This window comes from Podarcis bocagei (assembly GCF_964188305.1).
Source record: "Podarcis bocagei genome assembly, chromosome: 10".
NCBI classification, from domain to species: Eukaryota; Metazoa; Chordata; class Lepidosauria; order Squamata; family Lacertidae; genus Podarcis; species Podarcis bocagei.
Genome location: NC_138135.1, coordinates 11,700,795 through 11,819,959, shown reverse-complemented (window position 1 = coordinate 11,819,959; position 119,165 = coordinate 11,700,795). Strand labels below are relative to the sequence as shown.

General features: G+C 47.1%; 2 protein-coding genes across 2 annotated transcripts; one reads left to right on the top strand and one right to left on the bottom strand.

Annotated features, from left to right (window-relative positions):
• Window positions 1-6,541: 6,541 nt before the first annotated feature.
• On the top strand, window positions 6,542-61,367 carry ITIH5 (inter-alpha-trypsin inhibitor heavy chain 5). Its single transcript, XM_081209902.1, has 14 exons — window positions 6,542-6,801; window positions 24,775-24,819; window positions 26,377-26,540; window positions 29,315-29,416; window positions 31,407-31,657; window positions 35,364-35,533; window positions 37,381-37,497; window positions 44,842-45,013; window positions 46,861-47,170; window positions 49,417-49,973; window positions 51,672-51,725; window positions 53,953-54,069; window positions 56,321-56,698; window positions 59,196-61,367. The coding sequence occupies exons 1-14, from the start codon at window positions 6,682-6,684 to the stop codon at window positions 59,495-59,497; spliced, it is 2,859 nt and encodes a 952-aa protein (XP_081066028.1). The 5' UTR covers window positions 6,542-6,681; the 3' UTR covers window positions 59,498-61,367.
• Window positions 61,368-70,978: 9,611 nt separating this feature from the next.
• On the bottom strand, window positions 70,979-114,572 carry LOC308596892 (store-operated calcium entry regulator STIMATE-like; the record flags this gene model as incomplete). Its single annotated transcript, XM_081212196.1, has 8 exons — window positions 70,979-71,533; window positions 77,529-77,645; window positions 82,228-82,311; window positions 84,913-85,025; window positions 103,259-103,380; window positions 107,500-107,595; window positions 107,744-107,792; window positions 114,374-114,572. 8 exons carry the CDS (start codon window positions 114,570-114,572, stop codon window positions 71,417-71,419), a joined length of 897 nt encoding a protein of 298 aa, XP_081068322.1. The 3' UTR covers window positions 70,979-71,416.
• Window positions 114,573-119,165: the final 4,593 nt, after the last annotated feature.

Below are 119,165 nucleotides of genomic sequence, written 5' to 3'. Positions count from 1 at the left end.
ACGTGTGTTATTGGTGTTTAGTCATTTAGTCATGTCCGACTCTTCGTGACCGCATGGACCAGAGCACTCCAGGCACCCCTGTCTCCCACTGCCTCCCGCAGTTTGGTCAAACTCATGCTGGTAGCTTCGAGAACACTGTCCAACCATCTCGTCCTCCGTCATCCCCTTCTCCCTGTGCCCTCCATCTTTCCCAACATCAGGGTCTTTTCCAGGGAGTCTTCTCTTCTCATGAGGTGGCCAAAGTACTGGAGCCTCAGCTTCAGGATCTGTCCTTCCAGTGAGCACTCAGGGCTGATTTCCTTCAGAATGGATAGGTTTGATCATGGGACTCTCAAGAGTCTCCTCCAGCACCAGAATTCAAAAGCATCCATTCTTTGGCGATCAACCTTCTTTATGGTCCAGCTCTCACTTCCATGCATCACTACTGGGAAAACCATAGCTTTTAATATACGGACCTTTGTCGGCAAGGTGATGTCTCTGCTTTTTAAGATGCTGTCTAGGTTTGTCATTGCTTTTCTCCCAAGAATCTTCCATGTGAAGGCCCTTCAAATATTTGACGATGGCATTCATATCACCTCTTAGTCTTCTCTTCTCCAGGCTAAACATACCCAACTTCATCAGCTGTTCTCTCACAAGGCTTGGTTTCCAGAACTTTCATCATGGTGATTTTTTTTTTTTAATCACCTAAAAAGTGGAAGAAAACTGGATTATCAAAGGCAAATCCCTGTGAGCCCATATACCAGGGATGGGGGAATCCTGTGGTTCACCAGAGATTAGTGGACTCCAACTCCCATCAACTGCTGCCAGCATCAACAATAGCCAGGCATGGTGGGAGTTGTGGTTTCTGGAGGGCCACAGGGTCCCTATCCTCTACCTTACAGGGCAGAAAAGTCCCATGGGAAACTTAGCAAAACAAATGCTGTCAGACCAACTTATTTGCGTGTGATGGCAGTACTTACCCAGGGCACCACTAGGTGGCGGGATGTGCTCAGTTATAGTTCAAAGGCGGGGAAAATAATTTAGCTACGGATTTCACATTATGCACAGTGGTACCTCGGGTTACAGACGCTTCAGATTACAGACGCTTCAGGTTACCAACTCCGCTAACCCAGAAATAGTACCTCGGGTTAAGAACTTTGCTTCAGGATGAGAACAAAAATCGTGCTCTGGCAGCGCGGCAGCAGCAGGAGGCCCCATTAGCTAAAGTGGTGCTTCAGGTTAAGAACAGTTTCAGGTTAAGAATGGACCTCTAGAATGAATTAAGTACTTAACCCGAGGTACCACTGTACTTGTGTTGTTTAGTTGTTTAGTCATTTAGTTGTGGCCGATTCTTCGTGACCCCATGGACCAGAGCATGCCAGGCACTCCTTCCACTGTCTCCCACAGTTTGGTCAAACTCATGCTGGTAGCTTCAAGAACACTGTCCAACCATCTCGTCCTCTGTCATCCCCTTCTCCTTGTGCCCTCAATCTTTCCCAGCATCGGGGTCTTTTCCAGGGAGTCTTCTCTTCTCATGAGGTGGCCAAAGTCTTGGAGCCTCAGCTTCAGGATCTGTCCTTCCAGGGAGCACTCAGGGCTGATTTCCTTCAGAATGGAGGTTTGATCTTCTTGCAGTCCACGGGACTCTCAAGAGTCTCCTCCAGCACCAGAATTCAAAAGCATCAATTCTTTGGCGATCAGCCTTCTTTATGGTCCAGCTCTCACTTCCATACATTACTACTGGGAAAACCATAGCTTTAACTATATGGACCTTTGTCGGCAAGGTGGTGTCTCTGCTTTTTTGTACTTGTATTTTCAAATAAAGCAATCTAGCTCCGGATTTTGTGCACTTTGATCCCAGTACACGGCATTCCCAGAACTTGCATAAACAAACAACACACTCCAACTCTAGAAGCCCCCACACATGTGAACCCAGAAACCTCCCCTCTATGATCTTGGCTCCAGATTCCTGAGTAAGAAATAAATAAATCTGTCAGTTTTAGTTTCTCTGCATTTGTTGTTTTTCTGATCGCAAGTCCGGTTCTTCACATTTCCACATCAGTCTGTGAGTTTGTTTAGGTTTTTTTAAATAATAAATGTTCTCATGGCAATGCACTGGCTTTTTAAAATTATTATTACTACCTGTCCTTCCCTGTAAGCTCCCAGGGCAGGTCGCACATTAAATAAAAACCACATTAAAAAGCATTTAAAACAACTTGTGACTTACAACCATAAAAGTAAGATGGGTCCTAAAAACACATTTGTGTATGTAATCTTGCCTTACAGAGATATTTTTGCGAAGCGATTTCACCTAATATAATGCATTCTTTCTGGTCTTGGCAGGGGGTTGGACTCGATGGCCCTTGTGGTCTCTTCCAACTCTATGATTCTATGATTCTATGTTCACTAATAGATGCATTTTATACATACTTATAGGGACGCGTGTGGTGCTGTGGGTTAAACCACAGAGCCTAGGGCTTGCCAATCAGAAGGTAGGCGGTTCGAATCCCCGCGACGGGGTGAGCTCCTGTTGCTCGGTCCCTCCTCCTGCCCACCTAGCAGTTCAAAAGCACGTCAAAGTGCAAGTAGATCAATAGGTACCGCTCCAGCGGGAAGGTAAACAACGTTTCCGTGCGCTGCTCTGGTTCGCCAGAAGCAGCTTAGTCATGCTGGCCACATGACCCGGAAGCTGTACGCCGGCTCCCTCGGCCAATAAAGCGAGATGAGCGCCGCAACCCCAGAGTCGGTCATGACTGGACCTAATGGTCAGGGCCCCTTTACCTTTACCTTATACATACTTATGCACATCCGAGGATATACTTTTTGTTTTGTTCTTTACATATTACTTGACTGGAGAAGTGCGTTGCAAAATCTGAAGATGTGTGGTATTCAAAGGATGGCTCAATTTCGATTTACATTCCTTGTTGGCATCCATCTGTCTTGGGAGACAATGGAGGAGTGTGCCGTTGTCAAACTTTTGGAAGGTTGCAGCACCTGCTGTGCCTGTAGAGACTGATATGGGAGAGACATGTTTTGTTGCAGCTGGGGCAGGCAAAGGCGTCCAGCTGTGCTGCTGCAGATGCACAATGGCGTTTCTTCCAGTGGTCTTTCCTCCTGTGGTCAGATAGTGTGAATTAGGTAGGTTCACCTTGAATGCAAATGGAATCAAATTCCTCCCTACTCCAGAAGAGACCTCCAGCTACTCTGCTCTCTCTGTGCTGTTGCAAACGTTGCGAGTACTTTCAAGCATAACTCATAGAACAGTTTTGTCTCCTGCACAAATTTGTTTTGAATTGGTAAATACTGCAGTCATTTTTTTTTAAAGTTATGGGGGGAAATGTCAGGTGTGCATGCAGGAGCCAGGCCCTGTGATGAATAGGACTTTGCAGGACTGAGGTCTTCCTAAGTTTGTTCTGAAGAGGGAAGGTGCAGCCTCACAGGTGAAGCATATTTGTAACTCACAGCACCTGGTGGCAAGAGCTGGGAAGGGATATAAGGTCAGCATTTCCCTTTGGCTCTTTGCCACAGCAACACTTTCCCTGCGTTGCTGCGTTTGACTCCCTGCTTCTTGATCCTCGGACCCCTGACTTCGTGACTCCTTGCTTCTTGATCCTCGGACCCCTGACTTCGTGACTCCCTGCTTCTTGATCCTCGGACCCCTGACTTCGTGACTCCTTGCTTCTTGATCCTCGGACCCTTGACTTCGTGACTCCCTGCTTCTTGATCCTCGGACCCTTGGCTTCCTGACTCCTTGCTTCTTGATCCTCGGACCCCTGACTTCGTGACTCCTTGCTTCCTGACCCTCGGACCCTTGGCTTCCTGACTCCTGGCTTCTGGACTCCCATTCCTGCTCCCACACCGCTATCTTGCCCTGGTCCCAACGTCCCCAGCCGGGACTTCGATCGCCCATGAACTGGACTGTGACAGGAAATTACACTACAAAACTAGCTATACAATAAACAATCAAACAGACCCCCCCCCCCAAAAAAAAACCAGGAGCAAGAAACATCAGCAGCAAAACATGCCACCAATTTCAAAATCATAAGCAATCGCATTTCATGCCCCTCATATTGATTTTTTGCCACCTCCGACCGCTGTTAAGGACACAAGAACACTCCAGGTTGGGGGTTATCTGGTCAGTTGGCAATGGTGCTGATAGCAAGCATCATTCAAGCCTGGGAATAAATTCACAAGAGGAATTCCTATTCAGTTTCCTGCAGTTGTTTCCCCTGCTGGTATGGAACTGGCTCCGAGGCAGAAATAACAGCTGGTTGTATGATTAGCTGGCAAGTCAGGACAGAGTGTGTGGGTGGGTGTTCTTATTTGACCTCCAAGAGAGCTGGCAACCTTTTTCGGGCTGGCCTTGGCCCAGGACTGACCAGTTGCCGACAACTAATGTGGAAAGGCAGGTGATGGCACAAGCAGCTCACTGTCACTTTGGAGTGGAAACGTGTTCAGATGTTTCATTCTGGAGCATGCAGGCCACTTTGCAGGGCGCAGCTCTTGCGCCGAGCCCTGCAGACACGCCACACGGCCGAGCATGTACTCATTCATGTAACACACCTGTTTGTTTGGGCACAGTTTTGTTCCTTGGGAGCAGCCAAAGAGCAGAAACAAGCTCGCATCCGCATGTTCTCGTTTGTGAAGCGTGCAGTGCCAAACAAAACAGACACTCAAAAGCTGTTCTTGACTATCAAAAGGAGAGAGGGAGATGAGAGAGAGAAGAGGAATGGCTCTCAGTGGCAGATCATCTGTTTTGCATGCAGAAGGTCCCGGGTTCAAATCCTGACAACTAAGCAGAACTAGGACAGACCCTGATCTAGAATCCTGGACAGCCTCTGCCAGTCAGTGAAGACGTTACTGAACTGGATGGACCAACTTGGTATACTTTATTAATTAATTAATTAATTAATTAAATTTATATGCCACCCTTTCGTCAAAAGATCTCAGGGCGGGTCCACAAGATAAAAACATGAGATAAAGCACAACTAAAACAGAAACAACAAAACAAGAACCGTCCTCCCACAAACACATTTAAAAGGCTGTAGGAATATTAATCAGCCAAAGGCTTGGTTGAAAAGGAAGAGCATTCTACAAACAGGGGGCCACTGCAGAAAAGGCCCTTTTTCATGTGGGTACCCTCCAGACCTCAGGTGAAGGAGGCACGTGAAGAAGGGCCTCAGATGATGAATGCAGAGTCCAGGTCAGTTTATAGGGTGGGGAGGAGGTTCTTGAGGGTCCTGAGTTATTTAAGCCAGCTTCCTATGTTTCTAGGGGAACGTGAGAATTGGTTGTTCTTAAGTTGTGGGTGAACACATCAGACGACACAGCGATTCTTCAAACAGCTCTTGTTTATTCACAGACCCAGAACAGAACTGAACTGAAGGGTTCCGCCAGCCTGCTTATATAGAGCTCCACTACAACGCAACAGTAACAACTTTCTGTAACTATCCAATCACTGAACATCACTTTCAATTCCTTATTTGCATATGTGGACCTGAGTGAAAACTATCTACAGTATCCCCCTGCTGGCCCAGGGTGAGAACTTCAGTACATAACAGTTGCCATGATACACCAGTCCTCCTCTTAGCCGACAATGCAGAAAGCTTCCTTTCCTTCAGCTACTTTTGGTGGCTGTGGAAGAAGAGAGAGGCTAGGACCTGCCGGGTTTCCCACAATTAATTCCTGCAGAAGGCTGCCTAGTTATTTCCATGAGGATAGGTGGTGGGGCTCGGTTCTGCTGGAAGCTGTGGCCTGTAATCCCAGGGCGAAGTAAGCAATAACAGCACTCTTCACATGCACCAAGGCACCACCTTAGCCTTACCTTACATCACCCAGAGCTTTCAGCCTGATGCTGGGAGAACGTAAGAAGAGCCTTGGTGGATCAGGCCAGCATCTCGGTCTTACAGGGCCCAACCAGATGTTTGAGGGAAACCCGAAAGCAGGACATGAGCACATCTGGGACCAGGGATGAGAAAATCTGTCAATACCAGTTTCTCATTTCCCCCCCCAAATACAGCTCTCCACACTTCCCCACCAGTTTTTAAAAAGCCACTATGAAAATTCACACAACGCTACACAAACATCTGTTTGAATTCCGCTTTGCACATCTTTGCAAGCCGTTCCCTGCAAGACAATGCACATTCGTGTGCCATTGTAAACAATATAGCCACTTGTGTGTAGGCACTGTATATGCATTCCTGCACACATTCCTTCGCATTGCAAAATTTGGAACAGCGTGGATTTTGGTGGGCAGCCTTGTTTTCGGCTCGTGCACCCTTTAGGAAAGTGCAGAACAGGTGGGCTCACCTTTAAATGCAAACTGAATCGAATCCCACCCCCTCCCTTCTCCCTAACTCAGCTGAATCTGGAAGAAATGAAACCCAGAATCTTGGCCGAAGCAAGCGCTGCTCCTGAGCAACTAGACTTTATCAGGAAATCCAGCAAGATCAGCTTGTGTTTCCCTTTCTGGTAAATTAAACTTGAGCGAGGAAACCCCGGGCTTGGCTATGAACTCTGGCAGAAGGGCTGGGTCCAGGGGAGGAGAGTAGGGCGAGGCGAGCAGCCAAGCAGACTGCTGTCAGATGCTTTCCCCATCTCAGTGAGCGGCAGGCTGAAGCCGCAGCAAATACCTCCCCCCCTTCCACAACTTCCCCATCTTTTCCCACCCAGTTTCTCTAATTTTGGCTTGTGTTTTCCACCATGATCTGGCTGGTATGGCTTTGCTGTCGTCTCTTGGCCGTTTCTGCACAGCAAGATCCTGAACTCCTAGCTAGGGACCTAGAAGAAGCTGAGATTTTGGATTACAACCTCATTGACAATGTAAGATCTTTTTTAATAATAATAATAATAATAATAATAATAATAATAATAATAATAATAATAATAATAATGGTTTTATTATTGCTGTGGGTTTGTGGCCAGATTATAGGAGACTGTTAACGGGCAGGGAGCAGAATAACTGAGAAAGGGTGTGTGGAGCTCAGCTCTTGTGACTTGAAGAGAAATCCGACATAATTTAGCAAGCAAAGCTTTTCTCCTAGCCCAGTGGGTAAAGGTTCGCTGGTTTTCTTCCTGCGTGTCCAGCTGCTGTTAAAATAAAAGGGTGGGGTAGCTGAAAAAAATTAAAAAGTGGCAAGCTTAATTAAAGAAAAGACCTTTGCAATTGTCCCTTATATGCAGAGTTGGCAAGTTTAGCCTCTGAAAGGGTTCCCTTATCATATAATAAGAGTTCTACGGGAAATGCAGCCAGCTGCTACCATTTCTTGCAGCGCTTTATAATAATAATACAATAATAATTTTTTATTTACGGTATACCTCGCCCATCTGGCTGGGTTTCCCCAGCCCTGCTGGGCGGCTTCCAACAAAATGTTAAAATACAATAGTCTATTAAACATTATAAGCTTCCCTAAACAGGGGTGCCTTCAGATGTCTTCTAAAAGTCTGGTGGTTGTTGTTCTCTTTAACATCTGGTGGGAGGGTGTTCCACAGGGCGGAGGCCACTACTGAGAAGGCCCTCTGCCTGGTTCCCTGTAACTTTGCTTCTCGCAGTGAGGGAACTGCCAGAAGGCCCTCACAGCTGGACCTTAGTGTCCGGGCTGAACGATGGGGGTGGAGACGCTCCTTCAGGTATACTGGACCGAGGCCGTTTAGGGCTTTAAGGTTCAACACCAACACATGGAATTGTGCTCGGAAACATACTGGGAGCCAATGTAGGTCTTTCACGACCGGTGTTATATGGTTTCAGCGGCCGCTCCCAGTCACCAGTCTAGCTGCTACATTCTGGATTAGTTGTAGTTTCCAGGTCACCTTCAAAGGTAGCCCCACGTAGAGCGCATTGCAGTAGTCCAAGCGGGAGATAACTAGAGCATGCACCACTCTGGTGAGACAGTCCATATGGTTCTTTCACAGAACCATAGAATTGTAGAGTTGGAAGGGACCTCTGAGGTTTTCATCAGCTAAAGAAAACCCTAACTTTGGAGGGGTGATAGTCACACCTGGCAAATAAATAAACCAATATGCACACTTAAGGTGCAGGAGGACCCTATTCTTGAAGGCTGGATTTGATAGCCCTGCTTAAACATGAATGATGCCACCACAAGTAGCTAAATAAAACCTCCCTTTTCAACTGCAGTATATCTTGGTACTGAGGACAAACAGCTGTGGACGTTCATCGCCCGGCTTGGATGCTTCCTGTAGCCCTCTCTGCTTGCTTAATATAGTTTCCTTGCCTCTCAGTTTTTTTCTGTGCTGAAGGATAACTGAGATATCTGAGCCAGTGTGGTGTAGTGGTTAAGAGCAGTAGACTCGTAATCTGGTGAACCAGGTTCGATTCCCCGCTCCTCCACATGCAGCTGCTGGGTGACCTTGGGCCAGTCACACTTCTTTGAAGTCTCTCAGCCCGACTCACCTCACAGAGTGTTTGTTGTGGGGGAGGAAGGGAAAGGAGAATGTTAGCTGCTTTGAGACTCCTTCGGGTAGTGATAAAGCGGGATATCAAATCCAAACTCATCTATTATACTGTGATTCTTTTTTGGGGAGGGGTTTGCTGTATATTGCCCTGCAACCCATCCTGATGATGGACATTTTGGAATGTCAATCAATCTGGCTCGTCAGAATACTAGGCTTCAGCTGTGATCCTATGCACACCTACTCGAGAGTAAGGCCCACTCATCCTGATGAGACTTTCTCCCAGGTAGACATAGGACTTTACTGTAAATAGACCTTTGGTCTGATCTAGGAAGACTGTCCTTCCATTCCCAACTCTCTCAGAAGCCAAGGTCAGAATGCTCAAATATCCCTTCATCTGTCTTGGGGTTGCACCTCGCCCCTTTGGACAATTTCGAGGTGCAATCTCTGGTATCCACGGGTTGTTTTCTCAGCTTCCATAGATTCTCTGTGTTTTGTTTGGGATCTCATGCAAAGCGAGGGGCGTGTTGTCCTTTACACCGCAGGAACACCTAACTAAACAAGCCTGAGGAATTCACTAGGAAATCTTGGGTTGAAAGGCAGGTGAGAGGCAAACACGCAGAACAAAAGGAAATAGCAACTTTTACCGTGGGGGGAAAAATAGGTGATCTGGAGGTGATCTGGAGGTTCACCGGAGGCTATTGGACGCCAAGCCCCATCAGCCCCAGCCATCAAGGGCAACAGGCAGGGGATGATGGGAGTTGGAGTCCAATAGCATCTGGAGGGCCCACCTGCAAGTTGCCCACCACAGGCTTAACCCTTTCCATGCCCACTGCTTTCCCTCTGCAATTCTGCCACTGGCCACAGGGGCAATTTTCAGTATGTTTTACCTATGCATCTTTCGTGAGAGGCGACTCCCTTTGGGAGAGCAGGCTGAAAGGAGGGCTTGAAGTAGAACAGCAGCAGGCTGGGCAAGGGTTAGGCAATCCTTATCCTCCCCCCTCCTGGCAGCTTAAGGCAGCCACTTAAAGGTAAAGGGACCCCTGACCATTAGGTCCATTCGCGGACGACTCTGGGGTTGCGGCGCTCATCTCGCTTTACTGGCCGAGGGAGCCAGCATACAGCTTGCGGGTCATGTGGCCAGCAGGACTAAGCTGCTTCCGGCGAACCAGAGCAGCGCACGGAAATGCCGTTTACCTTCCTGCTGGAAATGTACCTATTTATCTACTTGCACTTTTGATGTGCTTTCGAACTGCTAGGTGTTCTCCAGCATACAAGTACTCCCTGGTGTGTATGTGTGAGAGAGAACAGCAGTTTTGTTTACATGACCAACAGCACTCATGCTTGGACACTGGAAACAGAAGGAATAATGGTGGCAGTGAAGCACTCGTTGCATTTTGCAGGAAGAGCAAACATTACCTGAATGGTTTCATACCATTTGCTTGGCAAGTTCCACAAACCTCTTGCAGTCTTCAGCAGTCTTACACTCCTGTAAGAAGAAGAAGAAGAAGAAGAGTTTGGATTTGATATCCCGCCTTTCACTCCCCTTCAGGAGTCTCAAAGCGGCTAACATTCTCCTTTCCCTTCCTCCCCCACAACAGTCGTGAATCTGGGCCCATAACCTGTTGTTGGGATACTGCCAGGGAGATGGAGGCATCAGGCAGGCCCCCAAGTTGTCTCCGGACAATCACCGGTCTCCTGTGGAACAGCATCAGTCAATTAGCGACACGAGCCTCAGAGACTTTCCAAGACCCGTGAACACCCTTTCAGCAAAGTGTAAGTCTCCACAACGAAAGATGCAGACAAGAGAGCATATTTACAACTTTATTCAACATAGTTCAGAACAAAGGAAAAACATGACTGCTTGCCTCTGTGTCCAGGAAAACAGCCAGAATACAAAAGCTATATACAAACGGAAGTTCCCAGCAGACAGTGCTGGGAGTAAACAGGCATGTGATACACAACAATCATGCCTGACCCTTTTAAGGTGGAATGAAACTATATCCTAACACTGCCGCCCCACGTGGACACAATTATTAAGGTTAATGGGCTAAATAAGGCCACAACTTTATTGGTTACAGGTGATGAGCGGTATTGGCTTAGGCATTGGTCCTAACCAACTATATCCGGCTTCAGCCCGTCTGCTAGAAGTCCGGGAAGGGTTAACCATCAGTAGGGGGAGTCCTGCTGATGCACATCAACTAGGAACTACCCCGGGGTCACCGCTAGGGTGTGTGCCTTAGGCCCGCACCTCCATAGGCTTTGGGCAGGGCCACGCCCCCTGGAATCCTTTATCGGACTACCCTTCAATATGTGGGGCAGGTGATGGCGCTACCTCCCCTCTTCCATCTGCAGAACAATACCAATGCCTAACCACCAATACCAAGAAAGTTGTGACGATTTGCTACGAGGTAGGCGAAAACGAAGTGGCTGCTGCCAGTTTGCCAAGTGGAAAAATTCTTACCAGGCCCCTCAATGGTGACCAACCAAGGTCCATAGCAAGGTCAAGGAACAAAACCTTAAAGGGCGGGAGGGTGGGAAACAGGAACAGCTGATAGGCAGGAAAAGAGGGAGATCCCCAGCCATGCCTGCGTTAAATAGGGCAGGCCACGCCCCCAGAGCCAGCCGATTGGCTGGCCAGGGGGTGACGCGGCTGGGGAGTCCCCCAATCGTGCAGGGGCTGGGCTCCAGCCGCCGTGCGCGTGGTGGGGCCGTGACACCCGCAATCCCACCTCCTCTGCAGGGCGGAAGTGGCTTTGGGGTACAGTTAATGTAACTAAAGTTGTTTACAGTGTATTCATCAAAGGCGAGGAACTGAAACTATGGAACCCCCTTCCACAGGACCAACCTGGATGGCTTTAAAACAGGATTAGACAAAGTCATGGAGGAAAGAGCTACCAATGGTTATTTGCCACAATGGCTCTGCCCTGCCTCCACAGTAGTAGTAGTAGTAGTAATTTTATTTATACCTCACTCTCCCCGGCCAGAGCCAGGCTCAGGGCAGCTAACACCAGTAAAATTACAGTAAAAACACAACGGGTGGGGGGAGGACCAATTTAAGATACAGGTTAAAATGCAATTTTAAATGCAGCCTCATTTTTAAAGTAGCCCATAGATCAAAACCATAAGGGGAGGGAAACATAAGGGTCAGACTGAGTACCATACCAAAGGCCAGGTGGAATAGCTCTGTCTTGCAAGCCCTGCGGAAAGATGTCAAGTCCCGCAGGGCCCTGGTCTCTTGTGACAGAGCGTTTCACCAAGTTGGGGCCAGTACTGAAAAGGCCCTGGCCCTGGTTGAGACCAGTCTAACCACCTTGTGACTTGGGACCTCCAAAATGTTGTCATTTGTGGACCTTAAGGTCCTCCACGCGGCATAACAGGAGAGGCGGTCCCGTAGGTACGTGGGTCCTAGGCCGCATAGGGCTTCAAAGTAGTGCTTCTGAATACCAGTTGCTGGAAACCACAGGAGGTGAGAGGGGTCTTGTGTTCGAATCCTGCTTGTGGCTTCCCACAGACATCTGGCTGGCCGCTGTGAGGGAATGATGCTGGACTAGATGGGGCCATTGGCCTGATCCTGCAGACTCTCCTTACGTTCTTATATCCCCACGTCCAGATGTTGTTGGACTCCAACTCCCATCGTCTCCAGCCAGTCTGGTCAGTGGGGAGGGAGGATGAGAGTCGAATTCCAGCAACATCTGAAAGGCTACAGGTCCATGTGGATTGCTTGAAATAGTTTTACAGAACTCTGTTTCCTATTTGCAATATTTTGGAATCTGGGCCCAGGTTTCCCCAGCCTAGTCGAGGGGGCTTTACTCCTTCCGGTTCATTCTATATTTAAGTCAGAGAAGCCTTTCCAAAATCCAGGGGATTTCTCTGCAGTCAAAAAGGGGTTGCAGAACTACATTTGAGAGATCAGCTTAGTTGCTGGCTGGGCGGGAGACATTGCAAAGGAATGACTTGGCTGTAGGATATATTAACGTCATTCACTTTTCCGCCCCGGGGCAGAAATAAACAAATGCCCACACTTGTTGCCAGGGGTTGTTGTGGTAGCGCTGGTTAACATCATCTGTTCCAGCGAGAGGTTTATAAAGCTGTCAGCCCGGCCCGCTGCTTTGATCACGTGCCCCTCCTGTGGGTTATTGCTTTGCAAGGACAGAAATGCAATCTGCAAAACGGTCCGGCAATTGCATTTTCTACACATCTGCTCTGCAGGTCTTGTTTCTTAGCAGAAAGTTCTACAGAAAGGGCCACCGGGTCAGCCAGGCATAAGCCAAATTGCTGATAGGTCTGCCCTCTGGGGTTTTTCACTGGGGAATTATTTTTTATTTATTGTTGTTGTTTAGTTGTTTAGTCGTGTCCGACTCTTTGTGACCCCATGGACCAGAGCACGCCAGACACTCCTGTCTTCCACTGCCTCCCGCAGTTTGGTCAAACTCATGCCGGTAGCTTCGAGAACACTATCCAACCATCTCGTCCTCTGTTGTCACCTTCTCCTTGTGCCCTCCATCTTTCCCAACATCAGGGTCTTTTCCAGGGAGTCTTCTCTTCTCATGAGGTGGCCAAAGTACTGGAGCCTCAGCTTCAGGATCTGTCCTTCCCGTGAGCACTCAGGGCTGTTTTCCTTCAGAATGGAGAGGTTTGATCTTCTTGCAGTCCATGGGACTCTCAAGAGTCTCCTCCAGCACCATAATTCAAAAGCATCAATACTTCGGCGATCAGCCTTCTTTATGGTCCAGGTCTCACTTCCATACATCACTACTGGGAAAACCATAGCTTTCACTATACGGACCTTTGTCGGCAAGGTGATGTCTCTGCTTTTTAAGATGCTGTCTAGGTTTGTCATTGCTTTTCTCCCAAGAAGCAGGCGTCTTTTAATTTCGTGGCTGCTGTCACCATCTGCAGTGATCATGGAGCCCAAGAAAGTAAAATCTCTCCCTGCCTCCATTTCTTCCCCTTCTATCTGCCAGGAGGTGATGGGCCCAGTGGCCATGATCTTCGTTTTTTTGATGTTGAGCTTCAGACCATATTTTGTGCTCTCCTCTTTCACCCTGTCGTACTCCTTTCCCGATTTTGAACCAATCAGTTGTTTTATTTATTAATAACATTTTATTGCATGATGCATTTATTGTATTTAAAAACACAGCTTTTTCTTCAAGAAGCTCATAGTGGGGCACATGGTTCTCCCCGCTTATTAAATCTCCACAACAACCCTGTGAGGTAGGTGTAAAGGGAATTGGGGGTTGCTTGTGCGTAGAGGGTGCGGGTGCTCTAGGCAACGTTCCCTGGCTAAACCTTTCCCTGGCTGGACAGCCTTTATTCCGTGGCTGTCTCAGTCACTGGCAGAATCCGCCAGTGGGCGTTTCCTGAACTTCTTCCAACATAAAAACTCCTTGACACCAAGTCTCCGCCTAGACTCCCTGCGTGGAAGTCTTCTGCGCAGAGTGGGCGTGGCCAGCGGAGGTCCTGGACTCTCCCTGCTGGTCTCTGTGGAAGAGCCCTGGAGCTCTCTCTCCGAGGTCCTTCCCTGCTCCCCTTCCTCCCAGGTGTCACGCTGATTTCCTTCCCCAAAGGAAGTGTTTTCTCTCCCTCTGCTGGTCCCTTCTCCCGCATCGTCGGAGAGCCTTACCTCCACTCTTGGCTCCGATGGCAGTTCCCTGACAGTAGGTTAAGCTGAGAAACAGTGTCTGGCCCAAAGTCACCCAGCTGAGTTTCATTTCTGAGAAGGGATTTGAAGTCGTATCCCAACACTGTAACCACTACACAGCACTATCGCCCCATCATTTCCCCCCATCATTCCCCCGCAAAGATCTTTATTGAAACTTAACGTATATACACAATAACCAAAATTCCCAATGATTCCCACACATAAAATATAATATCTAAATTACAACAGCTGCATAATTATACACTTAATTATAAAACCCGCTACCCTCCACTTCCCTCCACAGCAATTTGACTTCTTTATATTTCTTTCTTCCTTTCCCCCCTTGCAATCTATAATAAATTATTTTTGTTAAATTCTGATTTGTCCTTCTTTCTTTATTGGTTTTGTTGTCATTTTTAGGATGATATTTTGACATATAATCTTCGAAATACTATCATGATAACTTGGCAAGTGTACATTTTTACATGCCCAATATCTGCTTCAAATTCTAGAAAACCTTTAGATCAAGGGTGTTGTGTTTCAGCCATGAGTGTGTATGTGTGAATGTGGCCCCCCAGGCCACACTATATGGCCCCCAGAATCTTCCCTAGGCAACACCCATCTCTCTGGGCTACAGCCCTAGTCAGCACTTCTTGGATCTCCTCTCCAGTGCATTGGTCTGGTTGCAATTATTATTATAATTATAAATATATTTAGATCCCACCTTTCTTCCAAGTTGGCAGTTTACAACATTTAAAAACATCATCACAGAACACAGGGCAATAAAAATAAACTAGCTAGAGACAGCAACGGCATGTGTTCCGGAGCTGAGAAAATATCTCTTGCTTGCCTAGACTGAGGATTGAGAGGTGAGTGTGACTTTTGCATGGTTGGGATGTAGCCTGCTGTACAAAAGCATCTTGTTTGTTCTGTTATGTACTGAAGTTCTCACCCTGGGCCAGCAGGGGGATACTGTAGATAGTTTTCACTCAGGTCCACACATGCAAATAAGAAATTGGAAGTGATGTTCAGTGATTGGATAGTTACAGAAAGTTGTTACTGTTGCTTTGTAGTTGAGCTGTATATAAGCAGGTTGGCTGAACCCTTCAGCCCAGTTCTGTTCTGGCCTGTGAATAAACAAGAGCTGTTTGAAGAATCGCTGTGTCGTCTGATATGTTCACCCACAATTTAACGTGTTCCTTCCACTTTTGGCTCTGGTCATGACCACCCTTGGCATGCAGTCCTGGGAGGGCTGGTGTCAGGAGCAGGGCAGCAATAACTCACATGGTGCTAGTGAAGTTCTCTCTCTTTATTCAAAGAAACAACTCAGGAGTCCAGGCCTAGTGAGCGCAGCAACTCTTCTCCGCAGGTTCCTTCCAATCTGAGGCTCCTTCGTCTTGCCTGTCTTTGCTACGCTCTCTTCATACCTCTTTGGGTTCTGGGAGACCCGGCGGAAGGGAGCTGGTTGCTTCAGGAAGGGGAGACAGCCTGGCTTCCTGACCAGCCTGACTCATTTCTGCTTCATGGCCTCCCTCCTCTCCAACCTCTGCTTCTGCCTCTGATTCTGGGCTGCTCTCTGCCACAGACTCTTCCTGCTCACTAAGCCCTGTTGCCTCTTCAGCTTCCTTCTCCTCCCAGTCTGCTTCCTCTTCTCCTTCTGACCACATTGTCGTCCCACCAGGCTCTGAGCTTTCTTCCCTTGGGGTTCTGCAGCTGGTGTCTCTCACCATTCCTATGCTTCCATCCAATCCATGACAGCTGACCATGAAGGAATGTGGTCAGTGGAGAGGAGTCCATTAGGGCAAATGGGTCAGTGCTCCAACAGCCTCAGGATGTCCTCACCTGCCAATCTTCTTTCTTACAACCAATTCAGAAGGTAGCCTTGGCTGTTGGATTCCTCCTTGGTTTTCAGTGTTGCACTAGAAGAACTCAGCAGGAATGTGGAGGAGGACAAAGCTAGATCTAGTCGGATCTGCCTGCCGTTTGCTCTGGCTCCCCCTACTGTTGAGCTCCCTTCCTTCTGCCCTACCAGTTCCAATAGGAACCAGCAGCGAATGGAGGTAGCCCTCCCCACACCCTCAATGAGTCAAATTGCTGGAAAGAAAATGAATGAAGGTGCCATGTTGTTGTTGTTGTTTAGTTGTTTAGTCGTGTCCAACTCTTCGTGACCCCATGGACCAGAGCACGCCAGGCACTCCTGTCTTCCACTGCCTCCTTCAGTTTGGTCAGACTCATGTTGGTAGCTTCTAGAACACTGTCCAACCATCTCGTCCTCTGTCGTCCCCTTCTCCTTGTGACCTCCATCTTTCCCAACATCAGGGTCTTTTCCAGGCAGTCTTCTGTTCTCATGAGGTGGCCAAAGTATTGGAGCCTCAGCTTCAGGATCTGTCCTTCCAGTGAGCACTCAGGGCTGATTTCCTTCAGAATGGATAGGTTTGATCTTCTTGCAGTCCATGGGACTCTCAAGAGTCTCCTCCAGCACCATAATTCAAAAGCATCAATTCCTCGGCGATCAGCCTTCTTTATGGTCCAGCTCTCACTTCCATACATCACTACTGGGAAAACCATAGCTTTAACTATACGGACCTTTGTTGGCAAGGTGATGGCTCTGCTTTTTAAGATGCTGTCTAGGTTTGTCATTGCATACTTTGCAACAAAATCACTTCCATTGTCTGCAAGAGAATGGTGGAAACAGATGCAGAGGAGGTATAATAATAATAATAATAATAATAATAATAATAATAATAATAATAATAATATATTCATACCCCGCCCATCTGACTGTGTTTCCCCACCCACTCTGGTCTGCTTTCAACAAAATATTAAAATACAGTAATGCATCAAACATTAAAAGCTTCCCTAAACAGGGCTGCCTTCAGATGTCTTCTAAAAGTCTGGTAGTTGTCATTCTCTTTGACGTCTGGTGGGAGGGTGTTCCACAGGGCGGGCGCCACTACCGAGAAGGCCCTCTGCCTAGTTCCCTGTAACTTGGCTTCTCACAGTGAGGGAACCGGCAGAAGACCCTCAGAGCTGGACCTCAGTGTCTGGGCTGAACGATGGGGGTGGAGAAGCTCCTTCAAATATACTGGACCGAGGCCGTCTATGTGTTTTGACACTGGGGAATGCGTGACTTAGCTCTAGCATCTTGGCATTCCAGCCTCCAATGTAAACAGTCATAAAAATCTCATTTCTGGGAGGCAAATCAGCAGATATAAATTGACAGCAAGGAAAATTGTAGGGTGGGTGGGAGGCAAAATATACCCTTACATTCCTGAAGTTCCTGTTCCTTTTCACCAGGGATAGGGGGAAAGGGCTTACTGTTCACTTTTAAGAGGGAGATTCTGTAGAAACACTTTCCCTGAACACAATCCTTTCTTCCTTGCCAGAACATTGCACATAATTTGCGAAATTCAGATTGCACCCTCATCAGGAAGAACTTTATAACAGTAAGAGCTGTTGGACAGGAGAATGGACTCCCTTGGGAGGTGGTGGGCTCTCCTTCCTTGGAGGTTTTTCAGCAAAGGGTGGGTGGCCATCTGTCATGGATGCTTTAGATGAGATTCTTACATTGCAGGGGGTTGGACTAGATGACCCTTGGTCCCTTCCAACTCCACAGTTCTATGATTCTATTATATATGTGAGTGTCTGGAGGCAGTTGGAGGATGGATGGCGGCTAACAGATTGAGGTTGAATCCTGAGAAGGCAGAAGTATTGTTTTGGGGGGACAGGAGGTGGGCAGGTGTGGAGGACTCCCTGGTCCTGAATTGGGTAACTGTGCCCCTGAAGGACCAGGTGCGCAGCCCGGGAGTCATTCTGGACTCACAGCTGTCCATGGAGGTGCAGGTCAATTCTGTGTCCAGGGCAGCTGTTTATCAGCTCCATCTGGTACGCAGGCTGAGACCCTACCTGCCCACAGACTGTCTCACCAGAGTGGTGCATGCTCTGGTTATCTCCCACTTGGACTACTGCAATGCGCTCTATGTGGGGCTACGTTTGAAGGTGACCCGGAAACTACAACTAATCCAGAATGCAGCAGCTAGACTGGGAGCTGCCGCTGAGACCACATAACACCGGTCTTGAAAGATCTACACCGGCTCCCAGTACGTTTCTGAGCACAATTCAAAGTGTTGGTGCTGACCTTGAAAGCCCTAAACAGCCTCGGCCTAGTATACTTAAAGGAGCGTCTCCACCCCCATCGTCCACTGAGGTTCAGCTCCGAGGGCCTTCTGGTGGTTCCCTCACTGCGTGAAGCCAAGTTACAGGGAACCAGGCAGAGGGCCTTCTCAGTAGTGGCACCCACCCTGTGGAACGCCCTCCCAACAGATGTCAAAGAGAAGAACAACTACCAGACTTTTAGAAGACATCTGAAGGCAGCCTTGTTTAGGGAAGCTTTTAATGTTTAATATACTATTGTATTTTAATATTTTGTCGGAAGCCGCCCAGTGTGGCTGGGGAAACCCAGCCAGATGGGCGGGGTATAAATAATAATTATATTATATTATATTATATTATATTATATTATTATTATATTATATTATTCTAACATCTGCTTAAAAACCTCTGAGGATGGAGGGTCCACCACGTCCCAAGGGCATCTGTTTCACAGTCCACTGGCTCTCACTGTCTAAATCCATATAATCCAATGTTCCTATATCAGTGCCTCTGTTTTGGGGCCTGCCATTAAGATCACCCAGCTAGTTACAACTGCTGAGACCAAGCAGGAGGGAGCTGACAGGCAGAATCGCCCTCTGGGCTGGCTGGTTGTAAGCAAGAAGGCAGGCAGGCAGCTGGGGGCTGGCTGAGAGCAGACTGAGGTGGTGGGGCAGTCCCCCCCCCCTAGGGTTGCCATGTGTTGAAGAGCAAAAAAAGAGGACACATTTGCAGACTTCTACTTTTAACTATGGATCTCTATATCAACTCTACCCATGGAAAAAAGAGGACGTGCCCTGGGAAAGTAGTAGATAGGTAGCCGTGTTGGTCTGCCATAGTCAAAATAAAAAAATTCCTTCCAGTAGCACCTTAAAGACCAACTAAGTTAGTTCTTGGTATGAGCTTTCGTGTGCATGCACACTTCTTCAGATACACTGAAACAGAAGTTGCCAGATCCTTCTATATAGTGAGAAGGTGGGGAGGGGTGTTACTCAGAAGGGTGGTGGGAATGGGAGATAGGCAGATAGCTGAGAGAGCCTCTTGACGACTCTTAACGACTGTAATAGGTCTTACAGGAAAAGGCAAGGGGTGGGAATGTATCTCACTATACATAACTAAACCATTTCTCACCTTCCCACCCCTTGCCTTTTCCTGTAAGACCTATTACAGTCGTTAAGAGTCGTCAAGAGGCTCTCTCAGCTATCTGCCTATCTCCCATTCCCACTACCCTTCTGAGTAACACCCCTCCCCACCTTCTCACTATATAGAAGGATCTGGCAACTTCTGTTTCAGTGTATCTGAAGAAGTGTGCATGCACACGAAAGCTCATACCAAGAACTAACTTAGTTGGTCTTTAAGGTGCTACTGGAAGGAATTTTTTTATTGTGCCCTGGGAAAAGAGGACATATGGCAACCATTCAATGAATGGACCAGCCTCCATTGCTACATGCGCCAGCTAAAAGCAACTGTTGAAGTGAGCTTCCTATGTAGGAGAAAGCCGTCCTTCAGATCCCATTCAGGACCTTAAAGACTAAGACCAGAAAGTTGAATTGTGCTTGGAAATGAGCTGGCAATCTGCCAACTGGTTTGAGAACTGGTGCCTTCTGTTCAGCTAGTTACAGTCAACGGTCTTGCTGCAGTTAAAGCCAATATGGTGTAGTCAGTGCTGGATTTACGTATAAGCTAAACAAGCTATAGCTTAGGGCCCCACTCTCTTGGGGACCCCCCCAAAAAAATTCAGTGTTAATATACTTCTTAATTGTACAGTGGTGCCTCGCAAGACGAAAAGAATCCATTCTGTGATTCTCTTCGTCTAGCGATTTTTTCGTCTTGTGAAGCAAGCCCATTGACGGATTAGCGGATTAGCGCTATTAGCAGCTTTTAGCGGCTTTTAGCGGCTTATCTGCTGATCGGATCAGCTGATAAGCGGCTTAGAGGCTTAGAAAAAGGTGGGGGGAGGAAAAAACCCCGCAGGAACTCGCAAGACATTGTCGTCTTGCGAAGCAAGCCCATAGGAAATTCGTTTTGCGAAGCACCTCCAAAACGGAAAACTCTTTCGTCTAGCGAGTTTTCTGTCTTGCGAGGCATTCGTCTTGCGGGGCACCACTGTATTTCAGTTCAACAATTACCTTGATAAAATACACATTTTGTTATGTGCAACTGGCTTCAGATACCTATTAGGTCCATAAATTACCATATAGCATATATTCAACACAAAAAAACAGCAATAATTTGTTGTTGACAGTTGCCCATATAAAGGGCCTCATTACCTTCAGTAGCTTAGGGCTGTGATAGGAATTTTGAAGTCTTAGATATATGTTAAATGTTCATAAGTGTACCAACTAAGCACATACATAGATCAGCACAGGAAGACCGACCCGAAACAATTTTTGAAAACCATTTTTGATTCCCAGACTGACCAAATGTTTTCCCTGCAAGGAGGGAGGGGGTCAGGGAGCCTCCCCATTGTCTCAGGAATTGAGTAATCAGCATTTTAATGGGTGACAGACTATCAGGAAAGACAATCAGGAAAGGCAATCAGATAACCTGGCAAACAGGAAAAACAACATTCAAATTTCTGTTTTAGACCACCTTTCTGTGATGTAGGCATGATGTATGGAGGGGTGGTCTTGAGCTCCAGGGCAGGGAATTTAAAATGTCTATATAAGGCCTTGTGCCCCATTGTTCTGGGTTCCTCCTCCCTCCTGCATGTGGTGAGTGAGGACCCCATTGCAACAGATCAATAAAGATCAGGCTTACTAGCTGCTTTGCTTCTCAATATTCTCTGGTTGGCCTCTGTTATTTTCTCCTACCAATAGGGAACCTACGTAAGGACTCTATATGGGCTCTTGGATACCCCATAAGGGGAAAAGGGCAGATTTTGTTTACAACAGGGCCTCATCAAACCTAAATCCAGCCCTGGGAGTAGTGGACAATTGTTATAACTATTATTATTTATTAAATTTGTACACTGCCCTTCAGCCATAGATCTTGTTACCGGAAAAATCCGAGGGCTCCCTTGGACAAAAACAAAGACACCAACCAGGATAACTTGGAGCAAAACAGCAGCCTGTAGGCTTGGCCTTTATTGAACTGTTGCAACAGGGTGTTCCCCTCACTCGCAGGAGAGAGGAAAGACCCAGAAAGATGGTCTGCAAGACCTTATAAAAACTTTTGAAATTCCCATCCTCCAGGTCCAGCCCACCCCCAGAAACATCATGCATACATTACAAAAAGGAGGGGTTGACATCATGCATACATTACAGAAGGGGTTGACATCATGCATACATTACAGAAGGGGTTGACATCATGCATACATTACAGAAAGGAGGGGTTGAGGGAGGAGTTGTGGTGGTAACCTGAGTGTCCTGTCACCTGGCTGGTTCCTTCTTTCCCCCTGCCCATGAGTCACTTCCAGGAGACAAAGGGGAGTTTGCAGTTTCCTGCCCCCAGAGGGAAGATCTGATCATTGTCCTTTGTTTCAGTCTGTGGTGAATCCACTGTTCTTTGTGATTTTGATTGTCTTCTGTCTGGGATTATCAGGGTTGGCATAGCAACTGGGCAGGGCTCCTGTGGATGTGCTGGGATGGTGAAGGGATTATGGCTGACCAGAACCAAGCTACCCCCCTTTGATAGTCCTTGTCACATGGAGTAAAATAAAATGGAACAGTGCAAATCCGATGTATGGTTGATTTTCTATGAATTTATAACAGAAATGTGGCGTATGTGGTGTGTGAGTGTGAGTGCGAGTGAAGTTTGTGCAAACAGAATGATTGGGGTGGGGGGTTCCTGCTACAATCTCCAGGACCTGGGAGACTAGACTTCAAATCCGCACCCAGCCATGAAGTTCTCTGGGTGTTCTTGGTCCAGTCACTCATTCTCTGCCACAACAGGGTTGTGGTGAGGGTAAAACAGGGAGAGCAATGTACCCCTTCCCCTTGAGCTCCTTCGAGAAAAAAGAGAGGGCTATAAGTGAAATAAATAAATAAATAAATAAATAAATAAATATGAAAACATCTCAGAAACAACAGCTGTTCCAAGGCAGTCCCATGTATAACAGATCAGTGGGGTCTTATCTGTATTTTACCAGAGCATGGATTGCAGTAGCACGGCTGCAACGTGACTTACAAAATTCTAAAAGGTTCCCTGCGTAGCTGGCTCTGTGTGTGTGTGTGTGTGTGTGTGTGTGTGTGTACACTTTATGGGGATAGCTTGGCTTTGCGCCAAGGACCATGCATTCCTTAGCTGGACTGCTGCACGTTCCAGCATTCAAACCAGGACACAACCCGGCGATAACTTGGCAATACAATCACAATTCCATTTTCGCAGCTTTGTCCTGTAAAGTTGTTTGCTTTCAAGCACACATGTGTGTGTATAAATATAAGGAGAACTTGACGGTTAAACAAGCAATCGCTCAGTACAAAACTGTCCATGACTGCAGCCGTTTATTTCTCAGTTAAAATGATTTCTTTCCTTCGCCAGGGATTGCCAGTGTGCTATCCATGACTCCTAGTGGTATAAGAAATGGAGAAAGACTTGCGCTATTATGCTTTCTCCATGCCACACATAATTTGTGCAAACTTCCATTATGTTTCTTCTTACTCACTTTTTCTCTAAACTAAAAATTCTGAAATAGGACAACCATCCCTTGCAGAGAAGTGCAAGAAATCTTCATTCCATAATAGTTCAGTTGGTAGAACATGAGACTCTTAATCTTGGGAGACTCAGCTTCATTAGAAATATATAAGAAAGGTCCAGTAGCACCTCAGAGACCAACTAAGTTTGTTCTTGGTATAAGCTTTCGTGTGCATGCACACTTCTTCAGATACACTGAAACAGAAGTCACCAGACCCTTATATATAGTGGGAGGGTGGGGTGGGGTTTTTTTCAGGAGGGTAGCTGGAGATGGGTGATTGACTCAATGGGTATGGAAAACCTGCTGACGACTGTTAACGACTGCAATTAGTCCTACAGCAAAAAGCAAGGGATAGTATGCAGATGACCAAAAATAGCTTTAGCATATGTAAAGGTAAAAGGACCCTTGACCATTAGGTCCAGTCGCGAATGACTCTGGGGTTGCAGCGCTCATCTCGCTTTACTGGCCGAGGGAGCTGGCATTTGTCCGCAGACAGCTTCCGGGTCATGTGGCCAGCATGACTAAGCCGCTTCTGGTGAACCAAAGCAGTGCACGGAATCACCATTTACCTTCCCACTGGAGCGGTACCTATTTATCTAATTGCACTTTGACATGCTTTCAAACTGCTAGGTTGGAAGGATTGGCATATGTAATGAGACAAAAATCCAATACAGTGGTACCTCGTTCCAGAGGTCCGTTCTTAACCTGAAACTGTTCTTAACCTGAAGCACCACTTTAGCTAATGGGGCCTCCTGCTGCTGCCGCGCCACCAGAACACGATTTCTGTTCTCATCCTGAAGCAAAGTTCTTAACCCGAGGTACTATTTCTGGGTTAGCGGAGTCTGTAACCTGAAGCGTATGTAACCCGAGGTACCACTGTATCTCTATTCAGACCAGGTCTCTCCATAGTTTTCAGCATAGTGATAAGTTGTAATTCAGCAACTTCTCTTTCAAGTCTGTTTCTGAAATTCTTTTTGAATTCTGAAATCAGCTTCGTTAGGTTTGTGTTTTTTAAAAATGTGTTATAACACTGTGACACCAGATGGTGCTGTGGAGTCCCGTCTTTTGGCAACGTGATTTCCCATTATGAGGTTTACAACATATTTTCCTGAAACCATTTTTTGTGTGTGTCTAGATCCAGCCAGGATTGTGGGTTCAAGTCCCACGTTGGCCAAAAATATTCCTGCATTGCAGATGGTTAGACTAGATGACTCTTGTGGCCCCTTTCCAACTCTGTGCTTCTCTCCATCTCAAATGGAGAGCTCTCTTTCTGCATGATACTTCGTTGACGTGATCTCTTTTTTGGCCTGCCTTTTGGCCACCTTGTTAACATTCTTGATTTCCTTGCAACAAATCTTTCTTCAGCACCTGCTACATTGTTTTTTCTGAAAAGGAAACCACGATTGTGGGGACCTTACGTTTCTGGAAGTCCCGGAGGGTAAATGGGGCCGGCCTGAGTTTGGGACCCCCAGTAGGACACAGTTTCCTTAAGGTCCTTGCCGAGATTATGGATAGAGTTGAACCCGTGTCAAGCTCCATGCGGCATGGGGCCCCCTCTATCTGTACCTCTACATAAATTTTCTCTATGTTGGGGTGGGGCAACTGGTATACCTGGCAGTCCATGAGCTCCGTCGAGTTGCCTTGGTGCGTTGGGCCCCGGGACCTGGGGCTCTTGGATCGGTCATCTGATGCCTGGAGTCGGGTGGGCCGAGCCCGACACACCCGGGCGATGTGTCCCGATTTTCTGCACTGCCTGCACTCTGCGTTGCGGAAACCTGCAGACCAATCATACTGCTACATTTTTCTAGGACCAATCAGACTGCTGCATTGTTCTAGGGCCAATCAGGCTGCTGCATTCTGAATCCTATTGTTCTAGGACCAATCAGACTGCTGCATTTTGGATCCTATTCAACTCAGTACATAACACCAATGAATAACAGTGTCCCTACCTTTACAGGTTGCTCGAAGAGTCCCAAGGCATAACCGGTTTCTGCAGAGATTGGTAGGTTCACAGTGCTTACTATTTCCCTACAAAAAGCTGTTGTCTTTGCAAGAAAAGAAAGGATGAGTTTGCAAGTTTGTTTGCTTGTTTTGTTCCCAATATTTCTAGACTTCTTTTCACCGTAGAGGGTCACAAAACAGTTCACACAGCAATCCATAGATCAACTCATCCACCAAAGTAATACGACGCTTAAAACAAACAAAAACTGCAGGTGGAAACATAAAGCGCAACTTACTTAAGTCTCCTGCTGAAATGGAAAGGTCCTCATCATCAAATATCTGAAGTTCAACAGGGGGGCTTGTCTGATCTTGGCTGGGAGAGACTTGCACAGAATTGGGGCCACAACAGCTCCTGGTAGAGATAAGCTGTACATCTAAACCATTGGTTGCAAGTAACAGAGACTCCCTCTGAGGATCTCAGTGATCGGGTAGGGAAATGAAGTCCTCAAGATGTCCTGGACTCATGTTGTTAACACTTGCAGATTAATACAAGAACCTTGAGCTTGGCAGGTAACTTATGTGCAAGCTCTTAAGCACCGGAGTTACGAGCCGGCAATATTCTGTGTTGCAACAGCAGAGATCATTCAGTCGGTAACTTAAGGGTTAATCCTGTTAGTGTTAAACTCAACTAGCCAAGGGGGAAGATGGGTGGAGGTGTTGCTTAGCAACCAGGCAGCATGACATGAGGCACTCTGATTGGCTTTGTAGTTCAGAAAGCGCTTCCTTCTCTATGCATCTACACTAGGAATCCCCAAACTTGGCCCGCAGATGTTTTGGGACTACAATTCCCATCATCTCTGACCACTGGTCCTGTTAGCTAGGGATGATGAGAGTTGTAGTCCCAAAACATCTGGAGGGCCGAGTTTGGGGATGCCTGATCTACACAATCATGTGGGGAGACACCTGTATTACACCTGAGGGTTTCAATATGTTTTTGGACTCCCACCAGCTCTTTTAGCATGGCCAGTGGAGCCAAGGGGGTTGTGCGATTTGTAGTCTGGCAAAACCTGGAGCATCGCAGGTTCCCCATCCCTGGCTTACTATTAAGAAAACCTCAAAGTAGTTTAAAAAAAACACAAAAAACTGGGGAGGGGAAGGAACACACATTACAGCCATTTGAAAAAGTGCAATTATCAGAAGATGCACATTTGGAAATAATTACGAGCGATTATGCCACACCCACCGGGGGTAGCAGAACGTAAGAGGAGAAAGTTGGCTATCCCCAGCAGTGTAGAAAACCAATTGCCCTTCTGCTCGTAGCGTTTTGAACCACCCATCCGGAATCAATGATCTTGAGGAACGTGCCACGTCCTGACTTCACCTTTCGTGAATGATTTGCAACTGCTAAGCTGAGTTCCCCGCCTTTCACAAACTTCCATTCACACCCAAGGAGACTCCAACACTCCTTTGCCTATGGGCCTTTCATGCAGGGATTTGCTTGGCAGTCTGTTATGAATGAAAGCCGTTTGTACTCAAAGCTCAGAGAGCTGTAATGGATTGCTGGAGGTGCATCGACACGTTGTGATGCCGCTAAGGAATGGCTGCTCTCTTCCAACAGGAGACCAGGCCCCGGATGTCTGAATTCTCGGTGAGATCCACAATCATTTCGCGCTATGCATTTACGACCGTCTCCTGCACTTTGGTGAACAGCGGATCGGAGCCCAGGGAAGGCCAGTTTGAGATGCAGATACCCATCACTGCCTTCATCTCCAATTTTACCATGTAGGTGAGAGGTTTTGCTAGCCTGTGGCTAGGAATGAAGGGATTCACATTGCATTTACAGACAAGACATATTTGCACTTTCTGAAATGATAACACCCCCCCCAAAAAAACCCCAGCACACCAAATTTCTGGAATTTGATCTCGCAATAGAATGTAGGGATACCTTTTCATATACAGTGGTACCTCTGTTTACGAACTTAATCCATTTCGGAAGTCCGTTCTTAAACCGAAACTGTTCTTAAACTAAGGCACGCGTTCCCTAATGAGGCCTCCTACCACAGGTGCCTTTCCACTGTTCGGATTCTGTTCTTAGACTGGGGTAAAGTTCGCAAACCAGGACACTATTTCCGGTTTTGCAGAGTTTATAAACTGAATCGTTCTTAAACAGGACTGTTCTGAAGCCAAGGCACCACTGTACATCGTGGTGAGATGTAGTGCATTCGGGTATTCCAGCATTTATATAAACCAGTTTTCCCCAAAGTTTTTTCTGGGCCACTGCCCTCTTGGTTCCATACACTCATCCCTAGTGCCCCCTGTTGTTTAGTTGTTTAGTCATGTCCGACTCTTTGTGACCCCAAGGACCAGAGCAAACCAGGCACTTCTGTCTTCCACTGCCTCCCCCAGTTTGGTCAAACTCATGTTGGTAGCTTTGAGAACACTGTCCAACCATCTCGTCCTCTGTCGTCCCCTTCTCCTTGTGCCCTCCATCTTTCCCAACATCAGGGTCTTTTCCAGGGAGTCTTCTCTTCTCATGAGGTGGCCAAAGTATTGGAGCCTTAGCTTCAGGATCTGTCCTTCCAGTGAGCACTCAGGGCTGCTTTCCTTCAGAATGGAGAGGTTTGATCTTCTTGCAGTCCATGGGACTCTCAAGAGTCTCCTCCAGCACCATAATTCAAAAGCATCAATTCTTCGGCGATCAGCCTTCTTTATGGTCCAGCTCTCACTTCCATACATCACTACTGGGAAAACCATAGCTTTAACTATACAGGCCTTTGTTGGCAAGGTGATGTCTCTACTTTTTAAGTGCCCCTACCCGATAAAAAAATGTTATTCCGAATAGCAGTTTGCATGATCCGCTAAGGACGATAACACAATAATATTCAAACCGGTAATAATTAATTGCACATCTTATTAAAAAAACCCCAACAGTTTGTCTTTACTCCCGATGGTGCAATCTTCTACTGCCTCTCGAGACACATGGATGACAGCAATATTCAGAATGCAATACAAATTATTTAGTGTACTTAATTCATCAAAACTGATGAACATGATGTATTGATACCTGCTTTTCAAAGCCTGATAGTCAAGCACACCTCCAACATCTGCCTGGTACCACATTACTTCTTTTGCACCCCTCCCAGGTTATCCCACGTCCTCCCCCCAGCCCAGTTTGGGAACTCCTGCCAGAAGTAGTCATATAACGTCATTCAAAAATACTCACCCTACTTAAATAACCAATTTTCACACTAGAAAGGAGATTTTGATGGCCGTTTTGTATGAAGGCTGGAATGCCCAGTTGTAAACTTGACCACTTAGCTACATGGCCGTGTGGCCTACTTTGCAGAAACAGTCCTTTATTTGACAGTGAAGAACCTTAAGTGGGGAAAAGCTGGGATGGGGAGAGTTTGAAATTGTCTATCAGCAGCCGGCGAAGAAGGCACACAGGCCAATGGGTCACAGCCAATCCTCACAATGGTGAGATGCGATGCATCTGGGAATTCCAGCCTTCCTATAAAAACAGTCATAAAAATCTCCTTTCTGGTGGAAAAAATATTTCAGATTTTTTAAAATGACAGTTTTATAAGAAGGCTGGAATGCCCACCCAGCTGCAGTGCTTCCTACCACCACAAGGAAAGCTGTGGCTGGCAGAATCCACTCGATCCTATGCTAATATTCTCTCTCTTTTTCCCCCCAAATTTTTTTATTGGTTTTCCAAATTTACAACAAACACACATTAAAAAAATTACAATATTAAAAGGAAAAAACAAACAGACATATAGACACCTATCTGTTGAGAGCTCAATTTAGTTTTCATTGTTAAATGACTTCCTCAAATCCCCCCTAACTGAGTTTCCATAGAAAGTTTTCCAATACAGTGGTACCTCGGGTTACATACGCTTCAGGTTACAGACTCCGCTAACCCAGAAATAGTGCTTCAGGTTAAGAACTTTGCTTCAGGATGAGAACAGAAATCATGCTCCGGCGGCGTGGCAGCAGGCCCCATTAGCTAAAGTGGTGCTTCAGGTTAAGAACGGTTTCAGGTTAAGTACAGACCTCCGGAATGAATTAAGTACTTAACCCGAGGTACCACTGTATCCACTTTCTAATAAAATTAACTTAATCAAGTTGCTATCTTTCTTTCTCCTCATAATATTTTCAGTCCATAATGTTATACAATTCAACATATTTTACTCCTAGGCCAATTTGGTACTTACAAATAGTTCTACTTATGTTATATTGGAATATCTAGCTAAATAGTCCTTAAATTTCTTCCAATCTTCTTGACGTATCTCCTCTTTCTAATTGCGGATTCTTCCAGTCAGGTCGGCCGGGTCCAGAAAGTCCATCATCTTCATCTGCCATTCCTCCACTGTTGGTATTTCTTGCAATTTCCAGTTTTTAGCTAACAAAATTCTTGCTGCAGTTGTGGCATACAAAAACAATCTAACATCTTTTCTGGGCAATTCCAATCCTATTATTCCAAGTAGAGAGGCTTCTGGTTTTTTAATAAATGTATATTTCAACAGCTAACATTCTCTCTTTCGTGGCTCCAGGGTCATCGGTGAGAGGGTTTACCACGGGGAAGTAATCGGGAAGGACCAGAAGTACGGGGGCACGGACAGAAAGAACAGATATTCGAGACCCACAGATAACGGGTAGGTATTGCAAAGAGAGGGGCAAACCTCCTGCCGTTTGATCTGTTCCAGGTCTTACTGGGGGACTCCACCCATCTTATCTGGTCTCTGGGCAGATTTCTAAGGGGAAATCCTGGCAAATTAATGTGGAAATGCAAAGGTGAAAAAGGGGGTGGATCATTACTTACAAGGCAATGCAAGGGTTTCACTCTTTCCATTTCTTTTTTTTTAAAAAAAAACTGTTTCAAAGCTTCAGAAACCACCCAGCTGTTTGCAGTTTGGAGTGGCTTGCATGTGAGACTTCTTGTCACCATGCCTCAATGAAAACTTTCAAGGCAGGATTCAGGCACATTCCAGCCTGTCAAAATCCTTATTAAATGGTGGTACCCAGAAGTGGACGCAGGACTCCAGGTGAGGTCTGACGAAAGCAGAATTGAGCGATACAATTACTTCCTTTGATCTGGGCACTATACTTGTGTTGACACAGCCCAGAATAGCATTAACGTTGGTCCATCTACTCAGCATTGTCGAAACTGACTGGTAGCAGCTCTCCGTGGATTTCAGATGGGAAATTCCCAGCCTGACCTGCAGATGTCAGGGATTAAACCAGAGACCTTCTGCATGTGAAATATGTAGGAATGGATTTAGGAGAGGACTTATTATTTAGTTATTATCCTTCCTTGCTCACATGAGTGAGATCAGCAGAGTACCATCCTTTGCAGCTTTAAACTTGGAAGCTAAAACAAGGCTAATAATAATAATAATAATAATAATAATAATAATAATAATAATAATAATAATTTATACCACGCCCATCTGGCTGGGTTTCCCCAGCTACTCTGGACAGCTCCCAATAGAATATTCACATGATAAAACGTCAAACATTAAAAACTTCCCTAAACAGGGCTGCCTTCAGATGCTTTCTAAAACTCAGGTAGTTGTTTATTTCCTTGACATCTGACGGGAGGGCGTTCCACAGGGCGGGCGCCACCACCGAGAAGGCCCTCTGCCTGATTTAACCTTCTAGAAACAATAATCCAGGTTACTTTATGGCAAACTGGATTTCCCCTGTTATTTTCCCTTTTCTCCCCCTTAAAAATAACAACCAAACAGAAAATGTTTTGTGAAGAAATAAAAGTAGTATTTACTTACATAAGCTAGGTCTTGAAGCAGCAGCAAAAGGAAGGCAGGTTTATGATTACCATCTAAGTTTTAAAAAAGTAAAGGTAAAGGGACCCCTGACAGTTAAGTCCAGTCGCAGACGACTCTGGGGTTGCGGCATTCGTCTCGCTTTACAGGCCGAGGGAGCCGGCGTTTGTCCGCAGTTTTTCTGGGTCATGTGGCCAGCATGACTAAGCCGCTTCTGGTGCAACAGAACACCGACACCAGAGCAGCGCATGGAAATGCCATTTACCTTCCGACCTATTTATCCACTTGCACTTTAATGTGCTTTCGAACTGCTAGGTTGGCAGGAGCCAGGACCGAGCAACGGGAGCTCACCCTGTCATGGGGATTCGAACTGCCGACCTTCTTATCAGCAAGCCTCAAAGGCTCAGTGGTTTAGACCACAGTGCCACCCGCATCCCCGCCGTCTAAGTTACAAAAGTACAAAATCTGTGTTGGAAATGGTGTCTGAGCTGCAGAGCTCAGGCATGCACATGTGGTCAGCTTGGAGGCATGAGGAAGAAGAAAAGAGATGCCTGGGCAGGAAGGAAGGATGTAGTGTTACAGCTTCCTCCCAAAGCAGACAAAGGAAGTGATCTCACAGAGCTCTCTCTAGCAAATTTTACAGGAAAGCTCTGTGAGCTTTAGCCCTTCATGTGCCTATCTGGCAAAATATGAATTGTTGGTTTGACTGCAACGAAGGCCCACAAAACAGATGCTGTACCATTGAACTGTGGCTGCTTTGATGGCTACCACCTCCTGCTGGCTTTTGAGTCCAAAGTAGTCTCCTTTCTGCCCTTTTGCCTCTGTGGGGGATGATAACTGCACCTTTGAATTCTCCTGGTAGGGAACACAGAGTTGAGACATTCAAAGCCTCCGGAACAATTCCCCGGAAAACAGAAGCCGTCTTCCTACTGCACTACGAGGAGCTTTTGCAGAGACGGTTGGGGAAGTATCAGTACACGGTCAGCATCCGGCCTCAGCAGCTGGTAGGGAAGCTACGGGTGGAGGTGAACATCCTTGAAAATTCGGGCATCGTCTCTCTGGAAGTCTTGCCTCTTCAAAACAGCAAGAGCAGGGGCAATGGGAGCAGCGAAGGTGAGTAGAACTTAACACGGGGGCAAGGAACGCTTTTCAGCCAAGTGTGCTGGGCATGGGGGGTAACCAGAGCAATGCGGTCCAGGTCCGGTCCGGAATCCAAGGGTTCCATGAGGAGTCAGTCCAACAGGGCCAAGGCAGGAAGTCAGGCACATGGTCTCAGGCAGGTTCTAGCAAACAGCAACGTTGCTCCCGCAACCTGGGGCGGGGTCCGGCAGCCTTTTATCTCTGACGGGGTAACGACTGGTCCTGATCCCCGGTGACTCACCTCCCTGTCTCGCCTGAAGGAGAGCACTCCTCCTGCGAGTACTCAGGTCTCTCCTTCTCTCAGACCTGAGTCTCTGCAGTTCAGGAGACGTCGGTGGGATACTAGACCCAGAGGCCACCTCCTGACCCAACTGGTAGTGGAGCAGCTCTAAGTGATTGCCCAGCTGAAGGCAACGAGGTAATCCCCACATCTGGAGCCAGGGCAAGCTCAGGCCCCTGACTCGGCCCAGCTGGTGTTTGTTGCAGGGGAACCTGTGCAGACTGGGACTCTTCAGGATCAAGTCCCAGACTTGGTTCAGATGATGCCTGAGGCAAAGGATCCGGTGCAGACTAAGACTCCTCTGGTTCCGAGCCCGAGTCCCAGGCCATCACACCAGGGGCCAAATTCTGTTCTAGGCAATCTCTGAGGGGCCAGCTGGGAGAGGAGGGCATGGCCAGAGGCAACCTTGACCTCTGTACAGTGGGCTAATTTCTTCATCTAGGCAAGCAAGAGGCACTATCAGAGTTCAAGGAAACCTCAAAAATATGTATACGCACAGATCCCTCTTACTGAACACAGTGCGTTCCCAGGAAACCGTTAATTCACTGAGGGTTTGCTTAGCGGGATGACGGCTTCCTCTATTTTCTATGGGAGAATTTCCAATCCATGGTTTCTCCCCCTCTGCCACCGCCATGGTTTCTTCCAAAAATGGCAACCAGCCAACCAGCAAAAGAGAGGCAAAAGACACACTGGTTTGTCCAATCTGTTCTGCTCCTGATTTGTCCATTCTCGCTTCCTGCTCCCTCTTTCCATGGCTCTTGCCCACAAGTGGCCACAGTTGACTAGCAGGGCACAAACCAGTAAGGAAGATGGCAAGCTCCATCTGTTCAGATATCTGAATCAGCTGTGCAGGTAGCAAGGTCTGGGTATAATTTTTTGTGTCTAGATAAGTGAATTTTTGCATAGACTTATAGCAGGGCGTGCGTGTGTTTTGCAAATTTGCAGACACAAAATTGTATATTAGGAGAAAGTGGCCCAGTACCCTTGCCATTAGAGATTCAGCGGATGCCTTCTGTGCCAGCTTTTAAATGCCCGCTGAGAACTTTTCTATTCCACCAGCCCTCTACAGGCAATTAAGAATACTTCCTTCCGCAGTGATTAAATGTCTGTTTTTTACTATTTTAATGATTTTTATTATATGGTTTTTATTGTTGCAAACCACTTCAATGAATGCTTTGTGACACAGTGGTATACAAATATTTTAGCAAATTAGTAGATGCGCACCCCACCTGGATTTTAAATAAATAAATCAGAAACGGGTGCAGAAATTTGTGGAACTGAATCTAAGTTTGAAAGAAGAAAACCCCCTGAGAGAAACCAAAATTGACCAATTAGAATTGGGAAGTTTTTAATGTTTGATATTTTACTATGTTTTATATATCCTGTAAGCTGCCAAGAGTGGCTGCGGAAACTCAGCCAGATGGGTGGGGTATAAATAATAAAATTATTATTATTATTATTATTATTATTATTATTATTATTATTATTATTATTATTATTATTATTATTACCTACTCTCCAGCACTGCCAACCTCACAGGGTTGTTGCGAGGTTTGAGTGCGGAGAGTGGGGAGATGTATGTCACCCTGTCATAGGATGGGATGGAAATGTAAACAGAGAAATAAAATACTTTTCGGCATCTGAGAACGATTCTCTCTGACTCCTGATCTCCTCCTGGGAACGTGCTTATTTTAAGCAAATTGTTTTTTCCATCTGGCTGTGCCAAATCGCATAGGAAGTCCAGCTGCTCTACAGTGATGGAAATCCCCCTGTTTGCCAAAAGCAGTAGCCAGCAGGCGACGCAGAGGCATTCTGCCACTCCTCTGTCTTTTTATTGTTCCTTTGTACACTGGCAGCTCTGTGGGAAAGGATGAGGACGCTGTCGCTTAGCCTAGCAAACACTGTGAATTTGCAAATGACCCAAGGTGGAAAACCGTTTTCTGAGCCAGGCAGGTGTTGGGCTATTAAAAATTAGTTATTATAATGATTTGGGCTGCCACCAACAAAATGATGGATAGGAAACTGAAGCCAATATGTTTTGCCCTTTTGGATGATCTCATGCCCAGGCTTTATTCCAGATGACATCAAAAGTCAAGAGTTCCTCTCTCCATCCCTGCTGAAATGTCATTTTATTCTCAGCTATAGATGGATGAAGAACTTTTTGATGGTGAGAACTCCTCAACAGCAGGGCTGGCTCTCTCAGAAGGTGGTGGACTCTCCTTCCTTGGAGGTTTTTAAGCAGAGGTTGGGTGGCCATCTGTCATGGATGCTTTAGCTGAGATTCCTGCATTGCCAAGGGGTTTGGACTAGATGACCCTCGGGAGTCCCTTGAAATTAGATTCAGTTCACATTTAAAGTTGAACTTACCCAATTTGCAATGAGCTACTTATCTGTAAGGACCTGGGTGGCGCTGTGGGTTAAACCACAGAGCCTACGGCTTGCCGTTCAGAAGGTCGGTGGTTCGAATCCCCGCGACAGGGTGAGCTCCTGTTGCTTGGTCCCAGCTCCTGCCAACCTAGCAGTTCGAAAGCATGTCAAAGTGCAAGTAGATAAATAGGTACTTCTCCGGCGGGAAGGTAAACGGCGTTTTCGTGCGCTGCTCTGGTTCTCCAGAAGAGGATTAGTCATGCTGGCCACATGACCCGGAAGCTGTATGCTGGCTCCCTCGGCCAGTAAAGCGAGATGAGCGCCGCAACCCCAGAGTCAGCCCCGACTGGACCTAATGGTCAGGGGTCCCTTTACCTTTACCTTTACTTATCTGACGCTTGCCTCGCAATTCTCCAGCTGGTTGCCATATGTCCTCTTTTTCCAGGACATGTCCTCTTTTTCCAGGTAGAGTTGTCGTAGCAATGAATAGTTAAAAGCAGAAGTAGGCAAATGTGTCCCATTTTTTGCTCTTCAAATTATGGCAACCCTAAAGGTGTACCAGAATGTATATACTACAGTAAGGTGTGCACAATATGCATATATCGCTGGAAATGTCATACAAAAATGCAATCAATTAGAGAAAATTGTCTTGTCAAAAATGTGTCTATTAGGAAAGGCAGCATACGGATATGTGTATATTAGGAGACTTTTGCACTAAACTGTTGCATTCAAATTTTCATTAAAAAAGATTAAAGACTTGTGCAGAACCAGTTTTAAGGTTGGAAAAAAACAACCAAGTGCTCTTTGAATTTTGCACCACCGTTTTTGACAGTAATCATCATAAAATTATAGAGTTGGAAGGATCCCAAAGCAATGCAGGTATCAATTAAGGGCCAGAGTTATAACGAACAAACTTGCTGCAGGGTTCCAGAGTCAGCAATACAAGTGGGTACTGCGACAAAATGTTACAGCATGCTGTGATCTTGTTTACGAAGCTTGTCATAGGTACTTAACGGTGTGTTTCCCCACCAGATGACATCTCCCCGCCACCCTCGACGGTGGTTGGCCAGACAAAAACTTTAGCCAAGGTGACCTTCAGTCCCAACGTTGTCCAGCAATCCAAAATCGCACGGAATGGCGTCCTGGGAGATTTTGTTGTCAGATACGACGTCAACAGGGAACTGAGTGTTGGAGATGTCCAGGTAGCATGGCCTGCCGTTCGTTTCATTATTTGCTGTGCAATTCGTGAAATCGATTTCTGAAGGGAAAAGGCTACCTGGCCAACACAGTGCAAATTGGCATGGGTGGGTTGGTAGATTTAAGCCTCCTGGGAAATTCCAGAAGCAATGCACAATTAAAACTATAAATTATGGAAGGCCTAGGAGGGGGCTGGCGGTGCTGGTGTCAACCTCTCTTAATGTATCAATTCAACAGTATCCATCGTTGACCACTCCTAATTTTTAAGCGTTGTCCCTTTCTGATAGTCTCCTGAGAAATACTTACTGTATCTGTGTGTACATACCTCCAGTAAAGTCTTGTGAGGAACTGAGAACATATTGGGGAAAACTTGACCACCTACTCGAAAGTATAGACTCTTTGTCACCCAACCCTCGGCTTGTCTTGGGAGGCGACTTCAATGCCCGGATCAGCCTTGTTTCCCCACAAAATACAATATTATCTGGACTAAACTTGGAGGACGAACCTGAAATCTGTCAGAGGGCAGCAATGGACACCACCTCTAACCACACTGGGAAATATCTTTGTGAACTTATAATTAAGCATAACCTTTTGTTATGCAATGGTCACGGTCAAGGGGATAGAGATAATCTCTTCCTTTCCCCAAAGTTTGATCTTGCCTGTAACAGCAACTAGTTCCTAGAAGCTGCTATTCAAACCTGGATCAGACCCCGCCAGTTACCTTGTAGTCATGGATCTGAAGGTACGGACAGTTTGCTGAGATCTAAGCAACGCCCAGCTCTTTGGCTGATAACTGGAGACTGAGGCTCATTGCGATTGGTAGGACAGGAAGGAGGGAGGTGAACAGTAGGTGGCGCCGGAGCCAGCAACAAACGGAGCCAACCAATTCTGATTTGCTCTATTCTTCCCATTCTGTTGGAAGATTCGGGAAAGATGAAAAAGCACATAGTTAAACTGATGAACCCGCTTTCACAGGAGGCAGTTTTGGGGCACCAACCTAGATGGCTTTTGACGAAGATTAGAGAAATTCAGTAGGCTCTTCCTATGCTCTTAATGGACCAGTTTTCACTGCCTTTCCCCAGAGTTTTGCAGTGACACCTGGGCTGCTAGCATGTGCTGGACCCGGGGGGGGGTTACCGAGAGGCGTGGTCAGAGTCCGGTCCTGGGTCGAGGGTCTGGAGACTGTCCACCAAGGGCGAAGCGGGGTCCAAAGCAAGAAGCCGGGCGTGGTCAGGAACTCCGAAAGAACAGGTCTGGGTGCTGGCAGAAACAGGTTTCCAACGTCGTTGCTCCCGCAACCTGGGACTGGGCTGACTGGCCTTTATCTCCTCTGGGGCCTAGGGCGGTCCCGGCCCACAGGTGACCCGCCTCTCCTGGCCTTAAGGTGAGCACTCCTCCTGAGAGAACCCAGTTCCCTCCGCCTCTCTGCCCTGAGCCTCTGCAGCTCAGGAGAGGCTGGAGGGTTACTGGACCCAGGGTCAGCTTCACCTTCCCCTGATAGGGCTGGGGGAGGCTCACCTGTAGGCACTGTGTCCTCAATCACCTCCGGAGCCAGAGTGGATACATCTGGTGTCTGCTCCTGAGGACCCGGCACAGGTGCAGGCCCTTCAGATTCAAGGCCCTGCCCCAGTTCAGCCGGCCCTGGAGGCGGGGACTCCTGTGCAGGCTGGGACTCCTCAGGTTCAGCCTCTGAATCAGATTCCCAGGCCATCACGTAGCATCTCTTAGGTGTTACACCTGGGCTGCTAGCATCTCTTAGGCTTGGCTGCCTGGGACTTCCTGGGTCTGAAGTTCTAACAAGGTGGTTGGCATAGCACTAAGCTCCTGATTTCTTTCTTTCTCATCCCACCAGGTTTTGAATGGATACTTTGTGCACTATTTTGCTCCCAAAGACCTCCCTCCATTGCCGAAGAACGTGGTGTTTGTGCTCGACAGCAGCGCCTCCATGGTGGGAACCAAGCTGAGGCAGGTGAGAGTCTGGGGTTCTGGCAATTCATTACCCTGACCCTCTGCCTGATGACATCACAGCTCCTGCTCTGGGGGAGAAAGTGTTGGACCTGCATTCCCACTGGGTTTGGTGAATGTTGTTGTTTAGTCATTTTGTTGTGTCCGACTCTTTGTGACCCCCTGGACCAGAGCACGCCAGGCACTCCTGTCTTCCACTGCCTCCCGCAGTTTGGTCAAACTCACGCTGGTACCTTCGAGAACACTGTCCAACCATCTCATCCTCTGTTGTCCCCTTCTCCCTGTGCCCTCCATCTTTCCCAACATCAGGGTCTTTTCCAGGGAGTCTTCTCTTCTCATGAGGTGGCCAAAGTATTGGAGCCTCAGCTTCACGATCTGTCCTTCCAGTGAGCACTCAGGGCTGATTTCCTTCAGAATGGAGAGGTTTGATCTTCTTGCAGTCCATGGGACTCTCTAGAGTCTCCTCCAGCACCAGAATTCAAAAGCATCCATTCTTCGGAGATCAGCCTTCTTTATGGTTTGGTGAAGAGATGGGAGTAAAGGAAATTCCTTTCTGATGATCTAGAGATGAAGGAAGTTCTGCTAGAAAGAAGGCAGTTGGTGTTGTGTCTTGCATCAGATTGTGTTGCTCAGGAGTTATTTGCATGGACCAAAGTTGGTGTTGTGTCTTGCATCAGATTGTGTTGCTCAGGAGTTATTTGCATGGACCAAAGGGGTCTTTCACCTCTCTGGGTCCTCTAAATTCACTCCCCAAAGTTAAGCCGAGGCCTCACCTCAATTAAGCCCAGTTTGCTGAACATGGCAGAAATGAACAACTAAAGGCTTAGTCACCTATGGCTGGGAACAATGGATTAAGTCTTTTTCCAGCCAGGAGTTGGTGTGAACAGGCCAGCTCTGTCTTAGGTCAGGGATTAACCTTTGCAAGCACTTTTACTTTCCTCCTGATGGGGCTCGGATTAGGAGGAGGGTTGGTTTGCATAGTACAGTCTCAGGTTAACCCTCAAAGAGCTGTGCTCAAACGCCGGCAGTGAGTTTTGAACTTGCTGCTTTTATTTTTTTTAGGTGTGTGTGTCCTTAAATGGTGTGCTGAGTCGTTGTCATAATCTTAAAGCATGAAGACAGCAAAACATATATGTATAATGTTTTCGGAAGGGAGGAACTTAAGGGGTTTGCCACCCCAGGAGCCGCCAGATAAGGAACATATTGCAAAGGCTGTTAAGTATACAACTTTTAGAAGACATCTGAAGGCAGCCCAGTATAGAGAAGTTGTTGATGTTTGATGTTTTATTGAGCTTTTATATTTTTTGGAAGCCACCCAGCGTGGCTGGGGCAACCCAGTCAGATAGGTGGAGTATAACAACAACAACAACAACAACAACAACAACAACAACAACAACAACAACAACAACAACGATAATAGACATGAACAGCGCTTATGCCACATTGGTATCATGTGTTTAAAGTGCTATGATACCACTGCTATGTCACTTTAACAGCCATGGCTTCCCCAAAAAAATTATGGGAGCTGTAGTTTAAGGGTGCTGAGAGTTGCTAGGAAACCCTGCTACCCTCAGGCTGCATAAGGGGGGGGGGGTGTTAACGTTAACCCCTTTTCCCATGCTGTAGTCCCAATGAAAATTGCAAACAACAACAATAACCCACACCTCATCCTATTAGTCCTTGGAGGAATTGTGATCCTCCTAGAATCATAAAATTGTAGTGTTGTAAGGGACCCTGAAGGTCAACTGATACAACCTCCTTTAATGAAGGAATCTTTTGCTCAATGTGGGACGAGGGGGATCTAACCCAGGCATAGGCAACCTTCGGCCCTCCAGATCTTTTGGCCTACAACTCCCATGATCCCTAGCTAACAGGACCAGTGGTCAGGGATGATGGGAATTATAGTCCAAAACATCTGGAGGGCCGAAGCTTGCCTATGCCTGATCTAACCCTTCTGCCCCTGATGAAAATTTCACACCCAAGGCAGCAACGAAACCTTCCTTCCAGCAGGGGGCAGTGCTCATTAGGACTGGTTGGGCAGAAGGCAGGGAGCACAACACTCGGTGGCACTAGAACACGCACTGACTGGTTGTTGGAATGACAGCAGGCTAGTTGTGGGTGTCTGGCTGAGGGCAGACTGCTGTTGGTAGGGCATGGCGCCACTCACTCTAAAAGACAAGCCTCCACCACTTCCCTCTCTGGGATGAACTACACTTTTGGGGGAAGGAGCCATTTTAATTGGAACTACAGCAGGGACGCGGGTGGCGCCTAGGACTTGCCGATCAGAAGGTCGGTGGTTCGAATCCTCATGACGGGGTGAGCTCCCGTTGCTCGGTCCCGGCTCCTGCCAACCTAGCAGTTCGAAAGCACGCCAGTGCAAGTAGATAAATAGGTAGCGCTCCAGCGGGAAGGTAAACGGTGTTTCCGTGTGCTGCTCTGGTTCGCCAGAAGCAGCTTAGTCATGCTGGCCACATGACCGGGAAGCTGAACGTTGGCTCCCTTGGCCAATAAAGCAAGATGAGCACCGCAACCCCAGAATCGGCCACTACTGGATCTAATGGTCAGGGGTCCCTTTACCTTTACCTTTACAGCAGGAATAAGGAATAAAACCCCGATTCCCCACCCCACTGTTATTTTCAAACTATATTTGATCATTGCAACCACACAATAAGCATCATGTCTAGGTGCCATGTTTGCTAGGAAGCGATTTTAAGGGCAGGAGGCAACAATACAGAAATGGGCTTATCTCTACCAGCTAGACGCAGGTCCTGTTTCTTTCCTGGGAGTGCAATCTAGGAAGTTGGAACAAAGCCCTTATTATCGGAGGCCGTGGGGAAGCTTTGCTCCCTTCAGTTCTGCACACTTTGCTGGAGGGGAAAGCGATAGCACGAACGAGGGAGTGTGAAGACGGGAAGAGGAATGTGAGATGTGCTGAGAAAGGCAGATTTCAAGTTTTGGAAATGGGCTGGAGGTTAAATTTAAATTACAGATAGCCTGCCTGGCGGGATGATTAGAAAACTGCCCGGACTGCGGAAGGTGTTTGGGGCAAAAGGTTATCCGCATGGCTTTTTGGCAGGATTTCTGCGCCTTCCAGGGATGGGTGCCAGGTAGACATTCAATCGGAGACGCTTCCTGCACATTTAAATCTTCCAGGAAATGAGGGAGAGCATTTGTTGATTTATTTTGCTGTTAAAGACACTGGAGATTTGGCTTTTAAAAAGGGTGACGGTTTTAGAATTTGAGGTCACCCCATGCAGTTGGTTTAGCAGGATAAAATGAAATGAACTTCTGTATGCCTCTTTTCCGAGGTGAAATAAATTTATGGGATACAAAATCTGCCCTTATTCCCTTATGGGGGACGCAAGAGCCCTTATAAAGTCCTTTGTAGGTTCTCCATTGGTAAGAGAAAAGAACAGAGGCCAACCAGAGAATATTGAGAAGCAAAGCAGCTAGTAAGCCTGATCTTTATTGATCTGTTGCAGCAAGGTGCTCCCCTCACACACAAGTGGAGGAGGAGGACCCAGAACCAAGGTGTGCCCGCCCTTATATAGACATTTTAAATTGCCCGCCTTGGAGTCCAAGACCACCCCCAGATACATCATACCTACATCACAGAAAGGGCAGTCTACAACAGAAATCTGAGTGTGTTGTTTACCTCCTGTCTGGCAGGTTACCTGTTAATGCTTACTTGATTGAATACCCTGGAGAGCCTGGCCAGTCTTTTGTAATGACAAATACTTAGTTCCTGAGCCAGGTCACAGGCTCACCCTATTCATACACAGACATACCCTTAAGACAGGATTTGTGAAGGAAAAGACAATGGGGAGGCTTTTCCATTTTCCTTTGACTTTGCAGAGGAAAACATTTGGTCAGTTTGGAAGTGAAAATGCTCCAGACATGTGGTCCACACATCTATGTATGCGCTTGGTTGGTACATTTATGAACATTTATTATATATATACCGGTATATATATTTCAAAACACAAGAACCTCAGCCAGCCAGTGTATACAGTGCTGAGTCAGTATATAAGGCAGCTTCCTGTGTTCCTAAGTTTCTTTGGCCCGGCTCTGCTTACAGAATGGCAAGATAATAGTCACCTAACATGCAAAGGAAAGTGGTCCTTAGCCTCCGAGTGGATGAAAGGAGATGGACGAGGCACCAGAATGGGGTTATTGTTGCCAGGCCATTACTTCATAGGAAGTTTGCTGTGTGAGGCAAAGCGAGTGCGTTCTGAACAGCTGAAGTCTTGTGTTCCTGTGAACTGACTTGACTTCCACTTCCCAGCCGGGGCCACCTCCCCGCCCCCAACCCCCGGCCCACGCTGCGTAACAACAGAGGGATTGTGTGAGACAAATATCACCAACAATGGCTCGCATTTCAGAAGGACCTCCGTCTGGCCTCATGCCGTCACCTCAGCTTCTGGGAATGAGCCTGTCACTAGTTTGGACAGGTGGAAAGCACCCAGTTAGCATTCTCCCAACTGCCTTTGGTCTCCACGACTTGGTCCAGAGATGGAGAACCTAGGGCACTCCAGTGGTTGTTGAACTCCAACTCCCATCAGCCCCAGAGAGCAAATGGTCAGAGGTAACAGGACCTGGAGTACAACGACGTCTGGAATACTACATGTGCTGAGGAATTTCAAGCAGGTTTAAAGGATGTATGATAAAATGATCATTGAACAGTTGCAACAGGGTGTTTCCCTCACAAACAGGAAAGGAGGAGGACCCAGAACCAAGGTGTGCCCACCCCTATATAGACATTTTAAATTGCCTTCCCTGGAGCTCAAGACCACCCCCAGAAACATCATACATACATCACAGAAGGGGTGTAGGTCAAGACCACCCCCACAAACATCATACCTACATCACAGAAAAGGTGGTCTACAACAGAAATTTGAATCTTGTTGTTTTTCCTGTCTGTCAGGTTATCTGATATCTTATCTGATTGCCTTTCCTGCCCATTGCTTTGAGATGTTGATTTCGCAATTCCTGAGACAATGGGAAGATTCCCTCACCCCCTCCCTCCTTGCAGAGAAAACATTTGGTCAGTTTGGGAGTCAAAATGGTTATATATATATATATGCTGTTTTTTAGTCGTTTAGTCGTGTCCGACTCTTTGTGACCCCATGGACCAGAGCACGCCAGACATTCCTGTCTTCCACTGCCTCCCGCAAACTCATGCAAACTCATGTTTGCAGCTTTGAGAACACTGTCTTGTCCTGTCGTCCCCTTCTCCTTGTACCCTCAATCTTTCCCAACATCAGGGTCTTTTCCAGGGAGTCTTCTCTTCTCATGAGTATCTCTTCTCAAAGTATTGGAACCTCAGCTTCAGAATCTGTCCTTCCAGTGAGCACTCAGGGCTGATTTCCTTCAGAATGGATAGGTTTGATCTTCTTGCAGTCCATGGGACTCTCAAGAGTCTCCTCCAGCACCATTATTCAAAAGCATCCATTCTTCGGCGATCAGCCTTCTTTGTGGTCCAGCTCTCACTTCGATACATCACTACTGGGGAAACCATAGCTTGAAGTATACGGACCTTTGTCAGCAAGGTGATGTCTCTGCTTTTTAAGATGCTGTCTAGGTTTGTCATTGCTTTTCTCCCAAGAAGCAGGCGTCTTTTTATTTCGTGACTGCTGTCACCATCTGCAGTGATACACATGACCTTAAATTTTTTATTTCAACAGAATGCTTGACTAGATGACTTTTTGACCACACCCTTTCTTATGGTCTTATGTCTCCATTTCTGAGATGGAGCACTGAGGCTGGAGATAGAATGGGTGCCTCAAAAAGCCACACGGCATGTACATGAGCAAGGATTTCAACCAAAACTAGTGTCTCGGGCCTGAGTCCAAAATGCTCCCCAGTGAATCACATCAGTGCTGGAAAAGTTTCTTTAAAAAAGCACAGACACAAAACCCCCCTCCATTGTCCTTGATAGCCCTTGGATCCGACCCCAAGGTCGCCAGCTGGAGAGATGACTCCAGATTCCGTTGCGGTGGGTAATGTGTTTTGCCATGACATCATCAGCTTCCATTCGAGATCACAAGGGAAGTTGAACAGAGACGACTAAGATGTTTCGGATGCTCTCCAAATTTATCCTTGCATCTGGGACCAAGAAGCCTTCAATATTTGAAGATGGAAAGGGAATGGACTTGGCACGGGGCTCTTCAGGGAAGCTGTTGTGTTAAATATCGGATTGCAGGCAGCAATCATTTAGCACTTGAATCTGTCAAATTATATAAGCCCAAATGTAGAAAACGTTCATCTGGGTGGATGTTTTTGACTTTGGGCTCTTTCATCGCAGGCGCCTTGAAAATATTATTATTATAATTCATTTTATTTCTATACTGCTTTATATTTTTAAGGGGGGGGGGAGAAAAATCTCAAAGCGGTTTACAACCTACATTAAAAGATCAAAACAAAGCATTACAGAAGAAAATCCAATATACATTCAAAGCAACATGATTAACAGGGAACTGAAAATATCACCTTAAACATTTCAAAACAAGGCATTGCTAAAGGAGGTCAAATATAAAATACATATATATTTATTTATTTTTTAAAAATGTATTTTTATTAAAGATTTTCTTGATTTACAAATGTATGTGCAATGTCTCTCTCTCTCTCTCATATTTTTTCCCCATGTAACTTTTTTTTTTACAAATCGATTTCATTTGTTGAGACATTAGGAAGAATAGGGGGAAAGATGAGTGGGGGTGGGGTGGGGTGGTGATGTTTCTGTTATACTTAATATATGTGGGGTTTTGTGTCAGCGTTGCTTGTGCAGGTTCTCTGCTGTTCACTTGTGTTCCTTTGGTGGTGGGAGAGGTTGGGGTTGGCCGAGGGTGTGGCTGTTCATTTCTTGTTGGCTGTGGTGGTCTTTGTTTTCATGTGTGAGTGGGGTGGGTGGGTGTTTTGGATCAGGTTAGCCGTATTGATTTGTATGCCGTTGGTGGATTTGTGTCATTGTCTTGTTGGGCTGTGTATGTGATAAAGGGAGCCATAACGGGATGAAGGTGCCTTCTTCTACAGTGGTACCTCGCAAGACGAATGCCTCGCAAGACGAAAAACTCACAAGACGAAAGAGTTTTTCGTTTTTTGAGTTGCTTCGCAAGATGAATTTCCCTATGGGCTTGCTTCGCAAGATGAAAACGTCTTGCAAGTTTGTTTCCTTTTTCTTAAAACCGTTAATACCCAGGGTGCATTGCTTGAAGAGGTGCTTCGCAAGACGAAAAATTCGCAAGGCGAAAAAACTCGCAGAACGAATTAATTTCGTCTTGCGAGGCACCACTGTATTTGTCCCTGTATCTAGTGTAAATATACATCCAGGTTGCGTCTCTCGTTTCAGACCAAAGATGCCCTCTTCACTATTCTCCAAGATTTAAGGCCTGAGGATCACTTCAATATTATTGGCTTCTCCAATCGAATCAAGGTTTGGCAACAAGACCAACTGGTGCCTGTGACTCTGAACAACATAAGAGATGCCAAGATCTACATCCATAACATGTCACCTACTGGAGGTACTCCTGTTGTCAAGGGGGCACTATTACTTTCCTTGATCTAGATGCTGTACTCCTGTTGATGCAGCCCAGAATTGCATTGGCTTTTTTAGGTTCTGTGAACATAAGGCCACCATGACTAGTGGCTATGGACAGTCCTCCATGAATTTGTCTTAATTCCCTTTTGTGAAAATCCACATGTCATACACAGACAAGTGAAAACGAATTTTGCCTTCTCCTGGAACGCTAGGAAAGACTCTCGGTCCTCCAAAAAAGAGACATTGTTACGAGCCTCTAGGTATTGGCTCATCACAGGAGGGAATAATTTTTGGCTTGTACCATGCAGAGCTGTGAAGCCAAGGGGTAGGGTGGAATCAACTTGGTTGTTGACACACGCATACTGAAAGAATTAGCTTTCTCACCCAGTGGGACATTTCCAAAGAATCTTAGGTAGCTTTAGTCCAACTATGGAACAGCAAACTCAGCACTGATGTACCTTATGTTAATATTTTGTTTAAAGGGGGGGGGGAGATAGATTGATAGAAGGAGATTTCACTGGAAGACTTATCCAGGTTTGGGGCAAGCACTCTTTGGTGAGAGAGCTCCAGCAGAGATTTTGAATCACAAAACGTGCAGCAAGGTAAAGCATGGAAATATAGGCTGTTAGACCAGAGCTTTCCAAACTTTTCATGTTGGTGACACATTTTTTAGACATGCGTCATTTTGCGACACAGTCAGTCGGCGGTTTGAATCCCCGCGACGGGGTGAGCTCCGGTTGCATGGTCCCTGCTCCTGCCCACGTAGCACTTCGAAAGTACGTCAAAGTGCAAGTAGATAAATAGGTACTGCTCCAGCGGGAAGGTAAATGGTGTTTCCTGTTACCATAAAGCACCAATGCTGCAGCAAGCAAAGGCTCCAGCAGCTCAGTCAGCTGCTTGTGGCTGGAAAGCCAGACAGGATGTTTGTGACTGTTGCCATGGAAACAAAGGGGCAGTCCATTCTGTACTGAGCACCGGATGTTAGCTCAGTGTGTGTGTCATATGACCCGTACTGGAAGTACATGGGTGGAGTTTCTTCTTGCTGTTGTCGAGTGCAGACGTGTTTCTCTGTACTGATATGAGAGACAGAAATAAAGGATGTAAATAGTTTTCTGTCTGCTTCTTTCCCCTCCCTGGGGGACACCAAAGGGGAGAGAGGATGAACGGTGTGTTCCTCTCACACATCTGAGATGAATCGCCGGGACCTCGCCTGCTTATCAGCAGAGTGGAGACGCGGGGAGGTCGACAGGAATATCTGCCGGTGCCTACGCTGTGGCACATTCCTCTGACCCAGGCGGAATTCCAACATTTCCGTGCACTGCTCTGGTTCACCAGAAGCAGCTTAGTCATGCTGGCCACATGACCCGGAAGCTGTACGCCGGCTCCCTCAGCCAGTAAAGCGAGATGAGCGCCGCAACCCCAGAGTCGGTCACGACTGGACCTAATGGTCAGGGGTCCCTTTACCTTTACCCTTTTAGTTCAGTTTTACTAGCGGACCAAAAGTTAAACTAATCTTTTTCCAGCCCTGGGAGGAGTGTGTGGAGCGTTCGCAAAACACACCTACACACTGCAGCCGACACACTGCAATTGTGACACATAGTTTGGAAAGCTCTGTGTTAGACTTTTTAAGTTGCTTTCAAAACTACCCACTTACCACATGCTGGGTAAGTTAAAAATGGTTTACTTACAAACTCTTCAAAGGTCAGATTCATGTGTTTTTCCATACAGCAGCAAGAAAACACAGGCAGTATCAGTGGCGGAGGAAGGGGCTGAGCAACTAAGTCCCTATTCCCCGTGCTCCAAAAGGTTAATTCTGCTGTGTCTTCCTAGGCACAAACATCAATGGAGCCCTGCAAATCAGCACACAGATCCTCAATGATTACATCACCCAGAACGATATTGAAGCTCGGAGTGTCTCCTTGATCATCTTCCTGACGGACGGGCGGCCGACAGTTGGAGAGACGAAGTCCGCCAAGATCGCCAGCAACACCAAAGAGGCCATCCGCAACAGGTTCTGCCTCTTCACCATCGGCATCGGCAACGACGTGGACTACCAACTATTGGAGAGGCTGGCGCTGGAGAATTGTGGGATGACGCGGCGGATACGGGAAGACGAGGATGCTGCCGCACAGCTGAAAGGGTAAGTGGAGAAAATGGAACTAGTTTTAGCCCTGGCTGTTTGGATGTTCTGCTTGCCGGGCGCAAATCCAGCTGTGGACTTTGGTGGGGCCGGGGCACTTTCACGAGGCAGTTTGTTGCGGACTCGTTGCTGCTTGTAGCGACGTAGGAAGTTGCAGAGTCGAACCGTTGGTCAGCCTATTTTTTATTTTTATTTAAATTAAGTACATATACATATCCATATTGGGACCTGGGTGGCGCTGTGGGTTAAACCACAGAGCCTAGGGCTTGCCGATCAGAAGGTCGGCGGTTCAAATCCCCACGACGGGGTGAGCTCCCGTTGCTCGGTCCCTGCTCCTGCCAACCTAGCAGTTCAAAAGCACGTCAAAGTTCAAGTAGATAAATAGGTACCGCTCCAGCGGGAAGGTAAATGGTGTTTCCGTGCGCTGCTCTGGTTTGCCAGAAGTGGCTTAGTCATGCTGGCCACATGACTCGGAAGCTGTACGCCGGCTCCCTCAGCCAGTAAAGCGAGATGAGTGCTGCAACTCCAGAGTCGGCCACGACTGGACCTAATGGTCAGGGGTTCCTTTACCTTTACATATCCATATTACATATACAAACAAAATAGAAGAAAGAAAGAAAGAAAGAAAGAGAGAGAGAGAGAGAGAGAGAGAGAGAGAGAGAGAGAAAGAAAGAAAGAAAGAAAGAAAGAAAGAAAGAAAGAAAGAAAGAAAGAAAGAAAGAAAATAAAAAGAAAAGAAATACTAAAAGAAAAATACTCTCAGATACACATCTTATATAAGGAATACAAGCCATCTTATGGTCCTCTTCTATTTTAGTAATATCTCCTTTTGCTACTTCTGACTCAACTCCCTGATTTATATACAGTATTGACTTCCCTCCACCCCTAAACGGTCCCCAATAATATATATTTCCAGTTCTCTGTTTTCAGTTAGTTAGTCTGTGGAGAAACAATCTGGTTTCCTGTGGGGATGATAATGATAATGATAATGATAATGATAATAATAATAATAATAATAATAATAATAATAATAATAATAATTTATTTCTACTCCGCCCATCTGGCTGGGTTTCCTCAGCCATTCTGGACGGCTTCCAACAGAAGGTCAAAAATACATTAATCTACACTATTTTTTATTTTATTTTTTAATAATAATTTTTTTATTAGTTTTCAGTTACAACAATCCAATAACAATGCCTCATTATAACAATGCCAAATTAATAATAGCAATCACTGAGATGCCAAATTATACAATCTAGGTCCCCCCCCCCCCGGTGCTAGAATTAATGGTTTGATGATTTACTTTATTTCTGCGTTCCAAACTCTTATAAATTTCAATTACACTCCAGTCAAGATACCAATCCCTTATATCGCAACTGCAGTTTAAATGACTTCCGTTCGTATCGACACATGTAATGATTTGTACACCTACAGAGGTGAAGCATTCAAACTCACTCCTTCCTGTGTGTGGCAATTATTCTGTCCATAATGTTTCTTCCCGTCCCCATAGAATATTATGTCTGTCTTTTGCCAGATCTTGCTGGGCTAGTGTCCCATTGTTGTTTCAGAAGTTCTCCATTCCTCCGTCCCTGCTTCATTGTTTTGCAACTTCAGCAGCAGCTGCAAAAGTCACACTGTCTCCATTAAAACCCTGTTTCTGCCATCTTTCTCTCTCAGCCTGGGAAAGGAGAGCAAGCTGTCAAACTTCAAAAAACTTCCGCAAGGCAGTTTGCTGTGGACTTTGTGCTGCTCGTAGGGACATAGGTAGTTGGCGAGTCAGACCACTGGTCTGTAATAAACTAAAATCTGCCCTGATTCCCTTCTGGGGGACACAAGAGCCCTTATAGAGTCCTTTGCAGATTCCCCATCGGTCGGAGAAAATAACAGAGGCCAACCAGAGAATATTGAGAAGCAAAGCAGCTAGTAAGCCTGATCTTTCTTGAACTGCTGCAACAGGGTGCTCCCCTCACTGGTGTGCTTTCAAACTGCTAGGTTGGCAGGAGCTGGGACAGAGCAATGGGAGCTCACCCCGTCACGGGGATTCGAACCGCCGACCTTCTGATCGGCAAGCCCAAGAGGCTCAATGGTTTAGACCACAGCGCTGCACAAGTTAGGAATCTGATGCAGGGCTATTATATTTGTTATCTGCTGTAAGGACGCCTGTCTGCTTCCGCTATGCTCTGCTTATATATCAGTAATGTCGCCCCTTGGAGCTTCTTAATAACAAACTGTACCTACCTGTGCAGATTCTATGATGAGATTGGGACGCCTCTTCTTTCCGACATCCGGATCGATTACCCTACGGACAGCGTGGAGCAAGTGACCCAGAACCTCTTCCCCAACTACTTCAATGGCTCTGAAATTGTCATTGCCGGGAAGCTCTTCAACAAGACAGCCGACCGCTTACATGTGGAGGTGACAGCCAGCAACAGCGACAAGTATGTCCTTCTGAAAACGGACGTGGCCGTAGACCTCTCTGGCAAAAACCACGTTGGACTGGCCTCCAGTGGTGCCGAAGACCCCACGGATGATCAGAACTACGTCGAACGGACTTGGAGCTACCTCACCATCAAGGAGCTGATGACCTCCTGGTTGAAGAGCGACGACAGTGAGGAGAAGGAGACGTTGAGGGAGAGAGCCGAGAAGCTGGCCCTCGCGTACAATTTCGTCACCCCCTTCACCACGCTGAAGATGAAGGAGCTTGCGAGCCAGGCGGACCTCCCAAAGGAGGTTTACACCGGCCCATCAACCGAAGGAGTTGGGGAGATCGTACAGGGACTTCAAGGTCACCGGGCACCATCAGGTAAGCATGATGCGTATTTTCTTATGTTCTGAATGGTTTGCAGGTATTATGTCAAACGATGTGGGAATGCAATGTGTCTGTCACCATGCAGTTTAGTTGTGGTCTTGGTTTGAAGAAGAAGAGGAGTTTGGATTTGATATCCCACTTTATCACTACCCAAAGGAGTCTCAAAGCAGCTCACAATCTCCTTTCCCTTCCTCCCCCACAACAAACACTCTGTGAGGTGAGTGGGGCTGAGAGACTTCAGAGAAGTGTGACTAGCCCAAGGTCACCCAGCAGCTGCATGTGGAGGAGCGGGGAAGCGAACCCGGTTCACCAGATTACGAGTCTACCGCTCTTAACCACTACACCACACTGGCTCTTCTCACACTGGTTCTTCAAGTTTTGGCCTTTATGTAGCCTATTCACATACAAGGAGAAGGTTTCAGCAGGCTGGGGGACACCAAGGCCTGCAGAAGTTAGGGAAATATATGGTGGGGGCAGAGGCCCCAAAACAGCCCCGGGAAGGCTGAGTGGCCATGGAAATCAGACCGATCATTGGGTGGGGAGAGTAGAAAACTCGATGGCAGGGGGAATTAAATGGAGAACTGTGGAGCAGGCAATGTCATTTAAGTCCCACATAAACGGATTCATTTAAATTGAGCCACAACTACCGTATTGGCCTGAATATAAGCCGCACCCAAATATAAGCCACACCTTTAAAATTCAAGGGGGGGGGAGAGAGAGAGAGAGAAAGACAATACAGTGGTACCTTGGGTTATGTTACCTTTGCGTAACATAATTTCGAGTTACAAATGCGTCAAACCCAGAAGTGTATACTTCCAGATTTTGCCGCACACACATGCGCAGAAGCACTCTGTGCGCTTCGTGCATGCGCAGAAGCGGCGCCTACGGATGCGGACTTTTCAGGGTAAGTACGGACCCCAGGGAAGAATTAAGTTCGTACAGTGGTGCCTCAGGTTAAGAACTTAATTCTTTCTTAACCTGAAGCCCCACTTTCCGTTCTTAACCTGAAACTGTTCTTAACCTGAAGCCCCACTTTAGCTAATGGGGCCTCCTGCTGCTGCTGCGCCGCCACTGCACAATTTCTGTTCTCATCCTGAAGCAAAGTTCTTAACCCAAGGTACTATTTCTGGGTTAGCGGAGTCTGTAACCTAAAGCGTCTGTAACCTGAAGTGTCTGTAACCCGAGGTACCACTGTATACCCAAATATAAGCCGCTCCCTTAATATTCTGCAGGCACGCACACCCGTTCTGTTTTACCGTATGTCTGTTTCAGCATCAATATTGTAAAAGCCAGTTTTTGTAAGGTTGCGAATTCAAGCCGCACTTTAACTTTTCACAGTCAGTATTTGGGGAAAAAATTGAGGCTTATATTCAGGCCAATACGGTATATTGTTGCAATTCCATTTTTGCTACCATTAAAGCTTGAAAGGACAAAGGAAAAATACAGTATACAGAAATAAGCACCGAATATTAATCATTTTTTTAAAACACAGAAATTAAAGAAGAGAAGGGAAAAGGAGGGAAACTTCAGATAGTTGTGATTCTTGCACTGCAGTAGGTTGGCTCTTTGAGTCAACTCTACAATTCTATGATATTCTTTGGACAAAAGGGAACCTTAAATTGCAGTATGAAATAGCCATGTTATTGCTTATCATGTTTGATTTCTCCTCCCTGTTTTTTCCTGGCTATCTAGGGCCTGTTGTTGCAAAGCCAGCGAAACAGAAAGTTGAAGTCACGAAAACATCAGGTAAGTCCCCTAGCAAGGCAGGTCGTTCCCGTTCAGCATATTCTCTTAACTTAGCACAAACTTTCTGGAAGTGTCTTATCAGTTTCCTCCAAAAGGCGTTGGTACACTGAGCAAGCAGGAATCTTTTGAGTGCAGGAGAATATTACCAAGAAGGCCTTCGATCTCGTCACCATTCATGAGACCTCAGACAAGTTGGGTTGTTGTTGTTTAGGCGTTTAGGCATTTCCGACTCTTCGTGACCCCATGGACGAGAGCACACTAGGCACTCCTGTCTTCCACTGCCTCCCACAGATTGGTCAAACTCATGCTGGTAGCTTCGAGAACACTGTCCAACCATCTCATCCTCTGTCGTCCCCTTCTCCTTGTGCCCTCCATCTTTCCCAACATCAGGGTCTTTTCCAGGGAGTCTTCTCTTCTCATGAGGTGGCCAAAGTCTTGGAGCCTCAGCTTCACAATCTGTCCTTCCAGTGAGCACTCAGGGGTGATTTCCTTCAGAATGGAGAGGTTTGATCTTCTTGCAGTCCATGGGACTCTCAAGAGTCTCCTCCAGCACCATAATTCAAAAGCATCCATTCTTCGGCGATCAGCCTTCTTTATGGTCCAGCTCTCACTTCCATACATCACTACTGGGAAAAACCATAGCTTTAAGTATACGGACTTTTGTCGGCAAGGTGATGTCTCTGCTTTTTAAGATGCTGTCTAGGTTTGTCATTGCTTTCCTCCCAAGAAGCAGGCGTCTTTTAATTTCGTGACTCCTGTCACCATCTGCAGTGATCATGGAGCCCAAGAAAGTAAAATCTCTCACTGCCTCCATTTCTTCCAAGTTGGGTTGGGAGCACCTTAAACCGTGACCCCTCATCTGCTGGTCTCAAGGAACAAAGTGTAACATGGAAGAGTCGTCCCCATATGTTGGTGGCGGATTGGGCCACCAGTTTTGAGCCAGAAGTGAACACAACTTGGATTTCACTTATATGGCAGCAAAACAATTCAATAACTGAAGTGCTTCCCTTTCGTTGGATGTTTTGAGCTTTGTGTAGAAATGTCACAATGGGGTTGTTCAACGTTACATGCGCAAGAGTAGCATGAGCCTCATGTGTATAAATCTAAATCAAATAAGTGTTGGAAATGGAAAGAAAGTGTTTTTTATCATATGTGGTGGTCTTGTAGTGATGTTTACTGGGAAATGATATATAATGTAATGAAAAGGATGTTTAAAATAACCTTTGTAGAAAACAAACACTAGAAGCTTTTCTTTTGGGAATTATAGGGACAGAACTACCTAAAATGTATAGAAATCTATTCATGTATGCTACTACAGTGTGAGAATGTTACTTGCCCATAAGTGGAAAGAAGCAGAAGGAAGAATGAATACAGAAGCTTATGGAATTTGCAGAAATGGCGAACCTTACCGGAAGAATAAGAAATCAAGACAACCAACTTTTTATGAAAGAATGGAAATAGTTTATTGAATATTTACAGATAAATTGTAAACAGATAAGGACATTGGCAAGATTATAAACCTGCAGTTTTATAGTGAGTTTATATTTAAAGTAGATGAATAAATGAGGAAATTAAGATAACTTGGATATGCAGATGGTATTAAAAATAAATTTAAGGAACTGCAGAAAAAGGGGGAAGGAAGTCAAGTTTTGAAATGTCAAAATGATTGTAAATTCAGTGAAATGTAGAAATCTGAAAAGCATAAATATTTTTTTAAGGGGTGTGGATTGAGCCTCAACTCTTCACCCCTTTTCTGCTAAATGCCCAATGACCTCCTCCTGCCTATCCTGCTTCAAGACAAACCATAGTTTGTTTCTTTGTTTCATCCAAAACATGGCAGACTATGGTTTGTGCACACAACCAAGATTGGAAGCTAGAGTGAGCTTGAGGCTCATTCCAAGCTGCATCAGATAAAACCCACAAAAACATCTGCCCCAATCGTAGTCTTGAAGGCATCTCAAATTCATCTCCCTACATTCAACAGTAGTCCATTGTGGATGGTCTTCTTTGGAGTCTTACCTATGGTCTAGTTTGTTTTTCCTTTTAGGAAAACCTTACCCCCAAAGCTACAAAATGTTCATGGTGATGCTGGTGATGGAGGGGAGAAGCAAGAGGTCTCTCCTCAAATGGGGTGGCATTTTTGTTTGCGGCTGTGTGTGCTGGTTTGGGTGGGAGCCTTGAAATCTGCGACTCCATAATCATTATTATTTAATTCTTGTCTTTCCAGCGGATGGGGACCCTCATTTTGTCGTCGATTTCCCCTTGAGCAAGCTAACGGTCTGCTTCAACATTGACGGGGAGCCAGGAGACATCCTCAGATTGGTTTCCGACCATAAGAACTCTGGTATGTTGGAAGAAGAAAGAAATGTTTAGTTTCTGTATCAGCAGAGCTAGATTGAACAGTTAAGTCCAGTCGTGGACGACTCTGGGGTTGCGGTGCTCATCTCGCTCTATAGGCCAAGGGAGCCAGCGTTTGTCCGCAGACAGCTTCCGGGTCATGTGGCCAGCATAACTGAGCCGCTTCTGGTGAACCAGAGCAGCACACGGAAATGCCTTTTAGCTTCCTGCTGGAGTGGTACCTATTTATCTATTTGTACTTTGACGTGCTTTCAAACTGCTAGGTTGGCAGGAGCAGGGACTGAGCAATGGGACCTTCTGATCGGCAAGCGCTAGGCTCTGTGGTTTAACCCACCCGCACTTCTTAAAGGGTGACTTAAGCAAGTTTGCCTTTAAACTGAGCCAGTCACAATCCCACTCCACAGAATGCATACTAACTGCACAGTACACAGAATCACTAGTACCGGGTCTCAGTTAGCATTATTTCAGAGCTAGAATTACAGAAATTCTTCCTCTTCCGGGAAGGCTCTAAGAAATCCACTGAGTGCTTTCCTTCTCACCTCTCAGCCAACAGTTGGTTGATGGTAATGTAGGTGTCAGGGAACTGTCATCGGAGCCAAGAGTGGAGGTAAGGCTCCCCAACGATGCGGGAGAAGGGACCAGCAGAGGGAGAGAGAACACTTCCTTTGGGGAAGGAAATCAGAGTGACACCTGGGAGAAAGGGGAGCAGGGAAGGACCTCAGAGAGAGAGCTCCAGGACTCTTCCACAGAGACCAGCGGGAGGGTCCAGGACCTCCGCTGGCCATGCCCACTCTGCGCAGAAGACTTCTGCGCAGGGAGTCTAGGCGGAGACTTGGTGTCAAGGAGTTTTTATGTTGGAAGAAGTTCAGGAAACGCCCACTGACGGATTCTGCCAGCGACTGACACAGCCACGGAGAAAGGGCTGTTCAGCCAAAGGTTTAGCCAGGGAACGTTGCCTAGAGCATCAGTACCCTCTACGCACAAGCAACCCCAATTCCCTTTACAGTAGCCAACAGCTTTTCAGTGAATTTTGGCTCTGCATGATTATCTTTGTCCTTCCAGTGAGCACTCAGGCTGATTTCCTTCAGAATGGAGAGGTTTGATCTTCTTGCAGTCCATGGGACTCTCAAGAGTCTCCTCCAGCACCATAATTCAAAGCATCCATTCTTTGGCGATCAGCCTTCTTTATGGTCCCGCTCTCACTTCCATACATCACTACCATACATCATTGAACATAGCTGTCAACGTTTCCCTTTTCTTGCGAGGAATCCTATTCAGAATAAGGGAATTTCCCTTAAAAAAGGGGAAACGTATGTCATTGAATGTCTGTGTGGATTTGGACCCTTGTGTTCACCCGTCCCCAATTCCTTTGGTACAGTTTGCCTCCAGAAGCAGATTAAATCAAGGCGATGGGAGCTCTTAAGTTAAAATGTTTCCGTCCTAATGGTTTTAGAGGTCTTGAGCTTCTGATCTGGCCTGGAATTCCTAAGCAGCTGTGATTTGTAAGAGGATTATATATGGCAGCAAAGTTCTTGACCAGCCAGGGCAGTGGGGGGGGGGTGTGACCACGAGAGTGAAGAAGACAAGGCAAACATAGATTTACAAAAGAGAAGGCAAACAAGACCTTTAAGAGGAATCTATCTAATGACCTCTCCCTTGTTCCACTCACTCCATAATTCAGTGTATTTCATTAGTTGGATAGTTAAATTAATTGTTGTTGTTGTTGTTGTTGTTGTTGTTGTTGTTGTTGTTGTTGTTGTTTATTTGTACCCTACCCATCTGGCTGGGTCTCCCCAGCCACTCTGGGCGGCTTCCAACAAAGATTAAAAATACATTAACATGTCACACATTAAAAACTTCCCTGAACAGGGAATTTGTATAGTTTTGTTCAACTGAATGTCTGGGAGGGAATATTCTGTGGCTTGGCAGCTTCTACAGCTTGGATCGAATTTTGTTTGTTACACTGATGCTGAAGCCACATTTTATTTTATTTTTCCCCTATAGTTTTTATTAAATTTTCTGTTTTACATTTTGGAATATTCATTTAAACAACCTTAAAATTCCAGCATTGCAAGGGGTTGGAAGAGACAATATTTGGGGTTTCTTCCAACTCTGCAATTTCGGTGTCTCAGAAATCCAATTCATGTTGCAGACTCTACAAAAGCTTGTCTTTCCCGAACGTTCCTCTTGGCTAAGCATCCAAACCATTTCCTTTTGATTCTTCCTTGCCCCTTAAGGTGTGACCGTGAATGGCCAGCTGGTGGGAGCCCCTGCCCCTCGTAGAGGCCATAAGAAGCAAAGAACCTACTTCAGAAGCATCACCATTCTCAGCAACAAACCAGAAAGGTCCTACCTGGAGGTCACTCCCACGAAGGTCATCATCGATGATGGGAAGAGGCTCATCCTGCCTTGCGACCGCAGCGCCACAGTAGCAAGCAGGAACCTCGAGGTGTCCATTGCGGCCCGTTCCAACGTCACCGTGGCCATAAGGGGCACCGTCGGTTTCGTCGTTCTGATCCACCACTACAAGAACCCCGCTCCCTACCAAAAGGATCATCTGGGCTTCTACATCTCCAACAGCCAAGGCCTTTCCCCAAGCTCCCATGGGCTGATCGGTAAGAGGGAAACACTCTGAGAACGTATGGTGCCAGGCCATGGAGCCTAAATTAGAGCGGATGTTCCAGCTTATCCCAGCACCGTCTCTAGGAATTAGGGACAGGGAACTTCAAAGTGGGAAGCAGAAGATCCCAATTGTACAAGAATGAATTGGTACATTGCCTATCATAGGACCTAGGACCCTCGTACCTCCGGGACCGCCTCTCCCGGTATGTCCCACAGAGGACCTTAAGGTCCATAAATAGCAACACCCTAGTGGTCCTGGGCCCTAAGGAAGTTAGATTAGCCTCAACCAGAGCACAGGGCCTTTTCAACACTGGCTCCAGCCTGGTGGAACGCTCTGTCTCATGAGACCAGGGCCCTGCAGGATCTGATTTCTTTCCACAGGGCCTGTAAGACAGAGTTGTCATACCTGATCTTTGGCTTAGAATCAGTTTGATTCCCTCCCCCTCTTTCTTTTTTCCTTTCTCCTCCTGTGATGAGGCTGCATTTTAATGTTTTAATGTTGTATTTTAATCTTGTTTTTAAGTTGTATTCAGTCAACTTGTTTTTATTATTGGTTGTTAGCCGCCCTGAGCCCGACCTTGGCAGGGGAGGGTGGGGTACAAATAAAATTTATTATTATTATTATTATTATTATTATTATTATTATTATTATTATTATCCTTTTAAGAATGAGGCAAATGGGGGACTTCCGGTTTGCTGCGGAGGCAATGGCAACGCGCTCCGTGTCGTCAGCTTAAAGGACTGCACGGTTCTGGCAGCTAGAGCTTTGGGCTAGGCACCCCCTCAAAAAAAACTCCCCACAGAGGAGTGGGGATCCTAGGGGTTCAGCAGTGCATGTGAACTTGCCCTCCTGTGCCCCCCCAGCTGCCGTTTTTGCGCTTTTAAGAATAAGGCAAATGGGGACCTGCAACAAAATGTTGCAACGTAGAATGCTTCTGTTCAGGGTTATTGCTCCTCCTTCAGTTCCCTCTCCTGTTCTCTCCCCGTTCCCCACCCCCCAAGTTAGCATTTAGTGGCCACTCAGCATGGGAGGTATACCTCTCTAGGATTCCCCCCGCCCCAAAGATCTTTGGAATTCTTGCAATCCTTGGGGTTCCACCAAGCCACACTTTTGCAGCAGAGGGCTAGTGTTTTGGCTACCTAAGGGGTGAGAGAGCATCCTTCTTTTATTTATTTATTACATTATCCTACCGCATTCATGTTTTCGGAATATATCCCAGCTATAAAGAATCCTGTGTCAGTGGTGGTTGGGTGATAGACCTTTGACTCTTTTTGCATCTAAAAACTAATCACTCTATAGTTTTAATAGAAGAGGTTACAGGACTTAGTGAGCAGGAAGAGGCTGTGGCAGAGAGCAGTCCAGAATCAGAGGCAGATGCAAAAGAGGAGGGGGACCAAGAGGCAGAGACGAGTCAAATTGTGCTGGTCCCGAGGGTTAACCATGCGGCGAGGTTCGAGTCCAGTCCAAGGTCGAGGGTGCGGTATGGAGGCTGTCCGTCAAAGCTGAAGTGGGATCCAAGTCAGGGAGTCAGGTGAGGTCAGGAACTCTGGCAGAAGAGCAGGACAGGGTGCAGGCAGGAACAGGCTAGCAACAACGTTGCTCCCGCAACCTGGGACTGGGGCTGACTGGCTTTTATCTGCTCCGAGGCACAGGGCGGCCCTGGTCCACAGGTGACTCGCCTCTCCTGGCCTGCAGGCGAGCACTCCTCCTGCAGGAACTTAGTTCCCTCCGCCTCTCTGCCCTGAGCCTCTGCAGCTCAGGAGAGGCTGGAGGGTTACCGGACCCAGAGGCAACCTCCTCTTCCCCTGACGGGGCTGAGAGTGGAGCACCTGCAGGCAATGGGTCCTCCATCACCTCCGGAGCCAGAGCAGACTCAGCTGGTGCCTGCACCCGAGGATCCAGCACAGGTGAGGACCCTTCAGGCTCAGGCCCCAGCCCCGGATCAGCTGGTTCTGGAGGCGGGGACTTCTGTGCAGGCTGGGATTCCTCAGGTTCAGCCTCCGAGTTCGAATCCCAGGCCATCACACAAATTTGCGAAGAAGCCGAGGTGTCTCCTCCTGCTGCTGTGACTAGCTCCTCCACCCCGGTCTCCCAGGACCAGAAGAGGTAGGAAGAGGTAGGAAGAGAGACAGGCATGCTGGGGGAGTCTCAGATTGCCTAGGAAGGACCCGGGGGAGGAGGACAACTGTGGGAAGGCAAGGACCTTCAGTCCCAGCTGTGTCATAGGTGCAAGATCCACTGGGACAAACTGCTGTGTTCAGTAGGACTGCCCCCCCCCCCGAGTCGACCTTGTTTCCTTGAATAAAGAGTTAACTTCACAGACGTGGTGTGATTTATTGCTGAAAAATCTCCCCCTCTGTTCTAAGGGGAGGATGTGTCACACGGCAGGAGCCACCACAGTGAAGGCCCTGCTATGAGTGGCTCCAAGATGACTGCAAGACTTATCTGTATTCATACCTCTGACAAGCTCTCCCTTTCCTCCTACACAGGCCAGTTCTTACACCAAGACGTTAAGCTCACTACCCCAGAGCCTCTTGGGGAGAGACACCAAATGTCCAGTGGGAACCTAACGAAAATCATGGACATAAATGCTGGGAACGCATTAGAGCTGAAAGGGCGCTTGATTCCTGTTGTATGGAAGCAGAGGAAGATCTACAATGGTGAACAGGAAGTGGACTGCTGGTTTGCCAAGAACAACGCAGAGAAACTGATCGACGGGGCCTATAAGGATTACTTGGCTTCTCACCCTTTTGACACAGGGACTAGCTCCTTGACGGAAAACCAACTCTGAGGAGAAAAAGAACCCCACTTGCTTTTTGACACATAGGAAGCCATCTGGTCCCGAGGCGATTCCTGCACTTTGACAGCGTTTTGTAAAGCCAAAGAAATCAAGATTTGTTTCAAAAGGAATTCCATTTATACAAGACAGCTGCCTGCTCTCTGGTTCACTGAAGGACATTTTCCCGAGTGACTATAATAAGGTCTAATGTGGACTTTTAAAAAAGAAAGGAACAATAAAAGATTGCGAATATTGTCCACGGTACCCGTAATACAGGAAATAGCTTACAGCATGTGGGCTATTTCATTCAAATGAACGATTTTTAAAAAGTGCCTATTTTTGACCTCCACAGTTCTGGTGCTATGCTTTCATTGAGTCTGAAAGGTCACAAACCAGCCCAAATGAAGCACTTTTAATAGATCCCGTTGATTTCATCAAGCAAGGTTAATTTCTCCCTTGAGATCAATGGGATTTAAATGCCCTTCGCTTCAATTGAATCATGCCTATCACATTCAAACCGGCGGAGAGAGTGTCTTCCTGTGTTTGCATGCAGAAGGTTCCCAGTCCAATCCCCGACCATGTCCAGATATGGCTGGGAATGTCTCCCTGTCTGAAACCCTAGAGGGTTGCTGCCAGTCCGTGTAAGCACTACTGAGCTAGATGGACCAATGGTCTGACTTACTATAAGGCAGTTTTCCATGTTGTAGTTAAGAATAAGAATGCAAGTCCATACACAGTTCAATTTACACCATCTTCTTCTTCTTCTTTGGCGATCACTCGTAGCCGAGTAAGATTGTCTTCCATAAACACGGTTTTAACAGTGAGTCCGTAAGCGACTGTGGAGGCCAATTCTGGATCCACACGTCCTTCCACAGTGGGGACATTCATATAGATGCAGGCAACAGAAAGCTCCTTTCAAGTGTCTCCTTTGTCTCAGAACAGAACAACATTTTTGGTAGCGTGGTTTCCAAATCTGTTGCCCTCCAGTTACTAACTTTCTTGTGAAAAGAGGCTTCTATTTCCCTGCCTCATTCCTCAGGGCACTTTAGAATTTCCCCCCCACATGGTGTTTTGAATTTATCTTATTATTTATCATATTATAAACTCCCTTCTCCAGTGCTGTGCAGCCTCCCTGGCTGCCTGAACTTGTTGATCTGTGAATGCTCCAGGGGAGGAGTTACCTCTTGCTGTGTTCCCCTAGGCCAGGCATCCCCAAACATGGCCCTCCAGATGTTTTGGGACTACAACTCCCATCATCCCTGGCTAACAGGACCATCATTCAGGGATGATGGGAATTGTAGTCCCAAAACATTTGGAGGGCTGAGTTTGGGGATGCCTGCCCTAGGCTTTCATTGAAAGGTGTGCAGCTGGGGAGGCTGATGAATGCAGACCACTGGTGGGATGATTTGCAGAACGAAACAATGGTACACTCACACAAAAAAATCACCCACCTGAAAATGATGGCAAGCTCAATACTACCCCTGCCCATGATAATCCCACTGGATTTTTCTCTCCTTTGATAATTCTGCAGTGCAATTTCTTTTATCATTCACTGAGGAAGATTTTTGTGGGAGACTAGATTTAGGAAAGTGTTTGTGTAATATCCTTACAAATCCCTTTGTGATGTCTGTCAATATATTAATTCAATTTTACTGAGGCTAAAACAGGAAATGCAGCCCCAGGCTACACATTGAGCTGACTGCATCCCGACATTCCAGCTTCCAATCTATTGTTTGATTGTGCAGTGTGCAGACCTCTGAAGATCTGACATGCTGTGTATCCACAGGTCCAGTGGAAACCAGCACTTAGCCTCCAGTCCTCCTTGGAAAACAGACTCACCCCGGTGACATGTGAATAATAAAGGAATGGGTGTCTCTGACAATGTGCAGAGTGTTTGTTTGTTTGTTTGTTTGTTTGTTTGTTTGTTTGTTTGTTTTGCTGCATTGGGTTATCACAGGTGCTCAGACTTGGGGCCAGAGTTTCCAGTTCATTTTCCAGATAAGCTTGAATGTAGGTAGCCCCTCTGCTGGAAAAATTAAAACTGGGTGGACCCTGAATCCAATCAGCGACAGACCAACAGAAGTATAGTGTCCCAATCAAGGTAATAGGTAAAGGGAAAAGGGACCCCTGACCATTAGGTCCAGTCGTGACCAACTCTGGGGTTGCGGCGCTCTTATCGCTTTATTGGCCAGGGGATCCAGCGGGTGGTGCTGTGGGTTAAACCACAGAGCCTAGGACTTGCCGATCAGAAGGTCGGCGGTTCGAATCCCTGCGACGGGGTGAGCTCCCGTTGCTTGGTCCCTGCTCCTGCCAACCTAGCAGTTCGAAAGCACGTCAAAGTGCAAGTAGATAAATAGGTACCGCTCTGGCAGGAAGGTAAACGGCGTTTCCGTGCGCTGCTCTGGTTCGCCAGAAGCGGCTTAGTCATGCTGGCCACATGACCCGGAAGCTGTATGCCGGCTCCCTCAGCCAATAAAGCGAGATGAGCGCCGCAACTCCAGAGTCAGCCACTACTGGACTTAATGGTCAGGGGTCCCTTTACCTTTTAATATTAACGTGCATTTACCAAATTCACAGCTTTTTGGGAACTGAACCCCAACTCTCCTCTGAAATTTGCAATTCCTCGGATTTTGTTGCACGCCTCTCCAAATGAAAGTTTCTACATGCATATGCTAGGTGATGTTTTGCGCACACAAAAAGGGTACCTTGGGATAAATGGGGATGCTTATATTTCCACCCAGCTCGGGGGTGAGTCTAGAGCACTCCGTTAGAGCATGTTAAAAAGCATCCAGTACAGTCACAGGTAACAGGGAGACCCTGAGGAGCTGCAGCCAATCAATGTTAGCAAAGCTCCACAAACCAATATATCAGTCTCCCACCACAGCCCCCTGGTATCCTCCAGAGGTTGTGGACTTCACCTCCCATCAGCCCTGGCCAACATGGCCCGTAGTCAAGGATGCTGGGAACTGTAGTCCAACCAGTGACCTAGTAGAAAGAAGCTTCCCTTGTTTAGGGTCTGTGGCTGTGTGGATATATGTTGGCCGAAATCCCATAGCAGTTACCAGTACAGTGGTACCTCTAGCTACGAACTTACCGTATTTTTTGCTCTATAAGACTCACTTTTTCCCTCCTAAAAAATAAAGGGAAATGTGTGTGCGTCTTATGGAACGAACGCAGGCTGCGCAGCTATCCCAGAAGCCAGAACAGCAAGAGAGATCACTGCTTTCACTGCGCAGCGATCCCTCTTGCTGTTCTGGCTTCTGAGATTCAGAATATATTTTTTCTTGTTTTCCTCCTTCAAAAACTAGGTGCGTCTTGTGGTATGGTGCGTCTTATAGAGCGAAAAATACGGTAATTCGTTCCGGAGGTCCGTCCTTAACCTGAAACTGTTCTTAACTAGAGGCGTGCTTTCACTAATGGGGCCTCTTGCTGCCGCTGCGCCGCTGGCACACAATTTCTGTTCACATCCTGGGGCAAATTTCTCAACTCGAGGTAACTCTTCCAGGTTAGCAGAGTTTGCAACCTGAAGCGTTTGTAACCTGAGGCATTTGTAACTCAAGGTACCACTGTATATCCTCTGCTGTCTTCAGAAATGACCAACCCTGCATGACCAGCTAGAAACCCCAAATTGGGGAAACTGTATTGCTCCGTAAGAGAGCATCCGATAGATTCTTAGGAACTCATTTAGTAGGGCAAAGGTATTAAGTGTCCCATTACAGTGATACCTTGGTTCTCAAACTTAATCCGTTCCGGAAGTCCATTCCAAAACCAAAGCGTTCCAAAACCAAGGTGCGCTTGCCCATAAAAGCAATGCAAAACGGATTAATCCATTCCAGACTTTTAAAAACAACCCCTAAAACAGCAATTTACTATCTAACGAGACCATTGATCCATAAAATGAAAGCAATAAACAATGTTCTGCAGTCACACAATCAATAAATCAGGAGCTGAATGGGGTTCCACAGAGTCACAAGAACAAAACAAAAGCTGCAAAAACAAAAATACAAAATAAATAGCAAAAACAGACAGACCTCAGCATAGCACTCAGAACAGAAGTGTGGCACTCATTTGGAAGTGTGGAGAATGTTCAGCTTCCGAAAAAGGTTCGCAAACCGGAACACTTACTTCTGGGTTTGCAGCATTCAGGTTCCAAGTTGTTTGACTACTAAGCCGTTCGAGAACCAAGGTACCACTGTACTGCAATGTGCTTCCTTCCACAGTGGTGCTGTAGCACCCTGCTTGTGGTTAACGCTTAGCTGGAATGAAATATTCAACGCAGCAATAGAGAAATTAAAATAATAATTTATTTGTCAGACAAATAAATGAGAGACACAGTGGTATATGGTTACCAATGCTCTGCCTGCCAGCCCTCATGGCCAGCACTTATATTCCCTCAGCCCAGTCCCCTTGCTCCTCCTTTGGCTGCCTCTGTCCAATCAGCCTGGTTGAATTTCCTATTGGCTGTTTGCTAGAACCAATCATAAAATATACACCCATTTCCTATTACCTTTTATGGGAGACAGAGAGCTATATTTTCTTCTATTTATAAATGGCAAACAAGTAGCCATTAACCTCTACAAGGCACCTTAATTACCAGATAAACTTTGGCCCCTTTTTCCCTATTCCCTGCAAACCAGATGGTTTTTAATTTCATTTTAAACAGAGGCCCGGCAACCATATGCCAGGAGTGCTCAATAGTGTCTCCTGCTTAGCAGGGGTCTGGATTCAATGGCCCTTGTGGTCTCTTCCAACTCTAGGACTCTGTCTCTATGAAATAAGAATCTAACATCTAAATTTCATGCTTTCTAAATCCTTTGCATAATTACATTTAAGCCTATATATTTAATACATTAATATATATATATTTAGAAGAAAGGGAACTTAGTAAAAAAACAGTTTCCAAAAGCAACTTCCGAGAGAAGCCTCTTAGTTTACAGCCCCGCTTTTGCTGCTAAAACAGCTGCTGTTCTAAAAGCAACTTCTTCAATTTACCCTTTGGGCTTAAGTCTAAAATGGGAGGCATAATAATTGTTTTTGCAACTTGATTATTCTGTAATTTGTAAGGTCAGTGACCTCGCTTCTCAGCCTTTTTATGACCGCAATAAACCAGGGGCCCTCTTTAAGATGAGCACATCTGCCGATACACTCAGCTGCCTGGCATGAGAGATGCTGCCTGGCATGAGAGATACAGATATTTTAAAATATATTTTAAGCTCATTTTAAGAATACAGGTGTCTGATCAAAATATAAGCCTTGATTAAAATGCAGACTATGAACAGATGCCTCAGTGCCTCAAATCCAAAGGCTCCCAGTGAAGGAAATCTAGGTCATAGAATCGTAGAGTCGGAAGGGACCACTAGGACCTTTTGCCTAACATGGGGCTCGAACCCCCAACCCTGAGATTAAGAGTCTCATGCTTTACCAACTGAGCTATCCCAGAGCTTCCAGGTCGCACCAACCTTCTTTGGCTCAAGGCGTTTCAGTGCCGTTGACCTTCCCTGGGGCTGTGAACATGTTTTTACAGATGCGAGGGCTTGTTTTCTTCCCTGTGCCAGGCCCCTGGGGAGAAAAAGCTGGAAACTGGGCCAAAATACGAAGGATGACAGCAGTAGGCTGGGGAAAGAATGTGTTTGTTCCTTCCTAGGAGTCAACAGAAGCAGCACAAAACTCGGATAAGCTGTGCTATTAAAGAAGTGGGGAGGAGGTTAGGAATGGGCCCACTCTGTTTGCAGGATGAATTCTTGTTCTGACTGCCTTCTCTTCAGTCTTGAGGGGCATATCACAAAATATACCATAAATGTGAAGCGCTGGCCGCTAACGTACCTGCTTGGTGTATGCTTCATTAGCACGGCAGGCATAATTTTTAATTTATTCAAAGCATGGAAGAAGATGAAGGTGGCTTGCTTTTTCCCATGACTTCTCCTATGCTGGTGCAGAAGTCATAGCTGTCAACATTTCCCTTTTTTAAAGGGAAATTCCCTTATTCCGAATAGGATTCCTCGCAAGAAAAGGGAAAAGTTGACAGCTATGGCAGAAGTCACAGAATGTGTACGACCTTCCTCGCCTTGCGACCCATCCAATTTTACCGCCCGCACCTGCTGTAAATAGTTTCCTCTTGCAAGTCCTAACTTTTGTTGTTGTTGTTTAGTCATTTAGTCATGTCCGATTCTTCGTGACCCCATGGACCAGAGCACGCCAGGCACTCCTGTCTTCCACTGCCTCCCACAGTTTGGTCAAACTCATGTTCGTAGCTTCAAGAACACTATACAACCATCTCGTCCTCTGTCGTCTCCTTCTCCTTGTGCCTTCCATCTTTCCCAACATCAGGGTCATTTCCAGGGAGTCTTCTCCTCTCATGAGGTGGCCAAAGTATTGGAGCCTCAGCTTCAGGATCTGTCCTTCCAGTGAGCACTCAGGGCTGATTTCCTTCAGAATGGATATGTTTGATCTTTTTGCAGTCCATGGGACTAGCACCATAATTCAAAAGCATCCATTCTTCGGCGATCAGCCTTCTTTGTGGTCCAGCTCTCACTTCCATACATCACTACTGGTAAAACCATGGCTTTAACTATACGGACCTTTGTCGGCAAGGTGATGTCTCTGCTTTTTAAAATGATGTCTAGTACAGGGTCTAAGTACAGCCCCCCAACTGGCCCTTGAAACCAGTAGTGTAGAGGCAAATGCAGATGTGCAAAGTTCCTTCATGATCATGCCCTTTCTGCTATATGCAATAATCTTAATAACTATGCAGTAATAACAATTAGGAATGACCAGTTCAGATCTCTATGTACTGCCTGTTAAACAGATCTACTATTTTCTGTGCAAGGATATGGGCAGAAGATATTGGACCGCTCCAATATCTTCCTGCAGAATGACTTACTGCTAAGTTGTGTTTTCCATGAAATTCCACGGAAGGTAACAGAACTTGCACCCCGTTCTCATTTAACTGAAGTACCTCGTCTTTTCAGCTTTCCTAAATGCTTAGCTTTGGTGCACACAGCGACTGAAAAGCTCCCCTTTCATGCTGGTTGTTTGGCTTCTAGGACACTGGAGATGGTATTTTTTTGTTTTAACTACACAAGGGTCCACACACCAAGGGTTGTATCCAAGGCTAGTTCTATTCAGAGTAAACCCCCTGAATAGTAACTTGGGTCCACTAATTTGAGTGGGTCTACTCTGCTGGATACAACCCAAAGAATATGGGATTCAGTTCTCCTTCCAGGCACTCATCTACCTCCCAAAGCCTCCTGCTCAAGAAACCTTCTTGCTGCAAAACAAACCAACATTCCAGCCCAACAACAGAATAATTAGAGAATGAGCAATGAGGTGCATTTCAGGAACTGGAATTAACTCTGCTGCCAGGCCAAAAATTGGCTCCTTGCCGCGAAAGGATGGAGGCACACCTAGATGATCCGCTAACGTTTTAATTGTACTCACTGGCCTGGATACAGCGAGCAAATTAAGACAGAATTATTTATCATTTAGGCGTCTTTCTGCCAGATGCCCAATGCTGAAATACTTCTCCCTTCCTTGAAGACATGATTTAGGCTTGCTAAAAGTCACACTAGCTTGCACAAGCACACATTTCTGCAAAGGGAAGCACAATTATAAATAGTAAGGGGTGTGGCGGTCAAGTGTTATTCCGTTGCAGATGCCTCCCTAGAATTCCTGGGGCCCAGGGCAGAAAACCTAAGTGATGCCTCTCCCATGCTCTGTCAAGCTGTAAAATAAAATAAAGTCAGGCACCCTAAATTCTGCCACCTGAGGCAAGCTGTCCAATCCCGCCTAGTGACAGGGCCCCTCCTTCCTCATCAGAATTGAGGAATCTGCCACCCTTCAATTGCTGCTGGGCTTCAACTCCCATCAGTGCCAACCAGCATGGCAAGCAGTCAGGGATGATGGGAGTTGTAGTCAGGGGAGCCCCAGGTTCCCTATCTCTGCCAGAAGGGAATCTGACATACCAGAGGCAGGGAACTGTAGCCCTCCGGATGTTGTTGGACTACAACTCCCATCATCCCTGACTACTGGCCATGGCAGCTGGGGCTGATGGGAGCTGGAATCCAACAACATCTGGAGGGCCATAAGGGAGCCAGCGTGGTGTAGTGGTTAAGAGCGGTGGACTCGTAATCTGGTGAACGGGGTTTGCGTCTCCGCTCCACCACATGCAGCTGCTGGGTGACCTTGAGCTAGTCACACTTCTTTGAAGTCTCTCAGCCCCACTCACCTCACAGAGTGTTTGTTGTGGAGGAGGAAGGGAAAGGAGATTGTTAGCTGCTTTGAGACTCGTTAAGGGGAGTGAAAGGCGGGATATCAAATCCAAACTCTTCTTCTTCCCCCATCCTGTACCAAGGCAGACCCCGCAACAGAACTCCTGCATGCACAAAAAGCATTGCACTAAGAACTTGAATTTTGCAAACAAAACTATAGGAGTGCATGCAGTTTTGTTTAGCATGTACCATTTTGTGACTGCAATGTTTTCTCCCTCCCTTAATTTAGGTTTTCCTTGGGTGCTGTCAAGGGTGCTCTGTAGCCAAAGGAATGCATGTCAAAGATAGCATAGAGACCTACGCACACCAATCTAGGGTCTAGGCAGCTATTCCAGGTCTGCAGTTGCAGCAACAGGGGGCCACTCCCCCTCCACGCGTTTATGTACCTTCCCTTGACGGGCTACACACATGTAACCAGAGACTATGCCTGCATGGAAACTTCCTCTGCTCCTCTCTTTTCAGTTCCCTCCTGGTTCTGGGAGACAGTGGTGCAGGAGAGGGCGGGGAAGTACCTGCTCCTTCACTTAGATAGATAATTTATTATGGTCGGAGACCAGCTTACAAAACACACTTGGGGGTACAATCCCAGAAGGAAAACAAACATTTAATAATAATAATAATAATAATAATTTTTTATTTATACCCCGCCCTCCCCAGCCAAGGCCGGGCTCAGAGCGGCTTACAAGCAATAATAAAAACAAGATGAGTGATTACAACTTAAAAACAAAAATAAAATACAACATTAAAATAATGGAACATTAAAATATTAAAATGGAGCCTCATTGCAGGAGAAGGAAAAGAAAAAAGAAAAAGGGGGCGGAGGGAATCAAATTGGCTCCAATCCAAAGGCCAGGCGGAACAACTCTGTCTTACAGGCCCTGCGGAAAGAGATCAGATCCTGCAGTGCCCTGGTCTCATGAGACAGAGCGTTCCACCAAGTTGGGGCCAGTGCTGAAAAGGCCCTGGCTCTGGTTGAAGCCAATCTAACTTCCTTAGGGCCTGGGACCACTAGGGTGTTGTTATTTATGGACATTGAGGCTCTCTGTGGGGCATACCAGGCGAGGCGGTCCCGTAGGTACGAGGGTCCTAGGCCGTGAAGGGCTTTAAAGGTCAAAAGCAGCACCTTAAATCTGACCCTGTACTCCACCGGGAGCCAGTGCAGCTTGAAAAGCACTGGATGAATATGCTCCCATGGCAGAGACCCTGTGAGGAGCCTCGCTGCAGCATTCTGTACCCGCTGGAGTTTCTGGGACAGCTTCAAGGGCAGCCCCGCGTAGAGCGAGTTACAGTAGTCAAGCCTGGAGATGACTGTCGCATGGATCACTGTGGCCAGGTCGGGGCGGGAAAGGTAAGGGACCAACTGCTTGATGCGGCAAAGGTGGAAAAATGTAAAAAAAATTTAAAAAAAATTTAAAAAAATTTAAAACAACGTACAACAATAAATTTAAAATTTATAAATGTGATAAGTGAATAGACACGTAAAACTTTAAGATAAGCAACCGCAGAGAGATGACCCAGAGTCACCCATGGAACTGAGTTTGGGGATTTTCTTAATGAACTAGTTTGGGTTGGGGGATGGTCTGCGCCTACAGATCTGTACACGGAATCTGGTGACCATCCGGGTTGTCTTATGATCTTTGCCTAACAGGAAAAGGTCGAATTTTTGCTTTTCCGGGAGGTCAGCGAGCCTCACCAGCAGGGGATCAATGGTCTCACTAGGTGCCTCTTCATAAAAAGGACATCTAAAGAACAAGTGCTCTGGGCTTCCTATGTCCCCCAATGAACAGGCACAAAGTCTCTGAGCATATGGGACTTTTTTAAAGGATCCTTCCAGGACCGGCGAGGGCAGAGCCGAGCTTCTGGCGAGTGTAAGAGCTCTTCTTGCATTTTTGGATACGAGAAAGAAGAGATCTGCTGCCAGTGCGGCTATATCTCTCTCGATTTCTCCAATTTTATTGCCGGGGCACCTTGAGCAGTCCTGTTGTCTCTCGGTTTCTGTGATTCTTTGCCTGACCATAGCTTTTGCCTGGCCCAACCCTCCACTGAGTATTTTAAAGGCCAGGGACCTCCACCCCTCTGCTCCACCCTCCAAACCATCCTGTCCTCCACCCTCCAGCTCTGAAGCTTCCCCTGCTTCCGACTCTTGCCTCCTGACCGGTACAGCTCCCCACAAATCACTGGCCCCCTCTCCCAAGTCAGACTCCATCCCTTCTTCCCCCAGGATCTACTGTATTTTTTGCTCCATAAGACGCACCTAGTTTTTAGAGGAGGAAAAGAAGAAAAAAAAATTCTGAACGAAACAGTGGATGTATGATTTTTGTGGTTCATGCTGTGGCCACAGCCATGATATGTGATTTGACGGTGAGTTTGGGGTAGCCCAATGCAAAAATCCTGAGAATCCATGTGGATCCGTGCCATTGCGGCCCCACGAAACAGTGGATGCGTGATTTTTTGATGCAGGCTATAGCCATGGACATGCTGTGTGGTCTGATGATGAATTTGGGGTGACCCAGTGCCAAAATCCTGAGGATCCATGGGCTTTTACCTCCCCCCTCCCAGGCAGCCTCCTTTATCTCTAGAGTCCCTTATCTCCCTCCAATCGCTTGCTGATCAGCTGATCAGCGGCTTCGTTTCAACACCCCCTTCCCTCTTTCTAAAAGAAAAAAGGCATGATCTGCTTTTCTCCCCTGGGCAATTCGGCTCCAGGGACCACGCATTCGCTCCATAAGACGCAAGACATTTGCCCTTACTTTTTAGGAGGAAAAAAGTGCATCTTATGGAGCGAAAAATACGGTACTTAGCAGCATCCAGCCAGCCCCTGACAGGTACCTGGCATGGAAAACTAGAAGATGTCGCCCTCTTATTACAGAGATTCTGAAACCATCCTGCCATTGGGAATGGGTGGATTTTGCGTACAGAACCCAACATGAAGAAAAAGCTTCTCCTGAGGTTTACTGGTTATGGAACAGTTTCCACTCAGGAACAATCCAGCTTGAATAACCAGCAACCAAACACTCAGAATAGACTCCCCTCAAGAGACGATTCAAAGGACAAGCATGGCTTCCAAATACGAGGAAAGTTTAAATATCAGATATTTATTACACTTCTTATAATAAAAGCGTAAAAAAGCAACAACAGTTGAGTCGAGATTAGTCCTCAGGCTTTGTGTTTTCAAAATAGAGTTTTGCAACCTGATTATTTTTTTTACGAGTGATCTGTGTGCAGATTTACGAGTGATCTGTACAGTTTGCGTGCCAGAAGAGTCTGCTCCAGAAATACAATCTTGATTCTTTCAAGGATGCCGTGTTACCATTCGGACCCAAACAAAATCTGCCACCAGCTGGCCAGCCAGAATCAAGTCAATCCACTTCGTCTCATTTGCATGAGCACAGCATGTAACCAACAATGTAATCTTCTGTCGATCAAACACCTGACACCATACTCCCGAGAAAAGGCCAGGAATGATGGAGAATCCCATGCGCATTATCACTTTTGGACGCAATGGGATGGCGCCACCTTGTGATCCTCATTTAAATGCATAATTGCCACAGACACTCCACTTCCCCGGAAAACCAAAGATGGGCGCATCATTTATGAAGCATCCTTATTGAAGGTCTCTCAGTTGCTACTGTCCTCTCCTTTCAGCTCAGCTCGTAATCCCCATTTAAACCGAAACCGGGTGGTCCAATGGTCTTGTCGTCAAATTCACTCGGAGGAGAGATCCTGACTGTTCCTGGTCACTTGCAGAATGGTCAAAATCCACAGCCGGACACAGCAGCACCTGCAAAACCAAGGCAGAAAACCAAGATGCCAACTTAATTCTTATTTCATTTATATAGTGCCTTTTTTAAATCGTAACGGGTCACAGTGTATTGCACATTTTAAATCAGGGAATGTTTCAATGGGGTTGTCTTATTGTGTATCTTAATTAATGCTTCATATTTTTAATGTTTGTATAACGTAGCCCATCTAGGAGAAGGAAGACCCTGATCCTAAACTGTTGCAGCCACACTCATTTGTGAGAAAGGCTTTGGGAGTAAAGCCTGAGGAACAATCTATACTCGCTGCCTTGTGGGACAATTTTGGGAGAAGAAAATCCTAAGGAGTAAACCCTACCTACACAGATCAGATTAAAAACTTTAAAATATTCAATTTAATTTTTTTTATTTACCTACCGTTTGTTATAATAAAACCTTTAAGCGACTAACAAAAAAACCACCATTAAAATAATCAATAAGAGACTGTTAAAAACAGGAATTTAAAATATAACAGTAAGCTTAGTAAAGGTAAAGGCAAAGGGACCTCTGACCATTAGGTCCAGTCGTGGCCGACTCTGGGGTTGTGACGCTCATCTCACTTTATTGGCTGAGGGAGCCGGCGTACAGGTTCCGGGTCATGTGCCCAGCATGACCAAGCCGCTTCTGGTGAACCAGAGCAGCGCACGGAAACACCGTTTACCTTCCCGCTGGAGCGATACCTATTTATCTACTTGCACTTTGACGTGCTTTCGAACTGCTAGGTTGGCAGGAGCAGGGACCGAGCAAGGGGAGCTCATCCCGTCGCAGGGATTCGAACCGCCAACCTTCTGATCAGCAAACCCTAGGCTTTGTGGTTTAACCCACAGCGCCACCCGCGTCCCTTAACAGTAAGCTTAAAACAAATTAAAACACATGCCGAACAAATTTGATCACCACACTGACCCACCCATGGCCATCAAAAACAGATGGATAGTTCTGTAATTCTGATGCTGTTGCAGAAAGATTCAGCTTAATGGCATTCCCTGCATTGCCCCAATTTATTTAACCATTGTACAATCCTATACACGTCTATTCAGAAGCAAGTCCCATTGAGTTCAACAGGGGTTTTACTTGCAAGGTGCACAGGACTGTTTAGAGAACGTAATGCAAACATTCAGCAGAGTGCCTTGAAAGCTCACCCCCGGAAAAACAGGGTAGTTAACAATGTACCAACAGCTCTTCTTGGCTCCAGCACAAATGACTGTTTGTTCCATTCTTGTCTACCTCCCAAAGTTGCACGTTCATTTGCAGAAAACGGAACAATAGGATCTGCCCGTGTTTTAGTTACTGTTAAGGCTGGAATCGGCAGGAAGGCCGAGGGTGGGGGTGGGGAGGAGGCAGCCCCTATGATGACCAGAAAGCTAAAGAGGAAATCCAAATACAGTGAACATCCTCCCATGAAGGAGGAAGTGGGAGAGGATGGCAAACACCACAGTATGTGATGCCTAAAGTCGTAAGGGGAAAAAAAGCCTTGCAGAATCAGGCCAGTGACCTACCCATTTCTCACAGTGGCCAAGCAGACACTCTAAGGCAGGGTTCAACAAACTTTTTTAGCAGGGGGCCGGTCCACTGTCCCTGTGGGGGGCTGGACTATATTTTGGAGGAGGGGGATGAACGAATTCCTATGCCCCACAAATAACCCATTTTAAATAAAAGGACACATTCTACTCATGTAAAAACACACAGATTCCCAGACCGTCCGCAGGCTGGATTGAGAAGGCGATTGGGCTGGATCCGGCCCCCGGGCCTTAGTTTGCCTACCCATGCTCTAAGGGGAAGAATGGAAGCAGGATCCGAGCTTAACAGTTCGCTCCTGGCTTGCAATTTCCAGCAATTGCCATTCAGAGGCGACAGTAAATACAAAATGTAGCCATGAATTTGCCAAAAGATAAAGGTAAAGGGACCCCTGACCATTAGGTCCAGTCGTGGCCAACTCTGGGGTTGCGGCGCTCATCTCGCTTTATTGGCCGAGGAAGCCGGCGTACAGCTTCCGGGTCATGTGGCCAGCATGACTAAGCCACTTCTGGCGAATCAGAGCAGTGCACAGAAATGCCGTTTACCTTCCCGCCGGAGCGGTACCTATTTATCTATTTGCGCTGGTGTGCTTTCGAACTGCTAGGTTGGCAGGAGCTGGGACAGAGCAACGTGAGCTTACCCCGTCGCGGGGATTCGAACTGCCGACCTTCTGATCAGGAAGTCCTAGGCTCTGTGGTTTAGACCACAGCACCACCCGCATCCCTTTGATGAATTTGCCTATTCCTCTTTAAAGCCGTCCAAGGTGGTGGGCATCCCTTGGGAGTGAGTTCCACTGTTTAACTATATGCTGTGTGAATAATTGTTTCCCCCTTCTGTCTGCCCTAAGTCTTGTCAAGCCAGTCTGTCAGTCCCCCTTTCCCAAGGAATTCTGGGAAATGGAGCACTGTGAGGGGAAACGGGGTCTCAGCACCCTTATCAAGCTACACCTCCCAGGATCCTCTGGGGGAAAGACGTGACGCAGAGGTTCTCAACCTGTGGGTCCTCAGATGTTGTTGGACTACAACTCCCATCATCCCTGAGCTCTGGCCTTGCTAGCTAGGGGTGATGGGAGTTGTACTCCAACAACATCTGGGGACCCACAGGTTGAGAAAGGCTGGTTTAAAGCAATATAATACTCCTGTCCTCCTAGTGGCACAGCAATAAAAGGGCTTGCACATTTACAAAGCTAAGCAGGGTCTAGGGTGGTTTCAAACTGGGTGGGGGACTGAGTGTTGAGATTCTGGCATTGCAGGGGGTAGGACTAGATGACCCTGAGGAAGGCCACCTCAGGGCTGCTAACACAGTGATTTGTTTTCACCTGTGGAGACATACTCCATTGTCTCTTGAGAAAGATGGGTGCAAAAAACCCACTCAATATTATTATTATTATTATTATTATTATTATTATTATTATTATTATTATTATTATTATACTCGAGTTTCTAAAGGTACGATTTCTAGGCAGGTTTTGCGCATTTCTCCTTCCAGAATGGGCAGCAAGCCTGACATTTATTTCCTTGCGAAGGAAAGCAAAGGAAATGCTTCTCTCGACTTCCTTTTTTAAAAGTAGCAATTATGGAGCTCAGGCAGGACTGCATGAATATTTGGTCTGCTTCTATTCAAGACTTGCAGGAACTGTATACTTGCCCCCTCTGCAGAACTCTGCACTGCGAAGAATGGAGAGCTTTATTTCAAAGATAGGACCTGAAATCTAAGTGGGGTGGATAGCAATTGGCGCCTGCTTGCAGCCAGACCTGATCAGTGCGGATAAAGCTCTTGAGGTACTTGACCAGAAGTGAAGCCAGGAATACAGGTAAAAAAATAAAAGTCTCTACTGTACATCTCTTTGAGGAGGAGAAACTGAAGGGAAATCTGTTCCAAGTATTTTCAGCTGAGTGAGCAAAGGAGAACTATGATTAAGATCGACCTCAACCAATCCTTCACGTTCCAGAGGGTCCACTTGCACCCTGCTATAACTAAAATTTTTGCGGCTGTTGTTTGTTTTAAACTGTTTTTAAGCAGCGGTTCTCAACCTGTGGGTCCCCAGATGTTGTTGGACTACAACTCCCATCATCCCTGATGTTATGTACTGAGTTGAATAGGATCCAAAAGGCAGCAGTCTGATTGGTCCTAGAACAATAGGATTCAGAATGCAGCAGTCTGATTGGTCCTAGAACAATAGGATTCAGAATGCAGCAGTCTGATTGGGCCACAGGAGCCACCCAATCCAGCTCCAGGTGGAAGTGAATCTGCAACCAGATTGGCCTACAGGTGAATCCCGGAATTAGCCAATCACGTGGGGCCCATTGTGTAAATAATGTATATAAAGCAGACATTCTGGGGGAACTTCCATTCCTCCTCACTACTTTGAGCTGAATAATGAGCATGAAATCCACTCTCGACTCCAAGTATATTTCACCTGAGCTCTGGCCTTGCTAGCTAAGGGTGATGGGAGTTGTAGTTCAACAACATCTGGGGAACCCCCAGGTTGAGAAAGGCTGGTTTTTAAGGCTCAATTTTTAATTGTTGCAAGCTGCCCTGGACAGAGTGAAGGTCTCTCTATACAGTAGACAGAGGCAGAGAGCCAACCACTGTCTACTGCAACTAGGAGGTCTCCTCCTCTTCCTTCCAGCTAGAATTTGTACATTGCCAAAGACCTGAATTTTCAATACAAAAACACGCAGTCCCTGGAAACCGACAGGAGTGAGGTTAAACGACACAGACAACGATCAACTACCCTCGTTATGCCCTTTGACCATAATGCATATGCAAACAGAGACATGGGATGCCACAAACACAACCTCCCCAGGGGGCCAAGTTGTGTTAGCAAAGGCCGAGAACAAAGACCTGCCGGGAAAATATTATGGATCTTTTCCTTTGAACTTGCAACGAAGGTCGTGGAGGACACTGAGCCGAGAGGAAGAGCTTCCTTGCCTGCTTTTGGGAACAACAGGAAGATTTCCAAAATGGTCAAAGGCCTGGAAACGATGCCTTATGAGGAACGGCTAAGGGAGCTGGGCATGTTTAGCCTGGAGAAGAGGAGGTTAAAGGGTGATATGATAGCCATGTTCAAACATATAAAAGGATGTCACATAGAGGAGGGAGAAAGGTTGTTTTCTGCTGCTCCAGAGAAGCGGACACGGAGCAATGGATCCAAACTACAAGAAAGAAGATTCCACCTAAACATTAGGAAGAACTTCCTGACAGTAAGAGCTGTTCGACAGTGGAATTTGCTGCCAAGGAGTGTGGTGGAGTCTCCTGCTTTGGAGGTCTTTAAGCAGAGGCTTGACAACCATATGTCAGGACTGCTCTGATGATGTTTCCTGCTTGGCAGGGGGTTGGACTCAATGGCCCTTGTGGTCTCTTCCAACTCTATGATTCTATGATTCTATTCTATGATTTCGACCCGCCTGGTTAGTGTCCATTGCCTGCATTGAGTGTTCCAATGTGGGGTGGGGATTTCCCCCCACTTTTCTTAAGATGGGTATTTCTTCTTTGCACCAACTCAGTGAGTCACCGCTGCTCATTTTGTGGCGGAAAATTGAGAACTACACAAGAACTTCTATTTCATCCTTTGCCAACCAGATGCCCTGCAGAAGTTCTGGAACAGGGGGGAGTACAGGGACCAGGAGTTGTACTTCAAAATATCTGGAGGTTTTACTAGGATTTTAAATGATGTTTGGCTTGTGCTGGATAGCGGAGCAATGCCCGTTTTTTGAACCTTGTGCTTGATGCACACAAAATCAGCTGGACTTTCTTTTCCTTTTAGAAAATCTTTTCCTTTTACAAAGGTAAAGGGACCCCTGACCATTAGGTCCAGTCGTGACCAACTCTGGGGTTGCAGCGCTCATCTCGCTTTATTGGCCGAGGGAGCCGGCATACAGCTTCCGGGTTATGTGGCCAGCATGACTAAGCCACTTCTGGCGAACCAGAGCAGCGCACGGAAACGCCGTTTACCGTCCCGCTGGAGTGGTACCTATTTATCTATTTGCACTTTGACCTGCTTTCGAACCGCTAGGTTGGCAGGAGCAGGGACCGAGCAACGGGAGCTCACCCCGTCGCGGGGATTCGAACCGCCGACCTTCTGATCGGCAAGTCCTAGGCTCTGTGGTTTAACCCACAGTGCCACCTGCGTCCCTCTTTTCCTTTTAGCTTCTTTTTAAAAGAAAAGAGAAAGGGCAAGAGGGAGCATTTAACGCTGTGAAAATGTTGGGGAAATCCTCAGAAGGACTTCGGCAAACAGGACGGCCACTATCCCAGAGGACAGAACCTCCGCACTGTGCACAACCAGTTATTCAAAAGACATCTCAGGCGACATTTGCATCACACATTTAAAGCAGTGTCATGCCAGTTTTTGTAAGACATCTTGACTCCCAGTTCTCTGGGGGAAAGGCGGAATAAAAATGATAATAAAAAGGTAACAGAATTAAGGGACGAACAATTTGATGGGTTTTCTGTTCTCACCTGGTATTCTTCATCCCGCAAAGCTCGTGAGATTTCCATCACTCCACTGATTTCAAAGCTTTCTTTCTGTTTGTGCTTCTTCATGATCAAGCTGTCCACTACCCAGAACATAACAGCCTTAAAAAGAGAGAAAAACAAAGGGGGGAACTATTAATACAGTCATACCTTGGTTTTCAAACAGCTTAGTTCGCGAACGTTTTGGCTCCTGAACACCTGAAATGAGTGTTCTGGTTTGCGAATGTTCTTTGGAACCTGAACCTTCTGCAGTTTCTGATTGGCAGCAGGAGCCTCCTGCAGCCAATCAGAAGCCACCCTTTGGTTTCCGAATGTTTTGGAAGTCGAACGGACTTCCGGAACAGATTCCGTTCAACTTCCGAGGTACAACTGTACTTGATGAACAGAGGGGCAGACATTAGGTTCTGTACTTCCAGGGCGGAAAACCTGAAATTCTTCGCAGGAGATAGGTATATTTTGTTGCTGCTGTTGTTCAGTTTTGGGTCCCCACTAAAATGTAAGGAAGATTCCATGTCAGTACAGTGGTACCTCAGGTTACAGATGCTTCAGGTTACAGACTCCACTAACCCAGAAATAGTACCTCGGGTTAGGAACTTTGCTTCAGGATGAGAACAGAAATCGTGCTCTGGCAGTGCAGCGGCAGCAGGAGGCCCCATTAGCTAAAGTGGTACCTCAGGTTAAGAACAGTTTCAGGATAAGAACGGACCTCCAGAATGAATTATCGTATTTTTCGCTCTATAAGATGCACCAGACCATAAGATGCACCTAGTTTTTGGAGGAGGAAAACAAGAAAAAAAATATTCTGAATCTCAGAAGCCAGAACAGCAAGAGGGATAGCTGTGCAGCCTGCATTCACTCCATAAGACGCACACACATTTCCCCTTACTTTTTAGGAGGGGAAAAGTGAGTCTTATAGAGCAAAAAATACGGTAAGTTCTTAACCCGAGATACCACTGTCCAAAAAAAAAAAAAAAAAACCGCAAGAAAAGAACAACCAGCACCCAGACACATAAAACAAAAGCCAGCGTTTTGGAGGGTGGAGCAAATCCATTCATGGTTCCCTGGCAGGACTTCAAGGAACTCCTTTACAAAAAACAAAAGTTAAGAGTGACTGATCAGAAACAAAGCCATCCAGTGTTTCTTCTAAGCATTTGAACCGAACGCTCTCCTGCCACAGGGCTCTGACATCAGAGACATACCGCTGTAACAGGGGCATAGGGTAGGGGGTGCCAGAGGGGCTGTGGCCCCGGGCACAGATTTTTTAGGTGGCGTGAAGCGGGCACCCTCATGCAGGCGCCCCCCAGCACTGCACAGCCTGGCGCTACTCTTCAGGCATTGGTGGAACCAACGCTCGCGGAAAGGAGCCCCAGGCCGTGCTGTGCTGGGGGCCTGGTGTGGGGGCACCTGCTTTGCGCCTGCCAAGTGCTGCATCGGCTGCCCAGCGGGCAGCAGGGGGCACAGCATGTGGTTGTCGCTGTCCCCAAGCGGAATTGCAAGGCTCAATTCTGGGGAAGCTGGCGCGAGAAGGGCGAGACAGCCGTGCCGATCGGGGCTGGTGTGGCCTTGATGGGGGCTGGGCAGGCAAGATGGGCTCTGTTTGTGCCCTACCCCTGGCATGGGATGCGCACACACACGCACACACAACCGCACACACAACCGCTCCACCGCTGCACTGTAAACTAAGAGACTATTATTTCTTGTGAACTGTAACGTCAGCACAAATACCGAGGGTAGAGGTAAAACCGAGTTTTGGTCAAGAAAACAGCTGCAACGCACTCAACTTATATGATCCCAAAACGCTTCGTTGCAAAATAATGACTGCCTCAGTGTGGAAAATGATAGCAAGAAATTAATTTATAATGAGCTCACATAGTAACACTACATGCCAAATCTTTATATGCCCCTCCCCGGCTGATGGCTTCCTACTGCTCTGCCAGTTTTAACAGCAGATGAAAAGATTTCCCATAAATGCTCTACGTTTTCTTCTTTTAAACAACAACCACCGTACGATTTGTCATTTGATAGAACAAGCTGGGGTGCAGATAGCAGCTTCCTGGTTTTTTTTACTAGCATGTTTTTATAGCTCCGGTCCAATCCCCATTAAAAATAATTCTGCTCTGTCAGATATGCAAAAAAGCCAGCACCCTTAAACCAGATACCGTGGTACCTCTGGTTACATACGCTTCAGGTTACATACGCTTCAGGTTACAGACTCCACTAACCCAGAAATAGTGCTTCAGGTTAAGAACTTTGCTTCAGGATGAGAGCAGAAATTGTGCTCCGGTGGTGCCAGGAGGCCCAATTAGCTAAAGTGGTGCTTCAGGTTAAGAACAGTTTCAGGTTAAGTACGGACCTCCGGAACGAATTAAGTACTTAACCCGAGGTACCACTGTACCGTCATCACTACTTGTGCTTGTATTATATATCCTTTAGATTTTTGCAGACATGCAAAATGCCTGTTATTTTCCAAACTCTTATTGAAGAGAATTTGAGAATGCAACTTTCTGGTTTTGTTGCCTTGCCAAGAGGTCTCCGGATTACGGAATCCGTGGGTTCTGGTCAGTCTCCTCCCACCTCTTTCCCCCAGGCCTCAGAGCAAAAAGAGAGGGGTATTTGTTCCTCTTCATCAGGGGCAGACAATTAAAGGGCAAATCTTTTTAATGCTGCATTGAGCTTCCAACCTCAGCGTCAGCTTCCCAGCTTCAGAAAGAGCCAATTGCCATTGCTCTGTAGCGGAGAGCCTGTTTTATATGCAGAAGATATTGATTGCTGGCACCTCCAGGTATGGCTGAGAGCCCTGTCCGAAATCCCGGACAGCTATTGCCAGTCAGCATAGCCAATACTGACCTAAATTGACCCACGGTCTCCACTCAGCATAAAGAGGGTTTCCTATGTCATCATGAACCAGTAGATCACCAGTGTTGAAGCAATGATTCTTCAACATCAGTTCTGTTGGACTGGTCATGTTGTGCGGATGCCTGATGATCGTCTCCCAAATCAACTACTCCATTCCAAACTTTAAAATGGAAAGTGTAATGCTGGTGGTCAACAAAAGAGGTTTAAAGACTATCTCAAGGCAAAGCTAAAAAAAATGTAGTATAAACACTGGCAACTGGGAAACACTGGCCTGCAAGCTCCAGTTGGAGAGCAGCCTTTGCCAAAGGTGTCATGGGCTTTGAAGACACTCAAACTCAGGACGCAAGGGAGAAACGTGCTAGGAGGAAGGCACGCTTGGTAAATCCACACTGTGATCAGCTCCCACCTGGAAACCAATGTCCCCACTGTGGAAGGACATGTGGATCCAGAATTGACCTCCACAGTCACTTACGGACTCATTGTTAAAACCGTGTTTATGGAAGACAATCTTACTCGGCTACGAAGGATTGCCGAAGAAGAAGAATCAATAATGGACAAATCTGTCAATTTCAGTCTCTCTCTGTTTCTCATGTTCGTCTTTAACGCTCAGTTCTCCATCTCAGTTTGTGGAAATTTTATTTTTTTAACGTCTGCACAAAAATGCACCAGCACTTTTATCTGTAAGCCCCTTTTGAGTCCTGCCAGGGAAAAAGGCAGGGTATAAATAAATATAGTTTACATTTATATTTATTTAGTGCTAATTTATCCCTCACATTTTTATAAACAGTTTGCCCTAGTAGACGCAGAGCTGTAGCTAGGTGATCTTGCGCCCCTGGCAGAAAACGTCCAGATTGCGCCCCCCAGCCAAGAAAAATAGGGGGAAATGCCCCCCCATGCATGTCATATAAAGACCCTCTATTAAAAACCTTTTCTTATGAGGCAATAATCAATATTTTTTATTTATAAACATACTTATGGGCATATTCTAGCCGATTTTGCACCCTGCCCTCACCTGCACCCATGGCAGGGGCCTTCCTCGCCACCCCTTAGCTATGGCCCTGAGTGGACGTATTTTTGCAAAGCAATTTCACCAACTATAATGCACTTCCATTACACTGTTTTGCACAGATCTATGGATTTCTAATGCACACTTTGACCCAGGGCATGTACTTAATCTAGAATCATAGAATCATAGAGTTGGAAGAGACCACAAGGGCCATCGAGTCCAACCCCCTGCCAAGCAGGAAACACCATAAGAGCACTCCTGACATATGGTTGTCAAGCCTCTGCTTAAAGACCTCCACAGAAGGAGACTCCACCATACTCCTTGGCAGCAAATTCCACTGTCAAACAGGTCTTACTGTCAGGAAGTTCTTCCTAATGTTTAGGTGGAATCTTCTTTCTTGTAGTTTGGATCCATTGCTCCGTGTCCGCTTCTCTGGAGCAGCAGAAAACAACCTTTCTCCCTCCTCTATGTGACATCCTTTTATATATTTGAACATGGCTATCATCATCTAGGCATTACGTGCTTGAAGAGAGCAAGTTCTGAAGGACGACTATGTCTCAGCACACTTCCCCACCCCCAGCAAGTTTGAATTAGGTATGTGTGCCTTTAAATATAACAGAATCAAATTTCTCCCCGATTCATGCCTCCAGTCCACCTGGCTTTCCTCAGAGCCTAGCCACCACCTCATATTTCCAAAGGCTGAGGTCTTCCTCCACATCAGTATTTTACAAGGTGAAAATCCACCCCCCTCCCCCAGCTGCTTCAAGATTGCAGCGTCAAAACAGACATAAAGCTCAAGATTTCCTCCCAGAAGTTACTCACGTTGACTATAAAAGGGACCACAAGCATCACCAACACCAGCTCCAGCTGTGGATCAGGAATGTAGTTCAGAAGAATCTCTTGAAGCTGGAGAAGGCATAAAATACCACACAACCTTCAAAGAGATTAAATGCATCTTGCATCCTTACTAAACAAGGTCTGGTCCATGTGATCCCCTTCAGATGTTAGGTAGGACTACAAATCCCGTCATCCCTGCCTACACTATCTAGAGAGGAAAGGATACTGTCAGAGCTGCTTCAAGATCCTAGCTCACAGAGGATCACGCTAGCCAGTGGTCATTAAGTAAAAGTCTTTATTGAATTACAGTTTCCATTCTCACGCTGCTGTCTGCAACTCTACGTCTACTAGCTAGATCGGCGAGGCTCCGTCTGAGTCTCCGCCCCGTGCGCACCAACTTAATATCCTAGCCTTGCTCCACCTTTTCCTCCTGACTGTCCTCCTCTGGGTCCCTCTACCCCCCGGGGCTTCTTCCTTCCGGGATTCTTCTGACGCTGACCCGGACCCTTCTGCCTCCTTGCGCCGGGCTTTAGGACCTGGTTCCCTTTCGGGGCTGCTCACTGCGCCGCCTTCCTCTGCATTTGAACTTGGCGCGCGCGCCCAACCTTCCACTTTCCTCTTAACCGTTTCTTCGCTCCCCGATGGAGGTGTGGCCACTCCTGACTCCTGCCCTCCCTCCTGTGGTGAGCTGCCAGCGCTTCCCCCCTGGCTCCTTTCCTCTTCCCTGCTTCCTGGCGGTGACGCTGGTCCCGATTTCCAGCTGCTCCCCCCTGAGTCTCCTCTGGCTCTATCTTCCTGGGGTGCCTCTCTAGATTCCCCCCTTGCCCTGGCCACTGGTGCTCCTTTCTGTGAATCCTCTGATTCACTGGAAAGACTGGGAGATCTCGGGTCGTCGTCATCACTCATCCTTTCCTCTGTCTCCTCCCCTTCGCTCTCTGTTTCCTCCCTTGCCCGTGCCTCTGCACCTAAACCCCTGACAGATACGTTTGCAGTTGAGGAAATTCGCAAATGTGCCCTTGCCAAGTCTGAAAACGTTACAACTGGCTTCGCGCAGAGTTGGCGAGTTTCAAGCCCAGCAGTTCAGGAAATCTAGAAACCCAAGTTGTTCGCGATTTTTCTTTCGTCTCACAATGATCTACAGATTTTTAAACTGCAGCCACGCATTACACTCAGCCGTCCCCAGCCCACTTGGGAATGCGTTTGCAACAATGTGCGAATCAGGGATGTGGTGTAGTGGTTAAGAGCGGTAGTCTCGTAATCTGGGGAACCGGGTTCGCGTCTCTGCTCCTCCACATGCAGCTGCTGGGTGACCTTGGGCCAGTCACACTTCTTTGAAGTCTCTCAGCCCCACTCACCTCACAGAGTGTTTGTTGTGGGGGAGGAAGGGAAAGGAGAATGTTAGCCGCTTTGAGACTCCTTAAAGGGAGTGAAAGGCGGGATATCAGATCCAAACTACTATTCTTCTTCTTCTTCTTCTTCTTCTTCTTCTTCTTCTTCTTCTTCATGGTGGTTAAAGGTAAAGGGACCCCTTGACCATTAGGTCCAGTCGCAGACGACTCTGGGGTTGCGGCGCTCATCTCGCTTTATTGGCCGAGGGAGCCGGCGTACAGCTTCCAGGTCATGTGGCCAGCATGACTATGCCGCTTCTGGCGAACCAGAGCAGCGCATGGAAACACCGTTTACCTTCCCGCCAGAGTGGTGCCTATTTATCTACTTGCACTTTGATGTGCTTTCTAACTACTAGGTTGGCAGGAGCAGGGACCGAGCAACAGGAGCTCACCCCATCGCGGGGATTCGAACCACCGACCTTCTGATCGGCAAGCCCTAGGCTCTGTGGTTTAACTCACAGCGCCACCCGCATTCCTATAGTTTTCCCTATTCCTTCCTTGCGAGCAGATCCACAGGTTGAAAACAAACCCAGGGCTTCAGGTGTCTCGTCTGTTGCTCAAAGGAAAGCATCACAAAGCTTATACCCAGAACAAACTTAGTTGGTCTCTAAGGTGCTACTGGACAGGTGGTTTTTTTTTGGTGTTTTTTTACAAAATCACCCATTAGCCATGCATAAAAATATGGGCGACTCCCAAGAAGTATCTCTAGAGCAGGGGTCAGCAAACTTTTTCAGCAGGGGCCGGTCCACTGTCCCTCAGTGGGGGGCCAGACTATATTTTGGGGGGGAAATGAACAAATTCCTGTGCCCCACAAATAACCCAGAGATGCATTTTAAATAAAAGCACACATTCTATTCATGTAAAAACACACTGATTCCCAGACTGCCCATGGGCCGGATTGAGAAGGCGATTGGGCCGGATCCAGCCCCCGGGCCTTAGTTTGCCTATCCATGCTCTAGACTAAGGCTACCCATGCTCTAGACTAACAGTATCATACCGCTTTAAGCAGTTAGGGCTGGGAATTCTGGGAACTGTAGTTTCAGAAGGCTGCTGAGAGTTGGTTTGGAGACCCCCTCTTCCCCTTACAGACCTACAATACCCAGAGTTCCCTAGAAAGAGGGATTGTTTGTTTTGCCACTCAGAACACTGCAGCTCCCTTATCCGATGATAGTTCCCAGGATTCTTTGGGGGAAAGCTTTGGGACGGCTTGTTCCCCTCCCTGTCCTCAGGCCAAGCCTTTTCTGCCTCCTCTTTTGGAATAGTTAACATACACCTTTCTTACCTTCGTCCAGCCAGGAATGAGCAAGACAAGGCCAACTGTCGTCTTCTCAAAGACCATAATCAACAGGTAGAGGATGCATTGTCCGATCCAAGCAGCTGCTTGTGGAGGATCACCTGGAAGAAAACAAAACGATGGAGGTGAACCCCAAGTCCGTGGGCCTATAAAAGAATAGGCAAAGCTGACAAGGAAGCCAATCACCCAACAGCACTCAACAACCACCAGCTGCTTTTTCTTTTACACTGATGCATATCTGCAAGACAACAGAGAGCCGTTGTAGTACAGTGGTTAGAGTGTTGGACTAGGACCTGGTAGATAAAGATAAAGGGACCCCTGACCATTAGGTCCAGTCGCGGACGACTCTGGGGTTGCGGCACTCATCTCGCTTTATTGGCCGAGGGAGCCGGCGTACAGCTTCCGGGTCATGTGGCCAGCATGACTAAGCCACTTCTGGCGAACCAGAGCAGTGCACGGAAACGCCGTTTACCTTCCCGCTGGAGCGGTACCTATTTATCTACTTGCACTTTGACGTGCTTTCGAACTGCTAGGTTGGCAGGAGCTGGGACAGAGCAACGGGAGGTCACCCCATCGCGGGGATTCGAACCACCAACCTTCTGATCGGCAAGCCCTAGGCTCTGTGGTTTAACCCACAGCGCCACCCGTGTCTCTTAGGACCTGGTAGACCAGGGTTCAAATCCCCACTCAGTTCACTGGGTACACTTGGGCCCAGACACTTACTCTCAGTCTAAACTGCCTCACAGGGCTGTTGTGAGAATAAAGTGGGGAGGAGGAGGACTATTAAGTGTCAGGGACAGGGCAGAGGAGGAATGGTGGAGACCGCTGCCCCCCAGCCTGAACCTTCCAGAGAAGAAGACAACAGTTCAGAATTATAACAGGGGTTTTTGAGGGAGGTCACAGTTCAGAGGCAGATGAGGGGGAAAGCTGGGAAATAATGGGAGGAGGAGGAGGAAGAGGAGAGAAGAAGAGTTTGGATTTTATATCCCGCTTTATCACTACCCGAAGGAGTCTCAAAGCGGCTCACATTCTCCTTTCCCTTCCTCCCCCATGACAAACACTCTGTGAGGTGAGTGAGGCTGAGAGACTTCAGAGAAGTGTGACTGGCCCAAGGTCACCCAGCAGCTGCATGTGGAGGAGCGGGGAATCGAACACGGTTCACCAGATTACGAGTCTACTGCTCTCAACCACTACCACCACACTGGTGGAGAAGGAGGAAGAGGAAGAGGAAGCACCAGTGGGGCGACAGCTGACGGACACAGTGTCTTTAGAAAGCATTCCAGACCAGCCCCCTCTCCCAGCACCCAGGAAGCCTTGAAAGCAGGAGAGCAAAAAGCTCAAAGGCAGAGGGCACTTTTCAGCACCCATAGAGATGGTGAATGAGGAAGTGCAAGAGACACCATCAAAATCTTAGAGAGATTCTGGGCCCTTGGAGAGCCTCCTGTCTTGAGGATCTGAAACACCAGAAGCTGTGAGGGTTTGCTGGCATGTAACCAGCCACCCTTAATTATGTAGGCAGGACGAGTGAGAAGAACATTGTAAGCAGCAAGAAATGAGAATTTATTCAGTCATTCTGAAATGACTGTGTTATGAAGAAAAGCATTCAACCTCGTTCAAAAGAAAATCCAGATGTTCTCTTGCGGGGATAAAAAGACGGTTGCTACATTTCCAAAAGTTACGTAAGATTTAGAAGCAACCCAGTGGCTCACTGACGTCAACTCTTTGCACAAAGAGCAGATTCTGGAGAGTCAGTGCACTGGTGTGGAGACTAGCGCTGCAGAGACTTGGGTCCAAGTGGGTGCCGAGTTTTGTGCGAGAAGCCGTGCGCCCTCCTTGCCCTATTTTGCTTTGTGAGAGAAAGAAGACAGTGCCCTTGTGTGCTTCAGAGCACAATTCAAAGTGTTGGTGCTGACCTTTAAAGCCCGTAATTGCTTCTGCCCTGTCTACCTGAAGGAGCGTCTCCACCTCCATCATCCAGCCTGGACACTGAGGCATAGCTGTCAACGTTTCCCTTTTTAAAGGGAAATTCCTTTATTCCGAATAGGATTCCGCACAAGAAAAGGGAAAAGTTGACAGCTATGAATTATACACCTTCCGGGCACAATTCAAAGTGTTGGTGCTGACCTTTAAAGCCCTAAATGGCCTCAGACCTGTATACCTGAAAGAGCATCTCCACCCCCATAATTCTGCCCGGACACTGAGGTCCAGCACCAAGGGCCTTCTGGCGGTTCCCTTGCTGCGAGAAGTGAAGCTACGGGGAACCAGGCCGAGGGCCTTCTCGGTAGCGGCACCCTCTCTATGGAACGCCCTCCCGTCAGATGCCATAACTATATAACCCTTAGAAGACATCTGGTACAGTGGTACCTCAGGTTACATACGCTTCAGGTTACAGACTCTGCTAACCCAGAGTTAAGAACTTTGCTTCAGGATGAGAACAGAAATTGTGCTCTGGCGGCACGGCAGCAGCGGGTGGCCCCATTAGCTAAAGTGGCGCTTCAGGTTAAGAACAGTTTCAGGTTAAGAACGGACCTCTGGAACGAATTAAGTACTTAACCCGTGGTACCACTGTATAGGGAAGTTCTTAATGTTTGAGGTTTTATTATGTTTTATGTGTGATGGAAGCTGCCCAGAGTGGTTGGGGCAACCCGGTCAGATGGATGCGGTTCAAATAATATTATTGTTATTGTATCTGGCCCCGCCCATTATCTCCCCCCCAATAAATTTTTATTGTTTTCTTTACATATTCTTTCTTTCCATACATTCATCAATATATCAACCTTTTCGCTCTGCCGAGCTGTGACCTCTCTCCCTCCCTCCCTCCAGTTGATATCCCTTATCACGTTCTTTTCACGTATTTTATCTTCACATCTTATCTGTTTTACATTGTAGGAGTTACTTCAATCCTGCTAGTGTTTTTAAGTTTTTGCAGCTGTCCTTTAAATACTCAATAAATTTACTCCAATTGTCCTGGAATCTCTGGTCATCCTGGTTCCAAATCCTTCCGGTCAGTTTGGCTAGTTCCGCATAGACTGTCATTTTCAACTCCGCAATGGTAGGAACTTCTTGTGATTTCCAGTTGGAAATTGGCCTCACCCATGATCAGCGAGTGGCCCTCAGAACATTGCCCAGAAGGTTAATGTGGCCCTCAGGCTGAAAAAAGGTTCCCTGCCGCTGAATGATGTAATGACATTAACATCATTCAGGCATTGCACAAAACATAGACAGAGGCTCAAATGGTCAGGGTCATGGGCAAAAAAACCCCCTTGTCTTCCATGGCCGTGAGAGAGAACAAATGGATTGTTTCCTTTCTGCACTTGAACTCTGCTTCTCTTGAGCTCGTAATCTACTCCCTGCGCAGTGACCCTTGAGGAAGAAAAGGTTAGCTAACAGGAAAAAAAGAAAGACAGACAAACCCACAACAAAACTACAGGGGCCTTTAAACATCTCGCAGCTGTTCCAACGCCACTAAACATTTCCAGATGCAATGTCAAGCTCGGGTGCAAATGATGTGCTGTGTAAATTAAAAAAACCAGCATAGCTGCCCACCTGCTACTGCCAACTGGGATGGGAAAAGCACCGCAGATACAACCAAGTTCTCTCTCTGCTTGCAACCACATAAAACAAGTTTTGCACCCCTCAAAACGGTCAGTTATTCACTGCGGCATCAGCGCAAAGAACAGATGTCCCCAAAGATCTGAACACTGGAAGAGAAGGGGGGTAATGAAGATTTAGAGGCACGAAGACATCTGCAAAATATTTTCTTGCGAAAAAGAAGAGGGTTGCAAATGAAGTGTTTATGGGAGAATTTATAGGCCAGGGTCCAGAAGAAATGGGGAGAATTAGTTTGCATGCCTGGGGGAGCTCTGGTTTTCTGTTTCTCCAATCCCAGTCCTGCTGTCCTCCCTTCCCAGTGCAGGGTATGGTGTTGGGGATCTAGGGCGGACCCCCAAACTGTTTGTGTGATGTGCCAGTGGGGGGGGGGGTGTTATTCCAGGGCAATTGAAAATCCCACAAGACTGGAGGCCTTTGTGTTTGGCTAGGGGTGGAGAATAATGTCTGGGCTGCCTTTTTAAGCACATTGACCTAATTACGACCTCCTGGACTAACGATACCTGGGCCGGAACAAATTACCCTTTGGATTCTGCACATTTTGCAAAATAGTTGTTTTTATTTATTTTTTAAAGGGCCAAAATACATTTTAAAAACCACTGCATTTTAGGATGAAATACGTCAAGACCATGGGTAGGCAAACTAAGGCCCAGGGACCAGATCCGGCCCAATCGCCTTCTCAATCCAGCCCACAGACGGTCCGGGAATCAGCATGAGTAGAATGTGTGCTTTTATTTAAAATGCACCTCTGGGTTATTTGCAGTGGCGTAGCGTGGGGGGTGCCAGGGGTGCCGGCCGCACCGGGCGCAACATCTGGGGGGGGCGCTCGCCGCCTCCGGAGTCGCCGAAGAGCCTCGGGCGCAGGCTATAGCAGAGCCCCATGTCTCGGGAAGGAGGAAGCCCCGGCCATAGGCGCTGCCCCCAGGTGGTGCAGCAGGAGCCAGGCGGCGAAGGGGAGCCAAGGGGAGCCCGGGGGAGCGGAGGCGCTGCGGGGACACGGCTCGGGAGCTGCCGCTGAGGAGCCAGAGCATCATCCCCGGGAGGAGAGGAGGAGCGGCGGCGGCGGCTGCTGCTGCTACTACTGCAAAGCAGGGAGAGAAGGAGGCGGCGGCGGCGGCAGGGAGCCGGGCAGGGAAGTTGCTGCTGGGGATGAAGAGGCGGCGGCGGCGGGAGGCGGACTTCTCTCCCTCTCTGGTGCTGCTGCTGTGAGGCGCTTGCCAGCCCACCGGCCCCTCCTGAGCGGGATATGGGTGGGCGGACGGGGTGGGTGGGGGAGAGGCGCCGGGCCAGCCTCGTGCCCTGACAGGAGCCGCCGCTGCGCCCGCGGGCGCCCTTGACGCGGCGCCCCTCATGCCGCCTCGAGAGGCGTTGGGGGGCAGCGAGACTCCGCCGGGCCCCGCCCCTCACTCCGCGCTCGGCTTCAGGGCTGTCTTGCGAGGGGGCGGCGGGAAAAGGCTCTGAGGAGAACCTCGCTGGCTGTCCCGCCGCGTCGCTTTTCCTCACGTCGTTTTTCCATTCCCTTGAGGGGATGGGGAGGTGAAGGGAGCCCGCACGTGGTGAGTCGTCGGTGGAGGTAGAGAAACCACGCACATTAGATATTCATAATAATAATAATAATAATGCTTTGAAATTTAAGACTCCCCCCCCCAAGGAAAAGGCACTTTCTTGCCCTGCCCGTGGACCAGGAGGTCGTGGCGGGCGAGGCCTTCAGCAGCGGGGCCCTTATTTGCGCTGCCAGCCTGACCTTCACCCTCTTACATATAGAGAGGAAAGGAGACGCGGAGGTGCAAAGGCTTACGGGGCAGAAGTAAGCCCCGCTGAGTTCATCAGGGGTGCCAACGTGAATACAGTATGATATTGGGGGGGGGAGGCAAGTAAACCCCGCCCTGCATAGTTGATCACATTGGCAATGCCCATCAACTGGGGGACTGGCCCCCTCAAATGTTTTATTGGGGGGCCTGAAGCAGTGGCATAGCATGGGGGTGCAGGGGGGGCCGGGCGCAACATCTTGGGGGGGGGGCGCTCGCACTCAAGTGCTAAAATCCACGGGTTAGGGGGCGCAAATTACTTGCCTTGCCCCGGGTGCTGACAACCCACGCTACGCCACTGGTTATTTGTGGGGCACAGGAATTTGTTCATTTTTTCCCCTTCAAAATATAGTCCGGCCCACCACAAGGTCTGAGGGACAGTGGACTGGCCCCCTGCTGAAAAAGTTTGCTGACCCCTGGTCAAGACAGACAGACAGAAAGAGCTTTTTACTACAGATATTTTGGAATAAATATACATTCCCTTGCCCCCCCATCTTTCTTTTAAATCTTAGGTGGGTTCTTTTTCTTTTTGAATTGTTTGGTTGCGTACTTTTCCGGTCTGTATTTCTGTTTTTTATTTGCATCTGGGTTTGTAGAGCCAATATTCTTTCATCCATCTCTTCATAAACATAAGGGCTAGAAACCTGTTTCCTGTATGTCTGTATTATATGTGGAAAGAATGAAAGCTGACATCCTCAGGAAGCTGAGTTACGTTCTGCGCTTATAAGTGCTTCTGACACTCCTAAGGAATTGTAGCACATTCTACAAAACATCCCTAGTCAGTGCCAATAGTCGAAGTGTCTATTTACAAAAATAGAAATATGTCACAGCGATGCACACTAAATAGGCAAAAACCGCCCACAAGTTATGATTCACTTGAACCTTTTCTTGGCTCCTCTTCCAAATGCAATGCCTAAAAAGGAACGTGCACAAAAGGCTCAAAAACCCAACAAACCCACGTACCTTAAAACACATACAACAACGATAGCAGAAAACGGTAAGACCTGCAAGAAAAATTGCTGTTGATAACTGTTTTGTTATCCAAGCTGATGGAGCAACTAAAATTCACCTTAAATGACCAACAAGTTTATTATGCCACAAGTGTAAGGAAACTACACTTTCTGAGTTCTTCAGAGCACATCCCCTAATACTATGGTTCCCCCATGGACCACATGAAAATTGCTGAGGGTCTTAGCGGACCACTTCATAATTCTTCCGTTCACTGTAGCACCTGTAATGTGCTGTGCTAGATGATGCATGATTTTTAATTACTGTATATTTTTCCAGACACACTGCAGGAAACCTGGATGATGCTCACAGGCCACAGTTTAGGAACTGCTGCCCCCAATGAACTTGCTGCCTTTTAAGGCACCACAAGGTTTTTGTTGTTGTTGTTTAGTTGTTTAGTCGTGTCCGACCCCATGGACCAGAGCACGCCAGGCACTTCTGTCTTCCACTGCCTCCCGCAGTTTGGTCAAACTCATGCTGGTAGCTTCGAGAACACTATCCAACCATCTCGTCCTCTGTCGTCCCCTTCTCCTTGTGCCCTCCATCTTTCTCAACATCAGGGTCTTTTCAAGGGAGTCTTCTCTTCTCATGAGGTGGCCAAAGTTTGTCCTTCCAGTGAGCACTCAGGGCTGATTTCCTTCAGAATGGAGAGGTTGGATCTTCTTGCAGTCCATGGGACTCTCAAGGGTCTCCTCCAGCACCATCATTCAAAAGCATCAATTCTTCGGCGATCGGCCTTCTTTATGGTCCAGCTTTCACTTCCATACATCACTACTGGGAAAACCATAGCTTTAACTATACAGACCTTTGTTGGCAAGGTGATGTCTCTGCTTTTTAAAATGCTGTCTAGGTTTGTCATTGCTTTTCTCCCAAGAAGCAGGCGTCTTTTAATTTCATGTCTGCTTTCACCACCTGCAGTGATCATGGAGCCCAAGAAAGTAAAATCTCTCACTGCCTCCATTTCTTCCCCTTCTATTTGCCAGGAGGTGATGGGACCAGTGGCCATGATCTTCGTTTTTTTGATCTTGAGCTTCAGACCATATTTTGCACTCACCTCTTTCATCCTCAATAAAAGATTCTTTAATTCCTCCTCACTTTCTGCATTATTATTTATCCGCTTCTGCTGTAGCAGGCGATCACAGCTTCCCCTCTGGAAATTAGTAACTGAAAACATTTTGACCTGCCAGTAAAAATGCAGCCAAAGGCCTGTTGGGGGCTTTGCTTGCCCAAGCCCCCCACTCAGGAACAAATGCGTGCATTAGCAATGACAAATTTGGAAAATACTGAGAAAGCCGAGCAGAGTTATCGGCCCCTAGACAGCAAACCATATGAGTTTTAGCCAGGTCAATCAGCAAACTGCTCCGTAGTTTCTTCTGCACTTAGCAGGAGGAGAAACTGATTCAGCAACTCATTTCCAAGCAGGGCTGTCTGTATTCTATAGATATCTTACGCTATTATTATTATTATTATTTAAATGCACTGAGCGCTGCTTGAAACGGGAATGGCTGGCCCGTGTAAAAATGCGGCCCATCCCGTTCCTTGAGTTATGCTGCGAGGAAGCAGACTGTTTCTGGCAGAGACTGAAAAAGAAGCTGAGACGAAACCGCATGTTTTTCAAAGTCAAGTCCGAGCCAGCCCCCAAAATATCATCTCTCCCCAAAGGCTGCCCATGCATCAAGTGGAAAGGAGGAGGAGACAGAGGCAAGGCAGGAAAAGGGTTTGTTTAGCACTCGGGCCTGCCTAAGAAACAAGGGCTGCTGCTTTTAGACTTTGGAGAAGCGAAATCCAATGGCATCTGTAAGAGAAATGATGGAAAAGTCACTGGACCATCTTCCTAGTTCATCCCTGTTGTTCAGTGCCAAGGGGCCGGACAGAGAAGAAGCAGGATGCTCCACTACCAATGGCCGTGTCCGCACTAAACCTTCGCACAACTTTTACTGAGATGGCAACAAGTGGAAGATCTCTGGGACAACATGAGCGAAACACTTTTTGAGCCATTAAAGGTGTGTTTATGCAGTTTTAAAAAATTGGGAAAAGATATATAATGAGTTGAAGAAAATGTTTAAAATGACATTTCTTAAAAAACCAGAAGCATTTTTGTTAGGGATTGTAGGACAAGACCTGCCAAGGACTACAAAGAATTTATTTATGTATGCAACAACAGCGGCAAGAGTCTTGATAGCACAAGGATGGAAGAATGAGGAAACACCGACAAAAGAACAGTGGCAAGAGAAATTGACAAACTACGCAGAATTGGCTAAACTGACTGTCAGGGAACTGACATCGGAGCTAGAGGCAGGGAGAGAGGCAGCTCATCAGCTGGGGAAGCAAATCGGCGCAACACCAGAGATAAAGGGGGGCAGATGGGGGAATCGGCGAGAGGGCTCCAGGACTCTTCACTGGACACCAGCGGGGAGAGCACGGGTCCTCCGCTACCCACGCCCACCCTGCGCAGAAGACTTCCGCGCAGGGAGAGTAGGAGGAGACTTGGCGTCAAACAACTTTTATGTTGGAAAAGGTTTAAGAAACGCCCACTGACGGATTCTGCTAGCGACTGAGGCAGCCACGAAGTGAAGGGCTGTCCAGACAGAAAGGTTTAACCAGGCAACATAGCCAGGAGAGGCGGCAACTTATGCACGAGCAACCCATACTCATGACACTGAAATACCAACTGCGAGGCAAGGACAACTGTGACTTTAAAGAAGAAAGGGAACTTTTCACAAACTATTTAAAAAGAACAAAATGAACTGGACTCCTTGGTAGGTTTTGAATAAACATACACAAATTTATTGATTGATAACATGGTGAACAGATAATGTAAGGACTTGTATAATTTTATAATACAGTGGTGCCCCGCAAGACGAATGCCTCGCAAGACGGAAAACTCGCTAGACGAAAGTGTTTTCCGTTTTGGAGGTGCTTCGCAAAACGAATTTCCTATGGGCTTGCTTCGCAAGACGACAATGTCTTGCGAGTTCCTGCTGGGGTTTTTTCCTCCCCCCCCCTTTTCTAAGCCGCTAAGCCGCTTATCAGCTGATCCGATTAGCAGATAAGACGCTAAAAGCGCTAATAGCGCTAATCCGCTAATCCTTCAATGGGCTTGCTTTGCAAGACGAAAAAACCGCTAGACGAAGAGAATCACAGAACGGATTCTTTTCGTCTTGCGAGGCACCACTGTATGCAGAGAATAATATGTGCTGAGAAATCAGAGAGAGGAGCTGAGGGAAGTCTTTCGGGGAGGGGAGGGAGGGTTTGAGGGGAAAGGGGGAAAGAATAAATATGATACGTTTTGATATGTTGTTATGTTGAAAATGCTAATAGAAACATTTATAAAAAAATAAAAATAAAGGTGTGTTTATGCAAAATACAACACAGTGGAACGGTCTCCCTCGGGAGACTGTGGGCTCTCCATCCTTGGAGGTTTTTAAGCAGAGGTTGGGTGGCCATCTGTCCTGGATGCTTTAGCTGAGATTCCCCTGCCTTGCAGGGGTTGGACTAGATGACCCTTGGGGTCCCTTCAGACTCTACAATTCAATAGGTAATGACATAAGAGGAGCCTGCTGGGTCGGCGCAAACAGTGACAGATGACTCATTAGGGCAAATTGGGCACTGCGCCCCACCAACCTTAGACTGCTCTCAGCCAGTTCCCACCTGCCTGTCGACTTACCTATGACCAGTCAGGAGGGTTTTAACACAAGAAATGGCCTTGTATCAAGTCCAACCACATCTAGATCACTATCGTCTTCACCAGGGGTCCCCAGAATAAGGCCCACGGGCCAGATAAGGCCCGAGGGACTCATTTATCTGGCTTGCGGCGACCCCCACTGCCGCCACCTCCTCTTACTGACGCTGTGCTGCACGGCTGCCCACTTCCGGATCAGAGGAGCACCGGAAATAGCTTGTGCGCATGAGCAAGCATTATTTGCGCACGTGCAAGCGTTATTTCAGGTGCACATCTGGGTTGGAGGAGGCCCGTGCACATGCACACAAGCTATTTCCGGTGCTCCTCCTGTTGGTTTCTGTTTGCCACTGTGCAGCTGCTTAGAGTCACAAGGCTCTGTTTACATTCCAGAGACAGTCCAGACTATTGGAAGTCTCACGGGAGACTAGAGACGGATGTGACGTTACTGGTTTCCTGTTTCCTTTGTTCGGTTGCTCTCTGCTTTCATAGAGAGAGGATGTACATTTCTTTGCTGTCTGCGTGGTAAGAAATAGCGATGTAGCCATAGATCTTATCGCTTCCCTGTGCTGGATTCTCTGCTGAATGGGGGAACGTGCCTGAGGCCTTATCAAAGGCTCAGGTCGTTAATTATTCGTCGGGAGGCGATTCCGAAGGACTCGGAGGAAGATGAACGTTATCAGCTTGGCCGAGCGGAGATCCCGACACCTCCGACCTGGAAGTGCACCGGGAATAGCGTGTGCGCATGTGTATGGGCATGCGCTCCCCCGTCCTCTGGCCTGCCGCACGATCGGAACTGGAGACACCGGCCCGAGGCACAGTAAGTTTGCTGACCCCTGGTCTTCACTGACTGGCAGCAGGGCAACTCTTCACACAGGGGGCAATTCCTAGCCCTACCCGAAAGTGCCGGGACTTGAACCCAGGACCTTGCGCATGCAAAGCAGGTGCTCTACCACTGAGCTATGGTCCTTTCCGGCAGACGGCTCTGCCTGTGGCTGGCTCTGGCGCCCCCTGCTGGTGGTCTTCCTACCATCCACAGCACAAGTACCATTGAGCACCCATTGCCACCACTGTCTGCAGCAAAGATAAGCCCCAAATCTCAGCTTCCGTCTTTCCTAGCTCGTTTCCCCCCCTCCCTCCAGGACCAAAACTTCCCCTCCGGGGTGCACACGCACTTCCCAGGAGATGGTGGAATTTGACTGCCTTGTAAGGGAGCGTTGCTGCTTTTGCTATGAGCTGCACCCTGGGATTATTTTTAATCCGCCGCGATTCCAAGGCCCTGAGCAAGCAACAGCCCCGAGACATTAGCGTGCCTGATTTACTGAGTCTTTGTGTGAAACTGTACAAACTCACGTACATATCGGAAGACGCACGAGCAGCTATAAAAGACAGCAAAGGCTGGAAAAAAGCCCAGAGAACAGTTACTCCTCTGCACAAAGCACAAAAGCCAATATTGAAAGGTCACTTGCATTTAAAGGGGGAGAGCTTTGCTTGACATCTTGGCAAAGGAGGCCGTGCACTGAAGATGAATGATGCCCTTGCGTCACGCGGTACAGGCAACAGAATTGAACAGGCAGGCCATTTGCCCACGATGCTTTAGCTGGACAGAGAGCGCTTCACAGAAGCATAGAGTCTGAAGGGACCCAAGGGTCATCTAGCCCAACGCGCAGCAATGCTGGTATCACAGCTAAAGCATCCATGACAGATGGTCGCTGGTTTTCCCCAGAAGCACTTGAAATCAAGACAACAGTCCAGATTAGGGGTCAGCAAACTTTTTCAGCAGGGGGCCGGTCCACTGTCCCTCAGACCGTGTGGGGGGCCAGACTATATTTTGAAAAAAATAAATGAATGAATTCCTATGCCCCACAAATAACCCAGAGAGGCATTTTAAATAAAAGGACACATTCTACTCATGTAAAAACACGCTGATTTCCGGACCGTCCGTGGGCCAGATTGAGAAAGCGATTGGGCCAGATCTGGCCTTAGTTTGCCTACCCATGGTTCAGATAGTTCAATCTAAGTAATTTTTATATTTTTTAATATGCTTAGATCACACCTTTCTCTCCCTCCCCCCCGCCCCCAGTGTCAGGTGTGTGTGCTGGAGCCAGGCCCTGTGACCAATAGGACTTTGCAGGACTGGGGCCTTCATAAGTTTGTTCTGAAGAAGCACAGATGAGGCCGATTGGTAACTCACAGTACCTAGTGGCAAGAGCTGGGAAGGGATATAAGGTCAGCATTTCCCTTTGGCTCTTTGCCACAACAACACGCTTCCTGCCTTGCTGCGTTTGACTCCCTGCTCCTTGATCCTTGGACCCCTGACTTCGTGACTCCTTGTTCCTTGATCCTCGGACCCTTGACTTCATGACTCCTTGTTCCTTGATCTTCGGACCCCTGACTTTGTGACTCCTTGTTTCCTGACCCTCGGACTCTTGGCTTCTTGACTCCTGGCTCTCTGACCCCCTGACTCCTGGCTTCTGGACCCCTGTTCCTGCTCCCACCCCGACATCTTGACCCCTGTCCCGACGTCCCCAGCCCGGACTTCAATCGCCCATGAACCGGGCTGTGACACCCTGCCCTGAGAGATCTTGGCAGCGTACATGTTTCTCTCTTCCAGTGTAATTCCACAACAGCCCTGTGAAGTTGTCTAGGTGCCGAGATGAGGAGGGAGTGGGGTTCAGATGACTGGGGGTTGAGCCTGGGACCAAAGAGCACAAGACTCTTAATTTCAGGGTTGTGGGTTCGAACCCCACGTTGGGTGAAAGATTCCTGCATTTCAGGGGGTTGGACTAGATGACCCACAGGGTCCCTTGCGACTCAACAATTCTATAATCTTCAGCATCAAAGTAAAACTCAGCTGAACAACACACAGCACCGTTTAGCAACCCAATATCAGGGTGAGCAGGAATATTTTTAATTTCACCTCAATGTTAATAAGGGGGGGGGAGGACATGCACCTCACCAGGGAGGACATTCAACAAGCAGAAAACCACCACCAAGGAGGCCCTGCATTGCCTGGAAAAAAAGCTTTTGATGGTCCCACACAGAGATATGTGTCCCCATCAGCCTCCAAAGGTCTGCAAACAGGTTTGCCTGCCAGCAAATTCACGACGCTGGGTTTTTAAAAGGAGGCAGGTGTTTCCCTATCTTGATTGCTCACGCTTCAAAAATCTCCATGGAGGGTAGGGGTGGGGAGAGCAGAAGATGGGGAGGAAGAATGATTTCTTTTTGAAGCCAAACAAAAATGGTTAAGAACTCGTTTTGGCTGCTCTTCGGGGAAAAGGAATTGTGATGGAAATGTTTGAACGCCGCCATGACAACAGGCCAGAATCAAAACGCACACACACACACACACAGGCCTTTGGTTCAAAATCCAGCAACTGAAACAGAAGACTCATGTTTCCCACAGCCCAAACACAAACCTGATCACGGAAGATGCTTGAACAGTCTTAAGTCAACTGGGCGCCCTCTAAACTATAGCTCCCTCCCTCCCATCCCAGGCAGCTGTACTGGCTTTGCCTGGAAAAGGAGACAAATAACTAAATATTTTTAAGTTTTGAAAAGGATCGGAAACCCTAATTTGTCCTAGCCAATGTTTTGCTCTCAGCTTCATCTTCTAGTTCCTGAGATTTTAACCAGTCACAGTCTCACATGTTTTCAACAAGCCCACCCTGTCTTTGCAATCTTAGGGGCTGGGTGCTTGGGCTTTATTTTGTTTTTAGTGCACACTTTTAAACACTTCTTTTTAAACCACCTATGTATACAAAAACAGAGCATAAAAGCAGCGTTATAAAAACCAAGGTACAGCATGAAGGAGTATTATAAACACTGATTAGGGCTGGTTTTCAACATTGCGATATGTCACCAACGAAACATCGCAATATGCTGATGTAACGCGATGTCTGAAATAAGGATGGAGAAATGTAGAGCCATTGGGTGCTGTGCCGGATTTACGTATAAGATACACAAACTATAGCTTAGGGCCCCACTCTCTTGGGGCCCCCCAAAAAATGTAAAGGAAAAAACACCTGGATGTACATTTCCAAAATATAAGATAAAAAACAAATAAAATAAAACCTACATACAGCAACAGTGTTTTGTGTTGTGTAGGCTCCTATGATGTAAGTAATGGGCTCCGCCTGCTAGCCTGCTCCCTAAAATACTACTCATTTTGCTCATTTCTATATATAGGGTGCCTACATTCTGCATGGACTGGTTGCATGGCAACATGTGCAAATGGCTTGAGATACCTATTAAAGGTAAAGGGACCCCTGACCATTAGGTCCAGTTGTGACCGACTCTGGGGTTGCAGCGCTCATCTCGCTTTACTGGCTGAGGAAGCCGGTGTACAGCTTCCATACCATGGGCCAGCATGACTAAGCCGCTTCTGGCGAACCAGAGCAGCACAGGGAAACGCTGTTTACCTTCCCACCGGAGCGGTACCTATTTATCTACTTGCACTGGCGTGCTTTCAAACTGCTAGGTTGGCAGGAGCTGGTACAGAGCCACAGGAGCTCACTCCGTTGCGGGGATTCGAACTGCCGACCTTATGATCGGCAAGTCCTAGGCTCTGTGGTTTAACCCACAGTGCCACCCGCGTCCCTATAGGTCCAGAAATTACCAGATAACATATATTCAACACAAAAACCAGTGGCAATTTGTTGTTGACAAAGGATAGCTGGACATACAAATGGCCCCAATACCTTCAGTATCATCAAACCTAAATCCGGCTTGGTTGGGTCGCTTCACAGTTTTCCCCACATTGTGATTTTTGCACAGCACACAAACACACGTCATGATTCGCGACATATTGCCAGGTCAAAAATTCCGAAACCGATATTACTATATGGCCTTCAAACAGGTTTCAGATGATATATTGCTATATCGCCCAGCCGTAGCACAGATAAAAAACAGGAATTCAGAAAGAATGCCACAAATCAGGGAAATCCTGGGCAGAAAGAGATGTTTTTGCTGAGTTGGCTGAGGCGAGTGATGGTTGATGTTTCATGTAGAACAGAGGGGAAGGCTATGCAGGGCAATGGTAGAAAATGGACTGCTTTGAGTTCACTGCCATGTGATATTTCAGCAAGGATGGTTTTGGCAAGAACTAGAACCATCAGATTTTGAATTCTGGTGCTGGAGGAGACTCTTGACAGTCCCATGGACTGCACCCATTCTGAAGGAAATCAGCCCTGAGTGCTCACTGGAAGGACAGATCCTGAAGCTGAGGCTCCGATACAGTGGTACCTCGCAAGACGAATGCCTCGCAAGACGAAAGAGTTTTCTGTTTTTTGAGTCGTTCCACAAGATGAACTTCCCTATGGGCTTGCTTCGCAAGACGAAACGTCTTGTGAGTTCTTGCGAGTTTGTTTCCTTTTTCTTAAAGCCGCTAATAGCCGCTAAGCCGCTAAGCCGTTAATAGCCGCTAAGCCGCTAAGCCGCTAATAGCCGTGCTTCGCAAGACAAAAAAACCGCAAGACGAAGAGACTCGCAGAACGGATTAATTTCGTCTTGCGAGGCACCACTGTACTTTGGCCACCTCATGAGAAGAGAAGACTCCCTGGAAAAGACCCTGATGTTGGGAAAGACAGAGGGCACAAGGAGAAGGGGACGACAGAGGATGAGATGGTTGGACAGTGTTCTTGAAGCTACCAGCATGAGTTTGACTAAACTGCGGGAGGCAGTGGAAGACAGGAGTGCCTGGCGTGCTCTGGTCCATGGGGTCACGAAGAGTCGGACACGACTAAACAACAACAGAACCTCCAGACACTTTTTATGATTTGGGTTTGTTTGTTTTTACGACACATACAACAGAGCCACCATTTTCAAGACAACTCTCCTCACAAGCCCGGGAAATCTCAATGATACTTTATCATCTGACTGTGGCAGTGGCCCAAAGGGCCACAATAAATGTGATAATGTGTACCCCTAGAAATCCTTGAGTGCACTTCTAACAGGGAAGTTAAGATAACCTGTTGCTTTATGAAACTGATGATTTTGCATGTTGCCGTCACCGCCTCCCCCAAAATTGGGGCAGAAATACAGCTAATATGTGAATTACAAAGATACAGCCAAAAGCTAGAACATAAGTTGCTACGTGGTGCAAATGGCTACACGTAGGTTCCCAACATCCACACTAACACAATGTAACAGAACACGGTGGGAATCAGAACTTAATCAGCAGGAATTGCCAGTGCTTATTGCGCATGTGTATTAAACATGAATTGAGGTAATGATGTACAGTCATCTCTCGGGTTAAAGTCGCTTCAGGTTGAGCGTTTTCAGGTTCCGCGACGACCCGGAAGTAACGGAACGGGTTACTTCCGGGTTTTGCTGCTCACGCATACGCTCAAAATGATGCCACGCGCATGTGCAGAAGCAGCGAATCACAACCTGCGCATGCACAGACGTGGCTTGCGTTCTGCTCATATTGCGAACGGGGCTCTGGAATGGACCCTGTTCGCATCCAGAGGTACCACTGCATATGACTGGTGGGAACTGAAATGCTTTGTTTGAAATTTTATAAATACCACTGCCTGGACCACCGGGCAGGGTTGCATAGCTGTCAACTTTTCCCTTTTCTTGCAAGGAATCCTATTCGGAATAAGGGAATTTCCCTTTAAAAAGGGGAAACGTTGACAGCTATGCGGGGTTGCAGTTTTGCAGAACGATCCGACTGTAACCTATTGCTTTGCAATAAACAATGGACTCTTAACTCCTCACGTCTCTGAGTTTTATTGGCGTAAACTCAGAAGATGCTATTTTCTGGCCCGTTCCATTTAGCCAGTAAGAACAGTACCAGCTCCCCTAAAGGTAAAGGTACCCCTGCCCGTACGGGCCAGTCGTGTCCAACTCTAGGGTTGCGTGCTCATCTAGCTCTAGAGGCCGTGAGCCGGCGCCGTCCAAAGACACTTCTGGGTCACGTGGCCAGCGTGACGAAGCTGCTCTGGCGAGCCAGCACCAGCGCAGCACACGGAAACGCCGTTTACCTTCCCGCTATAAAGCGGTACCTATTTATCTACTTGCACTTAAGAGTGCTTTCGAACTGCTAGGTGGGCAGGAGGTGGGACCGAACAACAGGAGCTCACCCCGCCGCGGGGATTCGAACCGCCGACCATACAATCGGCAAGTCCTAGGCTCTGTGGTTTAACCCACAGCGCCACCCACGTCCCCACCAGCTCCCCTACTAACATCCAAAAAGGTGTTTGCAACATGATAACACTAATAGTCTTTACTTGGACTTTACTTTAACCCCTGCGCAACTGTACTCATTTTGCATGCCTATTTGTGGTGTTGTTTTAATCTTTTAATATTTGCCTGTTATAATTGCTCTCCCTGTCGTATATACGATATAAAATGAAATGTAAACTGGGGGTGGGGTGGGGCGGTGCTCTTTAAGTATCAGGACTGACAATTTATCTCACATCAGGCAAGGTGAGGTTTAAGAGCTGTCCATGAAGTTAGATTTCACATTTGGTAGGAACTGCTGCCACCCAGTGGAACCATAAGGAGAAGCTGCCACAAAAAAGACCATTTCAGAACAGACCAAAATTAAGCAGTGTTTTGTAATTTCAAGGGTGTGTCTTTCGCAAGGGGTTGGACTAGATGATCCTCGTGGTACCCCTTCCAACTCAACAATTCTATGAAACCGGCTTCTCTGAATCTTGCCACATAATTCTGGGCAGGAAGACAACTTCACTTGAGTACATGTCCCTTGTTATTGGGTCAAAACAAGTTAAGGAAAGGAGAAGAAGAAGAAGAAGAAGAAGAAGAAGAAGAAGAAGAAGAAGAAGAAGAAGAAGAAGAGTAGTAGTAGTAGTAGTAGTAGTAGTAGTTTGGATTTGATATCCCGCTTTATCACTACCCTAAGGAGTCTCAAAGTAGCTCACAATCTCCTTTCCCTTCCTCCCCCACAACAAACACTCTGTGAGGTGAGTGGGGCTGAGAGACTTCAGAGAAGTGTGACTAGCCCAAGGTCAAGGTCAAGGTTCCCTTTCTGGGTCATGTGGCCAGCATGACTAAACTGCTTCTGGTGCAATGGGACACCGTGATGGAAGCCAGAGTGCACAGAAACACCGTTTACCTTCCTGCCACAATGGTACCTATTTATATACTTGCACTGGTGTGCTTTCAAACTGCTAGGTTGGCAGGAGCTGGGACAGAGCAACGGGAGCTCACCCCAGTGTGCGGATTCGAACCGCCAACCATCTGAAGTAGATTGGTCTCGACTTACCATACTCCCCGAAGACAAGATGCATGCATTTCCGACCCTCCACAACCCAGGACACCATTTTAACACCGAACCAAATTAACAGCATCCCCAAAGTGGCGTCCAGGATGAAATTCATCAGGTAGCTGTAATAAAAAAAATACAACTGTTTTTAGCGGTTCTTATTCTTATCTGTAAGCCGCCTTGAGTCCCAATGAAGGGGGGGGAGTGGGGTATAAGTAAATACATAAATAAAATAAAATAAAAATCCATGTGAACACTCCAGAACACACTCAAAACTCCCACCATTTCTGCCCAAGGCTTTAATCAGGGTGGATTTGATTTAAATCAAGTCACTTTAAATCAGGATTTAAATTATTCGTCAGTAAGACTTGATTTAAATCATTTCTTTTTACAGAAATACTCATTCTTGCTGGTATCATATTAATATTGACAACCAGATGAAGGTTTCAATTTTGGTAATAATAGATTTTCAGAGTAGTTTTTACAGTTATATCAAAAATTACTGATTTTGTTATACTATTAGAAATACACAGACAGATAATCATGAAATTATTATGAGGTTTAATAAGTTAACTGTTTATATTTGGACAACTTTTCTGCTATACTTTATTGGATGGAGAAAAATAATCATTTCCTTAATAACAATTTAAACAATTTATTTAACTAAACAATAACATTGTAGCATATGTATCCATGTTTGCTAACTGATGTGGTTAAACAAAACAAAAAACAAAAAAACCTAGACTGAGTTTTAGCATACATGAAAAACTTTAAACTATAATGTAACTTCAATAGAAAACTCTCTTTGGAAAAAAAAATTCCTCCAAAAGCTTTTTATTTTAAAAATCCAATTTAAATTTTAAAATATCTGATTTAAATAAAAAATAAAATCTGATTTTTAAATTTTTCTAAAAAATAATAATAATAATAATTGATTTTTATCCACCCTGGCTTTAATGCATAAATCAGATTGGTACCTGGGCGGGGCTCAGGTTACAAAGTGAAACATATACTTAAGAGATATGGATACCCAGCTAAGCACAAGCTAAACTGTTGTTCTACCAAGTGACACAAACAAACTCCTGGACCGTCCTTTCGAAAAAGCAGGTTAGCACAGCTCTTAGCATGGTGAGCATGGAACTGGGTGAGCAAACAGCACTCCTTCAAGTGGGTTGGGTCTTGAGGTCTTCTTGCGCTGGGTCTTCTTGTCTTCTTGCTGGGAGCTCAGCATCCTATTTACCCTCAGCCGTCTCCCTCGAAGGAGGCTCCTTGACGACAGGAGAGTGTCAGGTGTGGCTCCACACAAACACTTTCTGGTGTCTGAAGTCATGGGGATGGAACACCCCTCTGCCAACCTGCCCCACCAGGGACCCAGTTCTCCATTCCCTAGACCACTGGCCTTCTCCTCCTCCTCTGGTTCGGACACATCAAGGGCAGTGTTCGAAATTAGCCAGGCGCCAGGAGCATTTTGCATCTATCGGCCACTTGCTACTAAGTGAAGTTGCCCGGGCCACCAGGATTGTGCCTGACATCTCCACCATCTTGGGATCATTGGATCTGAGCTGTTTTCACAAACTAATACCCCGTCCTGCAGAATGCTATCTGTTATATTTTATCTGCACAATCGGAATGAATTTCCGGAACCAAATTGCTTTTTCTCTGCAGCCTGACTTAGGCGGAGATCACTCTCCACCGGGTGTTCCCCAGTTCCAAACATGCACTGCCCCGGAAGATAGACCCACTGCTATGGGCTGGCTGGACGAAGAGGTGCGTTGGAGGCACCAGCTGGGGAACATTCCGCAGAAGGTGTCAGGTGTGCGTGCAGAAGCCAGGCACTGTGACCAACAGGACTTTGCAGGACTGGGGCCTTCCTAAGTTTGTTCTCAAGAGGCAAGGCGCGGCCGCACAGATGAGGCCGACTGGTAACTCACAGCACCTGGTGGCAAGACCTGGGAAGGGACATAAGGTCAGCATTTCCCTTTGGCTCTTTGCAGCAGGAAAACGCTTCCTTCCTTGCTGTGTTGGACTTCTTGCTTCTTGATCCTTGAACCTCGGCTTTGTGACTCCTTGCTTCTTGATCCTCAGACCCCTGACTTTGTGACTCCTTGCTTCTTGATCCTCAGACCCCTGACTTTGTGACTCCTTGCTTCTTGATCCTCGGACCCCTGACTTTGTGACTCCTTGCTTCTTGATCCTCGGACCCCTGACTTTGTGACTCCTTGCTTCCTGACCCTCAGACCCTTGGCTTCTTGACTCCCAGCTCCCTGACCCTCGGATGCTTGGCTTCCTGGCTTCCGGACCCCCATTCCTGCTCCCACCCCACCATCTTTTCCCCGGTCCTGACATTCCCTGCCAGGACTTTGATCGCCCATGAACCGGACCGTGACAGAGGGCTCAGAGCCCGGGAAGTGGTGGTGGGACGGCATTGAGTGGTCAGAGGAAGAAGGCGGGGATAAGGTCTCGGAAGCTGAAGAGGCAACAGGGCTTAGTGAGCAGGAAGAGTCTGTGGCAGAGAGCAGTCCAGAACCAGAGGGGGACCAAGAGGCAGAGTGGAGGCAGGTTGTTGAAGCTAGAGAGTCTCTTCCTCTTCCTGGGACCAGCTCCCTTTCTCCCCGGTCTCCCAGAAAACGAAGAGGAATGAAGAGGGTGGAGCAATGAGAAAATAGGCGAAGGAGCCTGAGATTGCTTGGGAAGGACCCAGGGGGAGAAGGAGTCTTAGGGAGTGGTGGGAACGTGGGGACATTGTGTGAGAAATAATATATTGTTGCCTCTCCATTGTTTATGAAATAAGATGTTTTATCCAAACATTTATTTGAGCACACTCATAACAGTCTACATTTCAATCTATGTTGTTTAGTCGTTTAGTCGTGTCCGACTCTTCGTGACCCCCTGGACCAGAGCACGCCAGACACTCCTGTCTTCCACTGCCTCCCGCAGTTTGGTCAAACTCATGCCGGTAGCTTCGAGAACACTGTCCCACCATCTCGTCCTCTGTCGTCCCCTTCTCCTTGTGCCCTCCATCTTTCCCAACATCAGGGTCTTTTCCAGGGAGGCTTCTCTTCTCATGAGGTGGCCAAAGTCTTGGAGCCTCAGCTTCAGGATCTGTCCTTCTAGTGAGCACTCAGAACCTATCCATTCTTAAGGAAATCAGCCCTATCTTCTTGCAGTCCATGGGACTCTCAAGAGTCTCCTCCAGCACCATAATTCAAAAGCATCAATTCTTCGGTAATCAGCCTTCTTTATGGTCCAGCTCTCACATCCATACATCACTACTGGGAAAACCATAGCTTTAACTATATGGACCTTTGTTGGCAAGGTGATGTCTCTGCTTTTTAATCTATAGGTTGGCTATTTTTGAATAAGATGCTTCTAAGCAATTCTTTACCCTTACATTGATTCTGTTTTATGCTTTATTTGCTTCTCATATAAAGTACAGATGCCTGCTAGGCTAATAGTGAGTACAGAAACCGACAGCTTAGAACTGATAAAAGTAAGCACAAGACAACCCCAGGATATGAAGGAGACAGATTAGAAAAGTGATGTATCTCCTAGATACCAAACATCTCACACTAGCAAGGTACACATTGTAAGACACACAAAGGATGTAGCTTGCAGTTGTGAACATGAACATGGGAACCGCACATATCTATGCCTGTTGGTTAATACCTGTCTTTATCAGATAAAGAAACTGGCTTGAACTTGTATTAGGGACAGACAATGGCTAAGGCACAAAAGTAGAGCAACTTGTGGTCAGTGAGTAGGTAATGAAGACCACCCTGCAATACAGATATTCTGCTGATGGGTCAATAAAATAATCTAAGGGGGCTCTTGACCATATTTGTACAATGATTAGCAGGGGAAATGGGATGATATTATGTTAAAAAAACAAACAAGACATGCTGTGGTTTCTGTATCTCGGTGTGCCTGTTCAGTACTCAGGTTACCAGCTTGCAAGCGTAATCGATAAAGCTTTCCTATTTCACCAAACTTGTTCAAGATCATTTTATTAAGGATCCAGAAGACCTTACGTCTTGATGGACCATTTTTCATATATAACACCTTGCAACTGCCTCATTGGGGCAAGACCTCCTGAGAAGAGCTGTGGTGATCACTAGACCTGAGCTGTTTCGGTTTCCTTGGAGAGTTAACTTCACAGACACGGGGTGCTTTATGGCTGACCTGAGCCTGACTCCAGCCCCCGACGCCCACCCAGGTCCCTTCACATGCAAAGCCAAACTCACAGAGAGCAGGGGTCTTCTTCAGTCAGGTCAGACAGGAAGACGTTGGCAAAGTGGATGAAAAGGGCGCCTATGGCTTGCTTCGACGTATCGTAAAACCTTGAAAGAGTTTGGAACGCATTGTTATTATATATTGAACTTTTTAAGTCGCTCGCTACACAACAAAGCCTCTGAGTGACTTACAACATACTGTAATACAGAGGTTTTTTCAATTATTTTTTTTTAAGGAAAAACAAAGTGATCTCACCATATTCTCCAGGGTCGCCTCTCTCCTTTCGGTTCCTTAAATCGTTTTACTGTAAAGAAAGACAAACATTTTAATGGCTGTAGAAAGGGCAGGGGGACGGTTCTGTAAAATAATAATAATAATTTATTATTTATACCCCAACCATCTGGCTGGGTTTCCCCAGCCACTATGGGTGGCTTCCAGCAAAATATTAAAACACAGTAATTCATCAAATGTTAAAAGCTTCCCTAAACAGGGCTGCCTTCAGATGTCTTCTAAAAGTCAGATAGTTGTTTATTTCCTTAACATCTGATGGGAGGGTGTTCCACAGGGTGGGCGCCACCACTGAGAAGGCCCTCTGTCTGGTTCCCTGTAGCTATGCTTCTCGCAGTGAGGGAACCACCAGAAGGCCCTTGGAGCCGGACCTCCGTGTCCGGTAAAATGATGGGGTGGAGATGCTCCTTCAGGTACGCTGGACTAAGGCTGTTTAGGGCTTTAAAGCTCAGCACCAACACTTTGAATTGTGCTCAGAAATGTACTGGGAGCCAATGTAGGTATTTCAGGACCTGTGTTATGTGGTTTCGGCGGCCGCTCCCAGTCACCAGTCTAGTTGCCGCATCCTGGATTAGTTGTAGTTTCTTGGTCATCTTCAAAGGTAGCCCAACGTAGAGCGCATTGCAGTAGTCCAAGCAGGAGATAACCAGAGAATGCACCGCTTTGGCAAGGCAGCGCACAGGCAGGTAGGGTCTCAGCCTGCGTACAGATGGAGCTGCCCTGGACACAGAATTGACCTGCGCCTCCATGGACAGCTGTGAGCCCAAAATGACTCCCAGGCTGCGCACCTGGTCCTTCAGGGGCACAGTTACCCCATTCAGGACCAGGGCATCTGTTTGGCCACCTCAAGAAAGGGATCCTGGGCCGCTGGACTGATCCAGCAGGGTCTTCTGTTCTTAGTGTCAACCAGAAGGACAGTAAACAAAGATTCATCAACAGATCAAGGTTTGCTTCAGGGGCTTCTGGGCTCAAGGATCACAAGGGGTCACGAAGAGTCGGACACGACTAAACAACTAAACAACAACAACATCCTCCCACAGAACTAAATGGGAACCCATTCAGTTTTATGGCAGAAGCCACAGGAAGTCGGTTTCACTAAGAAGGATTCTGCTAGCAAATCAGGGTGAGGAAGCCTGGAAGTGATGAATCTGGTTCTTAGCTAGCCAGGAGATCCGAGGATAACACACACACACACACACACACACACACACACACACACACAGGTCCTCTCTTTCTGGAAAATGACACAAAATACAGTTGTTGAGGGTGATAAGATGACAACTTTGAAAGGAGGAGAGTTAATGATGTGCAGCCTTGTTGAGCAGGTCTTGTCAGGCCTCATTAGATTTAAGAGAGTTATCAGAGACGGTGTAATTATCACAGGCAGTAAAACGGCTGCATTAAAAGATAAAAGGGAGTATGAGAGAGAAATAATTAACTGCTTAATAGGGCATTAATTCAGAGATGGCTCTGCAGTGGAGAGCGCCAGCCAAGATTATGGGGGCTTAAGGGGGCCATGGGATCCATTTCATTTTGCTTGGCCTAAAAAGTTACGGGGGGGGGGGGGCGTCAGATGCACATCAAAGCAATTCTGGGATGCCGCTGTGGAATCAGCATCTTCAACGGAGGGCATCGTGAGGACAACACACACACTTGAAATTTGATGGTTTCAGATGACAAGGGGTACCGTATTTTTCGCTCTATAAGATGCACCAGACCACAAGACACATCTAGTTTTTGGAGGAGAAAAACATGAAAAAAAATATTCTCAGAAGCCAGAACAGCAAGAGGGATCGCTGCGCAGTGAAAGCAGCAATCCCTCTTGCTGTTCTAGCTTCTGGGATAGCTGTGCAGCCTGCATTCGCTCCATAAGACGCACACACATCTCCCCTTACTTTTTAGGAGGGAAAAAGTGAGTCTTATAGAGCAAAAAATATGGTATTTCTTGTGTACGTTTGAGAGGGTTCTGAAAAACTTAAATCAGGATGTTGCTGGATGACAACTCTAATGATCTTTGAAGGTTGTTGTTGTTGTTGTTGTTATTCTTATTCTTATTATTATTTTCCTTGCAGGTTCTTATAGGAACAGAGGAAGCACCTTTGTACGAGGTCCAATCCTTAGTTCTGCCCTGGGCTCCTTTCAGAGGAATGGCAGAATGATGGGTTTCCATAGGTGGTTTCCTTGCAAAGTTTTAAAAAACCTTTAGTTTTATTTAGCCTTATTCTATGGGCCACTCCAACTGGGCTTAGTTTTTCCTTGCTTTGCGGGGGGGGGGGGGGACAGGATGGGTGTATACTGCAACATATCACTGATGCAATTAAACCACATTTGTGATTAATTTATACCAGACTCTCCACTCATTGTTCTGCTTTGTTAGATGTTCTGCAATGTTTCCTCAATATTTCCTCTGTTGGCTGTTCTGCAATGGCTTCTGCATTATTTCTGTATGGAGCAGCACCCTTGCACTATAGCACAACAAAAGCAGGACCAGAAAACCCCCTCTAATCAGAACATTTGTGGTATGAAAGGTTACAGGATTTTAGCAGGAAATGACAGGACGCACACTCATTACGAAGAAAGCAGTGCGACCGCCTTGGAAAGTCTACAGGTGCGAATGGGATTAAAAGCAGTATCGTAGATCACTGCCACATAACATCACGAGCACAAATCATGATGAATGTTCAATAAAAAGGACATCTGGAGAGGCCGTATGTGTACTTTCCTATTCTCCCTGGGACCCAGAGTCCTTCTGTGAACCATTTAAATTAATTTCAGTCGCAACTCTGAGGCGGCGGCACTTTGTTTCTGCTTCAGCTTCACCCACCGACGTGAAATTTCAAACCCAAATTTACAAGTCCGCGTAGAACAGGACTGTTCACTCTGCAGCGCTTACTTAGTGCATTAACACTAAGCTGCAGTTTAACAAATTAACTACAAATTAACTACAAGTTGTCCCACTGACGATAAAGCAGGCCATGGCTTCTTTTTCCAAAGTTTGGTTTGGTCTTCTAATGCTCTTGCCTCTTGTCTCTGTGGCTTGATCAACTATGGTTTTCCCAGTAGTGATGTATGGAAGTCAGAGCTGGACCATAAAGAAGACTCATCGCCGAAGAATGGATGCTTTTGAATTATGGTGCTGGAGGAGACTCTTTAGAGTCCCATGGACTGCAAGAACATCAAAGCTATCCATTCTGAAGGAAATCAGCTCTGAGTGCTCACTGGAAGGACAGATCCTGAAGCTGAGACTCCAATACTTTGGCCACCTCATGAGAAGAGAAGACTCCCTGGAAAAGACCCTGATGTTGGGAAAGATGGAGGGCACAAGGAGAAGGGGACGATGGAGGACGAGATGATTGGACAGTGTTCCTGAAGCTACCAGCATGAGTTTGACCAAACTGCGGGAGGCAGTGGAAGACAGGAGGAGTGCCTGGCGTGCTCTGGTCCATGGGGTCACGAGGAGTCGGACTAAACGACTAAACAACAACAACAACATAAGTTTGTTTAATGTTCTGGTTTATGTTTGTAAGCACTGCATTTATCAATAAAAGTTAAAAAAACAAAATACAACAGCACTCTCCTCTTCTTGTGGTTTCCAGCAATTGGTACTCAGAAGCTCTTAATGCCTCTGACTGCGGAATGCACAAAAGGAAAACACATGCAAGAGGTGGATTTCTGTGCTTATCCACATCTCCAGCTCAAAACAGACCCCTCCGTCAGGGACATATGCAGACACAGGACTTGCCCGCAGGGTCCTGGCCCACCCAGCCGATGAGCTAGCCCCCTCCCCTCTTTGCATTCTTAGCTTCACCAACGCCACTCATCCAGATGGCTGAGTTTTGTAGAACAATGCAAGGCAACCGACTCAGCAGCTGCGTGGCGGAGTCCCGGGAGCAACACATGGCAAGACAAACAGCTAGGATGGATTTGGCGCATCTGGCAAAAGAGCAAAACCCAGGGGGTGCTGGGTGGGGGGAAATGTTTAGGACGTTCAGTTAATAGGCAAAGTTTACGATCCAGGTTTAGGATGCATGCATGCCCTAGCTGTGAGACCAACTTATCTCCTCACTTTTGACCCCTTAAAACAGCAACGGCTCTTGCTACTTACAAGTCCAAGCCTTAAACAGAAGCTAAGTTTCTAGGCCTCTTGACAGACCTGAATATGTGATACCCCCAGAAGATTCCACCATGGCCCTCAGTGATTAAAACAGAAGCACAAAGGAATAACTTTCATGTCTGGGGAGAAGCTGGGACAGGCCCAAGAGATGTCATTACAGGCTAAGATTACCCTTTAGGAGGCCAAGGGTACATAAACCATTTGGAGATTTCTCTTTTTCTGATAAGTGACTAATAAAGTCACATAAATTAATAATAATAACGTCACGCCAGAGCCCATTAGGACAAAATTAAGGCACCCTAATATTCAGTCAGACTAAGATGCAACATCAAAATTCCAGCCCATCAGTCCTTCATCGGTCTAACCTGAACTCCTCAACAAGGCAGGCCAAATAGATCTGGAATACTGTGCCCAGTTCTGGGCGCCACAATTTAAGAAGGATTTTGACAAGCTGGAAGGTGTTCAGAGGAAGGCAACCAAGATGGTCAAGGGTCTTGAAAGCAAGACTTAAGAAGAACGGTTGAGGGAACTCAGTATGTTTAGACTGGATAAGAAGAAACTTGAGAGGAGATATGAGAGCCATCTTCAAATATCTCAAGGGCTGTCACATGGAAGATGGAGCAAGCTTGTTTTCTCCTGCTCTGGAGGGTAGAATTTGTACCAGTGGCTTCAAGAAAGGAGATTCCAACTCAACATCAAGACTTTTCTGACAGTAAGAGTGGTTCAAGAGTGGAACTGTCTCTCTTGAGAGGTGGTGGACTCTCTTTCCTTGAACGTTTTGGGTGGCCATCTGCCATGGATGCTTTACTTGAGATTCCTGAATCGCAGGGGGTTGGACTAGATGACCCTCAGGGTCCTTTCCAACTCTACAATCCTAACATTCTAGGTGCAGCTTTTCTAAATACTTGCATTAAAGATAATAACACACACACACTGCTTTTTGTTCAGGAGTACCATCACCTCTTTTTTTGAGACAGCGGCAATCATTTTGTGCTGCCACCAACAACACTCCGATCAAGACAGGAATTACCAGCACTTTTCTACGAAAAACCCCACTAACTGCTAGATTAATTGATTTTTTGATTGATTGCAAGGTTTTTAATGATTTCATCTGACTGATATTTAGGGGGGTAGGGAACCTGTTTTGGAGTCAGAGGTGCAAGATGGCTGGAGGATGGGGCAGCAGGCAGGTGGATTGGAAAGGGTCACTCTGAGGAGGGATAAAGGATGGAGGGGCAAGAGCAGACCACTTCAAAAAAGGTAGGTTGAATGGCCAGGTGTTGGAGGTGCTTCTCAAGCATATGGGATTTCGGTGCATCCGACTTTTGCCTTTTGCTGCATCTTCTCCACCGAAAGTGTCCTTTCGAAAGGATCCGCAGAGCCTTGCTGTGGGAGGTTGGGATTCCGGCAACACTCAATAACTCAACTGCTCTCCCTGGACAAACTAACTACCTTTGCAGGATAAAGGTAAAGGGACCCCTGACCATTAGGTCCACTTGTGACCAACTCTGGGGTTGCGGCGCTCATCTCACTTTATTGGCCGAGGGAGCCAGTGTACAGCTTCCGGGTCATGTGGCCAGCATGACTAAGCCACTTCTGGCAAACCAGAGCAGCGCACAGAAACGCCGTTTACCTTCCCGCCGGAGTGGTACCTATTTATCTAATTGCACTGTGTGCTTTCGAACTGCTAGGTTGGCAGGGGCAGGGACCGAGCAACGCAGGGATTTGAACCGCCAACCTTCTGATCGGCAAGTCCTAGGCTCTGTGGTTTAACCCACAGCGCCACCCGCGTCCCACCTTTGCAGGATAGGTGAGGGGGAAAGTAGAAGAAAAAGAAGGGATGAGAAACAGGAAAAAAAAACAACCAGAGAGAAGAAAGAGGGGGAAAAGAGAGGGAGAGGAACAAATAAATAAAAACTGGAGTTTTTGTGTCAGTGTTGGGAGGATAGGTTTTTCATTTGTCTGTTTATTTGTTTCCGAACATATACTAAGCAAAAGAATGAAAGATTGCCTTCTTTCTTCCAGGTTTTCTCCCCTGCCACCCTAAACCTCACAATATCTACGACACCAGTGTCTCACACCAAATGCAACTGACCCGTAGAAAGGACTCTACGAATGGAAAACAGAGATGTTGCATGTACCCTTGTTAACTACGGAAATCCTTTAATAAAAACAAATTAAAATAAAAGGTGGAGAACAGAGAGGGTGGAGAATAGAGGAACAGAAACGGAGGAGAGGAGAGAAAAGGGAGAATGAAGAAAGGGGGGAAAGGAGGAAAAGACAGAATCGTAGAACGGGAGAGTCCAAGACGAACATGAGAGGCATCTAGTCCAGCCCCGCGCAAAACAGGAACCTTTTTGCCCAGCGAGGGATTCGAACCCAGGACACTGAGTCTTTTGCAGGAAAAGTGGGGAGGAAAAGGTAAAAGGAGAAAGGGTCAGAGGGAGGTGTAAGGCAGGCAGGTAGGCAAGGGCTCCACTTACGCATGAGGGTGCTGAAGGCCACCACGGCCAGAAGCGCCTGCACCAGCACCCCGAAGCGGTCCAGCAGCGCCCCGTTGTCGCAGCCGTGCGGGCGGCTCTTCGCCTGGGTGCCGTTGGCGCCCGGCAGCCGCTCGGGCAGCGGCGGAGACAGCGGCAGCAGCGGGCGGGCGGGCGCGGCAGGGCGCAGCAGCAGCGCCATCCCGGCCGGCGAAGCCTCCCCGACGAGGCGAGCGCAACGCCCCGCGTCTGCCTTCCTCCGCCCCGAACAAAGGCTGGCGCCGCCGCGGGCTCAGAGGGGGAGGGAGGCGGCTCCTGTAGCTCCTTCCCCCGGGAAGGGGCCGGGCACCAGGGGGCAACGCCCCCGAGGGAGAAAGGAGCCGTGGGGGGGGGCGAGGGGTCAGCGGAGAGACCCAAGGACGCCGAGGGGTGGGGCGCTAAGACCATCTGGGCCCCTAAGACCAGGCAGAGGCGAATCCCGGCCCTCCAGATGTTTGGGACTACAATTCCCCTGACCACTAGCTAGCAGGACCAGTGGTCAGGGATGATGGGAGTTGTAGTCCAACAACATCTGGGGACCCACAGGTTGAGGACCGCTGCCTTACTCCTTTACCCGACGATTTGGGCTTTACCCTCCTCTCCCAGCCTCTCCCTCCATCCCCGGAGAGGGTGCGCAAAGCAGGGCTGGGAACGTGACCCAGGTAAAATAAAGCCTAGTTTTGTCCCTGCCCCAGCAGCTGGCATAACCTCTTGTCATAACCTTCTAAAACCATGTTGTGATTTTGAAGTCACAATAAGCTAACCACAATCTTGTCTTGCCCTTGCTTTTTATCTCTTGTTCTGATAAATTATTAGTTTAGCCTTTCTTCTCTTCTAAGATGTAAGTCACCATGTGTGGTGCTTTCTTCCTCTTTAGCTGTACCATTCTTTCAATTTAGCAGGGAAAAAACCAGGATCCTGGGGAAGGCTTCAGTTACATTCTTATTAGGGTATATGATAGGGGTCACCAACACAGTGCCCACATGTGACAATATACCCTCCAGGAACTCCTAGGGCAACCACAAAAGGTCTCGGTAAATATCCCACCCAAAACTCGCAGTGCATAAGAGATGGTTTGCTTTTCCTGCTCGGTTCCTGCTTGCACTGACTCTGGCTGGATCTACACACAGGAAAACCCTGCTATAAATAAGTTATAAATTAAATTGTTGTAACAAAAGATTAAAAAAAAGCTCTATGTAAAATCGCATAGACAAAGTTTTGTTCTCCACAGCGCCATCTGGTGTTGCATGTTTATAACGCGGTTATAGCATTGCAACATGGCTAATGTAGCTGAGGCCTCTGTCTCTTCTGCACTGAGTACAAGCCACTTTTCACTGGCCAGACTTTTCACTGGATGCCAGAACTGAACACCCACCGTTCAGAACAGAGGAGAGACTCACAGGCTTCTCTCTCCGTGAACGGACATAGCAGTAGGTGCCCTTCCCACCATTGATGAGGCAACTGTTGTAGGGAGAGGATTTTGAAGTTGAAGCTGAATTAGAAATTGTTCAACATTTTACTCCCAAATGAACTTAATTTACTGTGCATTCAGTTCATATTGGGATGACTGACTCAATTACCTATTGGTGCCCATTATTAGTGTTCAAAGTGTGCAGCGTTTGGCTGGTAAAGGTAAAGGGGACCCCTGACCATTAGGTCCAGTCGTGACCGACTCTGGGGTTGCGGCGCTCATCTTGCTTTATTGGCCAAGGGAGCCGGCGTACAGCTTCCAGGTCATGTGGCCAGCAGGACTAAGCCGCTTCTGGCGAACCAGAGCAGCGCATGGAAATGCCGTTTACCTTCCTGCCAGAGCGGTACCTATTTATCTACTTGCACTTTGAGGTGCTTTCGAACTGCTAGGTTGGGAGGAGCAGGGACCGAGCAACGGGAGCTCACCCCATCGCAGGGATTCGAACTGCCAACCTTCTGATCGGCAAGTCCTAGGCTCTGTAGTTTAACCCACAGCGCCACCGCAGACGTCTTCTTGCTTCGCACAGTGACAGAGGTTTCCTTTTGGTCTCTTGACAGATCCATCATGCCTTAACTCCAAGCAGACGTCTGGCTTACATTCTCACCGGTTCACGTGTCAAAACAATCCATCTTGCCCTGTGAAATACAGGATTTCCTTTGCCGAAGGAGAAATATCATTCCGGGGACCTGTTGGCCACTTGGACCTTTGCCAGAGAGTTAAAAGCTATTTCCCTCTCATCTTAGCACTGAAGTTTCTTGGCAGCGGCAGCGGCACAGATATTTGGGTTTGGGCTGAGGGGATGATAAGCCTGTTTCTGTGCAGACTCACACACCATTTATTCCAAGCCTCCATTCAGGCAAGCACAAGTATAAAACTATAAAAATATAATATACACCCACTATTAAAAGATTCCTCTGAATCTCTGAATTTCCCACCTTCCCCTCCATAGGTCTCGTCATCAAACCTTCTCTACTGCATCTTTTTCAATAATCCATCTTTTATATAACTCCATTATCTCCATAGTTCTTACTACATTACAAGTGTTATTGCAATCCTGCTAGTGTTTCCATCTGCTTACAGCGGTCTCCAAGATAACTTATACTTTCCCCCTATTCTTTGTTGAAGTTTTGGTCTTCTTGGTTCCTGAACTTTCCGGTCAATTTTACCATTTTGGCATAGTCCAACAGTTTAATTTGCCATTCCTCTCTGGTAGGGACTTTATCTCATTGCGAGAAGCAAAGCTACAGGGAGCCAGGCAGAGAGCCTTCTCGGTAGTGTCGCCCGCCCTGTGGAACGCCCTCCCACCAGATGTCAAAGAGATAAACAACTACCTGACATTGAGAAGACATCTGAAGGCAGCAGTTCAGGGGACTTTTTAATGTGTGGCATTTTAATGTATTTTTAATCTTTGTTGGAAGCTGCCCAGAGTGGCTGGGGAAACCCAGCCAGATGGGCGGGGTACAAATAAATTATATTATTATTATTATCTTCTTTCCATCTCCAGGCAAGGATCTTTTTGCCCAGCGTGGGCAAAAACCCACAGCCCTGAGATTAAGAGTTGGGAGCCAACTGAGCTATTGGGAGGGAGAAGAACCACGAACACCGCCTAGAGCTCTTGGAGTGGAGGTGGGGTATAAATGTAGAGAGAGGAAGAATAAACCAAGAACAACTGATGGAATCCATAAAGGAAAAATATATGAAGTGCCCAGTCGCTCGGCTGCTATCTAGGTTGCTTAGGAACCAGTAAGGCAACTCAGTTGAGAGGCAGTGTGAGCTAACAATAGGAAGCCCACTCCTCACCCTTCTGTTCAAGCTTATGCAATGAAATATTCCCAGTGCCATAGCAATAGCAGTGAGGGACTCTTGCGGTCCAAACCCCAAGGCTGGCTGTAAGGATGAGCAAAACGACAAGAAAATAGCTCAGTCGGTAGAGCACGGGACTCCTGACCTCAGGGTCGTGTGGCTTCGAGCCCCCATGTTGGTCAAAAAGATTCCTGCATTGCAGGGGGTTGGACTAGATGACCCTTAGGATCCCTTCCAATTCTTTGATTCTGGGACCGGCTGGTCTGCTGAAACCTCTGAGGCTGCCAGCTTACCCAGACAAGGTGCACACGCCCTTAGCTTGCCTTCAAACATCTTGCAGAATTGGTGATGGTGGTGCAGAACTAGCCTAGGCAGAAGGAGCTCTCGATGGGTAAGAGCAGGGGCACGTAACCTAAGGCCTGGGGGCTGGATCTCGCCCAATCGCCTTCTCAACCCGGCCTGCGGACGGTCCAGGAATCGGCATGTTTTTACATGAGCAGAATGTGTGCTTTTATTTTAAATGCATCTCTGGGTTATTTGTGGGGCATAGGAATTCGTCCATTTTTTCCTTCAAAATATAGTCCGGCCCACTACGTGGTCTGAGGGACTTGCTGAAAAAGGTTGCTGACCCCTGGGTAAGAGGAACCCCTGGGCTGAATTTCATAGCCCTTTGCTATGTTGGTGCAATGTGAACAGTGGATTAAATTACGCAGTACTTGGTCTTGTGACGTCTTGAGGAGCCCTCCCTCTATATCTGGAGGCTCTGAGATAAAGGTGCGGGGGGGGGGGGCAGGTGGCATAAGCATGGCCCCTGCTTAGCTCTGGTTGCAAGAGCTGGCCTGGCCTGGCAGGCTCCATTCATCTTCTGTGGCCCACCCCTGCCTGGTATGAATCTGCACCGTCCTGGGCACCAGCAAACGCTGCTACGCCACTGAAAGAGAGGTATCAGAGTGGGTGGTCCTGTGCTAAGGTCAAGGCTTTCTGGGACATTATTTACAATGAATTAAAAAAAATATTAAAATAAAACTTTAGCAAAAAACCAGAGGCATTCTTAGTAGGGTTAGAGACTGGTAACAGAGAACAAAAAGGATGTGAAGTTGCATCCGTTTCCACTTTAAAGCAGATATTATTCCCCAGCAGGTGGTGCTGCGATGTCAGTGTTTAGCCAAAATAAAAAAATTTAGCCAGCTCATCTGATCTCTCTTTGCTACAGTGACGGGCTTAAACGCGAGCCACAAATGGCAACGATCTAATTTCCATGAATGAAAGCTTCCGGTGTAGCTGAGGCACAAACAGGGAGCCCAGTGAACCTGCCCTGGCAAAAGCCAAACTTCAGCAAAAGGGACAATTGATAAATTCTGCTCTGTGCAATTTAGATCCTACCTAGTTTCATCCATCATGGAACTCATTTAAGCTACCGACCCAAAATATGCTACAGCTAAAAATTTGGGGAGAAATTTGATTCAGTTCAAATTCAAAGAT

Excerpts from the sequence above, each read along its gene's own strand:
- ITIH5 (XM_081209902.1), top strand. The coding sequence starts at position 6,682 with ATGATCTGGCTGGTATGGCTTTGCTGTCGTCTCTTGGCCGTTTCTGCA. Across the intron at positions 35,534-37,380 it reads TGAGTGTTGGAGATGTCCAG|GTTTTGAATGGATACTTTGT; the intron begins GTAGCATGGCCT and ends TCATCCCACCAG. Across the intron at positions 56,699-59,195 it reads AAGCTCCCATGGGCTGATCG|GCCAGTTCTTACACCAAGAC; the intron begins GTAAGAGGGAAA and ends CCTCCTACACAG.